A 144,179-nucleotide genomic window follows, 5' to 3' on the forward strand; every position below is an offset into this window, starting at 1 on the left:
CATGTACAAATCCCAAAAATATCCCACTACCTAAGGTATTAAAACACTTAATAGGGGCGTACCAATCGTATATTCACCAGTTACATAATAAGTAAGGTCAGAGTTCTATAATAAACTTAGATAATGCGTCCTTGATGGCTTAGGGCGACATCTATGAACAATATCAAACTGTAATCGATTACAAACCCTAACATCCGGCTCGAAGGACCATGTACAAATCCCAAAAATATCCCACTAACTAAGGTATTAAAACACTTAATAGGGGCGTACCAATCGTATATTCACCAGATACATAATAAGTAAGGTCACAGTTCTATAATAAACTTAGATAATGCGTCCTTGATGGCTTAGGGCGACATCTATGAACAATATCAAACTGTAATCAATTACAAACCTTAACAGCCTTTGATCGTGTATGGCACAAGGCGCTCCTCTCAAAACTTCCATCATTTGGGCTTCCCGAGAGCTTGTGCAAGTGGACCTCCAGCTTCCTCACTGGGCGTAGCATACAGGTCGTTGTCGACGGATATTGCTCGAACCCGAAACCCGTGAATGCTGGAGTGCCCCAAAGCTGTGTGCTATCTCCTACGCTGTTTCTTCTGCATATCAATGATATGTTGACACCTCCAACATACATTGCTATGCGGACGACAGCACTGGTGATGCCGTATACACGGGCCATGCAGGTCTCTCTCGGGAAATCGTCGACCAGTGCCGGGAGAAATTTGTGTCTTCTATCGAGTCCTCTCTCGAGAAAGTCGCGGAATGGGGTAAATTGAACCTTGTCCAATTCAACCCCCAGAAGACTCAAGTTTTCGCGTTTACCACTAAAAAACCCCATTTGTCGTATCGCCACTCTTAGAGAACACTTCTCTTAAAGCCGCACCTAGTATCGGAATACTGGGTCTCGAAATCTCGAGCGATTGCCAATTCCGTGGCCATCTGGAGGGCAAAGCCAAATTGGCTTCAAGAAGCTGGGCGTCAATAGAGCACGGCAATACTTCAAGCCGGCCCACATTCTAGCGCTCTACAAAGCGCAGGTCCGGCCACACATGGAGTATTGCTGTCATTTCTGGTCTGGCGCACCCCAGTATCTGCTCGATCCATTTGACCACGTGCAACGTAGAGCAGTTCGAATTGTCGGGGACTCAGTGCTCTGTGAACGGCTGGATCTCTTGTCGTTGCGTAGAGACGTGGCTTCATTGTGTGTCTTCTACCGCATTTATCACGGGGAGTATTCCGAAGAGCTGTTTAACCTGATTCCTGCCGCCGAATTCCACCTTCGCACACACGCCACAAGTTAGGATTTCATCCCCACCATCTGGATGTGTGGCGGTCCTCCACAGTGCGGTTTTCAAGGAGCTTTCTCCCTCGTACTACAAAGCTATGGAATGAGCTTCCTTGTGCGGTGTTTCCGGGACAATACGACATGGGTACCTTCAAAAAAAGCGCGTACACCTTCCTTAAAGGCCGGCAACGCTCTTGTGATTCCTCTGGTGTTGCAAGAGAATGTGGGCGGCGGTGATCACTTAACACCAGGTGACCCGTACGCTCGTATATCCTCCTATGTCATAAAAAAAAATGAGACTTAACATCTTTGTCTCAAGGCTACGAGCGCAGTTGTAGTGCCACTCAGAATTTTTTGGGTTTTTCAAGAATCCTAAGCGGCACTGCATTTTAATGGGCAGGGCGCATCAATTACCACCTGCTGAATGTCCTGGTCGTCTCGTCCCTTATTTTCATTAAAAACAAAGTAAAATACTAGTTGACCAAGAGAGGTGGCCTGACTCAACAATAGCCTGTTTCTTCGACGGATTACTCTTCATAGAGCAGTCGTGGTCACGTCGAACGACGAACGATTCTACGCCAGTTATCCCTGGCTGTTGCTTGTCTGACACATGTGTTGAGGGGAGTATTGGTTAAGTCTTTGATCTGGTCTGTCCAGCGCATAGGGGAGCGTCCTCTTGACCTACTGCCGTTGACCCTTCCCTGAATAACAAGTCTCTCTATGGCATGCTCTCCACGTCGCGTGATATGTCCGAAGTATCTTTCTAGGCTCCGTAAAATTGCTAAATCTTTTAAAATGGATTGTGTTATATTTCATAATAAACACCCAAATGATATTAAAATATTACCTATTGAAAAATTTAAATGAATCGCAAAAAAATATTTAACATCTAAGGCCTATTATAATGTGAAAGATTATTTGAATGATAAGGATAGTTGGAACTAATGTTCTAAATTTTGTTAATGAATATTGTTATACTCATTTGAATTCTATTCTAACTTTTGTACTTCATCCTGACTTGCACTAAATAACTTATAAAGTTTTACAGTGAATAAAGATATTTTTGACTTTGACTATCTGAGGATACGGGCTCTGACTATAGATGAAAGCCTTTCTTTCACCTTAAGTTCTGCAAGTTTTGTGTGGCGTTGTGTAGAATAGTCTGTTTATCATGTTATTTAACCTTATCTTTTACCTTTAACTTCACAGTAGGTCACTGGAGCTGATCAGCGACATGTCTCAGGTGTTCTTTCATTGCGGATCCTAGTACATGGTCAGCATCGGGCTTCCAGTATCACATATCTTTGTAAAAACGGGATAGTATTATCAGTTTTCGTTTTGGGTAGGACGGCTGTCAGCTACCGTCGTGCTCCAGCTTCATCACTGACTTACTGTATAAATACCACTGAACAGGCTGTGCCATATTTTTGACAGCAAATTTTTTGTGCCTATTTGATGCGACACTCGCGAGCGTTCAGAGAACTTTTTTGAAGTAAAATACAAATGGCTGTGAAGGAACGTACAATAAACAAATGTATTTTTGCATTTTGAATTAAGTTCGTTCGTTTTCCGTGTTATTGCCGACCACGACCACTCTGATAAGAGTGTAACGTCGAAGAAGAAGAAGAATCGATGTTTGCTGAGGTTGTCATCACTAGTTTTAGTACCGCAGACTCTCGCTATGACCAACAGCGCCAAAATTACGAATATCAAACAGGCACAAAAGCACTTTAATAGCCGCCAGTCCAGTGATATATAGGAGAGGTCAGTGAGCTTCATGTACACTCGCTTGTGGCGAAATAATAAGACGTTTTATTATGTTATAAAGTCATTTATTTTAACACAATTTGAATGAATATTGATATAAGAACTATGCACATAAAAGACCCGTCATGCTATTGCAGTTGCATTTGTGTTATTGACGTTACGCAGTGACAGCGAGGTATCCTCAGGCTCTGTGGCCGTTGACCGCACGAGGAACTATTTGAGACTTACGAAATTTGCGTATTGTTCAAGAAAAAAAGGTAGGTCATAAATATATTATACTTATACAATTACAACAATTACTTTTTTTTTCAATTGTATTTCTCCATTTTAACCGAAATTCGAACAATCCATCCTCAAATCAAAACCCGTCTTGCATTACGAGTCAGTAGATTTGTGTTTTGCATCCTACTTACAGTAAGTACTTATAAAAATGTGTGAAAATGAAGTCTTGTTCACTTTAACTCCACAGATGACTCCAGTTTGTGCGAAAATCACAAAGGAAATTCCATTTGCAATTGCGCTTCAGCTCCTCCCCTAGTATAGAAATGATAGGTTTTTACATTTCGACCGATTGGAAATTCGGATTCCGCCTTAATGTGGAAGACAAATATTAAGGAGTCATCTATGGGGTTGCTCACTTATGGGGTACGCTAATTTGTCTTTCTTTTCCCTAAAAATCTTAGGTAGATTGACGGCCGTTTTCAATAACATATCTCTAGTTATGGATAATATATTGCTATCACCGTTTAATGACAAGATCTTATCTATCCATAGTTATGTCCACTATAGTTATATTATTAGTTATAGTTCAATGCTATCTGTCAATAGGTTATTGAAATGTAAGTAAAGCAAATGTAAGCGTAAAAGAGTAGATATTTTGTCTACCTCTAGTAAGTAAACTAAGGATAAATAGGTTATTGAAAACGGCCGATAGTCAATCTATGTATTACTTAATTTAAAAAGTTGGCGATTTCCATGGGTAGCTTTCACAATTATATCTTTTAAAATCCTCAGTCAGAATTTAATATTACCAAGTTGTCACTTGCATAACGTAACTTAAAACAATAATATTGCACTAAGTAGGTAAATAATTTCATAATAATTAAACTTAATAAAAAGTTGTAAGTTCACTGTTATCAATAACTTAACAAAAATAACGATAACGTAAATATAAAAGTAACACAGCTAGCACACAACATGTCATTTTGTTACAGTATGCCGCGTCGCGATAAGATTTTAGTGAAACATTAGATATTCTTTCATACGTTAGAAGGAAGGTACCATAGGAATCTAAATGCGAAGGTTCTAGAAGTGATATAGCCAAATAAAACATGTCGCGTCCGAGTAAGGTGAGATTTAGTTTCTATTTATAGAAACGCATTAATATTATGGAGTATTTTAGTACGTATATCAAAATGCGGAAACGTAGCCTATCTGCAACCATACCAATCAAAATTTAACATTTCGTGAGTCTTTTTTAACTAAATTGTTGTTTTTTTTTTGTTTAATAAAATATACCTATTGCCGTCATTTTGAACACCATACAATTGTCCCGCAATATCCGCGGCGTTTCACGAGTATAACATTTCTATTACCTCCTCATTTAGAGTGCTATGACAGGTAGGTAGTAATTATTGTACGTACCTGAAGAAGGTACGTAAGTCAAAAGGTTCAATCAAGGTTTAAGATTAGGTACATCGTATATAATTTAAGTAACGCATCCGCTTAAAAAAAGTTTATGATATCTATAATAAAATGTTGAATAATATTATCACGGAACATAAAACACCTACCTAGGTTCTAAATTAAGTACATTGAGCTTTCTTATTACTACATATATACTGGAAGTGTCTACTATTGTGAGTTTTAACCAGAGCCTGGTTTTATAAGACGCAAAATATGCTCTCGCGTATCTGATGTTGCATTAAGAAGAAACACTAGCCGCCATTATACCATACAAACGTTCTCGACTCAGTTCCCCTTGGTTTTTAACTCTAGATCAAAATTATATTGTAATAATATCCATATCATCATCAAGTGTGTCTGTCTGTTTCGCTGTGATTGATATTTTTGTTTTTGTAAGTGTTGCAGTAGCTAGGTACTTCAAAAATTGCTCAAATGGGATTAGACATATAGGCCGCAAACAAAGGCCTAGTATAGGTGCAATTCTGACAATAAGGCCCTGCATCCACCAAAGCGGGGAGGAGAGGAGATGTATTTTAATAACCAATCAGATTGCGTACTGTCCACATCTCTTCTCTAGCTTCGGTGGAAATGGATCAAGCGGAGAGGAGAGAAGATGTCTCATTTGTATATATAATTTTGTGCCGCGTCGAGCAATGCAAAACGGAGATGCGTTTAGCCGGGCGGCCCTTTACCCGCGGTCTTCCCCCGCGCCTCGCACCCCCGAAAGCGTTATTTTTCGAAGTCGTAGACATCACTTGACTGATTTCGGTATTTCACAGCTCACATCCATGGATACGATTTGGTTGCACCAGTTTGGTGAACTGCATTAAATCGGAGAGGCGGGGAGACGAGAAGGAGATAAGCCGTGAAGGTGTCAGGATATTTCCACCAAAGCGATGAGAAGATGTGAGCTGTGCATAACGGAAATGTGAGCTGGGAGAGCTGGAAATCAGTCAAGTTATGTCTACGAAAGGTCCGCCTACACGCATCTCCGCTCTGACGAAAATTCTATAGACAAATGAGACATCTCCCTTCCGCTTGATCCATTTTCACCGAAACTAAGCGGAGAGATGAAGAAAATATGATTGGTTATCAAAATACATCTCCGCTTTGGTGGATACCGGGCTTTATAAGCCAGAATTTTAAAACAGCCCGACACAGGATATTTCTTTCCCATTTCGTTTTCAAAATATATCCAGATTTATGAATTGTTTCTGTCAAGATTTTTAGTCAGAGCTGCAGTTGTTGTTGTTTTATTATTCTTAAATCTAAAAAAGCTAATGTTAATAAATTCTTAATAAAAACATTTTGAGAAAATAAATTGATCTCAAATAAAAATAATGCCCGGAATTATTTGTGGTCTAAGGGAATTTATGCAATTCCCCAGGCTACAATAAAATAATTATATGCTTTGGCTACTTCGATTGACGACTTGACTGATAAAGATAATAGTACCTACTTACTACTACATACATTGAAACTTATTTTTAATTACGTATCTACTCAAAATATTTTTATATATTAAGTAGGTACCTTATTGTGAGAGCATTTTTTGCGTCCGTATGTTACCCTTAAGACCTAAACACCCCAAAAAGAGAAGGATCTTGTGGTATTGAAATGAGAATTTAACGTTTTAAAGTCGTTATTATGCTGATAGGTACTTACCTACTACTTACCTACTAAGTACATACCAAGTAGGTATGTAAGGTGACTGAGGGTAAGATAAAAAACGGGGAAAGATAAAAAAATACAATAACGCCGAATATCAAGGAATTTTTTTAATGCTGACAATATCGTCGTGGACACCATTTTGTCTTGCCCCGCCCTGCAGTCTCCATCAGTCGCGTGAAGTGAGAGCGTACGTGTGTTTTTTATCATTTTTCCGTACGGACACATTACACGCGTAAAATTGAGTTTTTTAATCTAACTCCGCTTGCTGTATCTCCTTACATAGGTAAGAACAAACATTTTGTTTTGATATTCGTAATTAGATTTGAAATCAGCTGTTATTAGTATATTTCACGTAAGTATTTTAAGATTTATGGTGCCTTTCAAACTTCCCCTGCAAAATTTAACGGGGTAAGATGATAATATAAAACTTTCCATTTTACCCGTTTATGAAACTCCTACAAAAAGTCAGGGGTTCTCAATCTGAAATACACGATATCCCTTTCAAAACATCGTATCAAAATTTTTTATCATGGAATCAGTACATAATTCTATACTCTCTTCTGTTAAAACGCTTGTTGGTTTCAAAAAAAGTCAGGCGTAGTACTCGTATACATAAGTGCAATACTTACACGATGACAAAATGTATAATACACAGCTGATTTTTTAAGCAGATGAAAAAATTCTACGCTGGGGTGTCTAGAATTGTGTACCTACTGAATCCATGGTTAACGTTTTCATTTTGATGTCTTTAAATTTATGTTGTATTCTAATCATCGTTAAACCACTGTGGTCATTTATTTAATCAAATTAGGTAATCCTACCGTTATGGTCTTGTTAATTTTCTCTAATAATTTCCTTTGGTAGGGAAATTATTTACGAGAATTTGCCTCGATGGTCGTCGCAAGCGCAGCTGCTGTGCATGAGGTTTTGGGTTCGATGCCAGGCTGTATTTTTGATTTTCCAATAGGAATCTCTCTGTAAGAGCCGGGAGTCTGGATTAATACACGGATTGTCTTATATTATTTAGGGCTTACACATAGCTGGCAAAATATGGGTGTTCTATACACCTATAGTTTGTGTGGCGGACAACTGGTCTAGAAATTTTTTAATACCGTTGATCAACACGATAAGAAGATACACCTCTACTTTACCCTCCGGGGAATACAGGCATGTTATGATGATTACTTGTTTCTGTATCTGTACTTAGGTAGGGATGCTCCTTTGATATTTAAGTTTTTTATACATAAATATCAAAGAAATCCTTAATTTGCGACCAGAAAATCAACCACGGTATGGAACACTAAATATGCAATTTCAACTTGCATATAGATAACTTTTTATTTTTTGTTTTAGGATCAACATGCCTCGTAACTATATAAGGAAATTGTTACGGGCAACTTGTTATACTCCTGAGGACTTGGCGATTGCCATACATACAGAGGGTAGAGAATAAAGAATTAACCATGTATGCAGCAGCTAAGTTATATAACCTTACCTGCCGCTACACTACACAATCGCTTACATAAAAAAAACTGGAATAAAAAGCAGCACTCTAGGGCGTCCACTGGTTTTGCATCTTGAAATAGAAACTCAATTGGCGAACGGACTTGCAGTATTAGAAAAATGAGGATTGGGGTTATTAAGAAAGGAAGTGTTTTCACTTATAAGAGAATTCGTTCATTTGAATGGGTTGAATTTGAATCAATATCAACACCATTTAATAGTGGAGTTCCAGGTCCAGATTGGTTTACAAACTTTAGAAAACGACATAGATTATCATTGAAAAAGGCTCAACCTATTGAGCATGTCAGAAGAAAGAATTCAGATCCGTTCATCGTGGGTGAATATTTTAGCCTATTGCAGGCTACTCTAAAGACATTAGGTCTTGAACAAAGGCCATAACTCATCTGGAACTTTGATGAGACTTCCGTTAGTTTGGATCCCTCTAAAACTAAAGTAGTTGGGCGAAAGGAGGCGCCATACTCTCGAACAACTCACGGTACAGGCAAAGAACATATATCAGTTCTAACAGCAGTAAGTGCTGGCGGACAGAAACTGACTCCTTTAACCATACGACACACGTTATTTCGAGTTATCTTACGCAGCTAGTAAAAGGGGATGGATGGAGACGGAAATATTCCATAATTACATGGAAAAAGTATTTATTCCAGGACTCGGCGAAGAAAGGACAGTTCTGGTAATCCACGACGGTCATAGCACTCGTGTTGGTATAAAAGTGGTTGAGTTGGCACGAAAACATAATGTCACAATATCATACGTCTCATCTTTTACAGGCACTGGACGTGGCTGTATTTAAATCTTTTAAATCTAGCTGGGATGCCAAGTTAGTTGAATGGCAGCGACATAACGTTGGTGTGAAGCTATTTAAAAAAGTATTCTCGAACTTATTTGCAGAAGTATGGAATGATACAAAATCTGAAAGTATTATCAACGGCTTTATAAAAACTTCAATATGTCCTTTTAATTCGGATGTAATTTCAGTCGATAAGTATGATCCAAGATCTTACAAGCGCTGTATAGAAAAGCATAAAATGGAAAACGTATTTCAGCCTCCACAACCTGTTCTTCAGTCAGACGATATCTCTCCCGTATCGTTACTTGGACTTAGCTTTAATGTAATTAATAAATGGATATGTGACGATAATATTTTTAATAATGTTTAATTGTGTTCTGTTTCGTGGTTTATTTAATAAAATAAAATACGAGTGCGCTACGTGGTCCTAAATAAAAACGTGTATTTTATTTATCGAACCGACTAAGGCTTGACAGTCATGAGCATGAATATGAATTTTTTTTTTTATATCTTTTTATAACATGTTGAGAACCCCTGACTGCCAACCGTTTCAACGGGGTAAGATCGATATATTTTTTTTGATAAATTATTATTTCTGGCATTTAGAATGCGATTTATGAATGTAACTGATTTTCAAGCTATTTATGTTATCAGAGCAGAAAGTTTATTGATCACCTCATATACATAAAGACCTTCAAAAAGATTTTAGTCACTATTTCAATCTTACCCCTTCGGCATTTCATCTTTCCCCTACCTATTTTTTTTCTTAAGACCAACTTTATTGACGTTTTTTTTTCATAAAATATTGTTTCAAAAAGATTTCTGTCATCATTAAATAAACAAGTTGACTATACTTTTTTATCCAAAACATCATTTTACACATTATATTGACTTGAATCCCTTTGTTACACAACAGTTTCAAATCAACACTGTTTATCTGATCAAAAATCATTTTCGACTTACCTCCAGTCACCTTACCTACATACCAAGTAACGATTGATCTTGAAAACTATGAGTCTATAGGTATTCGTTTAGAATAACTTTCTATAACTTTTTAGTAGCCAGATATAGATGGTTGACTTACTATAATAGATATTATTTACATTCATATATATAGCTAGTGAGAATTATACTGTTCTTTCGTATTTACCACGACTTACATAATGTAATATTTGAATGCTTAAACCCAATATAATTTAGAATTTTGTGTCGTAAACATATCTGCGATATCAATTTTACCAGTGGGCTCCTTTACACGGGAGCTGGCCTCTATGCCTTATGCGTACCACAACGGCGGGGCCTATTTCTGCCGTGAAGCAGTAATGTGTAAACATTACTGTGTTTCAGTCTGAAGGGCAACTGAGCAAAGGAGATATAACATCTTATGTCTCAAGATGACGAGCGCAATTGTGGTGACATTCACAAATTTTTGGGTTTTTCAATAATCCTGAGCGGTGCTGCATTGTTATGGGCAGGGCGTATCAATTACCAGCAGCTGAACGTTCTGCTCGTCTCGTCCCTTTTAATAAAAAAAATGAACATCTCTCTCATTGCCTTATTTGTTGGTCACAATAAACATGTCAATTTTTTATTCTACTTGGCACTGTACATTGTGCGCTATGGGCCTATATGACATTTTGTTGTCATGTGGTGGCGTTCCGCTACAACAGTCGGTAGGTCCACATGGAAAGCGGGCGCCGCAGCAGCGCGGGGTGAGCTGGTTCCCGGCCGCCCACCACCATCAGGTACAGCCGTCCTTGGCTGGCCTTCCTCTCACCCAGCTCCTGCAGCTCGATGTCTCCCGCGCCCACGCCCGAGTCGGGAGTCATGGCCGACCCCAGCCTCCGCACATCAGGCCCCAGGTAGTGCGGGTTGCTGAACCCTAGTGATGTTTTGGGGAGCCTGTTAACCTGGAACCACATCAAAAGAGAAGAATAATAATAATTAGAATAATAATTATTTATGAAACAGGAATGGTGATTGAGTTAGGTTAATTCAAATTAAGACAACGCTTCTCCGCAGCGATTCTTCTAGCGTGGCAAGAGAGCGTGGGTGTCGGTGATCACCTTCCCTGAGGTGAACAGAAAACTCACCTGCTCCTGTCCCATTTCATCATCAGCCGGAAGACGTCCATTACTGGACAAAGTCTTCGCAAAAAATCTCCGCGATGATCGGTCCTGCGCTGCCCTCATCCAACGTATTCCGGCTATCTTGACTAGATCATCGGTCCATTTTGTGGGGCCTACCAACACTGCGTCTTCCGGTACGTGGTCGCCATTCGAGAACTTAACTGTCCCACCGGCCATCTGTCCGTCGAACTATGTGCCCTGTCCACTGCCACTTGAGTTTCGCAATAATTTGGGCTATGTCGGTGACTTGGGTTCTCCTAGGGATCTCCTCATTTCTGATTCGATCTCGCAGGGAAACTCCGAGCACAGCCCTCTCCATTGCTCTCTGAGGGACTATGAGCTTTCTTTCTTGGAAACCTTCGTCTTCAGACACTGTGGTAGATATTTGGGACGACAAGATTTTACGGAGCTTCCAGAACGCTGCCCAAATCAGCCCTTGTTCACTACTATTTCAACAATAATTTCAGATGGACTACATACACGCTCCAATGTTTACTATTATTGTTTTGAAAATTGCGTACGTAAAATGAAGTCGATTGACAACTACCGGGTTATGATAATATAGTGAAATTATAATATCACTGCTTTGACAATATACCAACCTACAACATAGGTAAATGTTTTATTTGGAACCAACTTCGTAATAACTTTACCGATCCTCCGGTCAATAAAAATGTCATCTCTTTATCATCACAACCAGTGTGTGATATCTCGCAAATACACGTAGACGTTACTGAAGTAAAGAAACTACTCCATGGTATTGACCCATCAAAATCCGATTGTCCGGATCATTTACTTGGAATATTCTTATTGAAATGTTCTGATTCCATATGTGCACCCATTACAATTTTATTCAACAAATCTCTCTATGCGGGTGTAATGCCAGATTTATGGAAAATGGCTTATATTACTCCAGTGCATAAAAAGGGGGCTAAGACTAATATATCAAATTACCGTCCAATTTCTAAGCTTTGTATTACATTTAAGGTTTTTGAGAAAATCATTTATAGTCAGGTTTATCCTGCACTAAGGCAAGCCTTTAGTCCCAGTCAGTATGGTTTTCTTAGAGGTCGTCTGTCTCTAATCTTGCACTTCTTAATAATTATCTAACTGAAACAATGCAGCAAGGTGTCCAAGCTGATGTAATTTACACTGACTTCAGTAAGGCATTTGACCGAATACAGCATGACATCCTTCTTAATAAGCTCTATAATATTGGTATCAGCAGTGATTTGTTAAGATGGTTTTTCTCCTATATTCATAATCGCACTCACGCTGTTGTTGTCAGTAATTATATCTCAGGGTGGCTACCCATATCGAGTGGCGTTCCTCAGGGTTCCTTTCTTGGCCCTCTATTGTTCGCAATATTTTTATATGATGTTGATACTTGCTTACGTACCGCCAAAATATTGTGCTTTGCTGACGATATCAAAATTTACAACAAGGTATCGTCACTAGATGATGCAATAGCTCTACAAGAAGACCTACACCAATTGCAAAATTATTGTGACGATCATAGCCATAAACCCATCAAAATGTAGCGTAATGACATTCACGCGAAAGCAGCATCCTATAATTTTCAATTACCAGTTGAAATGTGAAAATGTGCAGGGAGTAGTACAATACGAGACCTTGGTGTTTTACTTGATTCAAAACTATTATTTGACCAACATATAAATTTAACTATATCAAAAGCTATGAAAGCCCTTGGATTTATTATAAGAAGCTCGCGTGATTTCCATCAAGTCAAGACACTGAAGATATTGTACTGCACCTTCGTTCGTGGTCACTTAGAATATGCCTCTCAAATCTGGAATCCTTTGTATTCTACATATATTTCTCGAATAGAAAATATTCAAAAAAAGTTCTTACGCTTTCTATGCTGCCGTACTAACGACACATACAATTCAAAGTCCTACGAACAGCATTGTAAAAAGCAACATTTACTACCGCTTGAGAAACGACGTATGATCTCTGACATTGCTTTCTTCTTGAAAATAGCTTAAATAAGGTTGATTGTCCAGATCTTCTGTCGACAATTTCATTGAGAACTTCGTCAACTGCACTACGCTATAGCCGTTTATTGTATATACCTCAATCATCTACTAACTACCGGAGCAATAATTATACTATTGCGAGCTAGCACCACCTGTAATAAACTAAGTAGTGAAATAATTAATTTGGATATTTTTAAAACAACTGTCAAAGAACTGAAACAATGTATCATGAAAACATTTTTTGAATCCTAACCTGTAAATATCAAACTCTCCAATCTTTCAAAATAATGCTTCATAATTATGTATTATTTATTACTGTGACAAATTAATTACTAGTTCTTTTCTTGGAATTATTTACTGTATGTGTATGTTTAAATTATATGCATATCGATAACACCACCTTCTGTTATCTTTTCAACTATAACTAATTCATTACAGGTTGCCTGGTAGAAATCGCTCTTAAACGATAAGGCTTAAAAGCAATAGGCGGCTTTTTGTAGTCTCGATTTTTGTTATGTTTAATTATTTTGTGGTGTGCAATAAAGATATATTTCATTTTCATTTCATTTCATCAAGTGTGCTTATTATTAGATTATAATTTTACATGTTTAATTATAATAATAATTTTGCTTCTTACTACTTCTATTTAAGTTTCTATTGTATTTTTATTTTGTGTAAATAGCTGTTGATATTCCTTGAAATAAATAAATAAACTTCAGAGTGTTGAGAATATTCAGTTTTTAGTTACCTAATTCGACATTTCATATTATATGGCGAACATACAGCCCATTCAGCTGAAGAATAATCTTGGTTAACTCATGACCTCAGAATTATTAGAAGCTAATAATTCGCCTTTTATTTTGTCGTCAAGAAGGTTTATTGGCTGGTCCATGGTTCGTGCTCGTGAAAATAAACTAGATCAGAAACGTAACATCTGGTTATCTTTATTAAGTGTACTATACCTTCTCAGCGCTGGCGTAGTCTGACGTGGATAGTTCCGCCTCATCTTCAGTAGTGTCCGTGACTGGTATTTTGGTGAACTTTACGGAGGCAGACTTGGTCAGGATTGTAGTTTTGCTCTCTTTCCGGCTCTCACGTTTCATGTCCTCCTCCTCTTCAGAGTCGAAGTATACAAGTTTGGTGGCTTCCACCGGGGACAGCACAGGCGTAGGCAGCACCATGTCCGCGAAGTCCGGCACGGATATCGGTTCCCTGCTCATGTCTTGCCGCGGGCAGGGCTGTGGGCTGTCGTCGCCGTCCGCTGGCTGCCGCTCGTCGATGATGTACGCCGACCGTGACTTTGACATCGTTGATGGCTCCCTACAAACTCTTCCAGTTTAGTAATTGGAAATATAAACTAATAACTTTATAATTATTATTATGTGACCAAAAATGTGCTTGCAATTTAGTTAATCTTCTCTTCTTTAATGGACCATGGGACACTCAGTATTCAGCAATACAACTGATCGAATACTCTGCCGGATTTTGCAATGAATAGAAATGTAGCTTTACCCCTTTTGGTGTTCGTTAAGAGCATGGGGCCACAATAATACTAGTATGACAATAATAATTGTTAATGTGCGTGTTGAGTCAGTGAGTATCGACTAGTCTTCAACGACATGTTCCTAAATACTTCTTCTCAAATAATAAAGATGGTAGATACCCTACTTACCATCAACTTCAACAAACTCTGTGGAAGTTAGTTTACGTATAGTTTAGTTGCGGCTTTACAGTTAGATGGTTGTTCTACATACACAGTTCACCAACCTGATCAAACTCTCCGTGGAGTCTTTATCCCCGAGCACGCTGTAAGAGCAGCGTGCCGCACGCCGGATACGGAAGGAGGAGAGCTTGGAGATCTCCCGCAGGAAACCGGCGGGCGGCTCTGGTCTGCTCTCGTGCCCGCGGGGCTCGGTCGGTGCGGCGCGGGAGCCGCTGGTCCCCACGAGCAGGGCGCAACAGTCCACGCGCGCGGTCGGCCAGTTGACGCTCTGTACTATACGCTCCCAAGTCTCCGTCGCTGTTTTAAACAAATAGGTACAATATGAAAACTTCTGATTTTTCTTGAATAATAGTACATTACAATACGATACGAGTGCGCAAAATAAATCAACGGGGTGACCTATACTATTATATATTGATACTATTTTTCCTATTAAGTTGCGCAAAGTTTCGAACTTTTTTAACGATTTTTATCGACTGATACTTTGACGTTCGTTGTCTGAATTAACAAAACGGCGGAATACAAAACACAGAACGCCCGTTTTGACAGGTCCATTCCAGACGACAGATGTAAACAAACCGGCGCGTGCAAGAGCGCTCGGGCTCGGGGAGACAGTGTCGCTCGCGCGTGTTAAGGTGAATACATACTATCAACATGCAATCCGACACGGTGTGGCGACACCTAACGTGTGCCGTGCACATACACAACATCCCAACCGACGCTGCAATCTACATTAGCTTTGCTAGTATCATGTGAAATGCGAAACTGTTGCGACGTAGCCACGGATTTATTTTTACCAGACGAGCTAGATCAAGATTTCGAGGAATATTTATTGCAGATTCTGGGGTTTAGATATAATACAGAAAAACTTGAATAAAAAAATGTATTAGACGAAAAAGATACTGGATTCATGAAATAAAATATGTATTTCATTTTCACAGCGAATGAACCGGCCAAATGTGGGGTTTTTTTATTATTATCAAATAAACTGTGCTATTAAAAGCGAGCGTTGGTTTTATTTTTCCTTTAAATTTAAAATATAGGTAAACTTCTTTTGACCATAATTACAACAAAAACTATTAACCATAAAAATAAATTGGTCCCTACGATAACTGACTTTGACATTTGAAACCCTTGAAATTCCCCCTTTTTTATAAAATATTATTTTCATTTTTTTATTCCAATGATGTTGGGTAATTTTTATATACAAAACTATTCCTTTCATGTCGTTTTACTTACTTATATAATCGACTGGAACATGCAGATATACGGATAGAGAAAGTCGCACCAAGTGTTTTATTTTTACTATTTTCGTGCAAAACCTTAAATAAAATGAAAACTTACCCGTCGTATTCTGCCCTGGTAATCGAAAGGGCAGTAAGTCAAAGGTGGCCATTTTTTTTATTACTGATTTGGAATGTACATCAAACGAGCTTTCTTCCTATCTAGGTTTCATACATCTACGTATATTAGAAATGCATTTTCTTTTTTGATGAATAGCAGTAAGAACGGTAAAATAATTGAGTTAACTAGGTCAAAGAGCAGTATTTCATTGATATACTGCCCTTTTCATTAGTATTCACATATTTCTTAACAAAAGATCAGTAAATTTCTGACATACTGCTCTTTACGTTAGTATTAACCAAAGTACCAAATGAATTTTACTAGTTTAATCTACAGTATGGAGCTGTACTGCGCTTTAAGATAGTAATTTTATAATGAATGACTCATAATACACATTAATATAAACACAGTATCATCACTTACTGCTTTTATAACATAGCAAAAGATGAAATAATTTAATAGTTTTGTTAATCAGTAGAGCAGTAAGTGGTTGTTACTGCTCTACTAGCTACGTATTAATGATCTAAATATTCGGTCATTTCGCTTCAAGTAGCGCGGTTGAGTGATGGTCGTCTGATTTTATTTTATTTACGCCTTTTCGTGACGCGTAGTTTTGGCGCAAGGTAGGTATAAGGTGAGTAATTATTGTTTATTTTAAATATTGTAAGGAATCCTTTTATTTAATATGCTTTGTTATGTGAAATAAACAACTTACTTAAATGGAAAATAAAGCTAATTACTAATCCGTTTTGAATAATAATACTTTATATTTGTACCGTTTATACCAAAAAAAATGTAACGATAAATTCACTCATGATGCGGTTAGAAGATACACGATAATTATTTGAACCTTGGTTGGGAAGCACAAGGAGTAATGATAAAGAACCTTACATCCGAAGTCAAGGAAGGTTCAATCAAGAAAAAATGTTAATGAAAGCAACACTTATAGGCGCAATAAAATGTACAAATATTTTTTTCTGACATCTGATAATGAGAAAATGGAAGTGTGTATAACGTTTTTTCTGACCACGTTAGGATATAATAAAAAAAATGACAAAAGGTAATTAAAAATATTAGAAAAGATATATCTGATCAATAAGATAAGAGGGGCAAACATAACATTAGACAAAAAATTTCTTCATTATAACCTTCTTCAGTATAACCCAGTCATATCACACTATCGAAGAGAACATGCTCCGAGAAGAAGGTATTTGTCGAGCGATGTGACTCTTAAGATTATCTACGAGGATTACAAAGCCAAGTATCCAGACCATAAAATTTCATACAAATTTGTTACAAAACAAATGAATATTTCATTTGTAACTCTTTCTAACTAAGAATGCGAAATTTGTACAGGGTATAAAATGCATAAAGAAGAAACTAAGCACAGTGAGGAAGATATATGTTCAGATTGTGTAAACTGCAATGCCTATCTGAAACATAACGAAAGATACATTAACAGCAGAGAGGAATATCAAAATGATATGAAAAACCAGGAAAGTAATGAAGAACTAGAATTACTTATTTATCAGCGGATCTTTATAAGGTAGTGCTGCTTCAACGTATAGATATATAGATATAGATGATCAAAATTGTCTTGTTTACCACTCGTATTATATGCTTCAACGAGAGCTTTGTGCCTTTTAGCAAATTCACAGATAAACAGAAACCGGTCGCTGTTTTGTGGAATGAAGTGATATCGGGAGGAAAATAAGAAGATATTGCCTCTGCCATGTGTCAGCCGATATCATCATTTGGTTAAAAAATCTCTACAAAAGCAAAGGAAGGTTTATGATTTTAATGATTATGTCAATTGTGTCGCAACTTGTACGAAAAATGTAACTGTTAAAAAAATGAATGTCACCGACTTCTTCCAGTTTCAAGATAAATCATCTCAGCATAGGCTGCGTAATACTCAGCCCAGGGTATACTTGAAAGACATAGTTGCTGTACAAGTTATCAGAGGGAGTTTAGATATTCATTACAAGATTAACCAACCATAAAGATGAAACATTCCGATCATTAAGCTTTTTACAGGTGAAAGTTCTTAAATTAAAAGAAATGCCTTATCCTGATCACAGAATTATTGAAAGAGGAATTGCTGACGAAAGGAAAAAGCAGATAATTCAAAACTTGTGTCCGTTAATGCCTGTTAATCGTAGATTTTTTTGGGAAAATTTGTTTGTAAATAATGTTGAAAACTTGGCAATCGAGGAAGACGAAGTCGGAGAAAATGAAACACAGTAACTTATAAAGTGATGAATAATATTTTTAATAATGATTTTTTTATTTTCCCTACTATTTACAGACATACTGCTTAAGAAATTCTGAAAAGACCTTACAATATGGAAAACCTGGAAATGGTCAAAATATAATTAAAAATCTAAGGTTTCTTTACTGCTGTTTTAAGTAGTCATTTAAATTTATTATTTTGGATTCTTTAAGCAATATAGCAGTATGAAATAATACTAAGCAAGAGTGCAGTATCTATGGCAGTTACTGCCCTCTTACCTAAATATTGATTAAAATAAGTTAAGAATATGGTAATGAAGACACGATTTGTGATGTTTTAGAATAACCCTATTAAAAATGTTAAAACAATGTTTTTCTTCTGTAAAGAACACATTTTTTCCTTTCTTTTGACATGTATAACATAAAAATCGAGTGTATAATTTTGTCACAAACGCTTAAATTGTGACAAATACTTTGCGCGCTGTTTTCTCGAAACCGCCTTTTCTGACTTACTGCCCTCTCGATTACCAAGGCAGTATTCGGATATTATGATCCCGATATTGGACCGAACTCATGTCATATAACACCGGGTATCTTTTGACTACTTCTATTAATTGTCATTTTTATAAATAGCGTTCATACACCACGAAAGCTCTCGCACAACTGACGCGTGGCGTCGGGTGTTAAGGCGAAGAGTAAGCAGAAAACACGCAAACATGGTGTTTTTAGACAAGTTTTGTGGTGAAAGTATAGCATTTCGAGCTATGAACACTACTTAATCCTGTTACACATATCCTTAAGTCTTATTTGTAGGTTGCTAATTCTTGCTGTTGGTTATAGTTAACACTGCCGAGCTTTTTTGAACTACCACATTTCTTTGAAGTTAAACAAGTTTTTTGGCATGTCATTTTTTTTGGTACTTCTCTCAGAAAAGTTATTCTTATAGCTTGTACTTTTTCGTGTAACTAGGTTGATTTATTCAGATTAGTAGTGAATAACGAGGATTGTAAGCATATAAACTGTTTACCACGCAAGAATTTTGAAAATATTGGATTTGTTACATAGATGGCGGGCCGGCAGCCGTGATAATAGAAAAAACATGTTCCCTCAATTACTTACGAAACAAAAGTCTCAAAATACAAACTGGAATATGATTTACCAAAATGGAACCTCCACAGCTCGTTGGTGGGATGTCCGTTGGCCTCTCCTCCAAAGATATAGAGGTGTGCCCCAGCTCTCAGCCCGGCGTGCCCGCTACGAGCGCTCGGAGACAGCTTGGCGGGAGTGCGCACGCTCGTCCACACCCGCGATACTGCACGGAGTAGGCATTCAACAATCACTCATTTAACTTGTTTCAATTTTCTTCAAAGCACAAGGAGAAAAAGTTTTTTCGATACAGTTGTTAAGCATAGCGTACTTTCAGAGGCTATAATTATGATTCGAAAAAATTTTTTTTCATAAGCATCTATCTTTTACGCGGTGGTGACTTTCTTTTGCCATAAGAAAAAATGTGCCATTTTCTGAAAGTATGTTGTAGGTAAAAAAACTGTATTGTAAAACGTCGAGTGATAAACGGGTGTGTAGGTTATTGCAAAACAATAACCTACTTTCCATAATTTTATTTCATGGTTTCATACTTTGCCGACTAGATAGGTACTTTTTGGTTCTCTCGTTCTTCTTCTAGTTCAATCATTTATTTATTATTATTTTTTTATGATTGTAAGAGACAAGGCGAACAGAACGTCCAGTGGATGGTTATTGAAACGCCCTGCCCATTACAATGTAGTGCCAGAAAGGATTTTTGAAAAACCCAAAAATTCTTAACGGCACTACAATTACACTCGTCACCTTGAAACATAAGGTGCTAAGTCTCATTTGCCCAGTAATTTCACTAGCTAGGGCACCCTTCAGACCAAAACACAATAATGCTTACACATTACTGCTTCACGCAGAAATAGGCGCAGTTGTGATACCATAATTTAGATTGTTGACATGTAATGTTATTTGGAAATATGCCGCAGCAGGCATCATCCCGCAAGTATTGTTTGGTAGCTCTAGCTGTCACTCTAACCGACAGTGTAATATAGAATTACTCACTGGTGTCGTAGTGCCACAAGTCAGCGCAGTCCTGTAGGTCGCACTGGCCGCCGTGCACGTAGAGCCGTGTGTCGTGCAGCACGGCCGCGTGTCGGTGACGGGCCGGACCCGGCGTCGACGTGCGAACTTGCTGCCACCATTCCGTTTCTGAAGTAACACACTTTAAAATGTCTACTAGTAAGCAACAGGCTAGACCACACAAATATTATAAATTTGTTGGGTGGTGCGGATAAAGTTGATGGGTGGTGCGGATAAAGTTGATGGGTGGTGCGGATTAAGTTGATGGGTGGTGCGGATTAAGTTGATGGGTAGTGCGGATAAAGTTGTTGGTCGGTGCGGATAGAGTTGATGGGTGGTGCGGATAAATTTGTTGGTCGGTCCGGATAAAGTTGATGGGTGGTGCGTATAAAGTGGAAGGGTGGTGCGGATAAAGTTGATGGGTGGTGCGTATAAAGTGGAAGGGTGGTGCGGATAAAGTTGATGGGTGGTGCGTATAAAGTGGAAGGGTGGTGCGGATTAAGTTGATGGGTCGTGCGGATAAAGTTGATGGGTGGTGCGGATTAAGTTGATGGGTAGTGCGGATCAAGTTGTTGGTCGGTGCGGATAAAGTTGATGGGTGGTGCGGATAAATTTGTTGGTCGGTCCGGATAAAGTTGATGGGTGGTGCGTATAAAGTGGAAGGGTGGTGCGGATAAAGTTGATGGGTGGTGCGTATAAAGTGGAAGGGTGGTGCGGCTAAAGTTGATGGGTGGTGCGTATAAAGTGGAAGGGTGGTGCGGATAAAGTTGATGGGTGATGCGTATAAAGTGGAAGGGTGGTGCGGCTAAAGTTGATGGGTGGTGCGTATAAAGTGGAAGGGTGGTGCGGATAAAGTTGATGGGTGGTGCGGCTAAAGTTGATGGGTGGTGCGTATAAAGTAGAAGGGTGGTGCGGCTAAAGTTGATGGGTGGTGCGTATAAAGTGGAAGGGTGGTGCGGATAAAGTTGATGGGTGATGCGGTCCAGTATGTTCGATTACAGGTAACCCACCATAATGGAACGCCCACAGCTCGTTGGTGGAGCCGCGCAAGTCCCGGTAGCCCCCGTAGATCAGCAGACAGTCCCGCAGTGCGTGCGCCGAGTGTCCCCGGCGGCCGCGGGGCCCGGCGCACGCACCGCGCGGGTCCTGGCCGGTCGTAGTGAGCCGCCGCACGTCCTTGTACGTAGGGCACGCGGCGCCCGACAGCTTGCGCCATACTTGTAACTGCATATTTCAAATATGATGCTTATTACACATTCAGAGATAGATTCAGGCCGGTAACGTGAGACCGCTAATGCAGATTTTAAATGATATCAGTTGAAACAGGTGCACTCTTGGACGATTACACTTACGTTACGAAGAATTCAATACAAAAGAAACAGGACAATCCCAAAATTACACAAATAAAATTTGAAAAAAAAAAACTGCTTCTGCCAACTGAGCCAACCGTTCGTATGAGCTCTCGCGAACGTATGGAACGCGAGGGGTACGAGTCCCGCATCGTTTATAAAAAAAATGTCAAATATTATTTTTGTAATTAATCCCAGAAGTGAGGATCATCCCTTTAAAACATAACAAATTGTTTAAATTTGCAAGAGCGACATCTCAAGTCAATTTCCTAATATGCAAATTTTAGGGTTTAGCAGGTTATCAACTGTAAAGTATCCGGTAGATGAAGCCACAATCTGAGAGTTTAACAAAGCATACAAGATTTTATCAACGATACGCATCGAACAGTTGGCAGATACCTCAGTGTCGTAGACCCAGAGCGGCGTCTCGCTGGAGAGCGCGGCGGCCTCGCCCCCGAACACGTAGAGGCGGCCCTCGTGCGCCGTGCCCGAGTGCTCCTGAAGCGAGGGCGGCGCCTCGCCCCGCGCCTCCAGCCGCTCCCAGCGCCCCGTCGCTGCAACATCAACCGTTACATTACAGTCCCCGCGTGTTGGCTGACTTACGTCTCAGTTTCAACTCGCGGGATCTTATCACAGTATAAAGAAGACCTACTATGAAATGTGTCATACAATTTTTCACTTCCCGCTTGAAAATTTGCAAATATCCGGAAGTTATTGGTTTTACCCTGTTTATACAAATGATTTAAGTTTTTTCTTTAGTGTTAATTCCTCCAATATTTGTATTTAAAACAATTCGACACGTGTTTCGCCTCTACACGAGGCATCCTCAGGACGTGTTGTCTCGCCAAAATCTGGCACGAGACTGAATCAAATGAGCCGGAAGCCGCTCTTTTATACCCTCGTCCCATGAAATGACGCGCTGTGATTGGTCGGCTGTTGTGACGTATTACCCCCGGAAGAGACACGTAACAAAGGTGATGGGACTAAATTTGTTTGTTCATTCAACAATGTAAACATGTTATTTTTGTGTTTTATTATTTCTAATTGCTCTAACACATTTAAGCGAAATCCTTTTTCACATGTATGTAAAATATTAAAATTATTATTGTTTCCGAGTGAGTGACTTGTATCAATTAAATGTTTCGCGAAGTGTGACTTTTCGGGATGATTATTCCTAAATGCGGCAATATGCTCCTTTAATCTAATTTCGAAATTTCGACCTGTTTGACCTATATATACCCCGTTACAAGTGTCACAACTTAGTTTATAAACGCCGGATTTTTCGGAATTATTTAATTGATCTTTGCCATTACATATTCAACTGACATTGTGACTCGTTCGGAAGGACACATTAATATTGTTTTTGCTAAATATTTTAGCTATTTTATCTGATATTGGACCAATATATGTCAAACTACCCACATATTTGGTATTTGATTGTGGTGGGACGGGATAAAGTTCTGAATTAATTAAATGTTTTGTTTATCTTTAATTAATTTGTTCACTAACTGTTTTTGAATAGCCGTTGGAAACCGCGATTTGGTATATTGTATTAAGTTCTTTCGCGAAGCTGTCACGGGACAGTGGAACTGACATTAATCTGTGAACATAGCAGCGGAAGGCCGCTAGTTTATGTTGTACGGGGTGGCAAGATGACGCGGGAATAGCAATATCTGTATATGACGGCTTTCTATAGATTTGGAATTCTAATTTATTATTTACTCTTGTTAATGTTAAATCCAAAAAATTTAAAGATTGGTTTGATTCTAATTCCAATTTAATTTAAATTTGGGTGGATCTTATTAATTTTATTAATAAAAAGATCGATTTGACGTTCGGTGCTTGTCCAGCAAATTATTATGTCGTCAACGCATCGGTAATACAACAGGATATGTGGGTCTCTCACCACGTAATTACACTCAAAATTATCCATAAATATTTCAGCCATAATTGGACTTAATGGTGATCCCATTGCTAATCCTTCCTTTTGGCGATAGAATTGATTTTTGAATTTAAAATAATTTTGTTTCATACATAACCTAGTAAGATTGATGATGTCATCCTTTTCACCGGGATGTATCCTCTGTTTTTCAAAGAGATCATCAAGGATAATTAAACTTTGTTCATATGGAACATTGGTAAATAAACTATCTACATCGAGAGACAATAATTTGGCATTTGGTGGAAGGTTGGTATTTTTTACTTCATTTATCAAATCTAGACTATTTTTCAAACTATACTGAGGGTTGAACAATGATTTGTTTTTTATTATTACATTAAGTTTTTTGGCAAGGTCGTACGTCGGGGCACCGATATAAGAAACTACTGGACGGACAGGATTATTTTCTTTGTGAATTTTAGGTAATAAAATCCGTATAAGATGATGGGAGGTCGCGGGTTCATGGGAACTACGTATTTTAATTTACTTGGAGAAATAAATGACGAATTTTTGATGGACTCTTTTAATTCTGAAGTAAAGTTTTTAGTGGGGTCTGAGTTCAGACGCTCGAAATCGTCGGTTTGTATTATATGATTTACTTTCTGTACATAATCGTTTTTATTTAGAATAACAATACAATTACCTTTATCGGCTTTTGAAATGACTAAATTTTCTTGATTTAATTTATTTTGTAAAGAAGTAAAACATGTTTATCTGAAGTGTTTTGGTTATATGTGGTACACGATGGTTTTTTCAAAAGGGTCGCAATTTGATTTCTAACGGCCATATCTTGTTGACTTCTAACACACGCCACTTCTGAATCTACTGCCAATGTATCAAGGATTTTTTGGTTAAGACCCGGTCTGATATTGTATTTAAGGCCTCTTTGTAGTAATGAAATTTCAGGGGGAGAAAGTTGTGTTGTTGATAGATTTTTGACGCGCGTATAGAATTGGTGGACCGTGTTTTGTGCATCATCGTGATAGGAGTTATTGTTTTGACTATCCCGTAATAGCTGTGTCAATTTTCTAGACTGTATTTGATATTTTTCTTGTACTAGTCTATTGGCTAATTCCCGCGCTTTATTGTCTAAAATGTCAAACTCGATATTATGTAATTTGAATGTCAATTCGGAATATAACACTCTCAAGTGAAGCTTGAGATTGTCTCTAACTGAAAACCAATATCGGCACTCTTCGTTTAACCATATTTGTTTACATTTATTTACGGCTATAGTACTTGCGCGTGAATGTGTTTTAGATCAATTTCAATTCAATTTCAAATATTCTTTATTACAAATAAGATTAATTACAGACTTATTAGCTAGTATGTGTAACCTAGTTAATAAATGTAATGATATTTTAAAATACATATTTTTTAAAAGTGCCAAGACTCATTTAAAATTTATAAAAAGAGATTATTATAATAAAGTTACATAAAGGGCATATAAAGTAACAAACAAAGTCAAGTAGATTTACATTATGAAAGCTTTAGTGGCAGCAATTCATTTATAAACAAAATTGTAATTATTAGGATTAGTAACATACGCACAGGTGATGTTGCGTTGTGACAAGAAACAGCGAGAATCGCGAACCGGTTCAGTAAACTCGAGCAAGCGCGCGAGCAGGCTAGAACAACCCGTCCTTAATACTGTTAATACGGTCGGTTTTAGCGTAGAGGCGCCGAACTAGTGGACGGATTACACTTTTGTTAAAAGGTGATTCATTGCACTCATAGAAACTAATAGTGATGGACGATGCTATTATGCTTATCGATAGATGACAATCGGGTTTTTGGTATTTTACACAAATTTTTCACTAGTTTATTTTTACTGGCGGGATTTTTGTGTATGTAAAATTCTTCAGACAGTTTGTAGATGTACGTGTCGATTCTTGGAAAACCAATCTGTAGGTGAAGGTTTTGCAGGTTGGTACGGAAGGGTGGGTTATAGGCGTATTTTAGTGCTTTATTTTGAATGACTTGGAGTTTATTAATGTTGCGAGGGGAAGTATTACACCATACAGGACACGCATATGTAATGCATGGTCGAACCAGTGTCTGATAAATTCTAAGTTTCGTACGGCTGCTTAGTTGACTGCGTCTATTAAGTACAGGAGATAAGGCATTGAGTGATTTTATACCTTTTATATGGAGATTTGTAAGATTTACGTTCCAATTGATTTTGTTATCCAGAAAGGTACCCAAGTATTTTACAGAGGGACTCCACGGTACCTGAAAGTCACCAATTTTCAGTTTACGTCTTGGGAGACAACGTTTACGAGTGAAAACGATGGCTTCAGTTTTAGATTCATTTATCTTCAGCTTCCAGGTTCTAAAGTAATCTAAGAGTTGATCTATGGCAAGTTGTAATCTGCTTATGATCAAATCCATATCCTCAGATGACGTAAAACATGCAGTGTCATCGGCATAACATGCTATACTTGTCAGCCTCTGGACGGGTATGTCATTGAGGAACATGATAAAGCAGTAGGGGCCTAAAATAGAACCTTGTGGGACGCCCGCAGTAACAGGAAATGGTCGGGATGAATTATTTTTTATGTGTACTTTAAAACTACGATCAGATAGGTATGATTGAATCATTTTAGTTAGTGAAATTGGTAGTCCGAAAGAAAGGAGTTTGCGGAGAAGACCTTTATGCCAGACTGTGTCAAATGCCTTCTCAATATCTAAGAGAAACATTCCGGTGGATTGTTTTAGGTTGAGATTATTTGACACCGTTTCTTCAACTCTAGCAAGCTGCTGGACTGTGGAGTGACCTTGGACCGAAACCCAAATTGCTCATCAATCAGGTATTTGTCAGTTGATCGTAGCAGGCGAGAGTACAGAATCTTTTCAAATAATTTACCAAGGCAGGGCAACAGGCTGATCGGTCGATATGATGCTGGGGTGGTCCGATATTTACCAGCCTTATGGATCGCTATCACTTTTGCAGATTTCCAAGGAGATGGAAAATGGCTGAGTGTCAAACATGAATTAAAAATTTTTTGTTAAAAATAGAATCGCCTTACGGGGAAGGTTCTTGATCAGGATGTTGGTGACCTCATCAGCACCAGAGGCCTGTCGCAGTTTTAAGCTAGCAATACCTTTAACGACTTCATTTGGTCGGACAAGGAAAATGGATTCAATTTGAGTTTCCTTTTCTAAGCGAGTCAGTGAGCAATCGATAAGCTCGTCATGATTGCTGGGCCATTCACTTGTCAGCAGCATATTATTAAAGAATGTCCTACCCAATAGGTTGCATTGTTCTTGGATCGTATTGGTTACTAGGCCGTTCTCCAAGTGTAACGCAGGTATAGGGTTTGTCGAGTTAGAACGCAAACCTTTGACTAGTCGCCAAATATCAGAGCTAGGATTGTCCACCCTCTTTAGTTTTAAATCCCATTCGTAGTCATTATATCTTGTTATTGCTATGCGAATTTGAGATTTTAATTTGATTTATACGATTAATTAAAATTCTTTTAACAAGTAAGTTTCTTTCAAGTAGCGAGTACCTACGAAGACGGTTTTTATGTTTTATGAGACGTTTAATGCGACGAGGCAGAGAAAGAGAGCTCCAAGGTGTCAATGATGAAAAGGGGACAGATAAATCTCTTGCTTGTAACAGGGACTTCTGAAACTTGCTAATAGTTTCATCTATTTCAAGAGGAGATTCAAAAGTCTGTGATGATAAATATGTATTTGAATTAAGGTAATTTCTGTATTTGTTCCAATCAGCTTTTGCAAAATTTAGTTTTCTTATTTGGAAGCGTTGAAGTTTCGTAGTGAATTTAGCAAGTACTGGAAAATGGTTTGAGGATAGTGCCGCCACTGTTGTTATGTTCTCTAACGGGTAAAAGATTTTGGCAAGTAATAGGTCGGGAGTAGATGGTTTAAAGTCGGCGGTGTAGTGGACAAGAGTACAGTCACGGGGAGCATGGATCGTGTAGTCGTTAGCAACCATGTGCTCATATAACGTTTTGCCACGAGTGTTGCCAACCCCAGGAGACCAAAGCGGATGCTTACTGTTAAGATCACCCATGACTACCACCTTGCTGCCGGACGACATTAAGAGATCAAGATCACTCTTAATCAGTGGCAGGTTTGGGGATTGGTACACTGAATATATGACCACACTGCTATTTTGTGAAATAAGAGTAATTCCCACGACTTCAAGATGACGGGTTTGGGGCGGGCAAACCAAGTTATGGGGCAAGTCGGCTCGTACTAGAATAGCGACACCCTGGCCGGTATTGTCGCTACGTTTATCTGCTCGGTAGCAAATATACCCAGGAATATCAAGGGTAAGACGTTTACTTAGTTTTGTTTCACAGAGTGCAATGATATCAGCATTCAATTTACTTACCGCAAGATCCACTAGTTCTCGCTGTTTCTTATGTACGCCATCAGCGTTCCAGTAAACAACGCGCAGTTCCCGGCAACTAAACATAATGTCCAAGGTGCGTCAAAATTAGGATGACCTTATCCATGAAGGTTTGGCATTTTCTAAATTCTTTTTTTACTGTTTGAATAGTGGATAGAATTTCCATCATCTCAACAGTTTCAACATCTTGTATATTATTATGTTGTGTAGTGCCATTATCCGATGGACACTTCAAATGATTTTCCCCAGAGGATGTAGAGGGGTGAGCTTCAATTTGGGTTTCGATTACTGTGGCATCAGTTTGTTTCGCGAATTGTGTATTAACCATTGGGATCGCAGATGAATTATTTGGGGGATATTTCATGTTTGCGTTTGTTTTATTTGCACTTGTGATTTGAGCCCAGGTGTTTTGATTGGTCAATTTATCTTCGCCATGTGCCTTCGAGGTAATAACCTTACGTAGGCTCTCCCGCTTCGTTTCGATTCGCTCTAGGTATTTTAGACGTTCTATACATTGTGCGTAATTTGCCGGATGCTCTTCTTTGCAGTTGCAACATCGAGCTGGTTTATCGCGATCTTTCTTCGAGCATTCCCAAGTTGGATGGGGTAGCGCGCATTTAACGCATCGTGGTGGTCTGTCGCAATGGCTGGAGGCGTGACCAAAACCCTGGCATCTATAACACTGTGTTCCCACTTTTTTGTTGGGCTTGAAGCGTTCCACCTCAATCACACAATTTGACAGATATTTTATTTGTTTAAATTTAGACATGTTTGTCCCAATTGGTAACTGTACTAAGATTGGAGGACATTCAGTAGGAAAATGTGTTTTTAAAGCTACCACTTTGGCTCCATTGAAACCTAACGCATCAAGCTCATCAGGTATGTTGTCGTGCGCAAATTTTGGTAGGCCCTTGATTATAGCTTTTGGGTGCTTCTCATCCTTCCGAGCGTGGGTGTGGAAATATACATTTTCACTTAGTAGTCCTTCCTTTACTTTTTGATGGGTCTCCGACTTGTAGCACTGTACTTTGACCAGTTTTCCACCCCTGCACTGCATGTGAAAATCTTTAGTATATTTAAAAATCACTACTCTGATTTTCTGGTGCGTCCACACTCCATTTAATTCAATGGTAATTAATATTATTAATTGCCGTAACGTATTATTAGTTGCCTTTCTCTTAACTGAATTTTGGTAGTGAGCTGAAGATTTTTCGCCAACATCTATTGGCAAGCTTTTAAAGCTGTTGTTCACTGGTAGGCTTGCATCCTTTACAGTTTCTTTGGAATTTGAGACAAATTTTTTAGGCTTGCTCTATCGTCCAGGAGACAAAGGGTCTTCCAGAGGTCTTTTGCTTGACGAACTAGAGTTTGACGTAGTTGTTGTTGCCGATTTTAAGTATTTTTCCATGTTGGACTAAGGTGAACTATCGATAACTTATCGATAACACCTTAGCCCAGCACTAGTTGCACTTGACCGGCTTAGAAACAGTCAACAGTGAGCAGTTTAAACGAGCGAACGGAACGACAGCCGAACGCTGACTCGAAATCCTTTTTCACGCGAAACATTTAATTGATACAGGTCACTCACTCGGAAACAATAATAATTTTAATATTTTACATACATGTGAAAAAGGATTTCGCTTAAATGTGTTAGAGCAGTTAGAAATAATAAAACACAAAAATAACATGTTTACATTGTTGAATGAACAAACAAATTTAGTCCCATCACCTTTGTTACGTGTCTCTTCCGGGGGTAATACGTCACAACAGCCGACCAATCACAGCGCGTCATTTCATGGGACGAGGGTATAAAAGAGCGGCTTCCGGCTCATTTGATTCAGTCTCGTGCCAGATTTTGGCGAGACAACACGTCCTGAGGATGCCGCGTGTAGAGGCGAAAGACACAAATATTGGCGGAATTAACACTAAAGAAAAAACTTAAATCATTTGTATAATTATGGATTTCCGCAAAGTAACGCCTAATTCAATAAATTTTCTTTACCCTGTTTTTCAAAAATCGAGTTTTCATCAGATCTCGACATTTTAAGGTCAAACCTTCCCTGAAATTCCTTTGAATCTCGAGCGATTGCCAATTCCGTGGCCATCTGGAGGGCAAAGCCAAATTGGCTTCGAAGAAGCCTGGCGTCATTAATAGAGCACGGCAATACTTCAAGCCGGCCCACATACTAGCGCTGTACAAAGCGCAGGTCCGGCCACACATGGAGTATTGCTGTCATCTCTGGTCTTGCGCACCCCAGTATCAGTTCGATCCACAATTTGACCGCGTTCAACGCAGAGCAGCTAGAATTGTCGGGCATCCAGTGCTCTGTGAACGGCTAGGTTACTTGACGTTTCGTAGAGGCGTCGCTTTATTGTGGGTCTTCTACCGCATTTATAACGGAGAGTGTTTAGATTTCCGAAGAGCTATTTAACCGGATTCCTGCCGCTGAATTCAACCATCGCACGACACGCCACAAATTACAATATCATCCCCACCATCTTGTATTTGTATATTAGAGCCTCATGATGTTAACCTAGTGTTGTTGCATTATGTTATGCTATTGTCATTCCCTATGGTAGATAAATATATTTCAAAGGATTCTTCTATTCTATCTGTGGCATTCTTCCACAGTGCGGTTTTCAAGGGAATTTATTCCACGTACAATCAAGCTGTGGTTAGCTTTGAGCTGTTCGAGCTCAAAAGTCTGAGTAAAGGTAAATAAAACCCTATTTTATAAATTTTTAAACCGCAACCACAGCCGTACTTGGAATTTATAAATATTAAAGCCGATATTCACGCAGTTTTCAGTAAATCGGTAAAACTGTTTAAAAACTAAAATTAAAAAAAAAACCTTTCATGATAATATCTTCCATAATTTTGGAGAGCAGGGAGGAGCCAGGTCCAAACTATATCTTTTTTTTTGATCGGATGGATAAGGGCTGACTCTATGAGTCTGGCACTATGCCTTCTAAATTTCATATTTATTAGTTTTGAGAGAAGTGCCTTGTGTCATACACTATCAAAGGTCTTCGCTATATGTAGGCTATAGCCAGGCCTTCTTACTTTCGATTAATAAATTTTCACTCTATTTAATTGTATAGAAAGTCGTATATTCAAATATTATAATTTACTAGCTGACCCGGCAAACTTTTGTATTGCTATATAAAGTAATAAAACAAATTTTGGGGTGTAAAAAGTAGATGCAACTGATTCTCAGACCTACCAAATTTATCGAACTACAATTATTGAAAGTATTGATCCATTGCCATCTTGCAACTCTATTGCGTATCTGTGGATGGAAGAGAAAAATATTAAAATCACGATACAAAAATAGGTGTTAATCGTAGACCGGTGAAAATTAAGAGTTATAAAAAAAATGTTAAGAGTGAACAACCCTTATCACTCAGGGGTATGAAAAATAGTAGCCGATTCTCAGACCTCCTGAATATGCATATAAAATTTGGTAAAAATCAGTAAAGCCGTTTCGGAGGAGTAAGGTAACTAACATTGTGAAACGAGAATTTTATATATATGATATTCAAATATAGTGAAGTTTTGTTCATATTTGCTACGTCTTGTTAAAGTTGTAGGGCATGCATTCTCACTCTGGTGACCCGTCGCGTACTGGAGAGGCTACAGACTCGTCTATCACCGAGGTTAAACAAACTACAGTATCGCCATATTATATTGTGCTTCGTCTTGAGATAAATAATAAATAAATAAAGAAATAAATTTTGTTTATTTCAAAGATAACATATACATTTTTAGTGGTTGAGACTTCCCAGTAAGTTGTCTTAGGACACTTGTATTTGGAATATCTTGCAACTACCTTAGCAGATACATATTATATAAATTTTAATAAACAATATAGAAATAAACAGAAATGATTAAAAACCAAATTTTACAATTATCGCACAATGAAAACAAGTCTGAAAACTGTGTGTGTGTGTGATTGAGTCTGGCCATGTGGGTTTGAGTTTGGACCATTAATTGAGTCCATCTATAGAATGGCTAGCCGATCTTTTAATTGCCGACGGAGACTAATCTTCGTCTCCCGTTGACATTATATTATTTATAAATATAAGAGATTTATTTATTAATTTATTTAATGGATCACCAACATAAGAAATAGTAGTTACAGTTTTAATAATTACATTGCATTAACTTATAAAATTTAACTTTTTCTACAGTTAAAGGTAATCACAGCATGCTTACAAAAATTATTAGCAAGGAGAAATCAAAAAAAAAAAATTAATTAAAATTAGTAAATTACGAGCTATTAATATTAATTACAAATCTGTAAATGCAATATTCCAACCTATTTATTATATAAGACTACCTAAGTATTACATTCTGAGGCTGTAGATAGGTCACACTTAATAAGCTTTAATTTAAAGTTGTTAAGACTATCAAAATTAATGTCGATATTTGGACTTTTCTTTGTATAGTCATTATAGCGACGAAAAATGCGTACCACAGGTGAATCACGTCCTAGATTGGTTTTACAGAAACTTGGCTCAAACAAATCACATAGATGTCGTGGTATTCTGGCAGGAAATTTAAATTTAAATTTAAGTGACAGAGCTGGACAATCAATGCCGCCGTTTATTAACCTATGGAGAAATAACATGTCGAGATGAGATCGTCGCGAGGATAGCTGCTGTAATTGAAAGTGCTTCATTTTGTCTGTATATGTCCTGACTGTATTTGGAGTCTTGAATCGGTACGATAAACTACCAATTAACTTTTTCTGTACGCTTTCCAGTCTATCTATATGCACCTTATAAGTCGGGTTCCAAGCTGTACTAAAATACTCAAGCTTGCTACTCACGTAAAAGTTATATAATTTAATTGCTGTAGCTGGTTTCTTGAAGCCCTTTGTACTTCTTAAAATAAAGCCCAGAGATCGATTTGCTTCAGCCGAGATTTTATCAATATGGTCCGAAAGTAGCTAGCTGTCTACATAGATACCGAGGTCTCGGATACTTGGTACTTCATGTAGTTTTTGTCCGTCAATGAAGTATTCGGATTGCAAAGTGCATCGCTTTCTAACATACTTTATATTATGTTGACATTTTAAGGTGTTTAGAAACATTTTTTTCTTTGTGCATCAATGTCATTCTGAAGGCATTTCACGTCAGAGCTGTTTCTCACTGTCTTGACCAACTTGAGGTCGTCTGCAAAAAGATAAACGTCGCTGTGATTTACAGATCGTATTATGTCATTGATTATGACATGATTATGACATTGAAAAATAGAGGCCCCAGAATGGAGCCCTGAGGTATACCAGAAGACGCAACAAATGGTTGAGATTCTTTTCCATTCATTACTACTCTCGCCCATCGCTCAGAAAGGTAGGAAGCACACCATTCAAGAAGGTTATCAGTTATCCCTAATCTATGTAATTTTCCAATGAGAATTTTATGGATAGCCTTGTCATACGCTTTTGAAAAGTCAGTATAGACCGCGTCTACCTGTATGTTTTGATCTACAGTTTCTTTCAATTCGGACATAAAAAGTGTAAGATTTGTATTGGTCGATCACTTAGCCATAAACCCATGTTGTTTAGTGGTAATATATTTTTGTACATGTGAATAAATAACGTTATGCACCAGTGATTCAAATACTTTGGATATTGAAGATAGGATAGAGATTGGGCGGTAATTTGGTCTTTCTTTCCGTTTTTGTATATAGGAACTACTCTTGCTTCCTTCCAGACAGCAGGGATTCATTGAACAAATATGCGAGGGGATCTAGCATTTTAGCACAATTAACTAAGAACTTGCCTGCCTTTCGTGGTATCAATCATTTTAAGCTTCTTTGCGACATCTTCAGGTGTGAATTCAAAATGTCCTATGACGTCTAGTGGTTCAGTCCATGGTTCTGGATTTTTTATGTCGTTGTTGTTATCGCTAATATCATTTTCATATACCGAAGATAAATGTATTCCAAACATGTCTGGTATATCGTTTGGATTTGATGGTACATTGTAGTTTAGGGTCATAGTGTCTGGATACAACGAACTATTCTTTCTCATGTTTTTAATGTGTCCAAAATTTTTTCGGATTCTTCATAAGTTCATATTCGAGTCCATTGATGTATTTGACATAACAGACCTATATCAGTATTTTGCAATCATCTCTTAGGTATTCAAATTCTATTTTGTCCAAAGGATTATTGTATTTCTTAATTTTGTTAAAAAATAAATTTTTTTGCTTTAGCAGATATATTAAGTGCTGAGAAAACCAGACAGGGTAAGAACAATTTCCAGATTTAGTCATTGGAACGTACTTTTTAATAGCCTTTCGTAATATTTCGTAAAAATATTTACCATTTCATTTATGCATATACACGATTTAAATTCATCACTCCATTGTACAGATTCTAAGTATTTATTAATTGCTTTATAATAGGCTTTATAAAAATTATGTCGACGGGTGAGTGGTATGGTATTTCTTATCGTTTTAACTTTTAACAAGATGTCAAGAGGAGGATGAAACTTATCAACATTTCTTACAGGGTGCAGACATTCGGAAACTTGTAGAAGATCTTCATTACATAGTACCAAATCAAGAATTTTATGTTGCTTGTTTATCACAAAGTTAAATTGTTTGAGGTCATTGAGCATCAAAAAGTCTACGAATTTGCAAAGTAGTTCACGGTTTTCATATCCTGAAGGTTTTGCATAATTCAATATTTCGTCATTTTGATTTAATAGCCATGTAATTCCACTCATGTTAAAATCACCTAAAATCGAAATGCATTGGTAATCGGTGCAGGTTTCCAGATTAACATTGATTTTGTCAACGAAAATTTTTAGACTCTCATTGGTGATTGGCGGTGGCAGATAAACAGCACATAATAAGATTGATGTAGCACTTTTGCCTGGTCGAGCTCCAGCAGTAGTAACTGACACCCACAGATCCTCACAATTGCTTTCATACTCATTGATTCGCTTAGAACTCAGTTGATTGGATACTGCTATCAACACCCCCCTCCTCTTATGGAACTAGTAACTGAAGAAGTTTCGCCGTCACGCCTATATACTAAATAACCTTTTTCAAAAATTTCAGCTTCAAAACATCCACTATTAAGCCAAGTTTCTGTAAATATATAAATATCATAGTTATTATTTAGCATTTGTTGACGTACCTCAGCTGCATTAGAATTCAATCCTCTTACATTCTGATAGTAAATTTCAATGTTTTCAGTTGACATACAAATTGGTATGGATAATTAGTGTATGTATTTAATAATAAATATTTAATTAAGACAAAAATTTACAAAAATTGAAACAACTAGCTCTACTTAATTATTATAAGTAGTAAGAATTACTATTTAGGTTATTAAATTGAGATAAGGATTAAGGTCTAGGTTAGTTGGGTTAGATCTTCAGCACTTTTAATTAATTTGTATTCTGATGTTTCGGTTTTACGCATGAAAATCCTTCCTGTCTTTACCCAGACAAACTTGTAACCAAGCTCCTTTGCTTTATTACGGGACGCTGCGTGGAGGGCTTTTTGTGATGGTGAGAGTTCAACAACGAATACGGTTTTTTTTGAACCACTGATACCAATGTGAGATGTGTTAAGCTTTCCAATTGCGTTGCTTGCTTTTTTATTAAATCTGAGTGTCGCTGCAAGAAAATCGTCTCTAATTCTAGGAGAACTGAATTTTACAATTACGGATCTAGGACGGGGACTCCCACTATTTATTTTAGCAACTCTTGTGCATAGATGGATGTCCGCCTCGTTCAACTTATAATTTGTAACAGAAGCAAGTTGCTTAGCAATAGTAATTAGGTTCTCAGATTTGTGCTCGGGAATGTTCTGTATTTCTTGATTACTGGCTCGAGCGTGTTGTTCCATGCGAGTGATCCTTGAGTTAAGGTCTGAGACCGTATTCCGTAACGTCTCGTTCTTGGATGTTACCTGTTTTATTTCAGAAGTGTTGATCTCTTGTTGTTTCTCAATTATATTTAAGGAATCCGATACCCGTTTAAAACTGTCCAGTAGTTCTTTGGTTTGTACTTCAAATTGTTTTCATATGTTCGTTTTAAAATTGTCTGATATAGTTTGGAGTTCTTCGCGGATAATTTGTCGAACACTCTCTATTGATATTTCGGACGTATTGTTTTGTACTATTTGTCCTCCTCTTCTACAATTACAGTTATGTTACGTTTGTAAATATTTATAAGGCGAGTATTAATAAAATTATCCTCACTTTTAAAGTATGTACATGTTTTACATGGAGTATTGCTGTCATCTCTGGTCTGGCGCACCCCAGTATCAGCCCGATCCATTTGACCGCGTGCAACGCAGAGCAGCTCGAATTGTCGGGGACCCAGAGCTCTGTGAACGGCTGGATCACTTGGCGTTGCGTAGAGACGTCGCTTCATTGTGTGTCTTCTACCGCATTTATCACTGGGAGTGTTCGAAGATCTGTTTAACCTGATTCCTGCCGCCGAATTCCACCTTCGCACGACACGCCACAAGTTAGGATATCATCCCCACCATCTGGATGTGTGGCGGTCCTCCAAAGTGCGGTTTTCAAGGAGCTTTCTCCCTCGTACTACAAAGCTATGGAATGAGCTTCCTTGTGCGGTGTTTCCGGGACAATCGTTTGCCCTCCTATTCCATATAAAAAGTACACTTACTGCTTTTTATATTGAAACACCATACCATGTGATACTATAATATGTATAGATTTGGGTTTAAAGTAGTTTATAATTATTTTTTATTAGTATTATCAAATTATATACTTATCCAAAATCTACGATTGATTTTTTTACTATACTTATCAAAGTTTATTTGATTATTATCTATAGTAGGTATGTACCTAAAAGAAGTTTCTCTACAGTCACCTACCGACTTCTAGCAATAGCAAAAATGTCGCAAAGTACTGGACAGTATTGTAACTAACTACACGTATCTATAATATATATATATATAGGTAATATAAAACTCTCGTCTCACAATGTCGCTATCATCTTCGTCATCATCATCATCAGCCGGAAGACATCCACTGCTGGACAAAGGCCTCCCCCAAAGATCTCCACGACGATCCTGCGCTGCCCTCATGCAACGTATTCTGGCTATTTTGCCTCTTGCAGAACATGGTCGCCATACGAGGACTTTTCTGCCCCACCAGACGTCTGTCCGTCGAACTATGTGCCCTGCCCACTGCCACTTCAGTTGAATTAATTATTTATTTATTTATTTAGTGGCACGGGATGCAAGTAATAGGCCGAATTAATAAATTAATGTTCAATGCTGCCATACTTCTCAATGGGTCTATCCTCGAAATGGGTTGATCGATTTTTATGAATATGTGGCAGGTCTGAGAATCGGTCATAATTTTATTTTAAAAACCCATTTTTTTTTATCTTGTCATTTTTTTATTAATTTATATGGTAATAGAACATTTGTCGGGTTAGCTATTTTTTTATAAAGACATACAATTATCTAACTGGGTATTAATGAAAATGAAATAAATTTTACATCACGTTAAAAAGTTTTCGCACGGTAAAGTAAAGAGTTTTGAGAAGACAGGGTGGCGTGTAATAGGTTTATTATTCTATGAAAAGTAAGTTGTCCTTGACCCAGTAGTGAGAGGACAAGAGTGTACGTTCAAGGAGCTGAGCACTCATGCCTCTCGTCTCTCGAGCTTGAGGGCTCGTTCAGAACGATTTGTTGTGATAAACATGCAGCATCTCTTGAGATGACGTGCCGTGTATTGTTGTGAACGTTTCAAGAGACTTCTACGGTTTTATTATAATATTTATTTGTATTTCTTCAATATATTTTAAAGAGCTTTTCTGTTTTAACAAAACAGCATGAGGAATTTTTAATGAACAGTACACAATTAAGGTAAATAAGGACAATAATTAAGAGGACTTAAGCATTGGTCAATCAATCAAGTAAATAATGGCTAATAAAGTAAAATAATAGTATTTTGTAGAGTGAGCCTTTTGTACTTGCACTATTACCTACATATTCTTTGCCTAAAGCCTTTCCTGTAGAACTTTCTTAAAGGCCGGCTCCTGTGACTCCTCTGGTGTTGCAAGAGAATGTGGGCGTACGCTCGTTTGTCCCCTTTTCAATAAACAAAAATACGAACGTTGTACTCGTATAACGTCGTAGCGGTAGAGGAGCTTACCCAGACAGTACCTCCAGAAGTCCCTCAGCGGCACGGAGCCGGCCCCGCCACGACCACCCAGCACGTACACGTAACCACCCAGCAGAGTGGCTGAGTGCTTGCCGCGCCCGCCTGGAGCGCCCGGCCCGCTCTCTGCACCCACAGACACCCACATGCTACCTGCCGGTTCCACAACACCTGATTAAAATTAACAAATATACAATATGATTACATTACATTTATAAGATAAATAAAGTGTGTGTACTTATGTATGCACGCAAGAAGTTATACTTCCTTTGGCGTAACAAAGCAAAAATCCTTAAAATTATTTATTCCTCCTGCTATTCTACGTTTGTAGAAAGAACAATATTGTAAAAATCTTGCAACGATGGCTTTGACAATTAATATTAAAAAACGAAGACGGCTGTACGTGCTTGAACCCTGAATGACGGACGAAGAAACTAAAAAAAATAACGAATGTCGCAAACGTCAGAAACTTTTATGAACCAACTTCAACCTGTTACTTTAGTGTTATACTGATGCGAGCGCATCTTAAAATTCACTCATCATTTTTTTCATAACGCGCCTAAAGAAGTATAAATTCAAGAAACAATATTAAAAGATTATGTCTAAAATAGCAAATCCGTGACTTATTTCAATGACTTTTTGATTTTATACATAAATTGCCGGGCAAACTGGACTTCGTAAATGCGCCCCATTTCTGGCCCCGCTGCTAAATTGATGTTTCTCTTCGTAGACTTAATAATAAAAGTCATTCAAGGCCTTCAGTATTAAAGGTCGTGCTTGACCTGAAGGGCCTTCGCTTATTTGTCAACGAGCTGCATTTACTGCACTCAATCTACGGCAGGCATTCGGAATAGTGTGTCCCATTATCACTTCTATTTAACAAGACCAACGGGTGGGTGATTAACCCCATGGTGCTTTGCTCTGTGATTTTTCCTACTACAAGAAGTTTTTATAGTATCTGCATATCGTAGTTTGCTCATTTTTGCAGCCCCCAAAAGAAATACCTTTGTCATATCCTATCGTATTATGATGATCATCATATTCGCCAAAGATGTGGAAAAGAAGGGGGGATTTAATATTTCCCTGTCGGACTCCTCTTTGATGTTTGAAAAGTGTTAACACCACGTCATTCACCCTGACCATTAACTCCCCATTCAGTACCAGGTTGCAATCAGTGGTATGTGCCCAGGAACACCCATTTACAGCAGGATTCTACATATACAGTCTCATCTTAGATAGTCAAAAGCTTTGGGGTAGTTGACGAATCATACAATTATTGGTTCATCAAATTATTCTTCTTCACGTTCATTTATTTTGATATTCCTTCACGTAGTTTATTTGTTTTTGTAAATATTGTTGTACGCTAAATTAAGCACACAAAATACTCATTGGATCTATTTTTTGTAATTTATATTAATTAATTATTCTTGGCACGCTTTTACTTAATGAATGGTTTAATTTTATGTAGTCATAGTATTGTATATATAGTTCTAAGATTTGTTTTGTTTGAATAAATACATACAGTCTTTATACAAGTATAAAAGTATTAATTACATAAATTAAGTTTAATTATTGTATTAATAAGATGTCATGATCATGTTAATTATTAATACTCAAAGGCGGTTTTCCTTTTATTTTGCCTCACAGTTGTCATGCATGTACGAGTATGTTGCATGTATAATCATCAACAAATGTCGCTGTACATATTTTCTGTCCTAATTTATCGGAGAAGAAATGAGAATTTGGAGGAACTTGTGTGGTCTATCGACCATTCATTCGCACAGCGAGCTCGGACAACGATGGAGACGTACCTATTATATGGACTATGGAGTTCTTTTTTATTCATCCAATATTTATTTGCTTATTGCAATCATAAGTACTATCTAAGTAGGTACTTACTATCAATCATCGATACGAAGATTAACGGCTACCTCTTATATGAAGTTTTCTTATTTTATTATTAATATGCGTTGGCTGATCACGGTCCTACCACAGAGTTCTGAAAGCTCTGAACGGTTGCTAAGAAGGTTCCGGGTGTTCCCGAGTCAGTGGTGAATGTTCTTGAACAATAAGAACAGGAATGTATCTCTCGCTCATTATACTTCCTATATTGAACACTCGTATGTTAATGTAGTTGTAATCCCCACTATTTATGCCTACGCCTGTCTCCCGCTGATAGATAGGCAGATATTAGAATGGACGGTTCTGCAGAGCTATTGCGCTAAAAAGCTGCAACTGCACTGCAATGCCACGCCTGTCAAAAATGTCAAATTTTGACATATCGGTATTCCACTAAGCAGGCCTCTTGCAGTTGTTTTTCAGTAACGCAGGTGCAAGTATTCCACTCATTAAACTGCACTGCAACTGCACGCTTACTGCAAACTAATCGTATTCTGTTAGATTTAAGTTTTACACGTGGGAGGCTTCTCTGCACAGGATGCCGGCTAGATTATGGGTACCACAACGGTGCCTATTCCTGCCGTGAAGCAGTAATGTGTAAGCATTACTGTGTTTCGGTCTGAAGGGCGCCGTAGCTAGTGAAATTACTGGGCAAATGAGACTTAACATCTTATGTCTCAAGATAACGAGCGCAGTTATAGAACCGCTCAGAATTTTTTAAGTTTTTCACGAATCCTGAGCGGCACTGCATTGTAATGGGCAGGGCGTATCAATTAGTATCAGCTGAACGTCCTGCTCGTCTCGTCCCTTATTTTCATATAAACAAAAACATTTTGACATATTTTGAACTGTAATGACAGCAGTTTTCTTAGAGATATTTTGCAGGCTTAATGAAGTAGATCGTAAGCAACTTTTGCACTGTAATTTTGGGAAGTTTCTAGTTATTCATATAAATGTTTGGATTATAGATATGCCGATACATAATACACTAATTTATTAGAATCACATATTATTAATTAGAATCACTTTCATGGATATTTAATTGTATTTATTAGTAAAAACAATCCTATAGGTACACGACAAAGCATTTCACCTAGTATTAAAGTTAATTTTATGAAATATGCCAGCGACATGAAGTTTCTTTATGATAAACGTCAAAGTGCACGATCAAAGAAAATGCATTATAACTTCCTACGCTCCCTTTTCTGGAGTTTTGTGGCGAAACATTCCATACGTAGTAAATGAAATGGGCCGGCATCCCTCAGGACGCGGGCACACTCCCCGCTGCTACATAAGTACAGTTCATCGGCAATTATCATCCCCAGTCCCCACCGCATTGAGGACGGAGCGCTCCTATCGCTTACAACTTGTAAATATTGGTGAAGTGAAAATGTTGATATTAGTTATTGCAGTCACTAGAAGTCAGAATATTATTAACTCCAAGAACCTCTATGCCATTATTTACTTACAGATCTAACGAGTACTTATACAATATTGCGGTTTATTTTTCTTTATCGTTTCTTATTTGTAACGTATTTTTATAAGTAAAACTATTCAAAGTACCTAATAATTAACGATACAAGTTTAAATTATCATAGTATATGTTACATTATTTCAAGAATTTTCTGCAAAAACACCCAAAATATACTACGTCGAAAATCATCAACATAGCGACTCGGGAGCGTCATTAGATAATCCGGTCAATTTAGACCAAAAAATTAGAGTGCGGGTGCATAAATTCCCAACAAGATGAAAATCAGTAAAACTGTTCAAAATCTAATTATAAATAAAATTTTAAAGTTCCCCATCATTTCCGTGTATGGATTTTTTTTTCTCAAAGTGAAAGGTCACAAAACGTATTGATACATTTTTCAAAGACAATTTTATGATCTACAATTTTTGTCTGGGCTATTTTTATGATAAAAAGTTTTGCTGAAAATCGCGAAAAACTTTAACTCAAGAGAAAAAGTTTTTTCATACACTGGATTGATGGGACTTAAATTTTTTATTTATTATTATTATTTGAACAATTTTACTGATTTTCAACTTGTTGGTAATTTGAACCTTCGAATATATCAATTGACCGGACTATAACAGCGCTTTTGACTTGAATTGACCGCGTTGTCTCCCCTTTGACGTGCGGGTCGCTCTCCCCTTTATTTGACACACGTCTAGTTAAACTCTCGACAGTGTTTACTCTCGGTTTGGAAAATATAACGACTAACAACGCGAACATATCTTGCGTGGGACTTGGAAGACTCAAACGGCACATCTAGACGAAGGGTTGTTAATTGGAAGTTTTGATTTGACTCAGGTAGTTACGTTCTCTCTGATTCTATTTATCGTTCTTTTTTAAGCGTAAAAAAGAAGCACATAGCTTGTTTTTTACTGTTTAAGAAAATCCTATTTAATATAACTACTTAATGTTTTCTTTTTTTAACGAATAGGAGTACAAACGAGCGTACAGGTCACCTGCTGTTAAGTGATCACCGCCGCCCACAATCTCTTGCAACACCAGAGGAATCACAGGAGCTTTGCCGGTCTTTAAGGAAGGTGTACGTGCTTTTTTTGAAGGTACCCATGTCGTATCGTCCCGGAAACACAGCACAAGGAAGCTCATTCCACAGCTTTGTATTACGTGGAAGAAAGCTCCTTGAGAATTTGCAATATCATCATCAAACGGAAAAGAATAATTATTGTTACTAAAAAACGATGTCAACATTGAGACCATATTTCTTTGTACCTATCTTATCACCAATAGCTACTGTTCCAACAACTTTTACTCATGAAGTAGAAATTATATTAACTAAACCGAAACTACAAGATATTGTTGTCCACTGTGAATCTCAATGTTACCAATATTGTATTTACCAATGTATATCAATTTGTGTGGGAAAGGTTATTATAACATAAATTATTTTCTTAATTATACCACAGACTGGGAATGAAGGGGTGTTCGCTTCATTCCTTTTTTCAGGCTCTTTAATTATAGATATTTATTGTACGAATGCATATTTTATAAAAAAAAACAATAACCACTGAGTTTCTATTTTTAATGGGTGGTAGTTTTTGACGTTCAATAAGTGATTTTGAATCCTATTTTAAATAAAAATATTTGAATTTGAATTGTTTCAACTCGTTGCAGAATTATTAACAATGTGACATACAGCATTTACGACCTTAATTAAGCTTCCCAGTAATTAAGACAAACTGATAGTTTGGAAGACCATGCGGACGATCACCCAGCCGCTGGCGGACCAGATCAAGACACTCACTGGCGTACCATTTACGACCGCAATAAGGAAGGCCGAGGACCGAAAGGAGTGGAAGGCTTTAGCGACCAACGTTACGAAAACTTTGAAGTACGGACACGACCTCCAGAAGGGAAGAATACGACCAAGAAGAAGGAGATGTCACATTAAAGATGTGTGTACATTTTCCAGTGGGAGGCTCTTTTTCACAGGTTGCCGGCTAATTCTGCCGTGAATCAGTAATGTGTAAGCATTACTGTGTTTCGGTCTGAAGGGTGCCGTAGCTAATGAAATTACTGAGCAAATGAGACTTAACATCTTATGTCTCAAGGTGACGAGCGCAGTTATAGTGCCGCTCAAATTTTTTGGGTATTTCAAGAATCCTGAGCGGCACTACATTATAATGGGCAGGGCGTATCACTTACCACCAGGTGAACGTCCTGTGCGTCTCGTCCCTTATTGACATAAATAAAAATATAAGATATGTAATATATTGTTGTGATGAGTTATGCTTACATACAACGATACCTATTATTAATGTTATCTTATCTAATACCTTTTTTTAATGACAATAGCAGGACATTTAAGTAATGGTAATTCATACGCCCTGCCCATTACAATGCAGTGCCTCAGGATTCTTAAAAAACCCAATAACTCTGAGCGGCACTACAATTGCGCTCGTCACCTTGAGACATAAGATGTTAAGTCTCATTTGCCCAGTAATTCACTAGCTACGGCGCACTGCAGACCGAAACACAATTATGCTTACACATTACTGCTTAACGGCAAAAATAGGCGTCAGTAATACCTACACGTAAATTGAAATTAGTTACTCATAACGGAATGGTCTCTGATTGATTCTGTCCCGGCCGTTCCGCACAGTCCTGGACTCAGCCGGGACTCCCCGCAACCTCCCGACACCCATCCTGCCCCACCACCTACAACCCCCTGGCGGGACTGCATTCAAATTGAGATGAGACAAGTGCAGTTATATACCGCAAGTTGTAGAGCACCTGATGTTTTAACGTATTAATAGTTGTCGCCTATCCTTTAGACGACGCTTCAGACAGTACTGATTTCTGGCGCTAATTTCACAATCACACTTTACAAAAAAACTCAACGTTCATGGAATAGTAGGATTAAGAGGATAGTAATTCCTACTAGTCAGTGTATTGAGGTACAATACAAAGTGCTTTATTATTACTATATCTACGAAGAATTTAAAATAAATGCTGTAATTTTAGCAAAAATATATAGCAAACATCAATTTATACTATGTTAAACAATAATTAGTCGTAATTCCAGAAAAACGTTCCAAACCACAGTCATGTCGAAGTTGAGTTAAGAACACAAAACTGGGCACGTGATTCATATTAACTGACTGACAAAAAGTGGCGGCCCTACCGTCACTCTTTAAATGACATCATGAAGATCAGCCCAACCCACATGTATGGAATACACTAATATTTATGAAACTTTAAACACGAATTCCTTAACATACGATGTTTGTAGCTTGGAACGTTTTTCAGGAACTACGTCCAATTGTTATTGAAATATATTTTATGTAGCTCACAGATTATTTGAATTCATATAAGTGCACTCATATTAAACTGAAAGTGCGATATAAATAATAAAAAAAATCATTTTCGGTTTCGAGAAAACTCTTTCTTTTTTTGACATGTCGAGAGTAGGGCTCACGCTACGCTTATGAGGCAATATTTTGTCCATTTACTTAGGTGCTTATAGCAAAAAAATGCATTTAAATAATACTATGTATCATCGAGAGTCGATCTGTGAGTCACTTTGAAGAGTATACGCAAAGGGATTGAGACTATTTTTTGAGTAAATTTCCATCCATCTATCCTTTAGAACGATTCCAATTTCTGGTCGTTATCGTCAAATTCGCTTAAAACATTACAATAAAAGTTGATGAATAATGAACGATTATAACTTGATTGTACTGTACTTTTAGGAAGCTGAAAAATGAAATTTATACCTTTATCTACAAGTAAAGAGTGTTACTGCAATCGCTATACTCCCTAATTCTATTTTGTTGGGACTTGGACGTGGACTTAGTATCCCGTAGCACGAATTAGGAGGTTAAAAATATTGTAGTTGATAGAGCTTTAGTCCACGATTAAAATGCTACCTTTCTTATAATAATGTAATGCACCGTTTTCAAGAAAATAACGAAAAAACATTCTGACCTAAAACGGATAAATCACGTAAATATCACCCTACATGAGCGCAGACATGGCGGTGGAACGCAACTTAAAATTATAAAAATTTAGATTGTGTTAGAATAGTTACAACAATGTCAGAACTGAGTTGGATGCGTTTTCCTTTCTTTCTTCCCCATTTACAAATTAGGGAGGGGGGAGGGGAACTTCCCAAATTTTTGAATTTGAATCTCAAGACTCGACCATAGGTAAGTAACTAAAATTTTAATTAATTTATTTATATTTGTTTGTTAATTCTTTAACAAAAATTACTTAAAAACTACGGGCAGGTATCTCCTATTCAGATTATCGCCTGTGTTGGCAATGCCTGCCAAGTTACCAAAAGTTACAAAAATTACAAGTTATTAATAAATATTAGCTGATACACACTGACTTTGTGAGTTCGTGTGTGTGTGGATGTGTGTGTATAGCATATTCAGCTATTGGCTACTCAGCAACTGTTCTACACAGACATAGGTAAATGATAACATTACTTTAAAGATATATGATCACAAAAGAGTCATATACGTTTATTACGTATGGCGACACTAAATGTCAGTGACCTTGAGCGATATGACATAAGAGCCAATATTTTCAAAATTCTTGGGTGGTAAACATAACATTTTAACAGGCGCAAACAGTTTATATGCTTACAATCCTCATTACTGATTATTAATCTTAATAAATGTACCTACACAAAAAAAGGTCTAACTATTAGAATAAATCTTCTGAGAGAAGTATTAAACAAATGCGTCATGCCGAGAAAAAAATTGTTTAAACTGCAAAGAAAAGTGGAAGTTGAAAAAAATAGTAGATTTTACAACGACTGCACAAAACGAACCATTATCATCCGAGACTTTTAGCAAATAGTAATGTCGAGGATAAAATGGTTTTGTGGACGAGTTATAAACTCTGCTTTTCATTTCGATTGCGAGGAAATAAAACAATAGTATAACATGGATATTTTTAACAATTTTAGCAAATTTGAAGAAATTAATAAACGCACGAAAAGACGACACTTGTTTCCCGCCGCTTTTTTATTAATCTTAAGACATTGATATTATTAGGCTTGGGCTCCAGACCTATACAGTATACTATTAAATTAATTTTGTAATATATACATTTTCTTAATTAATTAAATAACCAACCGTATTTTAATTTAAATTTTAATATCTTTTATGTCTTATAAAACACATGAGACAATTAAATTAAAGTTAATATTATAAAATAACAAATTCTATCTCTGAACTTCTTATTGTGTTTGGCTGTATGTCTCATTTTCTTTGCCTTAATATAGATACGTTTATGCACTTGTGCACAAAAATCGATTTTGTGCAGCCTATATAAGCAAATACAAATAAGCAATTTCAGAGCATGAGAAGTGAAAAAGTAGTTTTTTTTTTATTTTTACTTTTTAATGTCAATTAATGATATTAATGTATAATCAACCTGAATGAAAACCCCTAAAAGATTCGTATACAAAAAACAATTACATCATCTACGTAAACAAAAATTTTCATAAATAAATGTTCATATAATGAAAACTACTGGGTCAAACTGTAAAAAATTTTAATTTTATTTTATGAGACCAAATGGCTTCTATTTCTCATCGAACTAAAGAAGAATTACGTAAATCGGATCATAAATCTTAGTGTCATCAGTGTACATACATAAAAAAATACCGATCGAATTGAAAACCTCCTCCTTTTTGAAGTCGGTTAAAAATAGCTCTGGAGTGATAAATATAAACGAGAGCAAGTACTAGTATCCTACAAATAAGACTTAAGGCTATGTGTAACATGATAAAGTAGTGTTTATAGCTCCAAATGCTATATTTTCACGACAAAACTTGTCTGAAAACACCTTGTTTGCGTGTTTTTTGCTTACCCTTCGCCTTAAAGCTAGCGAATACGAGTATAAATAAATGAGCAATAGGTATTGTGACACAAGCCGCGCCTTCACCGGTATTGTGTTGACTTTCAGCCACGAGCAACATTGTGAGTGGGTGCTGCTAATTATTTCGCTGCAGTAATTTATGTTGTTGTTGTTGTTGTTGTTGTTATTCTGTTAGTCATGTTAGAGTTCGCCACTTGGAGTCGGACAAACATCATCAATACATCTAATATATAAAATTCTCGTATCCCGGTGGTGTTTGTTACCAAACTCCTCCGAAACAGCTTAACCGATTAGTATGAAAATTTCTGCACATATCGGGTAGGTTTGAGAATCAGCCAACATCTATTTTTCATACCCCTAAATGAAAAGGGTGTAATACACCACCCCTTAAAACTTTTTCTTAGTTTTTTGTAATTTTTTTATTTTTATCTTATTTTGATTCAGCATTGAAAAATACATACAATTTAAAATTATCACACGTCTACGATCAACAACTATTTTTGTGTCTTCCTTTTTGCTAGATTCCGTTGGTGAATACGCCTGGATAATGAACCAATCTTCTTCTTTTTCTATAATACGTTTAATGTTAAGAATTGCGATACGTTCAGTTATTCCCCTTAAGTCTTCTATTTTGTTTATAAGATGTCTTTTAATCATGTATCCTATTCCATACATACCCGGCTTCTCTCCTTTATGATATAATATATACTTTCCATGATCTTCTATATGTTCTCCAAATCTTCTCATTTTGCTGATTCCTATAATTTCCCATTTTATTTTTTTGTGTAGCTAGTTCAAGTTCTTCAAGATTTTCGGGTGTTCTAAGAGATCGACAGTTGATGGTTGCTATTTGAATATCATTCTTTTTCTTTTTAGTGTGAGTATTGACGTTGACGTTATTTTTAACCTTTAGAGGGTCGTGGTCATTTTCCCCCACGATGACCACTCGGCTTGGGGGAGCGTGGTGTTTTGTACTTGTGTTTTTAATGTTATAGGTATGTAGTGTTTTCCGTTTACCGATATTTAATTGTTATTGCTTGTTATGTATTGAGTTGGAGGGTCTATCTATTGAATTGCTTCTAATTCGCATTAAACCAAAATTCATCAATCAATTAAATGAAAGCATTTAATCTGTTGTCGTTCGATGGCATGAAGGTTTGTTGATTCCTTTGTTGGTTATTATTTTCTGGGGATGTTGTTGTTTTTCATTTCTGTTTTTCATTGTTTGTATTACTTTTTCCTTTTATTATTATTTTATCGGATTTTAAGTATGCGATATTTAGTTTCTTTCTCTCCTCTATAAGTTGTGGCTGCAGCGTTTTCCTTTTCTCCAGCACTTCCTTAGTATAATCTTCTGAAATGTATACATCTTTAAGATTTTTCTTCATTTTCATTATTTCGTTCTTTTTCCATATTCATTCACGAAAGATACCAAGGCAGGTCTTGACTTATCACCTGCTTTTCCAATGCGATAGATGTTATTCACATCGTGATCTTCAATATTTATGCTTAAGTCGGTTTTAAAAAAAATCACTTTTTGTAGTAGTTCTAGGTTAGAGTTTTCGTCCTCTTTTATACCAAAAACTATTAAATTATTCTGTTTCTTAGCTCTGTTTAAGCTTTCCAGCTCTTTCTCGACGTTTTCTAATTTTGTTTTTAGGATTTTATTTTCTGCTATGATAGGTTGTAACTTTTCATCCATTCTCTCCATTATTTTGTTAGTTATAGTAATAGCAATATATTATAATTGTTACAGAAATTAAAACGTGAACTATGTATTCCTCTATGAGTTTGCATGCCTTGTGGGTTAGGATAAGAGCACTTGTTAATTATAAGCCAACAACATATTATTACCTTATCTTGCAAATAAAGATGATTTGATTTGATTTGATTTGATTTAGAAGTTTGTAGCTCCGTGGTTTGTTTTCGCATTTCATTTTTCACTTTGTCAAATAAAAGTTGAAATTGATCATCCATTTTGTGTTTGTTGTTAAAAAAATTATCTGTGTATAATGGAACGTGATCATGTTGTAATAACAACAAGTGAGCGTAAATACCCTTCAAAGAACAATACTATCGGGAGCTGCACAACCACGATGTTCACTATTTGACGTCCGACATCTCAAGTTCTCATGTATAAATTTATTAGGTTTAATTATTTTCTTCTCGTCTCTCAGATTTTATACAAATTTAAAAAATTAATAATTATTATTACGAATTTCATTAACACGAAATAATATTATTTTGTGTTAATAATATAAAATTATAATTAAAATTAATTAATTAAATCATAATAGCAATATTTTAATAAAATACAATTATCACTATTATAGCTATTGTCTATGGTCTTCTTTTAACTTGGCTGAATGAATGCCTTGCCTTTGCCTTTGCCGTTCTGAACGATTAAGAAATTTGACAGCCGACAGGTGTTAATTATTGTCAATTTGCTAATAATTGGTCGTGCAAATTCGGTACCTACTATTATTTCTAACATCTTTTCTGCAATGCAGAAAAGAGGTATATATATTATTATACTCTTTGCTGCAATGTGTTGTTGCTCAAAATGCTTCCATATTCAGGTCTTCTATACATGCAATCTATATTTCCACAACACTCGCGGTACTTTAATTTACGTTCTGTAATCTTTATACATATAAAAGTGGTGTGTGATGCAATATTATAATTATAAACAAAGGAGCCTCACAACTATGATGTTACGGTAAGACACCGGACCCGGAAACATACTCTATAAATAAATTTAAATGTTTTATTAAAAAATGGCCCTGTCGTAAATCCTACTACTCTACAGCTGCATATCTAGGTGATCGGACAGCCTGGGACTAGATTATGATTGTTTTATAGCAATAGCAATGACAGAGTACAATATTGTATATTTTTATTAAAAAGAGCGCAAAAAAAGAATGTTGGGAGAGTTTCTTGCGCCGCTTCTTCTCTCTCAGAGCGCCATCTGTTTCCGAAGCGGTAGGAGTATCCATTATATTAGAAATGACATCAAAAAGAATTCTAAAGGAATCAATTCTGAGAAAATAAATGCGTTTTATGGCAGTATTAAAAAGTGTTGTCGGACCGAATCTGTCGTTTTGTCAAAACATACATCCAGGCTCCGGCGGGGGTGCTAAGTTGTTCGTAGTTGGGGCACATGTTAGGGGGATGAGCGACGCGGAGGGACAGCAAATTGGATTGTAGAGTGTATGTAGGTACCGGCCTGTCGATATGTCGACAAACCTCACTGCAGCTTTATATGGCTTGCTGGCACTTTTACTATGTATTTTATTATTAATTACTGCAATGGGAAATTGAAATATCAAAATTGCTACCAACCGAGTTAATTTTAGCTTCGAGTATTGGGAGCAATCAAAAAGTGAGGAGCAATATTCAACTCCTAATTATTGCAACAAACAGATAATTATTACATTAGACTGTACAAATGTTTATGGTACAATCGCCATAGTGGGAGTAAAGTATAGAAGGGCCAAGTCGGACTCGCACATGAAGGGTTCCGTATCAGCAAGTAACATATAAAGTTCTTGTAGTTCGTTGGAACGATTAAAAAAAACTACTTACTAGATCTCGTTCAAAACAATTTTCGGTGGAAGTTCGCATTGTAATTAAATGACTCTCGCGCAAACTATTCAGTTTAGAAAAAAATTATATTAGAAACCTAAATATCATTTTTGAAGACCTATCCATAGATACCATGCGGGGTGTATGGGTTTGATGAATAATTGAATGAAAAAAAATTTTTGAGCTGCAGGTCTAAGTATGGGGGACCCCAAAATTTATTGTTTTTTTTTTTTTTTTGTGTGAAAATCTTAATGCGGTTTACAGAATACATCTACTTACCAAGTTTCAACAGTTTCACATAGTTCTTATACTTTCGGAAAAAAGTGGCTGTGACATACGGACGGACGGACAGACATGACGAATCTATAAGGGTTCCGTTTTTTGCCATTTGGCTACGGAATCCTATTAAGATGAATAGTATAGTGAACATGGTAAAGAGTTAGGTATGATGACATCAGATTTGGAGACGGAGGACCCTGGGGAGGGCGATATAAACATACGTTAATTTATTGACACGAATCATGTCATTGTTGTAATGAAACGGAAGCGAATTATCGATTGTTTTCATCAATAGAACCTTCCGCAGGTAGTCAAACATTTATAATTATTCCCCAACTACCAAGGAAATTTAAGGAAAATACTGTCATGATAGCACAATATAAGGATTATTTTACCGTGATTATGTATAGTTGCTCCCTCTTTAAAACGTGTGTCGAAATTAAAACTTTGTGTAGCATTATTAGGGTGTATTATGGCTGGAAGTTTCTTGGCACGAGGGTGAACGACCCTTTGTAGTTCTGTTATGCAACACTGTATTGCCACAGATTAAATACACCAGTTGTTCAATACTATCTCAATTGGCTTGTCACAGCATCAGTAAGAAATGATGACAAGTAGCGAAAACGGTTTGGCTGCAAGACATAAAATGACAGACATAAAGGCGGAAAATAAATGTAATGTACATAAACCAATTATTATTATGCATAATATCGGTCTGTGCGGGAAATACTATTAACATTGCTGTCATGGTACCTTATTTTATTTAACATAGAAATATGAAGTAATAATTTTGGGTGCAGCGATTCATAAAAGTATGGGTCCATTGTACGGCCATCGACCATAGAATAGACGGCGTTTTGGTAGCTAATGGTAATCTTTTCAGTGGCGGGGCCCCGCATAAAAATTTGTTGGGAAGCCCTTATCAACGGTAAAAATTTCTCACAAAAGAAAAATGAATGTTTGCATAAAATTAAAAGAAATATTTATTAATCTAAATTATCTATCCGTCACTTTTTATTTTTTTCAATCAATTCAAATTAAATATAAACTCTCCTTGCCTTTTCTTCGGCAAACTAATTTATTAAATCATTCATAGCTGGTGATGACGTAAGTTATTTTGGCTTCTTTGGATTTTAACATTTATGAAATAAAAAAAATTGGGAAGTCTTTATCAATCTTTGCGTCGGGGCCCCCGTCGCCCGGGGGCTCCGTATAATAGATACGGCAGATATGGCGGTAGCTTTGCCACTGAATCCATTTGAATTTTTTGATAGTCTTCAATGTAGGTGTAAGTGTAGATTTCTGCAACAAGTGTATCTCTTTTCAAGTACCTGACTGAATATTGTTAATCTGTGGCGCAGGCGAGTTCGTGAGCCTGAACGGTGAAATGCGAACTCGGTCGACAAGCTGGGTGCTTATGGTACAATTTGGCGCCTCCTGCTTGACAGTATTTATTGGCTGCAGCGTGCGGTGCCCTTATTGACAGAAACATATCGATTGTAGAGAGCAGTGTTTAGCAGGGATTTGATTGCTTTTGCAAATGTTGTCAATAGCTGTCAATGAGGGGTCAGCTAATTGGGTGATCATGTCGTGACTCGCCATGTCGACTCGTTAAATGGGTAGGAGCTCCAACCTTTTGCACTGTCTGCAGTTTTTCATATGCATCATGTAAATTGCAACCTTATTGCAACTATACGTCAATATTAATTGTCCATACTGTACTAGATTCCTACTGTCATGGATTTAACGTTCCGTTACAGGCGACAGCGACCCAGCACAGCCCGTCTTCAATAACCCTTTCACTCTTATTCTATGCTTGACTATAATAATATCTAATGAGTATAAAATAATCCCGGGTTTTGATGGATTCGGATAAAGTTTACAAATTTTAACTGTGTGCTCATCTATTTTATATACCCTTTAATTATTTCTAGGCACAATCAAAGACACGGCTGTCGATGGAAACTACGAGTTCAATTTTAAATCTCTTAAGCATGTTATTTCGTTAGTTAATAGTTTGCATATATATAAGGAGTACATAATTTCGATAATTTTAGACATACATTAATTATTGTAACTTTTTAGACAAGGTGTCAATTACTTAGTAATATAATATGTAATAATATAATGCTATAAGAAAACCTTAAAACAAAACCTTTTATTTTTATCCTTTACTTATGCCTTCCAATTTAATTTGACTCTAACGGAGCTTTCAGCATAAAGTCTAATAGACTTGATCCAATCTTTTCTATTTTTATCGTTAAATGCGCACATGCTCTCGTTCACGCTTGTTATTTTATTAAATACTAGTTGAGCCGGCAAACGTTGTTTTGCCATAGAAATTATTTTAGAGTTAGACCGTTTCTTCGACATTTCAACAATACTTTATTTTTCTAAAATAAACGTAGCCTAAGTTACTCATTACAACATCAGCTACCTACCATTAAAAGTCCCATTTCAGAGATTAGCCGGAACAAACAGACAGACAGACAGACATACAAAAAATAAAAATAAAATAATTTGGTGTATGTACCTTATATTATTCATATACATGTAGTAAAAAACGGTTATTTCAATATCACAAACAGACACTCCAATTTTATTTATATGTACAGACAACAAGTCTGCGAGTACTGGTGAATATTCGTATATTTTTTGGATGAAATTAGTGTCTAAGGAAGGTTCTCGCTATAATGTCAAAAATTACAGAATATCAATTTTACCAGCAGATTTATTCGATATACTTTTATGCAAAGTATCAAAAGAGGTGACCAAGAGTTTTTGATGTGGGAGCGTCGCGCTCCTATCGTGCCATAAATTTAAGGAAAAAAATATTTTTACTATGACATCGCAATACATATATTGTGAAAACCTTGTTTATGTAATAAGAAAGCATAGATTTGTTTAAGATAAATAGGGACACTCATAATGTAAATACTAGAAATAGGGATAAGCTTGCTGGTCAAGTAAGTCGACTCCAAAAAGTCACAAATTCATTCAGAGGTCTTTGTATACGTTTTTACAATAATTGTTATTGAAATTATTTGTAAATTTAATTGAAAATAAGAACCTATAATACCATTCTGTTTTAAAAAGAGCATCCTAAGAGTTTCTTGTTCGTTCTTCTCTAAGGAAATCTGCCTGTTGTATGTAAAAATGACATATTTCAAGTGTAATGCAATTTACCTACAAAATAAAAAATTATTGATTGATTGGATGATTGATATCTGACAACGCCAGCACGAGCGGGTCACAATTGGCCGTATTAGTATCGCACTCGCACGGAGAAAGCTGGCGGTCAAGTACCGTTTGTTTGGCTTAGGTTAGTATCGAGAACAAATTGCAATGTGACAGTGGTCCTCCAAGAGATTAAACCTTACAAAGGTACAGACTTTGCCTGAGTTCCGAGTTCGAGTGTTCTGTACCGGGACCTCCTGCAGGACAAACGCGGCATCAACATCATGACACCCCACTCTACGGTACTTCAAAAGAGCGGCACAGCGTATTTAATATACTCGGAGTACAGAATTTAACATAATCTTAGGTCTCACCAGGATTTCTGTGTTCGTAAAGAATATATCTTATCACCGTCTCCAATATTATGAGGACTGGTATCTGTCTACTCTATGGTTGCGTGTAGATTTTCAGAACCGAGTTACGTCTACGAATGTGTCTACAAGTCCCATAGTAGAAATGCAGAGATGGATAGTCTAATTTTTTTACGAAAATAAGGAACGAGACGAGCCATGAGTAAATACAATATAGTAGCAGTGCCGTCAAAAGCAAAGGTAAACAGCAATTTTGGCCATCAGGATTCTTTTCAGAGAGGTTCTCTCGATTTTTTTTCAAATAAACATTTTGACTGTTGCTTCTCAATACATTTTTGATAATGTTCTATGTAATGATAATGTTAGGTATGTTCATAAGCACATTGATGAATTTCTAGAAACTATGACATTCATAATGTTAACACGAGGAACAAACATAAACTTGTTATGCCTACTACTTGGTTGGGTCGAGTTAGTGAGTCTTTTGTTGGGTGATGTATATGCTTCTACAATATGATCCCAGAAAATGTACAAAACAAATGTGTTACGAAATTTAAAAGAATTGTTAAAAAACGTTTTTGTGAGAAAGGTTATTATAGCATAAACGATTTTCCTTATGACACCACGGACTGGGAATAAAGTGAGCACCCTCAGGCTCTTTAATTATAAATGTTTATTGTACGATATCACATTGTAATCCATATATATATTTAAAAAAAAACCCGCTGAGTTTCTTGCGCCCATTCTTCTCAGGTCTGAGGCAGTCTCTTTTGAATGGATGGTAATTTTTGACGTTCAATAAGTGATTTTAAATCCTATTTTGAATAAAAATATTTGAATTTGAATTTGATAGACAGTCAAGGATTTTGTATCTCGAGCGGCCCTTTATTTCGGTAAATTTGTGCAGTCACATGGAATCTTATTCGCTAGAGCTATTCACGTGGAAATAACTTGCTAACTTTGGTGACGCAGCTCTGTTATTTTTGATGTTTATTTATTTTGGTGAACATAGTCCTGAAAATTTAATAAACTTCGGCGACATACACAAAATGAGGGACAATATATCCTATCCTACTAGTCCTACTAATATTAGTAACATGAAAGTTGGAAGAATGTATGGATGTAAGGATGTAGGTTTGTTACAATTTCGTTCAAAAACTATTTTTTTATGGAAAAGGAGGACAAATGAGCGGTCACCTGGTGTTAAGTGATCACCGCAGCCCAAATTCTCTTGCAACACCCGAGGAATCACAGGAGCGTTGCCGGACTTTAAGAAAGTTGTACACACTTTTTTTTAAGGGTACCCATGTCGTATCCTATCCTCGACACTAACCTATGCGAAACAGAGCGGCACTAATGAATGTATTGAATGCAACTTTACAATAATATAGCTTACACATCAGAATAAAACATAGGCTATACTTTTCTTAGAACCGATTTTGAAAATTCTGTTCCCAATAGAAAGCTACATTTTAATTACTGTCATAGGCTTCATTATTTTACTAACCCGAAAAATGAAGTCTTTCGTGGTAGTCGAATTGAAAAAGATTAGATAAGACGATTTATATGGAAAAACAAAGTTTGCCGGGTCAGCTAGTACCATAAGGACAGTAAAAGTTTCTGAGTTAGACATAAAAGCTGAAATATTTTAATTTGGAATAAAAACTCTTTGGTAAACTGCACATGTATGAAACTCATATCGAATCCATATAATTCCATTTGTTTTAAAGAATTGGGAGCAATATGTTATTTTAAGTGAGCTCCCTTACTTCTGAGATTAAGCATACAACTTGAGAGCTGAACAAACATATCAGCTGAATAAACATACAGGATTTATGGAACAGACATCATCTGGATATTGAGCTTCGCGAAGTATTGGATCTGATTCTAGACGCTGCAGCTGGTTAGAATCCCGCGTTGTCCATAAAACTTGGTTGAAATCAGAGCAGATGGAGTTTCAACACAGCAAAATTTCAATTACGCAATACATCATGCATTTTAAAAATCATTCTAAATTTCAATATGTGGTATACAATATATAAATAGTTAAAAAAATTTTAGAAACTTTACGTCCAAATATTTTTTGGAATAGTTTAAACTAAATGGGAAACCACCACCAGTGGGAAGCTTATATGCACAGGAAGCCGGCTAGATTATGGGTACCAGAACGGCGCCTATTTCTGCCGTGAAGCAGTAATTTGTAAACATAACTGTGTTTCGGTCTGAAGGGCGCCGTATCTAGTGAAATTAATGGGCAAATGAGACTTAACATCTTATATCTCTAGGTGACGAGCGCAATTGTAGTGCCGCTCAGAATTTTTGGAGTTTTTCAAGAATCCTGAGCGGCACTGAATTGTAATGGGTAGGGCGTATCAATTACCAACAGCTGAACGTCCTACTCGTCTCGTCCCTTATTTTCATAAAAAAAAATGGGAAAGTGAAAGATTGAAGAATATTGTTCGACTCTCTTGAGCTCTAAAGTATCACTATATGTGTTAACCAAGTTAAGTTTTGTAATTAATTGATTCTTAGAGTGCAAGGGAAACATATCTGAGGGGTAATCTCTGATCAAGTGTTTGTTGGTCCCTAACGATACATTTATCACATCACTATAATTTGATTACTAGCGCAAAGTCCAGCAGCTTCATCCTTCATCCGGCTGGTGCTTTTTAAATAACAAATACGAAATACTGAAAAGATTTTTAGATGGTTTTTAAGAAGGCGTACGCGATTTTTTAACCGACTTCAAAAAAGGAGGAGCCTCTCAATTCGTCGGGTTTTTTTGTACAATCTAATATTATTAACTAAATTATTTAATCTAATTCTAGTTACAATACATAGTTATAGGTGAGATGTGCTTGAGTTGTGAGGAGGCGAGAGGCGAGAGCGGGTCGCGGCGGAAGGACACCGATTCCAAAAATGACAATAATCGTAACTAGAATTAAATTAATTAATTAGATTGTATAAAAATACGTTATTATTTTTATACTTTTTAGTGCATAATATATTTATTGTTTTGAAATAGTGTTTTTGAAATCGGTTGTTTTTTTGTTAAAAATTTTTTTGGAGGACAAAAGTGAAATTTTTCTGGAAACACCGCGCAATGAAGCTCAATTTCACAGTTTGATTGGTACGAAGCAGAAAGTTTTTTGAATATTGCACTGTGGAGGAATGCGTGTGGCATTCCTCCATACTCCATAGAATAAAATAGAAACTAACTACTAATACTAACAGAAGTTTTAACTGCCCATTAACACGTTTTATTACAATACAATGAAACATTAGTTTACACATATTACGATCTACTTGTATATAATAATTATATAATTATATATTAAGTATAAATAATTATATATTTATCTATTATCTAACTCTGGGTGTCTACGCACCCGCATGCTTTGTTTTCGTACCTAATTTCGTCATACGACTGTATAACCGACCAAATTCCTTTGCTATATCCAAAGTAACTGTCAAGCCTTCTCTCTTGCTTTCGAAGGCTTCCGCCCATCTATGTGTAAGGTACCCAAACCTATTCGCCATGATGATCTAGCAGATCGCCAGTTGACCGCCCATGGTGTAAGTCTGTCGATAGAATGTATTGTCTCAAGTACTTGATCAAGTGACATCATCAGAAGTGCAAAGAGATGGCAGTTCATGATGCCCTACATGATTTTCGAGAGTAGGGCAGTTTTGGCAATAGTCCTGTAGCGAGCCGGTTCCGATTAGTCGTCTTTATTGGGGATCAAATGAACAAAGGCTGCCTTCTATGAAATTGGGACTACAATTGTTGAGGGAATTAATGAGGAACGGAACAAACGCATCAGCACCTGTGATAAGTCTCACACACAGCATGAGAACATTCATTCATCCATCGTCAGGAGAAATTTCATCTGGTTCGTCTTGACATCGAAGGTAATCAAAACTTTCTGAACAGTTTTCTGTATGAACTGTTACGTCAGGAATAAAGCTTTTACTGTTTGCAGTGTCAGTTAAAAGATAGAATTCGTATTCTGATGTAAAAATACTTTTGAAATTTACCTATTATAGCACCAGAATATCGTATATGTCGTAAATGAAACTTAATATTAAACAGAGTTCAAGTTCTCAAAATGCTTTCAGCCACAGAAAGCCAGCGAAGTTCATGGAAATGGGATCAGATACTATTTGTTGCCAAATCGGCGAAGTCAAAAGAATCAAGTATAAAAGTACCTATCTCATTTATAAATTACTAGTTGACCAGACAGACGTTGATCCGTTCATAATAAAAAAAAAACTCTTTCGGGTGGAAATTCGTAAAATCCGTTCTTAGCTGACCTCTACTCGGCGAAAGGAATATTCCTACCAAATTTCATGTCTCTACGCCTTATTATGAAAAGTCAATATTGAGGTGGAAATCTCTAGATTGAATTAATGTATCTAAAATGAATGAATACGAATTAAAGTATCTATCTGGCTTTAAGGAATTGATTGCTTAAGGTGTTAAGCAACGGAATATTTATCTCTAATTTACCAGTGGGAGGCTCCTTTGCACAGGATGCCGGCTAGATTATGGGTACCACAACGGCGCCTATTTCTGCCGTGAAGCAGTAATGCGTAAGCATTACTGTGTTTCGGTCTGAAGGGCGCCGTAGCTATTGAAATAACTGGGGCAATGAGACTTAACATCTTATGTCTCAAGTTCACGAGCGCAATTGTAGTGCCGCTCAGAAGTTTTGGGGTTTTTCAAGAATCCTGAGCGGCACTGCATTGTAATAGGCAGGACGTATCAATTACCATTAGCTGAACGTCCTGCTCGTCTCGTCCCTTATTTAAAAAAAAACTTGAGGGAGCCTCTCTGAAAAGAATCCAGTAGACCAAAATTGTGGTCTATCTTTGCATTTGACGGCACTGCTACTATATTTTATATACTCATGCTTCACTGGACACGTGCTAGTTTCGCCGGTGTATGAGATAGAGATATAACGGACGCGTAACATAAGATTTTTAGACATTTTTTCTTTGTGATAACCCTTTATTAAAGTCATGAAATATTCATTATCATTAAACGCAGCATGCCATTGAAACACAACAAACTTAATCAATGAACTATCGCTAGTAGTAACGAATCTTGTATGATACTCGTACATAATATAATATACGAGTCGCGTCCTACTGCCCATTCCAACTGCTCGATCCCGATCGTGCCGCCTGCGTACTGAGAGATTTGCACCAAAGAGTCTGCTAGTTCGCTGTTATCACATTTCCCGCTTGTTTTTTCCGTCCAGCTTATAAAAACAGCAAAACTTATGCTAATATTACTAATGATACAAGCTAAATAAACTATGTATTATTTATTTGTTGTCTTACCATAACTTTCTCACAAGCAATCCAACACACAAGACATTCACCTCACAAAGCAATAAATTTACAATTCGAAATATTTCATGTAATAAATGTTTGTTTTTGATCTCGCTGTAAAAAAATCAAGCGACACGTCGGTACGTTAGATGTCTGATCTGATACTGGCGAACGGCGCGCGGTCCGCAGTCCCGCCCGGGGGGTGATTACTGAATATAAAAAGTTCAGGAGGTTCAAAGGGTGGCTCCGGCTACAGAGGGTGCGTTCCGAAGTTGTTTCACCATCGTTAAGCGGAAGCAGAGCTCACAAAAATCTAGATAGTATTAAAATTAATTCTAGTTACTGTTTATAATTTGTGGTAAACAGAAAACTTCAAATTGTCATTAATGTGGGCTATTTATGTTCATTATAGTTATTTATTCAATCAAGTAGAAGTCCGTGAAACCAGTTATTAAATGAAACATGCGCTGTTTCCATGAGAAAAATATTTTTAGAGACTCTCGAATTATCACGGCCCTTTGAGCTTTCCAAACCTTTTCTAAAACTACAAAACTTCATGAAAGTTCGTTTTTGTATCGCTGTAATAACAATTGTTCTATTAATCAAACATGGTTTGTTAAAATGCAGCTATGCCGATGTGCATGTGCCTCATCATTATTTTTTTGAAAGCTAAATTGAATTATTGGGATCTACGTCGGGAACATTTACGTGCGATGATTTTTATGATTTCAAATGTAGCCTTAAACTAGATGAATCATTTGATCGACTTCAAATGTCATATATTATATAGACTGGGGTACCACAACGGCGCCTATATCTGTCTTGAAGCAGTGATATATAAGCATTATTGTGTTTCGGTCTGAAGGGCGCAGTAGCTAGTGAAATTACTTGGCAAATAAGACGTTCCATCGTATGTCCTATGACGAGCGGTATTGTATTGCCACTCAGAATTTTTGTGTTTTTCAAGAATCCTGAGCGGCACCGCATTGTAATGGGCAAATACCATCAATGGAACGTTCTGCTCGTCTCGTCCCTAAATTTCATAAAGAAAAGACTGATAAAAGTGTTTCGAAAACTGATTTAGATGCAATAGAATTTGTATAGAGGCTGGTGGAGATTAGTTTGAAAAGATTTGATAAAATTATTTTATCCATATAATGTGTTTTGTTACATTCTCAAAACTTTCACAGTTCCCCAAGTATATAAGCTCCAACTCCTACGTCATCTTGTGCTGACATACACAATGTTTTTCTCACGTAAAGTATTAAACTATAAGAGTAAATCACATGATAATTCTAACAAGCACAAACACGGCTAGGAACCATGGTTCTATGGAGTTTATTTATTTATTTATTTTATTTATTTATTTATTTATTTTTTTATTTCACCAACAAAGTATACACTAATTCATGCAAAATATATATATATATATATAGACAAAAATACCAGTTGAGTGCTACCTCAATTATAGGCGCAAATAACATTCTTATATAAAAAGCAAGAGTAGTAGGGATTCGCCGGTTCTGGCTCCTCGATTCTGGCTCACTTGCTCGTGATGCCTACTAAAAAAAAAAAAAGAAGTTTGGTGTCAAACTGGGGGTTTTGATGTATTTCCGAGCGATTGCGATGATCCGTTTTTCGATATCTCTTATAGTTTCAAAGTTAGCTTTTTAAATTAAACAGATCCATAATCATTAATAATCACTGGTCGTTTAGCTAATGATTGGTGAGCGACTCAATGTCTAAATTTCCATGAACGTGATACAGGTAATTTACTAATTACCTCCATTACATTCGTTACTACGATTAAAAAGACAGTTTCTGTATTTATTATTTATTTTTAAAACATGATTTAAATAAAGTATATAATAAAACATCATTGCAGATTGTATCATTTTCAAAATATTTGATGAAATCATTCAAACTCTTCTTATTAAACTTAAAGTATAGATACATTATGCAGTACTCGCCACACACTGCGGTATATTCATTCTGTACTCTTGCAGTATTGTAGTTATACATTCTGCAATTCCTTTGTAAAAACATCAGCTGGAATCCCTGAGGTGGACGACCATATGAGTCGAAGTATTGTCCAATACCCTGCTCATCAATGTGTATTGCAACCCAGTGAGTGCCTGGCTTATTATCACTATCTAAATTGCTGACAATATAACAGGGCGTTACAACATATATCGGCAATTGGTTTGCCGCGTAAACATTATTTTTAATACTGGGATCAATTTTGTTCAAATAATTCTGTATCTCGATTGTATTCATATTAGTTGAGAACAAGGTCTTGTCAGTTGCGAGGATTGATTAGTTATGTGGATCATAATAACATAAGCACTCAATAAATAAGGCTTTAATGTATCTTATTCATGTATTTAAAACTTATATGGTTACAATTAAACAAAATATCATTACAAGCGATTCAAATATAAATCTATGAACATTTGATGAAATTATATTTTCATCAATTTTATTATAATATAAAAGCTGATTGAAAACGAACTTTGTACCTACATACTTACGTAGTCATTAGTACAATCTGGAAATGTTGCCTCCATTAAACTATCAATAATTGAACTTATCATTTAAGTGCTATTATGTTTCACCACAATATTTAAAAACCAGTACTAATCATAAACAAATTTACTTTTACGATATTTTTGTATAAAATGCTAGAACTGTTCAGAAAAATAATCATTGAAGTGGCGTATTCAGTCAAATTATTATATATTTTGTGTGTTGTGTGTTGTGTAATTGTTGAGTGATTTGCTGCAATGGAGGTAAGTTTTATCTATTATTCACTTTGAAATTTAAAAGTAATATCATTTGTTATATTAAGATATGTATGTATAATACTATTCTAAAGCAGTCTTATTGTTGTTGTAGAATGCATTCAACCCAACAATGGATGAAAATACATATAAAACATTTTACTATCCATTGTCTGAAGATAGTCAGGATTCATTAAAAGTTCCTCAACTTAAATCATTGAAGAGGGCCAGCTCAAATGAAAATATAGATGCATTATTCGAAGTGAAAAAAACAAAACAAAAGAAAATATCATCATCAATATCCAGAGCACATGAGAATGGAAGTATTTACATTACAACTAATGCAGATGACGGAAAAAATGCATCACATTTGGTTAAAATAGAAATCTATGATCTCAATAAAATAAAAAACACGCCTGCACAAGAACAATGGAAACACGCTGATTATAGATTAAAATATTATACAATCGACAATAATGAAAGTTATAAGGACATAAAAAAGATTTTATACAATGTTACGAAGAAAATTTTAGAAACACAAAATTATAAGAAATATAATTTTAACAATAAGTAGGTAGCTATGAAGAAATACATAAATATTAGTTCAGTTTAGTTATTAGTTTATTTATTCTCTTATACAAATAATATTATTATATTCCCATCATTTGGAAAATTAAACATAACGATATGGAACTCTGCTTTGTATGTAATGAGGTTGACAAAATGATCAAGTGAGTAATTTTCTTTGTAAATTATTTAGTTTTCATTCACTTATGTTGTAGTCAACCTGTTCTACAAAGTGGAGGAGGTTTTAAGAGAAGAAGTGCAGTATTACAAGACAGTGAAGACAATGATACAAGTACAAAGAGAGGAAGACAAGGGGAACCATCCACATCATCGGGGCTCACCAGTGTGAACGATGAAATGGTGAACTGTTCTTTATGTCAAATCTTAATACGGAAAAGATATTATGCAAATCATCTTAGAAGTAACCTCCATAAGAATAACGTAATGCAATTACATAGTACTTTAAAAAATGTCACAGTACACGAATCGGCTTTTGGTAATAGAATAATCTCATATAAAATAAAGAGTAAATCCAACCAATTACAAACATTCGAAACACCAGAAATGTTTTTGAATTCTATTAAAAATGAAATTATTTCACTATTTGAGGAATCTGTTCGATTGCTTACAATTTTTAAAGTTAATTTTATTCTGCACGCTAATTTTGTTCAAGAAACAAAAAATATTTCTAATGAATTTGAATTTCAAACATGTAGTTATAATATAATGCAGGGTGAGGATTTAAATTTTTTCTTTTCGTCCTTATGTGATATGTTGATGACTAAAATTAGCACATTTGAGAAAAAAGATAGTGGTTGGAGTCTTAAGAAAATAAATGCATTAGACATGAATATAAACAAATTCAATCCATTACGTGGAAAATCATACATTGAATTACCTAAAGAAATCAAATTAAAAAAAGTGTTATAAATGTACAAAACTCGGATGATTTATGCTTTAAATGGGCTTTGCTTTCTGCATTATATCCAATTACTAAGAACTCTCAGAGAGTTTCATCTTACAGTAAATATTCAAATAAATTAAATTTTGACGGAGTTACGTTTCCTGTTAAAATGACAGATATACAAAAAGTAGAAAGGTTAAATAATTTAAGTGTAAATGTTTTTGGTCTTGAATACAATTGTAAAAAGAAAGTACATGAATTAGTTGGTCCATTGTATTTAACAAAATCACGGAAAATTGTTCATATCAATTTATTATTTATTTCGCACGGAACAATTAATCATTTTTGCTACATTAAAAACCTATCGCGTTTAGTAAGTGGTCAAATTTCAAACCATGAACATGCAATCTACATCTGTGACGGTTGTCTTTTACACTTCTCAACAAATGATAAGTTATCAGCCCATCAATTGAATGATTGTTGTCATATTAAAGTGGAATTGCCTAGTACAGAAAAAACTTTAAAAGATTGGTTTGGACAACCAATTTCAAACAATGTCTTAAAATTTGATAAATTTAATAAGATGTTACAAATACCCTTTGTTATATACGCGGATTTTGAAGCTTTCCTTAATCCAATTCAGACATGCTTTAACGATCCATCAAAACCTTATACAACTAATGTTCATAAACACGAAGTTTATAGTTTTGGGTACTATATCAAATGTTCATATGATGATAGTTTATCAAAATATGAAACATATAGTGGTCCTCATTGTACTCATGTCTTTATGAATCAGTTGTATAAAGATTTAGAAGTGATTTGCACAAAGAATTCTTTTGTCATAAGTCCAAAGCCTTTGACTTCCAATGATAATGAAATTATTTCGCAATGTAAAGACTGCTTTATATGTCAATTTAATTTAAATGGTGAATGTGCATTATACTTTGACTCGCATACAGGACATTTTAGAGGAGTTGCACACGAAGTATGTAAGACAAAGTTTAGAATCCCCTATCACATCCCAGTTTTTTTACACAATCTTAGTCAATATGACTCTCATTTTATTGTTCATGCATTAAATTCTATTGAAGGGGAAATTGATATTATTCCACAAACGAAAGAAAAGTACATTTCTTTCACAAAAACGGTAAAATTTAATAATCATAAAATTCAATTGAGATTCGTTGATTCGTTAAAATTTTTGCCTTGTAGTTTAGACAAACTTGTTCAAAATTTGAAGGAAGAACAATTTCAAACATTAAAATATAATTTTCCAAAGAATAATGATTTTTTACGTCTTAGAAAAAAAGGAATTTATCCATATGAATTTATGTCATCACATGATTCCTTAAAACTTTCAGCACTCCCTAGTCGCGATAAATTTTACAATACATTAACCGACACACATATTTCCGATGAAGATTATGAACATGCCAAGGATGTTTGGCAACACTTTCATTGTCAAAATATGTCAGATTATTCTGATTTATATCTTAAAACCGATGTTTTACTTTTAACAGATGTGTTTGAAAATTTCCGAGCCTTATGTTTGCAAACATATGGTCTAGATCCAGCTCATTATTATACAGCACCTGGGTTAAGTTGGGATGCTATGTTAAAATGCACAAAAATTAAATTAGAATTACTTCAAGACTTTGAACAAATAGCTTTTATTAGATCGGGCATTCGAGGAGGTGTATCTCAATGTAGCAATCGTTATGCCAAAGCTAATAACAAATATATGCGAGAATATGATAAAGACACACCAAACTCATTTTTAACTTATCTTGATGCTAATTGAACTTTTACGGATGTCTCAATTCCTTCCTACAGGAGGTTTTGAGTGGGTAGATGTCACAACTAATTTTGATGTCCCTGATGATTATGAATATGGTTTTATTTTGGAAGTAGATCTAGAATATCCTATTGAACTGCATGATTTACATTCTGACCTACCCTTATGTCCCGAGAATATATGTATTGGTAATACAAAAGACATAAAATTAGTTCCAAACCTTCGTAATAAAATTAAATATGTGCACTACAGAAATTTAAAGCAATGTCTGACAATGGGTTTAAAATTACAAAAAATTCATAGAATTTTAAAATTCAAACAATGCGCATAGTTACAAAATTATATAGATTTAAATACAAACATGCGTAAACTAGCCACATCTGATTTCGAAAAAGATTTTTATAAATTAATGAATAACTCAGTGTTTGGAAAAACAATGGAAAATATCGAAAAAAGAGAAAATGTAAAATTATTGAGTCATTGGGAAAATCAGGGTAAAATTCTAGGCGCACAAGATTTAATTGCTAAGCCAGAATTCCATAGTTTATCTATTTTTAATGAAAATTTGGTTGCAGTTCAATTACGAAAGACGAAATTGTTCCATAATAAACCTATTTATTTGGGATTTTGTATATTGGATATTTCTAAAACTCTAATGTACGACTTTCACAATAACTATATGTTTAAAAAGTTTCAAAACAAATTAAAATTATTGTACACAGATACTGATAGTTTAATATATCAAATTTTTACAGATGATTTTTACAGAGATATAAAACCTGATTTACATTTGCGTTTCGATACCTCTGACTATACAGAAAAAAATATATTTGGCTATCCAAAACTCAATAAAAAGAAGTTAGGCTACTTTAAAGATGAAAACAATGGTAACATATTTAATGAATTTGTAGGACTTAGATCTAAAATGTATGCATTAGATGTTGAGGGAAAATTCACAGCTAAAGCTAAGGGGGTTAATAAAAGTGTTACTAAGAATATGAAAATGGAAAATTATAAGACTTGCTTATTTGAAAATAAGAACGAATATTGTTCAATGCTTAGATTTAAGTCAATAAAGCATAATATTTTTACTCAAAGAATAAATAAATCTAGTCTGTCATTTAATGATACCAAACGGTACATTTTACCAAATAATATTGATACCTTAGCTTGGGGTCATCATAAAATAGAATAAATATTATATTAAATTTTAAGAATAAATTATTATAGTTTTAAAAAACCAAATGAGAGATTATTGTATTTAGATGTATAAGTTGCGGAGTAAAACATGATGTACTGTATATTGTTTCAATTATAGATTTTTCTGTTTAAATAAATGGTGGTTTAATAACAGATTGTTTCATTACTATACTAAACCTTAACACACATAGACGTAGTAGATAATGCATCATTTCAATCATCCATTCACTGCAATAGTTGCTGGTCCAAGTGGATGTGGAAAATCAGTTTTCGTAAATAATTTTATAAAATTTTTGAATGATATCTGTGATACAAATTTTACCCAAATCACCTGGTGCTTTGATGAAATGCAGCCTTTATATAATCTCAACCACATTAATTATCTTCAAGGTTTACCTGATTTATCTATGTTTGACGGAAAAAATCCTCAACTTGTAATAATTGATGACCTGATGAGGGAATCAGATGGTCGTATTGTTGATATATTCACGAAAGGAAGTCATCATAGAAACTTAAGTGTGTTTTATTTATCTCAAAATTTGTTTCATCAAGGTAAAGGACAAAGAGATATATCACTCAACTCAAGTTATATAATATATTTCAAAAATCCTCGAGATAAAACCCAAATTCGATACTTATCTCGTCAAGTATTCCCTGAAAATCCGAAATATTTGGAAGATTCTTACAGAGATGCTACCAATGAAGCTCATGGTTATTTAATGATTGATTTGAAACAAGAAACAAATGAATTGTGTCGCGTTAAGACAAAGATATTTCCATCCGATGGATATTGCACTGTTTATGTACCCACAAAAGGGTTTAAATATGGTAAGAATCAAGAAATTTCGATCATTTATAAATGATGCATAGACGTTTAAAGACGCATAAAGATTTGTTAATTGCTCTACATAAACTGAAGCCAAAATATCAAAAAGCTTTATTAAAATCATGTAACAAAACAGAAATAAATTACATTTGTGAATGTATTCATAACGTACTGCGGGGTAACGTTGAATTGGCCGAGAAAGAAAAATCTAAATTAAAGAAATATAAAAATATTCTTCGTAAATTGGTAAGAAAAGGTACGAATAAAATTAGAAAAAATATAATTGTACAAAAAGGAGGTTCATTTCTACCGATAATATTGGGTTCTATTCTAAGTGGGTTGATTAATTCATTTATTTAAGAAAATGGATAATGCTAAAAAAAATTTACTTATTGAACCATCATTATTGGAGAAGTTAAAACAACACAAAGAAAATGATACGCCAAGATCTCGATTAGATACTGATATGCAAAATATCTTAAGCAGTGACATAGAAGATCGAAAGAAATGTATTTTATATTTGCAAACCCTTCAAAGATATCTAAACTTCGTCAAAGAGGATCGACAACCATACCACATACCACTTATAAATGATAATGATTCATATATTGGTTTTAATCAAGCTCATAATGAAATCGATACTGATTATATAAATCATGATGTGAATAAATAAATGTAGTTCCTTCTCAAACATCAGTGGAGGTTAACAAAAATATTGGAGAAATATACACAAGCTCTGAAATACTGAAACTAATACCGAAAACATATGCTAAAAAAGGTGAACTTTTACTAAATTTGATTTCCTTGAATAAAAATAAAATAAGCTGGGATGAATCTGGTACCGTGATTATAGATAATGAAAAAATACCTGGGAGTAATATTGTGGACTTGGTGAGTGATACCTTGAGAGCTCTTCAGAAAAGTGAACCTATAGGTTGGGAAAAATTCGCAACAACTTTAAAGGAAATAAAAGTACCACTCACTTATATCGGGAACCCAAAGCGAGTGGATTTTATAAACCATTTGCAATTAAAAGAGGTTGAAGCTAAATCAGTACCTGACGAAGAATTTTCTACACCAACAAGTAATAAGTACACAGGGAAACTAAAAAAAAGATCGGACTGGGAAAAATGGACCCCATATTAGAAATAAATAAAATTTATTATGATGCATCACATCCTGCTGGCTACAGCACTATTGATAAATTATCAAAAGCAATGAAGGGTAAAATGGACAGAAATAGTGTCTTAAAGTGGTTACAATCACAAGAAACATATACATTACATAAACCTGTTCAAAGAAAATTTCCTCGTAACAGATATATTTTGTCTAATATTAATGAGTTATGGCAGGCCGATTTAAGTGATATGAGATCTTATTCTGAATATAATGATGGTTTCAAATACATACTTTGTGTTATTGATGTCTTTAGTAAATATGCGTATGTTCGAGCAATGAAAAAGAAAAACTCTGAAACAGTTAAGGAATGCTTTGAAAGTATTTTTGCTGAGTGTATGGCAAAATTTATATGATAGAGAAAGTAAGATAAAAACATCAATTAATATGGTGAATCCAAGAATTCACGTTGGAGATTATGTTAGAATAACAAAACATAAACATATTTTCCAAAAAGGATATGAATCAAATTGGAGTGACGAAATATTCATCGTATCTACCATAATACACCGATCTCCGTTTGTAGTATTTACTTTAAAGGATTTAGAAGGCGAAGAGATAGTTGGTACTTTTTATGAAAAAGAGTTACAAAAAATCATATTCGACCCCACTACTAAATACAAAATAGATAAAATAATACGCTCTCGATATACCGGTAACAGAAAAGAATTGTTGGTGAAGTGGAGAGGTTATCCTAATAAATTTAATAGCTGGATATTAGCTTCTACTTTGAAAAAAATGTGAATAAAGATAGTTTTTATTTAACTTTACTAAGCAATAGTTCTATGGATTATTTTCCTGATAATACAACAACATTATTTTCTACGAAACTGCCAAAACCAACAATACTAGAAGGTGAATGGAGGGTTGGAGTAGTAGAATTTCAGTACCCATGCACTATGTTCACCGTTCAAGAACATGAAAACATTATTTATATAACAAAGTTGATGCAAGTACCCAATGAAAGTAAACCGTCATATGTTTATTACAAGACACATATTCCAGCCACAAATTACGATAACATAAATCATATTTTGATGGCACTGAATAACACTCGAGAAAAAATTAAATTTAAGTGCGATGAGGTTTCAAGGATTGTAGTTGCTACGATAACGGATGAATCCATAAAATCTGTAACTCTATCACCTAAATTATGTCTTCAACTAGGGTTCGAACCAAACAGGAACCTCGTTGAAAAAAATTTTGGAAAGTGTCCAGCTAATTTGCATTTGGGTTTACCGTCTCAATTATTTGTTTATTGTAACATAGTGGATCCTCAAATCGTTGGAGATGTTATGACACCCCTTTTACGAATAATACCATTGGATCCAAAATGCACGTTTTCTCTCCTCCCCATTACCTACCTGTGATGCGTAGAGAATTTGATACAATTGAAATACATATAAGAACAAGTACCGGTCAAAAGATACCATTCCAATTTGGAACAGTGTGCATTAAACTCCACTTTCAAAAATTATAATGTACGGCAAACGTGATAATATTTCATGTCCATATGAACACTATTATACTCACCAGGCCGGATCGGGTATCGGAGTTATTTATAAAGGAGCACCGTATCAAAGAGGTCATGGAATCGGAAGTTTTCTTGGGGGGCTGTTTAGATCTATTTTACCACTACTGTCTAGTGGTGTTCGAACTATTGGTAAAGAAGCATTAAGTACCGGTGTAGGTATATTATCAGATATGGTTAATGCACGCCCCATGGAAGATTCAATAAAAACTCGTCTAAAAGAAGTCAGCTCAAATTTGAAACGAAAAGCTGATGCTAAAATAGATAATATCAACATGTTTGGATCTGGGTATATAACAAAACGAAAACGTCGTTCTGCGATCATTCCATCATTGACTGCGAAAGCGAAAGCTATTAAGAAATTAAAATTGAATCAAAAACAAATCAAAGATATATTTACTGATTAAATATGTCATTTTTACATAGTCAGTCTTGTGAATGCATTAAGTCCGAATTGGATTTATTTGCATTACCATCAACTCAAACTAGCATTGAAAGTGGACTATGGATTCATTATAAGCCCATTTCATCACTTGCTGATGATGGACCAATAGAATTTCAAGTACCTGGGGCAGGTGATGACTATGTGGATTTATCCCATACTTTACTCCATATAAAAGCTAAAGTTTTGAATCAAGATTATACAAAACTGACAGTACCGACAGTTGTGGCCCCAGTTAATAATTGGTTACATACACTTTTCAGTCAACTTGATGTATATTTAAATCAAAAACTTGTATCGCCACCGAATAATACATATGCATATCGAGCTTATATTGAAACTCTATTGAATTATGCACCTGCTGCAAAAGAATCTCATCTCACTTGTGGTCTATGGTATGAAGATACAGCTGGAAAAATGGATGCAACTGATGAACAAAATAAAGGATTTATTAAAAGACAAGAATTGGCTAGTGAAAGCAAAGAAATAGAAATGATAGGACATTTACATGGAGATTTATTCAACCAAGAAAAATTTTTGATTAATGGCGTTGACATGTGCGTAAAGTTAGTTCGTTCTAGAGAAAATTTCAATCTCATGGCTTCATCAACTGACCATAAATTTAAGGTGTCTATTACAGATGCAACTCTTATTATTCGAAGAGCACGAATCAACCCAACTGTGCTACTTGCACATCAAAAAGTTTTATCATCTACCACAGCAAAATATCCAATCACGCGAGCAGAAGTCAAAGTTTTAACTATACCATCAGGCATTCAGGGGAAAACCCTTGATAACATATTCCTTGGTCAAATACCCAAAAGGTGTATAGTCGGTTTTGTGAATAATGCATCCTTTAATGGTAGTCTCACAAAAAACCCATTCAATTTCGAAAATTATGATATTAATACATTTTGTTTATACATAGATGGACAACAGATACCTTCAAAAGCCTTACAGCCATCGTTTGACAATAATATTTTTACTACGGTCTATCATACGTTATTCTCAGGAACAGGTATACATTTCCTAAATGAAGGCAATGGAGTATCAAGAGAGCAATATGCCAAAGGGTTTTGCTTGCTAGCCTTCGACTTAACACCCGATTTATCAGCAAATTCTTCAAGTCATTGGAATCTTATAAAACATGGTAGTGTAAGATTAGAAGTTCGTTTTGAATCAGCTCTTACACAAACAATTAACTGTATTGTTTATGTGGAATTCGATAATGTTATTGAAATTGATAAAAATCGTAATATTTCTGTAGATTACAGCAGTTAGAATATAATAATTAATGTTTGAATCGTTTGTATCCTTGTGTATTTTTTATGTCGATTAAATACTAGATTACCTTATAAATTTATATAATAAAAATATGTATATAAAATGATATTTTGTTTTATTATGGTGAAACATAATGGCACTTAAATGATAAGTTCAATTATTGATAGTTTAATGGAGGCAACATTTCCAGATTGTACTAATGACTACGTAAGTATGTAGGTACAAAGTTCGTTTTCAATCAGCTTTTATATTATAATAAAATTGATGAAAATATAATTTCATCAAATGTTCATAGATTTATATTTGAATCGCTTGTAATGATATTTTGTTTAATTGTAACCATATAAGTTTTAAATACATGAATAAGATACATTAAAGCCTTATTTATTGAGTGCTTATGTTATTATGATCCACATAACTAATCAATCCTCGCAACTGACAAGACCTTGTTCTCAACTAATATGAATACAATCGAGATACAGAATTATTTGAACAAAATTGATCCCAGTATTAAAAATAATGTTTACGCGGCAAACCAATTGCCGATATATGTTGTAACGCCCTGTTATATTGTCAGCAATTTAGATAGTGATAATAAGCCAGGCACTCACTGGGTTGCAATACACATTGATGAGCAGGGTATTGGACAATACTTCGACTCATATGGTCGTCCACCTCAGGGATTCCAGCTGATGTTTTTACAAAGGAATTGCAGAATGTATAACTACAATACTGCAAGAGTACAGAATGAATATACCGCAGTGTGTGGCGAGTACTGCATAATGTATCTATACTTTAAGTTTAATAAGAAGAGTTTGAATGATTTCATCAAATATTTTGAAAATGATACAATCTGCAATGATGTTTTATTATATACTTTATTTAAATCATGTTTTAAAAATAAATAATAAATACAGAAACTGTCTTTTTAATCGTAGTAACGAATGTAATGGAGGTAATTAGTAAATTACCTGTATCACGTTCATGGAAATTTAGACATTGAGTCGCTCACCAATCATTAGCTAAACGACCAGTGATTATTAATGATTATGGATCTGTTTAATTTAAAAAGCTAACTTTGAAACTATAAGAGATATCGAAAAACGGATCAGCGCAATCGCTCGGAAATACATCAAAACCCCCAGTTTGACACCAAACTTCTTTTTTTTTTTTTAGTAGGCATCACGAGCAAGTGAGCCAGAATCGAGGAGCCAGAACCGGCGAATCCCTACTACTGTGAGCCAGAACCGGCGAATCCCTACTACTAGCAAGTACATTACAAAGTAAAAGTTTCTGTTTTAAAAATTAAATCACTATTAAATTAAATTACAATACATACATAATTAAATTATTAATTTTATAGTAATAATATAATAATTAAATGAATCTATAGTTTTTACTTATAACAGGTTACAAAAAAAAAACAATTACTAACAATAGAAGAAATAAAATTAAGCTCATTACATTAATTACAGCAAATAATAATTCAAATTAATACAACAAACAAAAAAAATAATTATTAAAAATTAAATAATTCTATTAAATTCATATTTTACATATTTCAATTAACTACCTACTAAGATGATTTTTTATAGTCTCATCCGCAAATTTCTTAAATTGTGCTATAGAATTTGAGAAAATGTCTATCTCTAAGCATTCCTTAGTTCTGCCTTTCTTGGTTGCTATACCAACAGGGACTATGTTATGAATCGAATTGTAACTTTTCATGCATCGGTATAGCGCTTTGTCCCAAATTCGATTTAGTTCCGTTTATATTGAAAGGAGGTTTCTTTAATCTTTGTACTTTCCTAGGAATATTAATAGTTATTTTAGATAAAAGATCGGGGCTGTCTATAATTCCATTAATAAGTTTGTGCAGAAACATGGTGTCAAGCATTTCTCTACGATGTCGAAGTGATTTGAGACGATTTTCGTCTCAAATCACTTCGTACGTAGCAGACGATCTTTATAACTTGAAAGGTGCCTAGACAAGTTGCAACTGTAAGACAAGTGCCATGGAAACCGCTTTTGTACAGTTTCTAACCGCTTTACATATATCTCGTAGTGCGGACTCCACACAGAACTGCAATATTCTAGGATACTACGTACGAGACAGGTATAAACTACTACTTTAGTCCTGTTAGTTCTGATGCCCATCGGCTTCATCACATTGGTTTGGTTAGAGTAGTTTAACTATATTGTAACCACTCCTGTCATCATTCCATCATCATCATTCATCAGAACTATACATCAGATATCCCTATCGTAAGATTTTTTTTCAAATCGGATTATAAAGGAGGATAAAAAATATAACAAACATAAAATCATACAGTCGAATTGTAAAGCTCCTTCTTTTTTGAGCTTGGTTGAAATTTATTACCTTTATTTCAAACGAATCAAATGTAGGTAATGACAACACTATAAGGACTAGGGATCCTATGATCCATCTGAACTGAATGAACCACATCAATGTAGATCTTGGGCGTTACGGGCTATCTTTCCTAAAATCGGCAGGCCGTATCAGTCGTCACGCTAGCAATAATTAAGTCATCCGCAGGGCATTTACCGCTCTGAATATACCAGCTGTTTTAGAGCCAAATGGCATTATTACCCGGCGCGATGGCAAGCGTCCTGACGGAATGACTCTGGTGGCTTGGGCACGAGGAAGGACGCTGGTCTGTGACGCGACTTGCATGGACACTCTGGCTACTTCTCATGTCCAAGTTACGTCAGTTGGTGCTGCGGCTGCTGCTTCGACTGCCGAAGACAGGAGGCTTCGCAAATATGTTGGTCTCAATGAGTACCACAATCATCTTTGTACCGTTTAGTGTCGAGACACTTGGCCCGTGTGGCCCAGAGACGCGGAGAATGAACAAAATACTATCTTCTCGCCTCAATAGGGCTACTGGCAACCCAAGTGCTGGCAGCTATTTCGGTCAACGGCCAAGCCTAGCTATCCAACGTGGAAATGCTGCCAGTATTCTTGGTACACTTCCCCGTAATTATAGTTTTTATTTTATGTAACCGTAGTATTGTAAATATAATTATGAGATTTGTTTTATTTGAATAAACCAAAAATATGTCTATCATACATGTTTTATTAACCCAGTAGGTTGGTATAGGGGTTGATATAATATAGGTTACGGCATTCTGGCGCAGAGTCAATTGTATATCGAATTTAATTTAAATAGCATGCAAGTTCCATTTATTGCCTATTATTTTCCTAATATAAAAATTATTATTGAAATGTACTTCTCAACAACCAGATTATCGTAAGGTATGGGTATTGGCGCGTGGCAAGAACTTTATTGTAATAATATTAATATTTTTATTACAGCAAAGTACAAAAATAAACAATATCAGTTTTGGAGTCTCCTTTTAATCATGAGTTGCCTGTAGTAGGAGGCCCCGCTCTTTCATAGCAAAAACATATTAATAGTAAACAAGTTTACCTTAACATAAATATAATAAACTAATAGAAAGAAAACTACTAACAATAATAACATAATAAAAGTTAATTTATATGTATCTACTATCTAAACGTGTGTGTGGGTGTGTGTATGTATATACAAATGTGAATGTGTGTGTGATTGTATGTACGTGAGTGAGTTTGTGTGTCTGTAAGTTTAATAGAACACAAAGATTTACTTTGGTACTATAAGTAAGTTTTCTATATCTTCATAATTATAAGACTTTATCCATTAATTTTTTTTTTCTTGCATTCATAGTATGATTTTTCATATAAGCATATTGTTGAGTTTATTTATTTTATTATACAGTAAGGCCGCACGTTTTCAAACTGTATGCTTGAAATAGTTGTTTTGATATGAGGTACTTGAGCAACAGTGTGTTTAATTGTGTTGTTTAGTAAGTAATATTGTGCTATCAGGGCTTTAAGAACTGCTAAAATACAGAAAGTTTCAGTAGAGAGTGCCTTACTTTAGGTAAATGTATCTGTCACACACAGATATATAATTATGTATTATATATCTGTGTTACGGTAGATGGAAATAATTTTGATAAACAAATATTTCATTGTTTGGTCAATATTAAAAAAATAATAATCTCGTGAAACATTGACAAGCGACCACTGTACAATTAAAAATAAACAAAATATTACATTTGAATTTGGAATTTGTATTTTTTTTAAGATTGTTCATTGAGTTTTCTCATTTTGGCGCCAATACATTGTACAATATTTTGCGGTAGTAAAATGGAATGGGATGATAAAGAGAACCGAATCGCTGTGATTGCATTATACAAAGTAGGTATGGAGTCAAATGCAATTTTTAAAACTCTCCATACTTTGGTACGCTTGGTATTACTAAAATGTTTGTGTTATTAATAGATAGGTATAATGAGACGTCCTCTGTTTGTGACACAAAAGTCTACGAAGTATTCGTACGATAAAAGTGGTCAAAGCAGTAAAGGAAGAAGTACTCATTAGCTTTTTGGAGGTTTAAGTACTAAGGTCATTTAACTACCCACGTTTTAACATAATCAGTTAATTCGAAATGTTCGAGTTTTGCTTATCAAGACCTTTTATCTCGGGAACGCGTGGAGGTATCGCGTTGAAATTGAAGCTGTGAAAAAATCAAACATATACGGTAAACGTAACAAAGATACCGCAAAAAAAAGGTATACGCAAGGGAATCAAAATTTATAGGGTGTAGCTGCTGCCCGCGACGTCACGGTCGTCCGCTTACATGCTGTAAAGCAGTTCCGATTTCATATTATTTATTCATGCAAAATAAGAAATCTATGTAGTCGTTTATTCATTTAGCCCGGACATACAAACAGACATTCTTTAAAATACCTTTTTTGTTTCCGTGTTGTTTGCGGAAGCGACTTTTCATTTAATAAAAAAATAATGTTCAGTTTTTCATTTTTGCGATTTTATTGTTTGTGTAGGATAACTTATTTCCACCTCCTAGCGTCGTATTCCTCATTGCTTAGGGTCGTGATTTCTCTAAGAATTCAAATTTTTGACACTAGTTCGCCATCTGTCACTGTCTTTGGCTACGTGCAGTGCGTCATGAAGTCCGGTATTCAGAGATGTACAGATTTGGTCAGACCATCTTATAGGGCTGCGACCTCTGGGGCGTCGTCCGTCTATCATCCCAGTAACCATCAGTTGTTCGAGGTTGTCTTTTCTGGCTATCGCCAAAGAACTCTAAGATTCTATGGAGGCAGATGGATGAGAGTCTGATTTTTACACCTAGAGTGTTAAGGATGGATTGGTTTTTGCGGAATCACGTCCCGTTGGTTACGTGTTTTTTATTATAGCTCTATTTTATTTTAAAAGTATAGCTCATCTCTTATCAAGTTATCTGTCGCGATTACTGAGAAGGTTTCTCATAGCCATTATGTCGAAGGTTATTTTTGAACAGAAAACGTAGTATATTACGACATAATATATAAATCTTCGGATTTATGTCGTGAATTTCCTACCCAATATTTTGCGTCGTAAGGTATTTATTTAGTTTTAAAAATTAGCCAAAGTATTATTATAAAAACGAGATTAAATTTTCTATCGTTCAATATATAAATATAAAGCTTAGATACTGAACATCTATTCATAGGAGGGTTCTGAAAGTACGGTCATCAAGGTCTTTCTGCAGGAATATCTCAAATTATTACTATGAAGCATTTAAATTGTAGTTTGGTAAAAAAAAGGAACAAATTAAGTTGATTGTAAAACCATTAACTTTTTTTTATTTGTTTATTCCAAAATATAACAGTATTTCAACTTTTGTCGAAGGAAAGGTCTGTGTAAAATAAAATAGAACTACAAATACTACAAAATAATGTGCACTTATTATTTATTATATCGATTGATTAAATAGATTCTTTCACTAGCTTTCAGGTAAATTCAGCTGAAATCACCGTAACTATAAGGATTTTTTTGCTACACGTAAACTAATACGCATAGATACGCGCTCGCGCGCGCGTTTAAATACGCCCGGTAAACAAGCGACATTCAATGTTTAGAGAGCCCGGAATAGGAAAAGAGCGTTTGCATACGCTAGTATTTTCTAAGTCTAGACTCTTTTCAATGTTCTTCTGTTTTGGTTTGAGCTGATAGTCTCTTTGCCGCTGCTTTAAATGAATAAAAAAAGGAATTGACAAGTGACAACTTTGACAAATACCAAGCAAGATGTGATGACTTCTTGTCATCTGATGATCTGTCATTAAAAAAATACAAAATAAATATTTGTAGTTATCCTAATATGTACAATATATTGTTCTTTTTCTTGTTGTTTTACAGTTATCATTAAAACCAAGTAAAAACAGGCGTTAAAACTTTAATTTTTGTAACGGACTCACCTCAATTAACTGCCATTCCGACTGTGGAATGTGGATGCGGTTCAGTTCATCCGTAGTTCACAAAATGTATTTACCGATGAGGTAGGTAACATGTATTTATAACTTTACAGGAATTTGTATTATATTATGTTCGTATATCGTCAATTATGTGTACACTCGAGTGATCTTGAACTAGCTCAGGAAGAGAACATTTTGTTTAACGCAACGTTGCCAGTTACAGATAATAACTGCCGATGAGCGAGTGCGGGCGGCTGTATAGTTCTAGCATTAGTCCTTGGATCCGGAAGTGTGTTTACTTATTATGACGCGACCGGGCCCTCCTAGCGAAAACCTTCCCACTGTAAGTTATACATTCAATCGTATTAAACAAATATTGCTAAATTATAGCACCCTTAGCTTTTTTATACTGTGACATATTCTCCAGCTATCTATATACATCTACTATACATTACTACATACGTATATTAAATGTTTATTCCAATATGTTTATTCAAAAAAATATTCTTATTTATTTTAGAGCTTTTGTGAGGTAGATCTTGTAGTTTCTAGTCTGCATTCTGTGTTGAAAATCTAGGCAATTACCTATTTATTTATATTGTTGTTTCAATTATAATAAACATCATATTAATAAAGTGAAAGTGAAATAAATTCAGTATAAGAAAATTTCTTGTTTTTCTAATTAATATACATTACTTATTAGAGAAGTAGCTATAAATTATGAAACTATTCTTATCCATTACCTTTTATGGCAAATTTTATGAATTCTAGAGAATATTAAACAGTTTAAAAAAAATATTGAGTTTATAAAATAATACAAAAATTAAATTTTGGTAATGTACACATTGTTGTTGGTTTTTTTTTTTATTAAATTTCTAGGAGAATCTTCAGATAAGCCCAATGAATGATCATTACAAGTTCGATACTCATTGAATTATCATTTTTTTTGGTTCAATTTTCAAGTTCAAAATAAATTCTCTCTCTGGCCAGAAGCCAGATAATGAATGTGATCCTGGCTAGTTACCAGATTTAAACAAAATGTGACATTGGTTCTATAACAAGCATTTATTTAACCCATGTTTCAAATAAAATTTACTATACAATGAAGAAAATCAAAACTTATATGTGTAAGGGCATGTACTTAGGGTGAATTATAATGATTCAATTTATATAATCATCAAGATCTCTGCATTAAGCAACAAATGGTTGAAGTTATAGAAATGAAGAAGTCTTTTGCTTTATTCACTGCTGCAAGGCTTTGAGCTTTTAATTACTTTTAATACAAATATATTAATAATAAATCAGGTATATGCAAATTTAAACAAAATTGTTAAGTTGTATGTAGAGGTATTTAGTGAGTATTGCATAAAGGCATAAAAGGGATTTTGTTTCTCAAAATTGATTCCTTTAGAATTCTTTTTGATATCATTATTAATACACCAGATACTACAACCACTTCAGAAATGAATCACGCTCTGAGAGAGAAGAAGTGGTGCAAGAAACTCTCCCAGCACTCATATTTTGCGCTCTTTTTGATATAATATACAATATTGTACTGTCATTGCTATTGCTGTAAAATAATCATAATCTAGTCCCAGGCTGTCCGATCACTTAGATATTCAGCTGTGGATTAGTAGGATTTATGACAGAGCCATTTTTAACAAAACTTTTAAATTTATTTATAGATAATGCCTGAACAGTGGCTGGGACTTTATTATAAAAGTGCATAATATATAGATACACATTCTTATTACTTGGTTGAGGTCTTGTGGCAGGCTTAGTCAATAGGCATCATCACACACACATCTTAAATGTAATTGCTTGCTGGGGCGGTGTCATGGGGTTGGTTGTTCCTTTCCATAAAATATGCTTGAGGGTGGCGATGACTGGTGCATCTGTCATGCTTGTAAACAGGTGTTACTTATGGCGGCTTGATCCTGCCATTGGGAACTCTACTTCAAGTTGTTATTTTATATTTTTATACCTAATGGTTATATAATACCATTATTTATTTCGATGTACTTAATTATTAAATTTATTTACTTTTTTTTTAAACTTGTGTTCATCATTGAGTATTTGATTTTCGAGAATTTTTGTTGAATCACTTTACACAGATTGTTTGATTAAAATCATTTGTAAAATGATAGAGCTGTAAATGTTGACTTAAAAGAATGAGCTTCTACCTACTTCTTCTCAACAAAGTTCAACTTTTACCGTACTGGTGGTAAATGGTAAAATGTATATATTTATGAAATAAGGGTAATTTTTTTTGACCTAAATGAATAATGTGATATTGATTTGATTTCACATAAAGTAACAGCTGATCACCTATGAATAAGGATCACTGACTGCAGATTAAATCGCAATCGCCTTTTACAGTTGCGTTCTTTCCTTAGTGAGACTTCTCTTTTCGGGCTCTCCTGCTCATCAGGTGTAGTCCCGAAATTATACAGGGAGGCTTTAGTGCATCTGATGCCTAAGAAAGGTGTACACTCAGATCCATTCCACTACCTCCCCCATTGCCATTTTCTCCAAAGTTATGGAGTTTGTATCAATTGGCAGCTCTTGGGATACTTAGAGCAGAACAAGGGTTGAGTGGAAGGGTGAGGAAATATAATACACATATCAAAAAAGTCTAAGCAACATGTACTAATTTAAATTTGAGGATGGTTTTTCACTTTATAACATTGTGTTTTATTTTTAAAATAATATTTTTAGGGTCCTATGATGTAAAAATAACAGCTGTCGTCTTTATAATTTCTTTTAATAACAGAAATTAACAATATTAGAATATACTGCAGAAACTAAGGTACTAAACATTTTTTTAACAAAATGAACATTCTATATAAAATGAATTTATTGTGAAAGAATAAGATAATTTAATACAAAGTATTACCACCTCTGCTATTCAGAACTTGTCGGCAACTATTAATCATTGAATTAATGAGACTGTTTATGTTATCTTGCGGTATTCGCTCCCAATGGAATTGTAGCAAATCCTTCAGTTGTTGGGTTGTTGTCACTCCGTCCAAGTCCTTCAAAACACGTCTCTGGAGCATGTCCCATGTGTGCTCGATGGAGTTGAGGTCTAGCGATTGTGCAGGCCAGAGCAATACCCGGACGTTCTCCATTGCCAAGTATTGACTGGTTCGCCGCCTGTATGTGAACGCGCATTGTCATGCATTAACGTAAAATCGGAGCCAAAGGTTTGTGCAAATGGATGTACATGCGTTCATATTTCCATTTACAAAAACGAGCTCAGTTCACCTGTTCTTCATAATACCCGCCCATACCATAACTGTTGAGCCGCTGTATGGATGAACTTCCTGAATGCACCTGAGCCTTTCAGTATTTCTGGGCCGACGGTACACTCGCACCCTTCTTGTATCAGGCCTACTAAACCCGAATCGCGACTCATCGGAAAACATAATTTTATTCCATTGTTCCTGTGTCCATGTTCTGCGTTCTCTACACCATTCATTTCGACGAGCGCGATTCCTGTGACGTATCGGTGGCCACCTAATTGGGCGTCGAGCTCGTAGGCCGTACTCGTTTTCGCACAGTTTGGGGACTTACATGAACACCACTTGGATTTTGTAGCCTCAAACTTATCTCTCGAGGGGTTAACATCGGCTGGCGTCTTGCAGTTAGTTGTATGTACCGGTCTTGCCGAGTGGTTGTACTCCTTTTACGGCCTGAATGCTGTTCAGCGGGTTCCCTTGTATTATTGTAGCGCTGCCAAAGACGACAAATAACACTTCTATGAATGCTAAAATGCCGAGATACCTGAGATTGAATACTTCCCGCTTGCAACATCCCTACAGCTCTTTGCATTTCATTTGCCGTCAAATGACGTCGCTCCATGACGTAAAGAATAACTAACAATTCAATTTTGTCGCCAACTTTATTTAAATGGTCGGTAAAATTATAAAATCAAGACTAAACGTAGCAATAGAAACGAACTTAAATTCAACCATCCTTCCTTCCTATTTCCCTTTCATTTAATTTTATGAAAAAAACAAAACATAATCGATTTTTTTTTCCTCCAGCCAGTATGTCATTAATAACAAAAAAGTTTACATATCTATGCACTTTGAGTGAATAAAGACTTAGAAATTAATTAATATAAATGATATATTTGTAATATCATGCATGTTGCTTAGACTTTTTTGATGTGTGTAGACATAGTGTGTAGATATCATCAATTAACCAAATTTTTGACTGGCTCCCAGAAGATTTTTACTTGAATGACCTATTAACATGAAACAGCTATCAATTTATTAATAAAATATTATAAATAGAAACAGGGGCTGTGTAGACAGACAGGTTTTTTAACAACTAAAGCTCACCTACTAAATGGCCATCATCTCTCGTGTTCTTCAAAAAAAAAAACTACTTTTGTTATCTTATTTAAGTAGCTAATGCTAAATAAATAATCATGATTTTTTTTATTTTACCAATTGGATGCCCCTTTGCCGATTCCGGCTAGGCTATGGGTACCACAACGGTGCCTATTTCTGCCGTGAAGCACTAATGTTTAAACATTATTGTGTTTCAGTCTGAAGGGCGCCGTAGGTAGTGAAATTATTGGGCAAATGAGACTTAAAATCTTATGACCTTATTCAAGGTGACGAGCACAAATGTAGTGCCGCTCAGAATTTTTCGGTTTTTCATAAACCGGTTCTGCATTGTAATGGGCAGGATGTATCACCATCAGCTGAACATCCTCCTCGTCTCGTTCCTTATTTAAAAAAAAATATCCAGCCCCCTTCTAGAACAACTCCAAAAATCTGAAATAAGTTTATGTATTGTGTACATTATCGTTTTATGTCAAGGTGACAAAGCTTTTTCATTATTGTATTGAAGAGGGCTTATCACCATAAAGTGAGTCTCACATTGACAGCTTTATCAAGATAAAATCAAGGGCCAAACTTAAATAACCAATAAAGCCATAGATAATATAAGAGTTTTATCAGATTTAATTGGACAGTATTGTAATAATTGCTTATGTTGCTATCAGAGCATTAATTAATTTAACAATTATCATAATCTAGTCAGTGTGCAAAGATCTAGTCAGAGTAATTTTTTTTGGGAAGTGTGTTTGACTGTTTTTGGTTCTCAGCTGTTTCTTAATGGTTGTTAATTATATGTTGTTATTAGCAGCTTTCTACATCATTCTGCTGTCCATTACATAATAACACTTAAATAGAATCACTTCAAAACAATTTAATAAGTGTGTTTCTTTTTAGATGAGTTGAAGGCCCCATTTTACAATTTTTTTTCTTGTAACTATTGCATTCCATTAAAACAAAGTGTGTGTACTTATGTATGCACGTAAGAAGTTATAATTATTTTGTATAACGAAGCAAAAATGATTAAGATGATTTATTCCTCGTGCTATTCTATGTTTTACGAAAGAACAATTTTGTAAAATTCTTGCAAAAATGGCTTTGACAATTAATTATTAAATAAAGAATACGGCTGTATGGGCTTGAACCCTTTGCCTGTCCTAATAATCCATTAGGACAGGCCATTCCATTCCACTAATAAACCAAAAAAATAATAAAACGAATGTCGCAAATATCAGAATGTTACTTTTGTGTTACAGTGATGCGCGCGCATCTTAAAATTTCACTCTTATAATTTTTTCATAACGCGCCTAAAGAAGTATAATTTCAAAAATACTTAATTATGTTTGCAGGTGAAGTTGGTTGTGGTGGGAGATGGAGGAGTGGGCAAGAGTGCTATCACGATCCAGTTCTTCCAGAAGCTGTTTGTGACAGACTATGACCCCACCATTGAGGACTCATATCTCCAGCACACAGAGGTGGATGGACAATGGTGTATACTTGATGGTAACGGCCAAAAACTATATCATATTGTCAGACATTCATGAGTCATGAGAGTTATCCAAATATAAAATGGCCTCCTAACAAATTCATTCATTTAAGTTCCTGAATCCCCTAGCTGGGGCGGAGGGCATCCACAATGCATCTCGAATGCGGTTGGACCTGAGAAACTCTCTTAATTTCACTCCAGGTCCTTCCAATGTCTTTCGTTTAGTCAATGACAGTCCGCCGCCAGGTTTGCTTTGGACGGCCACATTTGCGTTTTCCTTGAGGGTTCCATTATACGGCTTGCCTCTGTATACGGTTGGGATCCCTCCGGAGTGGGTGGCGTAACCATATTTGAATAAATTATTCTTAGAATAATAATTATTCATGGCTTAACACATAATAATTGTACTCAACCTGAATATTTTTAGGTTATATATATGGTAATATTTCAGGACATGCTAATAATTTATTCAAAGCTAGTTCACTGTGCAGATAAGAAAGTGTTGACGTTGCAGTCCTGGACACGGCTGGGCAGGAGGAGTTTAGCGCGATGCGAGAGCAGTACATGCGCAAGGGGGACGGCTTCCTTCTGGTCTACTCCGTCACAGACAGGCAGAGCTTCGAGAACATTCGACACTTTCACACCCAGATACTAAGAGTTAAGGTGAGATGTAGTTTCAAAAGGGGACTCGCACTCTCGTTTGTTCTCTCCTTAAAAAACATAGTCCTAACATCAAAAAAATTCCATCTGTTGTTTTAGTAATGAAAGTGTATCAATGTAGGAATCCTGTTGGTGGCGCGAAGAGACGTAGCTTGAGGCCAGATAAGGGGCAGGGGTGTTCAAGTTTTCCCAGAGACTTATATTAATATAGAAAATGACCAAGAAAAAAATTGTAAAATAATATTTTGATACACTCTTACACAAATTAGCTTACCCCAAACTAGGCATAGCCTCTACTATGGGTACAAGACGACGATATGTCTTATACATTATACCTACTTACTAATACATACATAAATACAAATAAACATCCATGACTCAGAAACAAAAATTGATTGAGCACATTATTGAAATCTGTCAATGGTTTTCGTGGGATATTTTTTTTCAATTTTTTTCTTAAATCAACGGTAACTGGTAAACCAGCTTTTTTGGCATTTTATAAACAGCACCGTTATGCTAGTGTATGTGCGGTTACGGGGGACTAGTTACACAATTTTTTCTCCCTTAAATAATCATATATGGTCACAAATACTTATAAAGTATCGTTTTTACACTTTTACACAACGCACGACGCATTTTAAAAATATTTTATTGAGACTCAAACTGATCTGTCACAGACGATGACAATTCTCATAATGGCCGCCTATCGGCCTGTAGATAGTGGTGTAAGTGTATGCGTGGGGCTATGTATCTACACATTAATCGGCTTGTTTTGGTGCTACAATGCTATGCAAGGTGACACGGAGTCCTTGTTTTTTTGCTAGTCCGTGGTCCTAGTATGTTGGACAGTGTTATCCGTATGAGGCAAACATCGCACAATGCGTCTCGTCCTTTTGGTGGTTGCGACGGCGCGTGCATTATTTCCACATTTTCGCCCAGGTCATTTCGTCAATTGATTCGCGGTATTCTCATAACCATTAACGATTTAAGATTGAGCGCAATAGATTAATTGTAATAAAGTTTCTCTTAATTTATGAACCATACATAAGTCTGTAAGGCAGCCATCACACTATGCTTCGTCGTCCTTTGAGCCGGATCTGTAGTGAAGTAATAAAAGAGGCTTAGTTGTATGACATAAAAAATCGCTTTTTTTAATGAAAATAAGGGACGAGACGTTCAGCTGATGGTAATTGATACTCCCTGCCCATTACTATGCAGTGACGCTTAGGATTCTTGAAAAACCCAAAATTCTGAGCGGCACTACAATTGCGCTCGTCACCTTGAGACATAAGATGTTAAGTCTCATTTGCCCAGCTTCGGCGCCCTTCAGACCGAAACACTGTAATGTTTATACATTACTGCTTCACGGCAGAAATAGGCGCCGTTGCTAAAGGCACATAAATAAATCAAAATAGTATTTATCTTATATCTTTAAACGAGCAATTCTTGTATATTAAATATATATATATACATTTTTAATTTTTATCATCAATATAAAATGTACAAAGATTGTATTAATAATTTAACAGATCATGAATCTTGTATTCATATAGATTTCTCTGAAAACTTCACTTGCAAATACCATAAAGAAATACAGGCAATGCACTTTATAAAAGAGCAGATCACCCTTCATACGGGAGTAATTTATATCCAAGGAGAGAAGAAGCCTATTTCATTTTGTTCTATTTCCCCCGAAAATCAACATAACCCAGAGGCAATATGGGCCCATCTCGATCTCATCTTAAAATATATAAAGAATAACTATTCCAACATCTGTACCATTCACTTTTTTTCTGACGGCCCAACGACCCAATACAGACAAAAAAAGAACTTTTATTTATTCAGTGAAAAAGTCTATGAATACGGGTTTAGTTATGGCACGTGGTCTTTTTTTGAAGCTGCCCATGGGAAAGGTGCCGCTGATGGTATCGGAGGTGTCATAAAGCGAACCCTAGATTCCAAAATTGCACAAGGAAAAGATATTCCAAATGCTGAAGCCGCATTTGACGTTTTAAGATCAGAGGACACAAGCATCAAACTATTTTATATTTCACCTCTTAACATCAAACCTATAGATACAAAACTTAGTCCTTTGCCACAAACAATGAAAATTCATCAGCTTATAACAACAGAAAAACTAAAACTCAAACACAGAGATCTCAGCTGTTTCTGTGGATTTCCTAGAGGCAGCTGTGAATGTCACTCACCTGTGTTTCATAGCTTTGTCCCGATTATAAAGACAAACGAAAATTAATCAAATAAACGAAAAAATACTAATAAAGAAAAGGTAGTTAAAAGTTCACAAATTAACAAGAAAAAGAGTCGTAGGCGCACCAATTCATCAACCGACGAAGATGACAATGAAGACAGTATTGAGTATGCAGAAAGCGATGCAACGGCCATTTTTTCTGATGATTCAATGAGTCTAGATTTTGACGACGACAAAAACAATCCAAAAACTGAACTTGACGAAAGAACGGGTATACTGAAACCGAAAATAGATCCAAACAAGAAAGTGACTCTGTTATCACAAATAATTTTAAAGAAACCTGATTTTGAAACTAATACTAAAAAAGACTCAAAAAGGAAGATACTTTGCGAAAGTGAACAATTAATGCAAAAAAAATTTCGCGAAAGTACGGAATTTATAAGTGGGAAAGATGACGTGACAATTTTGTCGCAAATAAGAAAAAAACCAGAAAATATTTCAAGTTATGATTTAAGACAGAGTGATGTATTTGGAAAAGAATATACCTTATTTGAAATAAAAAATAAAGATCGTGACAAAAAGTCTGATGACAGGAAAATGCATGAGCAGAATCAAAAAATGAACAAGAACAAGGAAAATATAACCTTTACCCAAAACGCGAGTGTAGAGATTTTGATTGAAGTGGAAAAAGATAAAATTGAGATTGAATACACTTCAGAAGATGAAGGCAAGAAAATTCTAAATTATATTGGAGAAGAAGATATAAAAGATGCAGTTAAATTTAATAAAATGGACCAATCAATGGATTTAGATGAAAGAAATAAAACTGACAATTCAGAAGAAGAAAGTAATTTCAATGAATCGAATATTAATGAAAACGAAGGAATAAGCGTGATCGAGAACAAACAAGAGAATGCATTTAGTTTGACCATAAAAGATAGTATTATTGTTAGATATTTTCAAAAAAGAACGTGGAAATATTTTATAGGATTTGTTGAGAGTATAGAATTTAAGGAAGGAGAAAATTACTATAAAGTAAAATTTTTGAAAACCGTCAAGGATCCATTGCATTCCGTAAAGTTCGTAGTCCAAAGAAAATTAGATATTGATTTAGTGACCATTATTTCTATCGTGAAAAAGGTAAATTTAATTCAACGGGAAAAGTCCTCTAAAGAATATTACCTGAGTAATGATTCCGATGTTGTTTTTTTTAATTAAATAATTTATTATAATTATTGAAATTTGTTAACAGTTCCTAAGAAACAATTATTACTTTATTTTGTTACGTTGTGTAAGAATTTGATAAGGCAGCAAGGTTTATTTAATTTTTATTTACATTATAATATATTGTTATATTTTGTGAGAATTTGATAGGCGGCAAAGCAAATTTGTTTTTTTTTATTTAATTTTTATATAAGTACAAGAAGTTTGAAAACATTACTTTGTGTAAGAAAATAAATGACTGAATAAATGACTGATTAAAAGGTTGAGCCTTTTACATTTTAAAAAACAATCTGATGTATTTGATACCTAAATATTATAATTTAAACCCGAAGCCAAAACTAGCGCGTTATGAAATCAGCTTTACAATCAATGTGTATTAATTTCACGTTACTCCTACGTGCCCGTAACATAGAAGTATCTATGTTACTCTATGTTACAAAGTGGCAAAATCTACGGCCTTACCCATATATAATAATATATATGCTGAATCTCGGAAACGGCTCCAACGATTTTAATGAAATGTAGTATACAGGTAGTTTCGGGGGCGAGAAATCGATCTAGCTTCGATCTAGTTTCAAATTTAAAAAATGTAGTTTTATCCGTGTTTTAATGAGAAACTGCTACAGTAACATTAGAATACAAAGGTAAAATTTTGCCACTATATACAAGACTATAATCTCTCAGATGGGACATTGGGTGATCTGGAAAGCAGAATACCACGGTTCGAATCCAATGTCGTATTAGTTTTTTTTTGTTTCAGTTTTTTACCTTCTTAAAAATCTGGGCAAGGCTTGGTCCAGGTACTATAAAGTGTGAATGTAACAGGATCGCGAGACGTATCCCATGCTGATCGCAGCCAATAAGGTGGACCTGGTGCACTCTCGCGCCGTGAGCGAGGACGAGGGACGGGATCGTGCCCGGCTCCTGGCGGCGCCCTACATCGAGACTAGCGCTAAGGAGCCGCCCTACAACATCGACGCGGCCTTCCACGAGGTACGTACTCCGCTCTGAGGCAGCCACGGTACACCTGGAACACGCACTGTGAGTAGAGCAACAAGTCCAAGCGGGGACCATTGGTATAAGCACAAAAATTTATTTAATAATTTGAAATTCAAATATTTTATTCAAAATGAGATCATTCATTGAAAGTCAAAAACTACCACCATTCCAAAAGGTACGCCTCAGACCTGAGAAGAACGGGCCCAACAAACTCAGCGGGCTTCTTTTTTTTTACAAAAATATGGTTACAATGTAAAATCGTACAATAAAATGTATTATTTTATAGCCCGAGGGCGGTCGCTCCATTCCCAATCTGTGGTATCATTAAGAAGGTCATTTATGTTATACTAAGCTTTACCACACAAACTTTTATTAACAATTCTTTTGAATAATTGTAACTCGACTTAGCCGAGTAGTAGGCATTATAAGTATATGTCTTTTCCTGGTGTTAACATTATGGCTATGACAGTTTCTAGAAAATTCATTTATGTGCCTATAAACATACCTTACATTATCAAGAATATATCGAGAAGGTTGCTTCTCGATATATTCTTGATAATGTAAGGACTTGACGATTGACTGTTGAGTCAAGATGTTAATTTCTTTAAATTTTGCTCTCAATGATTCTTTAGGACCTATTTTATTTTATTTTATTTTATTTTATTCGGGAAACAAACATTACAACTTAATACACTTAAAAAATAAAACTTAAAATATAAATCACTGACCAATAAAAGATTCCACAATTAAATAGTACATAGAAAAATGCGAGCAAATTAATTACAATTTTAAAGTACCTATTTGTAATGAAAAAAATAAATATTAATTAAATATATTGAATTGAAAGTAACAAAATATTTATAGATAATTATAGATGATTTTGGTAATAATATTAATAATAGCATACATTTTTAAGTTGATATAGAGATGCAATATTATTTAATACTAATGAGAATAAATTAAAACTAAGACATTTTCTTAATTTGTTCAATCAACTTCTGTATCGACCCTGAAAAGTAATCAATTGAACAGAATTCTTTGTTGTATACTAAACAAGAACGATGAATGAAGGCATTTTGTGCATAGTTAGTGCGTGTAGTATGTAAATTAAATAAAGATTTAATTCGCGAAGATTGTCTTGGACATCGGAAGTTAAGGCAATTAAGAAGAAGTGGAGAGTTAATCATATTATGAAGTAATTTTAGCAGAAATGTTTGATCCTTTACCGTACGACGTTTTGGCAGAGAGATTAAGTTAGGAACACATTGATCGATAGCGGAACACCTAAATTTTAAATGCTTTAAGAATTTCGTTAGAATTTTCTCTATTTCTTGAATATGGACTTTGTAATGAGGATACCAAATTACCGAGCCGAATTCAAGTAAAGAACGAACAAATGCATTAAATAGAAGAATCAGGGTGGTAATATGTTTAAAATCTTTACTGACTCGAAGAACAAACCCAAGCATGCGATAGGCTTTTGCAGTCACACATCTATAGTGATGTATAAAGGTTAACGAAGAGTCAAGGTGAACTCCCAAATCTCTCACCAATGAAACCCGTTCAATAAGATTTTCATTTAAAGTGTACTTGAATTTAATAGATTTTTTTTTGCGAGAAAAAGATATTACGTTACATTTTTTAATATTAAGTTGTAAGAGATTATCATTGCAATATTTACACAATTCATTCAAATCATCCTGTAATAAGCTACAATCAGAAGGTTTACTTATTGTTTTATATATCTTCATATCATAAGCAATATGTTATAAATAGCGCGAATAGCCCTCTTGTCGAGCTCTGCACAGGCTATTTCAATGGTACGTTCAACAAAGAGGCCTACAATATCTTCTCGTTCTTTGAATTTAAATAATTTACTTACAAGTATAAGAGAGCCGCCACGCAACAAGTTATCTTGTTAAGTGCGAATTATTACTTCAAGTAAATAACATACTCCGCGCCACAATAGGAACACTGTTTACAAAAACAAAATTATACCAATGTCATAAAAGTAATTTAGTAAAAACTGTCTTTAAGGTTTAGTTCCGACTGGAATGAATATAGGCCCTGTTGCTTCGTGTACGACTTCTTTGTCATAATCAATGTGTGGCAGGCTTATTCGTTCTTTGAATATTCTAAAATTAATTCTTGTTGTTTATTATGGCGGTGGATTCAGCAGTTCTTAAAGATATTTTAGAGCGTCCGCACGTGAACACACATAAGGTCACATGTTTACTTTGTGGCCCTGTTTCTCTGCCATTTTTCATACTGTTGGTAATATTTCTAGTAGGTCATAATCGATGGATCCCCTTCACATTTATTTGGCATGTACTAGTGATTATTACGCCGCTGCGCTGTCATATATTTATTAATTAAATTGCATTTATTTTCTCAAAATTGATTTCTTAAGAATTATTTTTTAATGTCATTTCTAACACTACCACCGCTTCGGATACATATGGCACTCTGAGAGAGAAGAAGCGGCGCAAGAAACTCCCCCAGCATTCCTTTTTGTGCTCTTTTTAATAAAATATACAATATTTTACTGTCATTGTTATTGCTATAAAATAATCATAATCTAGTCCAACGCTGCCCGATCACTTAGATATTCAGCTGTGGAGTTTAACAAAACATATACATTAATTTATACGTAATGCCTGAACAGTGACTGGGACTTTATTATAAAAGTGTATAAATTTACCATTAAAGCTATTATGTATCATATTACAAACTATCATATTCTTAAATATTAAAAAAAGGGATTTGTTGATGTTTACCAGTGGGAGGCACCTTTGCACAGGATGCCGGCTAGATTATGGGTACCGCAACGGCGTTTATTTCTGCCGTGAATCGAAACACAGTAATGCTTACACATTACTGTGTTTCGACCTGAAGGGCGCCGTAGCTAGTGAAATTACTGGGCAAATGAGACTTAACATCTTATGTCTCAAGATGACGAGCGCAGTCGTAGTGCCGCTCAGATTTTTTGGGTTTTTCAAGAATCCTGAGTGGGCAGGACGTATCAATGCCCATCAGCTGCTCGTCTGATCCCTTGTTGTCATAAAAGAAAGGCAGATATTATTTATTCTGCACGGACGCACTCCAAGAAAGGGATGATTTTAGTACGATTATAAAAGTGTATACATTTACAAACTATCATATTCTTAAATTTTAAAACAAAGGGATTTTATGTGGACGAACTCCTGATGAGTGGTTGTTGATGAACATTTCAGTTGGTGCGCATCATCCGCAATCATCCGCAGCAGCGGGAAAAGCAGCGCCGTCGCAGGAAACTGTTCTCCAGGTGCTGCATCGTCTAGCTGACTACTGACACGTGCTTACTGCGGGCGCGAGTGCGTACGTGCGGGCGCATCGATGACGTTGATATAAAATATAATAATATAGCTCAGTATTTATATACATGTTATATGCACAAAGAAACGATTTAAGTTTTGGAAAGCGAAATGTCGCACACTTCATGTAGCACAACTTACAATGGTCATCAGTTCCTGTAACTCGCTTAGTGTGGATATTAATATATAACGTGCCTATTTTTAACTAACACTAAACTATTGTATAATTGTAATGAAAGTTATACTTCTTTAGGCGCGTTATGAGAAAATGATGAGAGTGAAATTTTAAGATGCGCGCGCATCACTGTAACACAAAAGTAACAGGTTGAAGTTAGTCTCAAAATTTTCTGATGTTTGCGTCATTCGTTATTTTTTTTGGTTTCTTCGTCCATTATTAGGACAGGCAAAGGGTTCAATCCTATACAGCCGTATTCATTATATAATAATTAACTGTCATAGCCATCTTTGCAAGATTTTTACGAAATTGTTCTTTATAACAACGTAGAATAGCATGAGGAATAAGTCATTTTAATGGTTTTTGCTTCGTTAGGCCAAAGAAGTATAACTTCTTGCGTGCGTACATAAGTACACACATACTTTTTTTTTATCACGGGGAGTGCTCAGAGAAGCTGTTCGGGTTGATAGTTGATTTCCACTACCGGTCTGATGTCCGTCGTCTTGACGTGATCGTCAAAACGCAAAATTTCGCCCGCATCATGTTGAAGTCTGGCATGTCATAACCATGTATTTTGCGAGGAACTTCTTGCCTCGCACAGCTACTTTATGGAATCAATTACCGGCTGCAGTTGTCCTTCAAAATGAGAGCATACTCCCATCTTGAAGGCCGGCAACGCATCTCTTGACCTCTGTTGTTGCTGATGTCCATGGGCGGTTGCCTCACCACTCCCCATCCCGTGAGCGAGCCTCTTGCCTGTTTGCCTCATCTTAAATAAAAAAAAATACGGGTTGCACTCCTAGAGTGCTGACAGAGTGAAAACTTATTTTGGCGCGTTAGACATTTTTTTAGACTTGGATTATTGGGTTATGAATTGCATTTTATTTATGAATTGTATTTAATTAATTATTAGAAACTTTAAAATACATTTAATATTCTCTTATGAATCATCGTTAACAATTTCGACAACTCTTGTATCATCATCATTATCATTAACATTATTACAATCTAAAATAGAAACTATAGGTTCATGGTAACTAAAATAGGATTTTTTTTATTCGAATAAAATATATTTATATTTAATAATAATATATCTACATTTTATTTATCTAAACTTGTTCGTGATCCGCTATATGTACATGTTTATATGCACATACCATAGCTGCGTCTCGTAACGGTGTCGCGAGTCCAGAGATTTTATCTCATCTAAAAATATGCGTACCGCGCTGAAATATGTTTTCACTTCAAAAATATTTAGGACTTAATTTATTTAATAGATACTGGTGATGAGGTACATTATGTACCAAGAGGTTTCGAAACAATAATATTATGATATAATGATTGTTGACAATACGAGTAGACCCCTAATATATTATAATTGTACCCTAATATAGTAGATTCAATAAGAAAAAATTTTTTTTTTGAAATTCATAAGTGTCATTTCCGTGACCTGACCATGACTAAAGTGATTTTGATTTGATTTGATTGAATCTAGACTCAGATGCAACTTTATATTACAATATTGTTTAATACGCTTTGTACTTGATATTGGTCGCTGCTGCTGTTTATGTCAAAATTAAGTCACACTTATTGACATTGTGCCTAGCTCAAGAAAAAGTGCAAAAAAAATACATCCGCATTGTGATAGATGTTAGAAATAGTATTTATAAAAATAATTTATTGGATTAGGCGTTATTTTACGGAAATCCATAATTGGACGTAATTCCAGAAAAACGTTCCAAACCACAATCATGTTATGAGTCATGAGTTAAGAACACAAAACTGGTCATGTGACTCATATTAACGGACTGACAAAAAATGGCAGCCTTACTGTCACTCTTTAAATGATATCATGACATAGTAGCCCAACCCACATGAATGGAATATATTAATATTTATTATGCTTTAAACATGAATTTCTTAAAATGTTATGTTTGTGGCTTGGAACGATTTTCAGGAACTACTTACGTCCAATTATCTAAATCTTTTGAGTTTTCTCGAGTGTAAATTCCGCCAATATTCGGCTTCAAACAATTCGACACGTGTTTCGCCTCTACACGAGGCATCCTCAGGAGATGTTAACTCGCCAAATAGGCATGAGACTGAGTCTCAACTCAAAATGTTTACTATTTATTAAGGCGGTTTTCCTATCTCGCGGAAATCCATCCGCATCCTATTATTTTATACATGTGTTTCCTATCACGTGTGGAACGTGGATCAGGAGCGCTCGGAGTAAACGCATGGGTACTAGCGCCGAACGCGGATGGAAATCCGCGTGACAGGAAAACCGCCCTAAGTAATAGAGATCAAATATTATGATGAAACAGTATTATTTATATGTTATTAAGAGTGATTGTGTAGGTGTGTTAAGGTGCAATGTGTTATACCAAAGCATTTATTGTAGGTTAAGTTATTGTAACCCTGATCTGAAAAGGTGGCTGTTGATTGTAAATCGTTCGTTATTGTGACATTAGACAGGGCAGGTGGCTAGGGGGCCATGATTACAGATGTTTTATATATTTGGATATGTTAACACCAAACTAAATAATACAACCGCCTGGAAAATGTAGCTCAATATAGATATTGATACGTCGTGGACATAGGAAGTGCGTTGGTTTTCTACCAAGGTAGGCACTGTAGATCCAACTAGTCGTGGTTGAGCCTGGACATTGCTTACCGCAAGTATTAAGAAAAATTTATGAGTGGGGTTAATAGAAGTTTGGTTATAAAATAACCGAACCGAACCAAATTAAACTAAATTAAGTTTAACACAATATTTATTTAGGTTCATAACGAGGTAGACACTGCATAATTGCCTATATAACATGTGGTACTCAAGCCAGCGCTTCCAGAGAAGGCTCTGGTGCTTTTTACCCAACGTGTGTATCGCTAAGCTGACCGTCCTCTGACTGTTTGTCAATCCTGCCATGCTTGTTTCAATTCTCTTGTTGTGACTCTTGGAGTCGAACAACCATGCCAGACTTAACAAACGATGCACCAGAGGATGGTCAGCTTATCTTTAGAACTGCTGGGTTAAATCCCAGAATTGAGGGTAATCAAAAATAATTAAGCAAAATAAGTGATATGAGGCATCCTTAATTATAATATATTTTTTAATTTAATTAAATATTTGGAAATATTATCTTGTGCTAACCGGTATAGCTGGTGGCTAACTTACGACCGATCAATCAATATTATATTATAATTGTTATTGCATACCTAATGTTAAAATTGACCGTTTAGTAGTTGTCAACAATGTCCATCCAATTTGTGTGTTAATAGTATCAGAGAGTTACGGGTGAGTGTCGGGAGGTCTATTACTAAAATCCAAAGCCGAAGTTTCGGTCTGAAACGAAAGAACAACAAATTCAAATTCAATTCAGATTCAAATTCAAATATTTTTATTCAAAATAGGATTTAAAATCACTTATTGAACGTCAAAAACTACCACCCATTCGAAAGAGACTGCCTCAGACCTGAGAAGAATGGGCGCAAGAAACTCAGCGGGCTTTTTTTTATATAAAATATGGATTACAATGTGATAACGTACAATAAACATTTATTATTAAAGAGCCTGAGGGTGTTCACTTTATTCCCAGTCCGTGGTGTCATTAAGAAAATCGTTTATGCTATAATAACCTTTCCCACACAAACGTTTTTTAACAAATCTTTTAAATTTCATAACATATTTGTGTTGTACATTTTCTGGGATCATATTGTAGAAGCATATACATCGCCCATCAAAAGGCTTACTAACTCAACCCAACCGAGTAGTAGGCATAACAAGTTTATGTTTGTTCCTCGTGTTAACATTATGAATGTCACAGTTTCTAGAGAATTCCTCAATGTTCTTATGAACATACAGAACATTATCAAAAATATATTGAGGAGCAACAGTCAAAATGTTTATTTCTTTAAATTTTTCTATTAATGATTCTCTAGGACCTAGGTTACAAATCGCGCGAATAGCCCTCTTTTGCAGCACAAAGATGGTATTAATATCGGCCGCACTGCCCCATAACAAAATACCATAGGACATAATACTATGAAAATAACTAAAGTATACTAATCTCGCCGTATCTATGTCAGTTAACCGTCTAATTTTCTTAACTGCATATGCTGCAGAACTAAGCCTATTCGCCAATCCTTCAATATGGGGGCCCCACTGCAATTTGGAATCAAGAGTAATGCCAAGAAATACAGCAGATTCCACTGGTTTTACCACCTCTCCATTTAATAAAATATTCGCATCTACATTTTTGACATTTGGCGCGGTGAATTTAATATATTTGGTTTTATGACTATTTAACAATAAGTTATTGGCGCTAAACCAGTACACGATGTCAGATAGAGCATTGTTTACTTCGTCATATAAAACTTGGTTTCGTTTCACTTTGAATATAAGTGAAGTGTCATCCGCAAACAATGCTACCTTGTGTTATTTTTCCACAAGGTTTGGTAGATCATTTATATAAGTTAGTAAGAGGAAGGGAGAGGAGTGCCAGGAGATCTCCTGCCATTCACCTCGACCCACTGAATCCTATTATTTAAATATGAGATCAGAAGATCGAGTGCAGATCCTCTTATACCATAGTGACATAGCTTCCTGACCAGCGTTGAATGTTGAACACAATCAAAAGCCTTAGATAAATCACAGAAGATTCCAAGTGCATTCTGTGATTCCTCCCAGGCCTCAAAAATATTTCTGATGAGTTCAACACCTGCATCCGTAGTCGAGCGTCCCCTAGTAAAGCCAAATTTTTTTATATGAAGTAACTTATAAGTGTTAAAGTGAGTAAGCATTTGGCTTAAAATAATTTTTTCAAAAATTTTACTTAGGGTCGGTAACACTGAAACAGGGCGATAGTTATTCGAGTCAGAAATGAGTCCCGATTTAAATATTGGTGTAATTTTACTATACTTCAGAAGGTCAGGAAACACGCCATGTTCAATACAGCTTTTAAAAACTAGTGCTAGATATGGTGCTATGACGTCAATAACAGAACTTATTATTTTTACAGATATGCCCCATATATCATTCGGATACTTTTTGCAAAGTAATATATTTAGAAATCAATGAAAATTCATCAAAAACCTCTGTATCCTTATTGCAGTCAATATATTCCTTTTCAATTAATATGTCGAGACATTTTTGAACGTTTTCCCATTCAGGGACTTTTTTTAAATCTGCCCAATAAAATATCTCCATTTCTTTGGTAAGAAAGCAAGTCCACTGCTCCAAATATTCACAGCTTGTTTTATAAAATTCTGTAGCTGTCCTTTTCACAAATTCTTCATCTATTAGATCAGTACCATTTTTTTTTCAATATCACCATGAATTGGCGGACCGTAAATGGAATAAATTGATTGGTCTGTTTCTGAGTCAAATTGTCTTTTAGTTAATTGACTTCTTTTGCCGCTTCAATTGCCGATACAGTCTGACCTTCAAGTTTTAATACAGCTTGATGAAAACTTGCTGACTGAGCATGTTAAAAATAAAGCCACAATTCGGCTGTGGGATCTTCAAAAAAGTTTTTTAGCATCAGGGGACATTTTTCAATACTTAAAAAGTAGTTTTTTAATGGCTGATACATTTTTAAAACCCTTTCCAAGGCAGGCATAAGAGCAAGCCACCTGGTTTTGCTATAGCCGAGCATTTGTTGATATTCCATTCCAGTTTCGGTGCAAAACTCCTTTAGAGCTTCAACTCGAATCGTGTAAATATAAAAAAATGAATATATTTTCACAATAATACTTTCATAATCTAAAGGTAGCCCGTCTGCAGCAGATTTTATTGCATTGTGAATTACATGGGCGCCACATCCAATGCCTATTAATGGCTGTTTTAAAAATGATTGCAATTTCGTTAACACATTGTTAGTTCCTCGTCTAGCCGGCCCGCAAAATTGACGTTGGCATTGTCCCCACAAAATGCCACAACTTTTGCTGTCAAATTATTATCGGTTAACACTTGGTTTAAATAATTGACAATGATATCAGAAGTCTCACCTGGTTGGTCTTGGAGATCTAAAATTTTGACTTGCACACCTACGTAAGGTTGAAAAAATCGCACTACAATTGGGTATATTCTCTTGTTACCGTGGTTTGAAGCGTCGTTTAGTATTGTAATACAGTTGGACTTATCAAGATCGTTTTTTAATTCTATCATCGCTGCAGGCGCCAAAACATTTACAATAATAGCTTCTGATTTCGTACGCGCGCATGTAAATTTGGGATCAAAACATGATTGAATCAATTTCGATGCACAGTCATTAGAGCGAAAACTGTGGTTTTCTTGTATCGTGTGATAAGCCCAGACGCCTTCTGCCGCGGCGGTATCCAAATCCTCTGAAGTTGATGCATCCGTTTTCAAAACTTTAACATCGAAGAACTCGAAGCGGCGGCACGATCGGCATTTTTATGTTTTTCAGAAAAATGCTGTTCAATATCACCGGCACCACTGTGGGAAACACTAAATTCTGTACGACACTTTTCGCATCTGACATCTGACGGAGTATTTATTTGCTTGATAAACGGATATTTTGCTTGTAAGCTAATATTGAACGAACACTTGCGTTTCGGCATTTTAACTTATGCTTGAATCCAAAACAAAAGATCTCTACACGGCATCTACTAACTCGTGTCTCATGTAGACTACAACTATTAACAGTAACAACAAACTAATAACAACAAATAACGAGAAGTCGTAGATATGCGAGAATAAAATCTGCCAAACACATGTCAACAAAGTGCGCGCGAATCGCGCGATGACGTCTTGGCCAATCACGTCTTCTTAGGTCGCGTTGACGCGCGGTTTCGCTCTCTCACACCGCTCGCTCACGTCCGGCAAGTGCGGCGGCCGTCCGCTGGCTCGACTAACTACTCAGGTTTTCGCGCGATTTCCAAAAACGGGACAATTTTGTGTCCCAGAGTTCATTACAGGGACACTGGGACTCGTAATTATAAAAAGGGACAGTCCCGTTCAAAACGGGACACCTGGTCACGTTAATCATAATATATATATATGACGGATACAAAGCTGATAATATATGTCGGAGAATTAGAATATAAAAGTAATATGGCCTTTATGATTATATTCTACTCTGTGTATTGGGCTGAACTGATGGCGAACGTCATCTTTCAAAGTGTGTTTGAAGTTGTCACTGTGTACGTCACCGTCGGTGACGTGATTGAAGTCATTATTGTCCATCAGTAGAGCGCTCATTGAGTAGTCGCAGTCGTCTTCAAGCTAGCGCCCGCGCCGGTTGTGCGCACTGATCGACTTAAAACAACATGGAGGATACCAACACGGAGACGCCCGATTTTAAATCCAAATAAATCTCCGAGATATATATATATATATATATAACTTCAAACATTTGTGTGATATGTGATAATATCAGGTACTAGATTCATATAACCTTTATAAATTTTCGTTTAAAGATGTTGTCGTTGTTGCCAGATATTTTTCAATGTCTATCCGAGTTCATATTTTCAGTCGGTTTTATATTTTCTTCATATATGTGTAGCGGTGAAATTTGTCGCTACGAAGTCTTAAAATATACATAACTAGCAGATACCCGCGACTTCGTCCGCGTATAGTCATGTGGACTAAGCACGTAGTACTTATAAAAATCTTTATTTCTTAAAACTTTATTAACTTTATAGTCAATGAAGATATTGCCATTTTTTTTATAGATAAAGAATAAAACTTACAACACTTACTAATCAAAATATATCCAATAGATTTTCCATGATGCGCGCACAAAGGAAAACCTCTGTTAACTAACCTATGTTAACAACTATAGTCAATCTACCAACTTAGCTTAAAATTAAAATTATTTTTTACCTCCTGAGAAAGTTGGAAAGATATTAAATTTCTAACTAGTTATTCATTTTAAACTATTCTTTCAATTGGACGTAGTTAAGCAGAAAGGACAAACCACACAAAGGCACTTTTGAGATATAGGCGTTTGAAGTTTCAGCTGTAAATAATCTTATTTAAACAAGTTTTTTTTTGTTTTTTTTTTGGCATATGTAACTGAAAGACTATATTTTTATGTCCATCAAATTATATTTATATATTTTGCAATAGATTTCAAGATATTAAGTAAATTGTGGGATGGGTCTTTACTATTTAACTTCAGTTTGTAAAGACAGGTATTTCTTTTTAATTTCGCAGAAACGACTCATAACTACCCATAGACTAGAAAAAAAGTTTGAAAAAGAGAATAAATGAATGAAACTAATAAAACGTTACATATTTATTGTCCTTAAGCGTAATACTAGCAAAATCACATAAAAACACCACTATAAAAATTAAAATAAAAGAAATAAAGGGATCAAAATGAGCTCAAAATCAACTTGTCTCATCCTCTTCATCCAAGTCAAAATCAATAGTTCCTCGTTGAAATTGCAGTTTCCCTTAAGGTTGTTATAAAATGCATGACAGTCTTCAGGTATTAAGCCAAACATAGATCTGAGATCATCAAGCTTTGCTTGAGCAATGGGTTTTCCCTGGGGCCAAAGATCTTCAAAATCTTGTTCTGAAAATTGATTTAAAGCACCTTTATTTCGTTTCGACACATCCAGCTTTTGTATATCTCCACTCTCTGAAATCATAGTTATTAAGTATTTATCTTCTTTTTTCAATAAAGTTTGTTTAGTTTTAAGCCAGTTAACTTTACTTTTATTTGTACATATTTTGCGGTTAACTATGTTTTTCTCTACCTTTGTTTGTACTTAAAAAATCTATTGTTTTCATTCTAGTAACGTGAAAGGGGTATTTCTTTTTAGAGATTTTCATAAAATTTATGTACTTTTCCGTGGTGTAAATCCGCTGGTGATGCTTAAGCTCACATTCAATTTTACTAAAATCAGTGTCATTTGGCAGAAAGGACTGACCACTTTCTAAATATTTAAAAGATAGGTTATCTAAAGATTTGAGAGTCGGGTGACTGTTAAGTACAGTTTTTAGCATTAGGACTATTTTAATGTTTCTGTTTTGTCCTCCGCATGAATCGCTCCAAAGGACTAGATTCTCTACGCCATCCCTCATACCGTTTTTCATGAAATGAACAAAGCATGAGCCAATTTCTTGGGCTCTTCTTCTGGCTTCCCCTTCAACCCAGACATTGCATCGTCCTTGATCGTTAGAGCCAACGTGGATCCCAGCGTTATAAACCCATAACTGACGTTTATAAAATACTATGTTTGTAGGTATACGGGTTAAAGGTAGAGTTTTTTCGAGAGCGTAGGTAACACATTCAAAATAAGGATCTGTTTTAGCACGCGCCCAGTCTTGAGTCATTTGATTGCGAAGGTCTTCTGCTGTCATTTGATGAATATCTCTTTGCTGGATCAATAATTCTTTTTCTTTTGGTACACAACACTTTTTGCACACAACACTTGCAGGTATCCTTCTTCGAAGACTTGCAGCGGAGATTGAAACACGTATAAAATATGCGCTTCAATGTACTATACTATACTACTTTCTTCTATATTGTCTAGGTTTCTTCTTACCTGTTTTGGTTGACGAATATGTATATGTGCTAGCCTTTTTTGACTCTTTCACATTATTTAGAATGTATAACAGCTGAGTTTCATAAGACCCCAATGTTACAAACTTATAAAACTCTTGTTTACGTGTTTCTAATGGAACAATTAAGAAACAGCGTTGCTTGCAGTTGCACGAATAATCATGGAATTTTTTCGGTGTTACCAGTTTATCTTTAATGTGATATGGGAAATTCCTATATTTCCCATCCTTCTTCTCAGAGAGACGATATTCTGGATGTTTTCTTTTTCGTCCACATTTGGAGCGGCCCATAGTTTGCATTACATCATTGTATGTAGTAGTGGGATTAACAGCTTCAGGTTCAGAATGAACTGCTTCAGCTGCAAAACTATCATACATTAAAATTGGCTCATCAACCGTTGCGTCGTTGCAAATGGCCTTTGTACCAATGGCTTTCACTGTGTCGTGTTTGTGAGGTTCTGTGAGTCCTTGTTTGGTTACCATATACCATAGAAATATGCGTTGTAATTAGACCACTTCGTATAGTTTCATCATCCGAACTGTCACTCTCAGGAACTCGAAAGCTCTTCCTTTTTTTTTGTTTAACAGGTGAATCCGAAACATCACTTCCCTCTCCACTGTCAGGAATATAATCACAATCTGTATCGCCTTTAAAGTCTTCATCTTGTTTAAGGTCATCGTAATTAACACTATTACTGCGACGTCTTTGAGATTGATCATCATGTCAGTAGCTGGAAAAAATGTACCATATCACGCGTTAACATATTATGGTGTACTTAAAATATGAGCTCGATTCAAATACGTAACAATTAGGTATTTTATAACCTGGTGGTGGAACTATGTCATCCTTTGTATTCCGCGGCATCGCCGCCGAAATCTCTTCCAATTCGCGCCCTGTTCATTATAATAGGTTAACTGCATCAGATCGTTTCGAACCCGTGTAAGGTTAATAATATAATAATAATAAATCATTTATTTCAGGAATTTCATCCATAGAATTACAAACAATTAATGACTTAAATTACATTAAATAATTGAATTTACATTATAGTTAAGATTATAGTTATGATTACGACAAAATAATGATATAGTATCTTCCTCGTCGTCATTTAGTTTAACAAATTTTACGAAAAATCAAAATTGATTCCGAGATTAGAAATGAGCCAAAAAACTTTACTTACCTTGAGAAAACTCAGTGTTTTCGTAAACCTCGTGTGCCAAGGCATTAAAAATTCTATCAATTGGTCTCATCTTATATTCACTTGTTTTTATACTCTAAATAAAACAAAACACGCGTGGCACCAATCAGCTGGTGTGAGAGAAAATGGCAGAAATGTCAGTTTTTACAAGTAATTTGCCCGCAAATGTTGCCATTATAAACAACTGAAAATTAATATTATAGGTAATTATTATAATATTTATAATTTATTTTTATATCCGTTTATTTCCGATAAACTATTTTCAAACTCCTAACAATCCATAATTCACAGAAAGGAGATAGATAGCTCAGTCGTTCTAACCCGAGATATAGCTCGAATGTTTAAGGTCATTTGAGTTACATTATAAGTATTTATATTAGGCATTAAATCTATTCCATACAAATGACTCAGCCTGTCTGAGTCCATTTAGGTTAACTGATAACATAAACTCTTAGACTAAAACTGTTTCTTTAAAACATGCCAAGTGTTTTGAGTCGTTTTTGATAAACTAAAAAAAAATATATGTCTCAGTAATTCGTATTACATAGAAAAGACCCAACCTGTTTGAGTCGTTTCAGTTAATTCTTAAAATTATAGTTCCGATCAAAACTATTTCTCAGAAAGGAACCAAACAGTTTGGGTTTATTCTGGTTTTTCGACTTTGAAAATATACTCATAGAAATGCGTTACTCAAAAACAATTTAAGCGGGTTGGCTTCATTCAGCGAATTTTATTTTGTGTGCTCTTCATAATGTGGGTTGGGTCTGGGTATCAAAAAAATACGGTTTCCGTGTACATTTTAAAAATAGGGTTTTCACTACATGACAGATTCAACCCTGAGGAGTACGATGACATACTTAACTCTATTCTGACCAGTGTGGTTTGAGTCCTTTCTGCTTAACTACGTCCAATTAATTGATTTCCGAACGACGGTTGTTGGTTTTATTTAATTCCGAGAATTTTCCTATTTATTCACCTTTTAAAACTTCCCTGGACAAATAATTCAAGACCAAAATTAGCCAAATCGGTCCAGCCGTTCTCGAGTTTTAGCGAGACTAACGAACAGCAATTCATTTTTATATATGTAGATAGTAATAGTTATTTATGCAACTGTTGTGTAATAAGGGGTATTAAAACACGAATGTGTATTTATATATATATTATAATAGTATCACATGAGTGTTTTAATATCTAATCATCAACAGTTGCATACAAGACTTTATCTACACCCAGAATATGAATCCTCTAAAAGATTCTGGAACAGTTAGCTTACTGCTAACATTAAAACACTAGTCCTAGTAGTAACCTTAATCATTCATTTCTGATTATATACAAATAAACTAAGTATTAATGAAACAATTATTTATTTTACTAGTAATTTACATTTAGTATAATGCAATAATCAAAATTCACTCGAATATAATGTTCTTTTGAAGCGTTTAAAATGAACCGCTCATTTTTTGTAAACAAAACAATAAAAATATCGAAGAAAAATGGCGGGGATTCGAATTACCTACTTTTTTTTTACGGCGCGCGACGTTCTGGTAGTGCGGAACGCGCGTAAACGAAAATGTTTTTTTTTTGAAATTCATACAGATACTACGCATCGAGCAATAAGAATGTGGCTGTCTGTTGAAACTCTTTGCGCATGAAGGGATAAAAAAAAACATAGGAGTGTTGTTATGAAATTCAGTACAACATTACAATACTCTTTTGGATGATGTAATGGTTATTAGAACATTGGGTGTTTTAATGTTGGCAATAAGCTAGCTGTTTTAGAATCTTTAATAGAGGATTTAAAGCATGGGTGTAGATAAAAAAGTTTGCAAGTACGATGCCATAAAACACAGATGGGTAAAGACTTGCGTGGTCAACAATTAAGCCTTAATAAAGAGGCATACTATACTGCAGACCGATTTATTCAAACGTTTATAGGGGGCGGAATTTTATTTTTTTTATTTCAATTACATTACGTTTTATAATTCTTTATAAAATAAAAAACCTTAAATTATATTTATTTATTTATTAAACATTGAACGGCGTAAATCAATAAGTCGCTAATACTTAAGTGAACCCTACTCTGGTGACAAATTATTATGGTTGTAAATTAGTATGGTTACATAGTGTATGTACTCCACCACGTTCTCAAATTGTATATTTGTCGCGGTACAGTGTCACAGTAATGTTTGATTGTTAAATTTATGGAACTCATAAATTGGCTATGCTTAAAATTATTTATTTATTTTACCCACCAATATATTTTGTTCACAATGTTTTGTATTATTTTGGCGTTTGATTCAAATTTCATTTCTATTGCCCACTTTTATTAATTCCAGGTGACTCGAAATTAAATTACATAATATGTTCTAATTTAGCCAGCCTAAGAACTAGTCTAGGCTTCAAGCAACAAATTTTCGAAGTTCAACTCTCAGGTTGTGGCTTCAGGCTTCTACAGGATCTTTTTTTTATGGGAAAGGAAGACAAACGAGCGTACGGATCACCTGGTGTTAAGCGATCACCGCCACCCACATTCTCTTGCAACACCAGAGGAATCACAGGAGGGTTGCCGGTCTTTAAGGAAGGTGTACGCGCTTTTTTTGACGATACGACATGGGTAAGGTACCCATGTGGTAAGTGGGTAAGGTGTCCCGGAAACACCGCACGAGGAAGTTCATTTCACAGCTTTGTAGAATGTGGAACAAATCTCCATGAAAACCGCACTGTGGAGGACCGCCACACATCCAGATGTTGGGGATGAAATCCTAACTTGTGTTGGCGCGTCATGTGAAGGTGGAATTCGGCGGCAGGAATCAGGTGAAACAGCTCTTCGGAACACTCCCCATGATAAATGCGGTAGAGGACACACAATGAAGCGATGTCTCTACGCAACGCCAAGTGATCCAGCCGTTCACAGAGCACACGATCAAATGGACCGAGCTGATACTGGGGTGCGCCAGACCAGAGGTGACCGCAACACTCCAAATGTGGCTGGACCTGCGCTTTGTACATATATATATCTATATCTATAGAAGACACAAGTTTCTCCCGGCACTGGTCGACGATTTCCCTAGAGATACCTGCATGGCCCGTGTAACCGGCATCGCCCGTGCTGTCGTCTGCATAGCTATGTATGTTGGTGGTAAAGGTCCAATATAATTATCATTGATATGCAGAAGAAACAGTGTGGGAGATAGCACACAGCCTTGGGGCACTCCAGCGACCACGAGCTTGGGATTCGAGCAATAACAGTCGATAACGACCTGAATGCTGCGCCCAGTGAGGAAGCTGGAGGTCCACGTGCATAAGCTCTCGGGAAGCCCAAATGATGGAAGTTTTGCGAGAAGCGCTTTGTGCCATACACGATCAAAGGCCTTCGCTTTATCCAGGCTAACTGCCAGGCCTTCCCCCATGCTTTCGATAGCCGATAGATCTACTTTACAGTTGATAACCTGCTCAACCCCAACAAGACATTCATTATATTTATTAAATATCAAGATTTATGAACGTGATTTATGATGTTACTCGAACGGTTCACTCAGTGGAAGAGCACTCGCACGCAATGCGAGAGTTCGCGGGTTCTACGAGACGAACAGGACGTTGAGCTGATGGTAATTGATACGTCCTGCCCATTACAATGCAGTGCCCCTCGGGATTCTTTAAAAACCCAAAAATTCTAAGCGAGAGTACAATTGCTTTCGTCACCTTGAGACTTAAGATGTCAAGTCTCATTTGCCCAGTAATTTCACTAGCTACGGCGCCCTTCAGACCGAATCGGAGTAATGTTTACAAATAACTGCTCCACGGCAGAAACAGGCGCCGTTATGATACCCATAATCTAGCCAGCAGCCTGTGCAAAGGAGCCTCCCACTGTTAACTCAACTAAATAAAATTAAAACGCCATCCTATTTCTAAAGTATGCAACTTAGTCCTTTCGTAAGTAAATACATTTAAGTTGTAGATAAGTAGTTGAAATACTGTAATATTTACAATTATGACGTTTGAGGTGGGAGTAAAAACCTGAAACGGCGCCCTTCAGACCGAAACACAGTTATGCTTACACATTACTGCTTCACGGCATGAATAGGCGCCGTTGTGGTACCCATAATCTTGCTGGCATCCTGTGCAAAAGCCTAGCCTGGTGGTGACACGAAATTTATAAAATAATGGATTAATTGATGTAATTTATTTTCAACCGTTGAATTAAAATTTGAATTTGACTTTATAAATGGTATATTGACTGTAATGTAAATATTTAGATCGAGGTAACAATACATAATGCGAGCACAGGTATACATGGCGCCCGACTATAACGACCGGATATAATCCGATAAAGTTTTTCGCAAACGCAATTTACCGTTCAATTTCGCTCGGATAGAGATATTTGAATGAATTACAAAGTTCATTTGCAAGTGAAATGCACACTGCGTAATTTGCCGGGAAGACAGCTAGGAATTCTGATATAAATACAAAGCACGTGAATATAAAACATTATAGAGATTTTCTTGGAAAATATTCTTGTCTGGTTAGTATCAGAATCATTATATACCATGCACTACGACGATACGGTTCACCGAAAGGATATGATGTACAGGGCGGCGAAGAAGTTGATATAATAAATATCTATTATTATTATTTATAGAAAAAGGAGGACAAACGAGTGGGTCACCTGGTGTTAAGTGATCACCGCCGCCCACATTATCTTGGCTCGAATCCTCTGGTAAATAACAAGTGCGTTGCCAGACTTTAAGGAAGGTGTACGCGTTTTTTTGAAGGTACCCATGTCGTATCGCCCCGGTAACACAAGGAAGCTCATTCCACAGCTTTGTAGTACGTGGAACGAAACTCCTTGAAAAGCGCACAGTGGAGGACCGCCACACAACCATTTGGTGGGGATGATATCCTAATTTGTGGCGTGTCGTGCGAAAGTGGAATTCGGCGGCAGGAATCAGGTGAAACAGCTCGTCGGAACAGTGCCCGTGATAAATGCAGTAGAAGACGCACAATGAAGCAAATTAAAGCGAAATAAATAGCCTGTGCAGAGCTTGACTGTGCCATTGTTGTAAGTATATACAGACCCCACGATGCATTATATGAGTTATTTGAGAGTGTATTGGAGGAGGTTCTATCAAAATTTTCAGAATATTAGAAATATATTATGATTTGTGGTGACTTTAATATTAACTTATTAGAAAAATCCACCACAAGTATTAGATTCAAATCTTTGTTTAAATCATATAATTTATCAAATATTTTCTTAGAACCTACTAGAGTAACCAGCACCTCTAAAAGCTGTATTGATGATATTTTTACTAATTATAAACCTACTTCTCGATCAATAATTAGTAAACTGAGCTCAGACCACTTTGGTGAATTAGCCTGTTTTAATATTGAAGTAAACAAATGTACTTCAACTAAAAAGTTTATGTTTGTTCCGGTAAACAATAGGCGAATGGAGAAATATAGAGGCAATGTTTCGGAAAAACTCTCAAACTTGTATTTGAATTATAACAGTACTCCAAACGAGATGTATGGTAAGTTATTTAAAAGTTATTTTACTTCAAAGACAGTCAACTCGGGTGGTCTCTTGTCATTTAACAACTGGGCAACAGCTGGTATTCATAGGAGCAGACAACGGTTATATGAAGTATATAGTGAGAGATCATCATGTAATCATGATGTATCTTTCCTTGTATATGTGAGAAAATATTCAAAATTATTTAAGAAAGTATGTACTATTGCTAAGTCAATGCATATTAGATAATTAAAAATGCTTCAAATAAAATAAAAATGACTTGGAAAGTTATAAACTGGGAATCTGGAACAGCGAAAGACTGCAAGTTTGAATATAATCTAATAATAAACAATACAAAAATCCACTCTGAGCAGGAATTAGCTTCTGCTTTTGAGAAATTTTTTTCTGACATTCCAGTTTCCATCTCAAGCACCCTTATCTCCTCCACCAGTGTTGCCGAGTCACTTCTTTTGGAAAATGTTAAGGAATGTAAACAAAATTTCAAATTCAGTGTTGTTAGCTCAGCAGAAATAATTAAAACTTTCAGATCCTTAGAAATGAAAAAACCTGCAGATATATGGGGCATATCTGTAAAAATAATAAGTTCTGTTATTGACGTCATAGCACCATATCTAGCACTAGTTTTTGATAGCTGTATTGAACATGGTGTGTTTCCTGACCTTCTGAAGTATAGTAAAATTACACCAATATTTAAATCGGGACACACTTCTGACCCGAATAACTTCTGACCCGAATATCGCCCTGTTTCAGTGTTGCCGACCCTTAGTAAAATTTTTGAAAAAAATATTTTAAGCTAAATGCTTACTCACTTTAACACTTACAAGTTACTTCATATAAAACAATTTGGCTTTACTACGCTCGACTACGGATGCAGGTGTTGAACTCATCAGAAAAATTTTTGAGGCCTGGGAGGAATCACAGAATGCACTTGGTATCTTCTGTGATTTATCTAAGGCTTTTGATTGTGTTCAACATTCAACGCTGGTCAGGAAGCTATGCACTATGGTATAAGAGGATCTGCACTCAATCTTCTGATCTCATATTCAAATAATAGGATTCAGAGGGTTGAGGTGAATGGCAGGAGATCTCCTGGGACTCCTTTCGGTATGGGGGTACCACAAGGGTCTATTCTTGGACCCTTCCTCTTCCTAATTTATATAAATGATCTACCAAACCTTGTAGAAAAAAAACACAAGGTGGTATTGTTTGCGGATGACACTTCACTTATATTCAAAGTGAAACGAAGCCAAGTTTTATATGACGAAGTAAACAATGCTCTATCTGACATCGTGTACTGGTTTAGCGCCAATAACTTACTGTTAAATAGTCATAAAACCAAATATATTAAATTCACCGCGCCAAATGTCAAAAATGTAGATGGGAATATTTTATTAAATGGAGAGGTGGTAAAACCAGTGAATCTGCTGTATTTCTTGGCATTACTCTAGATTCCAAATTGCAATGGGGCCCCCATATTGATGGATTGGCGAGTAGGCTTAGTTCTGCAGCATATGCGGTTAAGAAAATTAGACGGTTAACTGACATAGATACGGCGAGATTAGTATACTTTAGTTATTTTCATAGTGTTATGTCCTATGGTATATTGTTATGGGGCAGTGCGGCCGATATTAATACTATCTTTGGGCTGCAGAAGAGGGCTATTCGCGCGTTTTATAACCTAGGTCCTAAAGAATCATTACGAGAAAAATTTAAAGAAATAAACATTTATATATGCTTCTACAATATGATCCCAGAAAATGTACAAAACAATTAATGTGTTACGAAATTTAAAAGAATTGTTAAAAAACGTTTGTGTGGGAAAGGTTATTATAGCATAAACGATTTTCTTAATGACACCACGGACTGGGAATAAAGCGAACACCCTCAGGCTTTTTAATTATAAATGTTTATTGTACGATACTACTTTGTAATCCATATTTTATATTAAAAAAAAGCCCGCTGAGTTTCTTGCGCACATTCTTCTCAGGTCTGAGGCAGTCTCTTTTGAATGGGTGGTAGGACAATAAGTGATTTTAAATCCTATTTTGAATAAAAATATTTGAATTTGAATTTGAAGCAACGTTTCTACGTAACACCAAGTGATCCATCCGTTCACAGAGCACTGGATCCCCGATAATTCGAGCTGCTCTGCGTTGCACGCGGTTAAATGGATCGAGCTGACACTGGAGTGCGCCAGACCAGAAATGACAGCAATACTCGGACGGACCTGCGCTTTGTAGAACGCTAGAATGTGGGCCGGCTTGAAGTATTGCCGTGCTCTATTTTATTATTATACTATCTACTCGTCCTGATAGCACCCGAGCACTTGAGCGGCCACGAACAAAAAAGTAACGAAATTTTAGGGTTAGGTTTTTTTTTTAATTCTAATACCTCTAACGCGGGGGGTCGAAGCTTTTGTTTTGCGATCTACTCTGACACTGTCAATTGCTCTGTTCGTCATTTATTCCACCTTTCAAAGCAATGTAAGGACTTGCATGCAGCCGCGCGACATCTGGCTAAGGATAAGGGTTATAAGTAGGTACGTATGGGTTAAATTCGGCCGAGTATATATAAGAAAAGACGACACCTCACCCGCTATTTACATTAAAGATATCATGAGTCTTGATAAGCTAATTTTGTGATATATATTACTAATCGTTTTGTATAAATATTTAGTTTTAAGGTTATACGTTTATTACGTTATTTGGATTTTCAAATATCAGTTTTTTTTATGAAATTATTTTATCAGAATGTTAACCGAATAAGAAGTAAATTAACGGAATTGTACAAAAATATCCTTATTGAGAATTATGATATTATCTGTTTATGCGAAACAAACCTAGATAGCTCTTTCTCTAATAGTGAAATTGTGGATGAGAGGTATACCGTATTTCGTAGATACCGCGAATCTACTTGTTTGTCAAAGCAATCCGGTGGGGGTGTTCCGTTAGCAGCCGAACTCTTCTCCGAGTATTAATCAGTTTTTGAACCAGATAGGAACATGAACGATTCTTTATCAAGTCAGCCTACTATTAATTATCCTCTATTTTCAGTGCACATATCTAAAGAGGATATTTTAAAGAAACTCAATGCATTGGATCCCAACAAAGGAGCTGTGTCAGATGGCATTCCTCCCTACTTTATTAAGCATTGCTCAGAGGCTCTGATACACCCTCTTTACTTGATTTTTAACAAATCTATACAAAATGGTGTTTTTCCTGATGTTTGGAAACAAGCACACATCATACCAATACACAAATCGCGTGACCCTAGCAACTGTACTAATTATAGGCCTATAGGCATCTTATCAAGTTTTGCCAAAATATTAGAGACCTTAGTTTAAGACCACCTATACCACCACTTTATCCCGCATATCACTCAGAAGCAACACGGTTTCTTAAAAGGAAGGTCTACCGCCAGTAACTTGATGGAGTATACAGACTTTATTTGTAGAGCTTTCAACGATCATGGTCAAGTTGACTCTATCTATTAGGTTATCTATAAAGGCTTTTGATAGAGTAAATAATAGAATATTGGTAATACTGTAAATTGGAGACTATGGGTCTGCATGGTTGCCTCTTACGTTGGATAAAATCTTATATATCCAATTGTAGTCAATTAGTAGCTCTAAAGGGGTTCTACTCACGACGAGTCTCTATCATATCCGGCGTCCCTCAGGGATCCCATCTGGGCCCATTGATGTTTATTATATATATTAATACCCCGCTCGCAGCTGCCCGCAGCGCACAGTTGTTTTGCGAACGCGATACCAATGTTTCGTTCACCTACCCGCAATACCGCGAATCGCGGAAGTGATAACACCGTTGTTTGTGATACTGTGCAATGTAAGGAATGCAAATTAGTGGTAAATGAACTATTGGCTTTTGTGAGTAATAAAATATATACTTTACCAGAAACGGGTATCATACAAATATGTTTAAGTGCATACAGTTGCGATGAGATCGAGTCTGCGCGATTGATAGCATACAAATTATTAGCACCGACAAAAAAATTCATGCGAGAGATGGCTCGGAACAAAAGGGCCTACAGGATATAATAAAACTAATAAAGGAATACGATCCGGATTGCTTGCCTACATTTGTGGCAAAAAATCTTAACAAGCTACCACCAATTACTTATGATCACATAGATGTGACTACATTTTTAAAAGAAATGTCAATATTAAAGCGTGAGGTAGCCAATATTAAGGCGACATCTTTGAATAGTGACAAGTTTACATCGAATTCTGATTTTGAATACTTGAAACAAGAAATTGAACAAGTAAAACGTATGTTGCAATTTAACTTGCAAACCGAACAAAGTAGCTGTGAACGATCTCAACGCAATGATAGCGACCCTAAAAATCAAAAACAACAACAGAATACCTCGCAAGATTCTGTTTCTAAGAAATCTGTTAAGGCTTCTAGTGTTCATTTGTTTTCTCCATGTGCGCCGGATAATAAAACCAATAGCACTATATGTGTTGAGAGTACGCTGAGGGATTCGTACTCCGATCCAAGTTTGACGGCCATGAAGGCATTGGATACCCCTACTAATACACCATCGTATAGAGATATAACGGTGAATACGAATTTTAAAAAGCCAAGTTATATTTCCAAGCCCGAAAATGACAACTTTGTTCTAGTGGAATATAGAAAAAGAAAGAAGCTCGTTAACTCAAGTGGTACAGCTCAGATTTCTACCAAGTTAAGAGTGGCGGATTTAACATCGGCAGTGTATGTTTCTCGAGTAAATAAATCGACCTCGGCAGATGACATCCGGGAGTATATTAAAGACATGGGTGAGGAGTGTGTGTAAGTGGAATTATTAACGCAAAAAAATGAAACGCAATTCACATGACAAAACCTAGTAATGGGGAGCTTTACGAGAAAATGAAAATAAGTAGAAGGGAATTCAAAAATAAACTTAAATGGAGCCAACAAAACGAAGAATCCATTGGAATGAATATTTTAGCAACACATCAGAAAGAAAACAATTTTATAAAATTTTGGAATGCAACCAAAGACTACAGGGTAAGGAATGTAGGCCGGTATCCATAGATGGGTCTAAAGAAATTTCAATATTGCCAACATATTTAAAACTAAATTTAGAGCCAAGCCCCTGACCACAAATTGTGTGGTCGACACCAAAAAAGTACCAAGGTCAGAGTTAGATTCTTCCGGTTGTTTTATACAGTTTACGCCTGAAGATATTAGAAATACAGTTAAATCTATTAAACGCGGTAAGTCACATGGGTATGATGGTCTTAGTGTCTAACGCATAGTGTGGGGTACAGATAAAGTATACCACCATTTATGTACATTTTTTAATCTATGCATAAAATATGATTTTTTACCGGATTTTTAAACAAAAACATTAGTAGTTCCTATCGTTAAAAATAAAACAGGCAATTTAAATGATTCTGCAAATTACAGGCCCATCTCGCTTGACACAATTATTAGTAAAGTTCTGGAGCGTCTAATTCACCCGGTATTGCAAAGATTCATCAATATTGATGACGCACAATTTGGTTTCCAACCAGGTTTGTCAACGGATTCAGCTATCGTTACACTAAAGAGTTGTGTGAGCTATTATACAGAACGTAGAACTTCGGTATATGCATGCTTTCTTGACCTAAGTAAAGCCTTTGACCTGGTAAATTATGACATTCTTTGGAAAAAGCTTTCTGCTACGAAAGCTCCTACTGAGATAATAAGTTTATTAAAATTTTGGTACGGAAACCAAATTAACTGCGTTAAATGGGGTGACACCCTATCTAGTGGCTACAGATTAGATTGCGTTGTGAGACAAGGAGGGTTGACTTCTCCTGATCTGTTCAATCTTTACATCAACGATTTGATCGTCGAACTCAGGAGGGCCAGAATAGGCTGTCATGTGGGAAATATATGCATCAATACTTTAAGTTACGCTGATGATATGGTCCTGCTGAGTCCGTTGATCAAAGGGTTACGTAAATTAATATCAATATGCGAAAATTATGCTAACAGTCATGGATTGAGGTATAATGTTAATAAAACAGTTTTGATGGTATTTAAATCTGGAAGGGGTCCAGAAAATATTCCTGGGGTATATCTGAATGAGAAAAGTGTAAAAATTGTAAATCAATTCAAATATTTAGGTCATATCTTCACGGAAGATCTGAAAGACGACTGCGATATTGAGAGGGAGCGAAGGGCGCTCTCGGTACGTAGCAACATGATAGCACGAAGGTTTGCAAAGTGCAGCAATGAGGTGAAAACAACACTATTTAAAACTTATTGCCTGTGTATGTACACCTGCCAACTATGGTGTAATTATTCAAACAAGACCTTAAGTTCACTAAGAGTGCAATATAATGATTCCTACCGAGCTCTTATGAAACTTCCAAGGTATTGCAGTGCTGCCAGTTTGCGAGAGCGAGAGTGCCCGACTTCTTCGCAATAATTCGCACAAGAATTGCTTCTTTTTGGGATCGAATGAGACGCTCCACCAACGGAATTCTGATGACTGTCTCTAACAATGTATATAATAACGATATTTTCAAAAGATGGATGGAAATCCATCTTAATAAAAATAGAAAATAAGCTATTTAATATAAGTAAGTAATTTGCAATTTATTTAATTTAATTTTTTTGTATGGTTAGTTAATTGGATTTAGTTGTAATTTAATTTTAATTTTGATTTTTATCATTATCATTATCATTATCATTATCATTATCATTATCATTATCATTATCATTATCGTTATCGTTATCGTTATCGTTATCGTTATCGTTATCGTTATCGTTATCGTTATCGTTATCGTTATCGTTATCGTTATCGTTATCGTTATCGTTATCGTTATCGTTATCGTTATCGTTATCGTTATCGTTATCGTTATCGTTATCGTTATCGTTATCGTTATCGTTATCGTTATCGTTATCGTTATCGTTATCGTTATCGTTATCGTTATCGTTATCGTTATCGTTATCGTTATCGTTATCGTTATCGTTATCGTTATCGTTATCGTTATCGTTATCGTTATCGTTATCGTTATCGTTATCGTTATCGTTATCGTTATCGTTATCGTTATCGTTATCGTTATCGTTATCATTATCATTATCATTATCATTATCATTATCATTATCATTATCATTATCATTATCATTAATGATCTGATCCTTAGGCTAAGAAATGTTTCCCTACCTTATGAGGATGACCTTAAAATTTCTAGTCGAATTAAAACTGTTAGTGACTGTATTGATCTACAATTGGAACTCGATTGGTGTAGTGCTAATAGTATGAGTTTGAGTATAAAAAATGCTCCATTATATCTTTCACTCGCATTAAAAACCCAATTTTGTTTGACTATAAAATTGATAATATACCACTTGAGCGGAAGTTTGTTTTACGGGATCTAGGTGTTGCTTTTGACTCGAAACTTACTTTTAAATATTACTATGAAGCAATAGCCAAGAAATGTAATAAGCTATCTGGCTTCATATGCAGAGCTACTAACGAATTCAAGTCACCAAATAGTTTACTGTTACTCTATAAGTCGCTAATCCTGAGCCAAATCGAGTACGCCTCCATTGTCTGGTCACCTCAATATAATACATGACCCGGCAAACGTTGTTTTGCCATATAAAGTATAATTCACGCGATAGTTTTATAAGTAATAAAATATTGCCTATATTATAGCCTGTACATCATTTTGTTCTATTGTCAATAGTTTTTGCAGCGCACGCAAAAATAGGTTTTCGCTTTTACACCTTGTGTTACAAAATATCAATTTTATTACGGACCCCTAATTTTGAATAAAAAAAACATAGCCTATAGCCTTCCTCGATAAATGGACTACCCAACACTGAAAGAATCATTCAAATCGGACCAGTAGTACCAGAGATTAGCGCGTTCAAACAAACAAACAAACAAACACTGCAGCTTTATAATATAATAATACATAATAAATAATAATACAATTAATACAATAATACATAATACATAATACATATACTGATATGCTTGAGTCTATTCAAAGACGTCTTCTTCGCGTATTGACGATTAGGTTTGGTCTAAAAAGGGAGCTGACTACATATTATTTTCTCATAATATGTAGTCAGCTCCCTTCAAGTTACCTCATCTATCAGGCTATCTCACTTCAAGTTACTGAGCCTCGAGAGTCATCGCAAATTGCATGGCCTAACGACTTTATACAAAATACTCGATGGCACAATTTCTACTACCCTCTTGTCGAATATTCATCTAAGAGTTTTCCCAATCGGTCTTCAAGACATGAACAGCCTTTTATCATTCCGTTCTGCAATAATAACGTGTCCTTCCATAACCCTATCTATAGAATTTGTCGTCAATACAATGCACTACTACTCGAAATCAGTGAAGTACCTGACATCCACAATTCATCTGTTTGTAAATGGAAATCTAGTTTATATAAATTGCTTAATTATTTTAAATTAAAAAAAATTCTTAATATTATTACCATAATTATTCACTTCTATTTGTCCAAATATATATTTTCTCTACTTTTTTCTTTTATAATTCTACATTACCTAAAGTTAGTTTTAAAATCGCTATTACTGTTGTATTTGCATAGTTATTAATTTATGCTAAACATGCTGAGTACACACCCTCGTGGAGTTGCAGCCTATTTTCTATTTAGCTGATAGTTTTTTTTGTTATGATTTTGTTGTAATTCTGTTGTGTGAACCTATTAAATAAATAAATAAAAAAGACCCCCATAACCCGTGAGTGTCTGAGTCAGTAATCCAGTGGGCCTAATTGTCATTATAAGTCGGTGTGCATCCTTTGCGTCAGGGATAAAAACTTTTGTGATTGATACTGTCTCACCAATCTTATATCTCCTGTTCCATTCGTCGAGGGAGTCCTTTCGGATTAACCGCTTGACGAACGAGACAGGACACTGGTCATAGTCATGTTTTCTACGGGTAGAAAGTGCTGCCTCTTTCGCGAGTTCGTCCGCTCTTTCATTGCCCCTTAAGCCAGCATGAGCTTTTATCCAAAATAATTTTACTATTTTATCCTGGTTCTTTGCTGTTTTTATGTTATTTCGCGTCTCAACAGCAAGCGGATGCGGAGCGTTTTGGTTGGTTATTGTCTCCAGGGCCGATCTTGAATCACTGTAGATACCAAATATCCTTTCCCCACTTTTGAGGACTTCTTTCGTGGCTCTACAAATTGCGAAAAGTTCCGATTTGTATACAGTGCAGTATGCAGGCAGGCTTAGCTTGATTGTTTTAATTTCAGTCTCGCAGTCCCAAAGAGATAATGCTGCTCTTACCTTGCCTGCAATTTTACTGCCATTAGTGTAGATTTTCACTTCTATCACATTATTATTATCAATTTCCTCTTGTGTGGTTAGCCTCTCGAAACTTAATCCCATATGCAGGCCTGGATGCGGCATCTCAGCAAATCCTACCACCCGTTTGGTCTCCCTATCTCCTAGCACCAGCCGAGACGACCCTCTCCTTGCTTCGTATAGGGCTGCTGCCTCCTGAATCCGAAGATCGAGAGGTAGTATCCCCGCTAATACTAATGCTGAGTTCAGAGAGATTGTGCGATAGGATTTGCACAGTTTCTGGGCAAAGATGCGCTGCACCGCATTCAGTGTCTTTTGTATGCTGATCTTCTTAGTTGCTGGTGCCCATACGCTTGCTGCATACATAATGATTGGCTCCACCACTGCCGAGTAAATGACCCTGATTACGTCCGGGCTTATCTCCCAACTGATTTTCTCTGCTCTGCATAACTGTTTATAAATATTCGCTGCTTTTTTGCATGCAGTTGCGACGTGTGCATTAGATGTCATTTTTTCATCTAGAGTAAGGCCCAAGATTTTTATCTCCTTCGACACTCCGGTGTCGATCCCCCCCATCCTAAGTAGAGGAATATCGTATTTTAGCTTTTTGGTTAGCACCATTGCACAAGTTTTATGTGGTGCAAAGTTGAGCTTATTACGAATTCCCCACTCCCGAACATAGGAGAGAGTGGCATTGGCCTGTCTCGAGAAATCCAAATCCGTATCCCCACTAAATACGATCACAACGTCATCCGCATATGCCTGACAATAGATGTTTTGCTTTTCCAGTTCGTGCAACAGGGGATCAAGGAGTAGGTTCCATAGTGTCGGACCGCCAATGGATCCCTGGGCGCACCTATCTTAACCCAATTTTTCTGCAGTCCAGGTAACTATCTAGTATTCTCAGATTTACCGGACATTTTTCCTCAGCCAGTCTGACTTTTATGGCTGGCCACCACGCACTATCGAAAGCCCCTTCAATATCTAGTGAGACTAGCGTTACTAGCTTTTTTTGCTCTATGTTACGCTTAATATGGTTCACTAGATTATAGAGGGCGTCCTCTGTGCTCCTCTGTGGCATAAAGCCATACTGGCGAGTACTAATTCTCGGAACTAGATACCATTTGATCCTCGTCACTATTAATTTTTCGGGAATCTTTCCATGGACGGGTAGCATACGACCTATAGGACTTGGGATTGCGATAATCTTCCTTCCCCGGCTTTCTCAATACAACAACTGTTGCCTCCTTCCAGATATTTGGGAAGTGACTTATTTCTAAGCATTTATTGTATAGAGCAACGAACACATCTACATTCTTGGAAATTACTCGACTACATATGTCCGCAGTAAAACCGTCCGCTCCGGGTGTCTTCTTTGGGTTGAAGCTTTCAGTCACGGTCCTAAGCTCAAAAATTGTAAACGGTGGATCAATTAATTCATGTTGACTCGAGACATTTACTTCAATTGCCAGCTGTGGCGATGATGTGAGTTGTCCGTCCTTTCAGAGTTCTCCGGGTAAAATGTTTCGGCTAATAGGGCTGCTGATTCTTTTGTGCTTAAAAACCCACCGTCCTTTTTTAAGGTCAGATCCTCTTGAAGTTTGGCAGTCTTACCGATCACTCTGTATATTCCTTCCCACGGCCCTTCCCTATCCTGTGTTTGGCAAAATTGTTTCCAACTTGAAATCTGAGCAGCCTTGGCTTAACATTCGTAGTTTTCCTTCGCTTGCTGGTACTCTCTATAGACTTTTTCTTTGCGGTCCATAGCTGCATTTCGTATTCTCCGCTTCTTTCTTGTCAGATCCTCTTTTAGGAGAGCGAGTTCCTCCGACCACCATGGTAAAGAGATTTTTGTCTTACCTGCCTTCAAAGGAATACTGGCCTTGCAGCTCATAGTAATACACTCTGTTATCTTTACAGTAATATCTTCCAATTGTTCTTTGGACACGACTTTACATATTTCAGTAGCGTTGATGTTATTTTCTGCTAACAATTGGTTCATTTTTTCAGTAAAAATGTCCCAATTTGCCTTCTTGGTATTGTAAAGTCGTGTAGTCCTTTGAATATTTATCCCTTTCTCAATTTGGAGGTGGATTTGAAACAGAATGGTATTGTGATCAGAGCTCGTCTTTCAGTTAAGTCAGTCAAGTGTCAGATATAACATTGCTTAAGTTTATTCTTATTGATTAAATTAGATAAAGTGAGGATTGTAGCAGTATTTTACTATTATAACATAGAATAGTGCCTAAAGTTAACGTACAAGTGTTTTTACAAGAAGTAGTTCAAAATCAGTGATCTAAAAGTGTTTTCAAATTTTCGCATCTACAGACTACTCTTGTAATATTGAATAGTTTGACTATTAGTAAGTGAATTTTTACTATAAACAAACTTTGTACATAAATCCAGATCCAACTTTTATCAACAACTTTCCATCCACTGAACTCACAAGTAATAATTACAACACATCGCGATAAACTACTTGCTTAAAGCGTATAATAAATAGTTGATGTTTTAATGAAAATAATATTGTGGGTATTCTCATATTAAGGACATTGCACAGTGAAGTGATTGTCCCTGTAGCGGATTTCGTTAAACTGTGTACATATACATCACAAGCGATAGCGGCGGCAGACAATTTAACTAAGTATATATAATATTTTTTTATAGACGGTGGTCCGTGTACTCTTTGTCGCTAACCGACACCTGCAGCTTTCTATTTATTATCTTAGCACTACAACGAGATGTATCAGTGCAAGCAGTGTCAAGCAGATTTTCGGGATGGTGTTCAAGGTACGGCATGCCAGGGTCGGTTTGATTTTCCCTGTGCTGGTATTACTGAAACTGGTTACCGCAAGCTCGATGATAGAAGGAACACGTGGAGGTGTGTTGTCTGCAAGAGTGCTACAGCCAGTTCGCTTAGTGTTCCCACTGGGAAACTCGGTAACCCCAAATCCCCCACAGCTGCTGATATGGAGAGCATCGCGATGGATCTGAAACGACTTTCCAGCCAAGTATCTTCACTACCAACCCTAATGGCAAACGTGAAAGCCATTCAGGATGATATCTCGGACCTCAAAACTATGGAAGCTGACATTGCGGACCTAAAGCTCATTAAACCAGACGTGTCAGAAATGAAAGCCTCCATCGAATTCGTTCAGCACTCTGTGGATACACTTGCGAGCAGAATCACCAGCGTTGACGCACAGATCCAGGATCTCCTTAAGACGAAAGATGTTGTTCAGAGCCTACAGCTTCGCTTTGTCCAGCTAGAAAGTGCTATCCGAGAACATGATCAGAGATCACGCTTAAATAATGTTGAGATTAAAGGAGTCCCCCTGACCACTAACGAGAATCCTTTTATTCTAGTTTCGAAAATTGGAGAACTGGCGAAGTGAACCATTACCAAAGATAATATCAACTACATCGCGAGAGTGCCCACTCGAAGTGACAAACAGCACAAGTCAATCGTAGTATCTATCCACAACAGATATATTAAGGATGACTTTGTGGCGGCAGCAAAGAAATGCATTATTACTTCGTTTGCTCTTGGCCTACAGGGTGACAACAGAATATATACACTGGCCTGCAAAAGTAAGTATCACACTTTTCAAATTAAATTTTTTTCTTAATTATAGAAGGTAGAGATTTAAGATTAAAAACGTTTGTTGCAAATTTTATAGGCTTTAATTCTTAGAAACTAAAATTATACATTAGTAACATTTTTAACTTAAAAAAGATAAAACAATGAAAATAGACATTTTTAGTTTAGTGTAAAAAAATTACATGTTATTTAATTTTTAATAACTGGTATTGCCTCCTCGAGCTCTGATTACAGCTGCGAGCCGGTTTGGCATACTGAACACTAGGTTTCGGAGCCGATGTTGGGGAATATTCTCCCATTCTTCTACCAGGGCCTGCTTTAGTGCCCTGAGGGTAGTAGGTGGTGGTCTGCGATTTCTGACTAGCCTCCCAAGCTCATCCCAGGCGTGTTCAATCGGGTTGAGATCAGGACTTCTGGATGGCCAAGCCATCACGCTGATACCGACCTCCTGAATATACTCTTGTACGATATGAGCCGTGTGTGGCCGGGCATTATCATGCATCAGCATCGATCCATCACCCATATTTGCTTAATACGGCCCTGCATACTCATTGAGAATCTCTTGAGCATATCTTTGCCCAGTGAGGGTGTCATTTTCTATGGCTACTAGCTCTGTGCCACCTTCTGAATATATGCCAGCCCATACATGTACACTGCCTCCACCGTATTGGACTCTTTCTGAGATTTTCTGAGATTCTGTTTCTGAGATTGGCTTGAAGGTATCGCTCACCAGGTCGCCTGTAAACACTTCGCCTTCTATCAGAAGTGTAAAGGGAGAATCGAGACTCATCTGCAAACAAAATTCTTGACCATTCTTCTTCATCCCACTGCATGTGTTCACGGGCGTATCGCAGTCTCGCTACTCGATGCTGTCTGTCGAGTTTTGGGCCACTCGCTGGTCTTCGGGGTTTCAAATTTGCTTCAGCAAGTCTGCTTCTCACTGTACTGTCACTAATGTAGTCCCTCCGGGTCTGAAATAGCTGTTGCTGGACTTCAACTGCATTTTGGTGGCGATTTCTTAACGCAGTGGAAATAATATAACAATCTTCTCGGGCACTGGTACACCTGGGTCTGCCATTACAAGGTCTCCTCAGATGGTGTCCAGTCTCATCGTACCTTCGCTTTACCTTCTGGACCGTTCGTACCGTCACACCCACCATTCTTACAGTGCGACGCATACTGATGCCTAGTTCCAGAAAAGCCATGATCCTAGCAGATTTTTCAACTGAAAGAGGCATGATAAATAAATGTTATGTGCTTTTTAGCATAAATCTTGAAAAAAAAAATTAAAACAGAAAGAAAAATGTGAATGGTAAAATTGTAATTCGGAAACGTCCACTTTGAAAAAGGAATGGTTTTGGTTTTGAAGTTTTTTTTCAGCCAATTCTTAAAAGAATGTTACCGACTATAAAGTTTTTATGTACAAAATTAAATTCTCTTTGGAGTCTTTTTTATTTCGAAAGTATATCTTGTGAACTTAAAACGTTATCCCAATTTTAAAAGTGTGATACTTACTTTTGAAGGCCAGTGTATAAACGACCCTCTTACGATGGAGAATAAAATCTTACTCAACAAAACCAAAGCCTTGGCAAAGGAGAAAAATTTTGCGTACATATATTATTTGCGTTGGGTAAAAGGGTGCAATTTTTTTTTTATGGAATAGGAGGACAAACGAGCGTACGGGTCACCAGGTGTTAAGTGATCACCGCCGCCCACATTCTCTTGCAACACCAGAGGAATCACAAGAGCGTTGCCGGCCTTTAAGGAAGGTGTACGCGCTTTTTTTGAAGGTACCCATATAAGATATATTAAATACACAACATATAACTTACTCTGTGTATACGTTGCAAGACGTAAAATACCTCGTCAATATTGTCAGCACACTGAAAATACATCAAACGATATATCGGTTGAGTTTTTCGCTTCTGTTTTACTACAATTTCATTGTGGGATTCCAAATAAATACTGCTATAAATAGAATAAATGTTATTATATAAAATTAGTGGATAGGTAATTGGTAAAAGTTTATGCCAATCGTATTTATCTAGTTTATCTGCGATAAGATTCTCATCATATAAAACGTACTTATTCACCTTCACAGCTGTTGCTTTGCGGAATGTTCATAGCAATACCTACAGCGTAGTGGTCCGATATATTACACTCTAATACGAACGCCTCACACGTCTCCTGTCTCGTTCGCACGCACACGTGGTCAATGCATGACGTATCCAGCCGGCCATTCACGATCTCCTCTCGTGTTGCCTCCGAACTCGGTATTGCGTTTACTAGGCCTAGTTCAGGCAGTTGTGTACTTGTTGGTGAATGAGTCATTTTTATTTGTATATACACTGGCCTTCAAAAGTATCACACTTTTAAAATTGGGATAACGTTTTAAGTTCACAAGATATACTTTCGAAATAAAAAGGACTCCAAAGAGAATTTAATTTTGTATATAAAAAGTTTATAGTCAGTTACCTTCTTTTAAGAATTGGCTGAAAAAAAACTTCAAAAACAAAACCATTCCTTTTTCAAAGTGGACGTTTCCGAATTACAATTTTACCATTCTCATTTTTCTTTCTGTTTTAAATTTTTTTCAAGATCGATTGGTCTTGTTTATAAAATTTATGCTAAAAAGCACATAACATTTATTTATCATGCCTCTTTCAGTTGAAGAATGTGCTCGGATCATGGCTTTTATGGAACTAGGCATCAGTATGCGTCGCACTGTAAGAATGGTGGGTGTGACGGTACGAACGGTACAGAAGGTAAAGCGAAGGTACGACGAGACTGGACACCATCTGAGGAAACCTTGTTATAGCAGACCCAGGTGTACCATTGCCCGAGAAGATCGTTATATTATTTCCACTGTGTTAAGAAATCGCCACCAAAATGCAGTTGAAGTCCAGCAACAGCTACTTTAGACCCGGAGGGACTACATTAGTGACACTACAGTGAGAAGAAGACTCGCAGAAGCAAATTTGAAACCCCGAAGACCAGCGAGTGGCCAAATCTCGAGAGACAGCATCGAGTAGCGAGACTGCGATACGCCCGTGAACACATGCAGTGGGATGAAGAAGAATGGTCAAGAATTTTGTTTGCAGATGAGTCTCGATTCTCCCTTTACACTTCTGATGGAAGATGGCCACCGCACAAAACGATTCTGGGATCAGTTTTGAAATCCAAGATGGCCGCCGCACAAAATTATGATTTCAGCAATATGGATATCGTGTCCGAGATTCTCGAGGGTGCAGAGAATGATATTGGGATCATTATTGAAAACCGAGATGGCAGCCGCGCAAAACTATGATAACAACAATATGGGTATCTTATCCGAGGTTCTCGAGGGTGCAGAGAACAATTCTGGGATCAATTTTGAAATCCAAGATGGCCGCCGCGCAAAATTGTGATAACAACAATATGGGTATCGTATCCGAGGTTCTCGAGGGTGCAGAGAACGATTTTGTGATCATTTTTCAAATCCAAAATGGCAGCCGCACAAAATTATAATTTCAGCAATATGCATATCGTATCCATGGTTCTCGAGGGTGCAAAGAACAATTTTGGGATCATTTTTGAAAATCAAGTTGGCCGCCGAGCAAAATTATGGTGACAACATTATGGGTATCATTTCCGACGTTCTCGAAGGTGCAGAGAACGATTGTTGGATCATATTTGAAATTCAAGATGGCTGCCGAACACAATTATGTTTTCAGCAATATGGATATCGTATCCAAGTTTCTCGAGGGTGCAGAGAACGATTTTGGGATCATTTTTGAAAATCAAGTTGGACGCCGAGCAAAATTATGGTGACAACATTATGGGTATCATATCCGACGTTCTCGAAGGTGCAGAGAAAGATTGTGGGATCACATTTGAAATTGAAGATGGCTGCCGAACACAATTATGTTTTCAGCAATATGGATATCGTGTCCGAGGTTCTCGAGGGTGCAGAGAACGATTTTGCGATCATTTTTGAAATCCAAGATGGCCGCCACACAAAATTATAATTTCAGCAATATGGATATTGTGTCCGAGGTTCTCGAAGGTGCAGAGAACGATTTTGTAATCATTTTTGAAAACCGAGATAGCCGCCGCGCAAAACTATGATAACAACAATATGTGTATCGTATCCGAGGCTCTCGTGGATGCAGAGAACGATTCTGTAATGATTTTTGAAATCGAAGATGGCAACCGCACAAATCTATGATGTCAGCAATATGGATATCGTGTACGAGGCTTACGAAGGTGCAGAGAACAACTTTGGGATCATTTTTAAATCCGAGATGGCCGCCGCGCAAAATTATGATTTCAGCAATATGGATATCGAGTCCGAGGTTCTTGAGGGTGCATAGAACGATTTTGGGATCATTTTTGAAATCCAAGAGGGCTGCCGCACACAATTATGTTTTCAGCAATATGGATATCGTGTCCGAGGTTCTCAAGGGTGCAGAGAACGATTTTGTAATCATTCTTGAAAACCGAGATAGCCGCCACGCAAAACTATGATAACAACAATATGGGTATCGTATCCGAGGCTCTTGTGGATGCAGAGAACGATCCTGTAATCATTTTTGAAATCGAAGATGGCAACCGCACAAATCTATGATGTCAGCAATATGGATATCGTGTCCCAAGTTCTCAAAGGTGCAGAGAACAATTTTGGGATCATTTATAAATCCAAGATGGCCGCCGCGCAAAATTATGATTTCAGCAATATGGATATCGTGTCCGAGATTCTCGAGGATGTAGAGGACGATTTTGTGATCATTTTTGAAATCCAAGATGGCTGCCGCACACAATTATGTTTTCAGCAATATGGATATCGTGTCCGAGGTTCTCGAGGATGCAGAGAACAATTTTGGGATCATTTATAAATCCGAGATGGCCGCCGCGCAAAATTATGATTTCAGCAATATAGATATCGTGTCCAAGGTTCTCGAGGGTGCAGAGAACAATTCTGTGATTATTTTTGAAATCCAAGAGGGCTGCCGCACACAATTGTGTTTTCAGCAATATGGATATCGTGTCCGAGGTTCTCGTGGGTACAGAGAACGATTTTGTAATAATTTTTGAAATTCGAGATGGCCGCCGCGCAAAATTATGATTTCAGCAATATGGATATCGAGTCCGAGGTTCTCGAGGGTGCAGAAAACGATTTTGGGATCATTTTAGAAATCCAAGATGGCCGCAGCACAAAACTATGATTTCAGCAATATGGATATCGTGTCCGAGGTTCTCGAGGATGCAGAGAACAATTTCGGGATCATTTTTAAATCCGAGATGGCCGCCGCGCAAAATTATGATTTCAGCAATATGGATATCGTGTCCGAGATTCTCGAGGCTGTAGAGGACGATTTTGTGATCATTTTTGAAAACCAAGATGGCCGCCGCTCAAAATTATGATAACTACATTATGAATATCGTATCCGAGGTTCTCGAGGGTGCAGAGAACGATTTTGTGGTAATTTTTCAAATCCAAAATGGCCGCCGCACAAAATTATGATTTCAGCAATATGGATATCGTATACAAGGTTCTCGAGGGTGTAGAGAACGATTTTGGGATCATTTTTAAATCCGAGATGGCCGCCGCGCAAAATTATGATTTCAGCAATATGGATATCGTGTCCGAGGTTCTCGAGGGTGCAGAGAACGATTTTGTGATAATTTTTCAAATCCATGATAGCCACCGCACAAAATTATGATTTCAGCAATATGGATATCGTGTCCGAGATTCTCGAGGCTGTAGAGGACGATTTTGTGATCATTTTTGAAAACCAAGATGGCCGCCGCTCAAAATTATGATTACTACATTATGAATATCGTATCCGAGGTTCTCGAGGGTGCAGAGAACGATTTTGTGGTAATTTTTTAAATCCAAAATGGCCGCCGCACAAAATTATGATTTCAGCAATATGGATATCGAGTCCGAGGTTCTCGAGGGTGCAGAAAACGATTTTGGGATCATTTTTGAAATCCAAGAGGGCTGCCGCACACAATATAGTTTTCAGCAATATGGATATCGTGTCCGAGGTTCTCGAGGGTGCAGAGAACGATTATGGGATCATTTTTAAATCCGAGATGGCCGCCGCGCAAAATTATGATTTCAGCAATATGGATATCGAGTCCGAGGTTCTCGAGGATGCAGAAAACGATTTTGGGATCATTTTAGAAATCCAAGAGGGCTGCCGCACACAATTATGTTTTCAGCAATATGGATATCGTGTCCGAGGTTCTAAAGGGTGCAAAGAACGATTTTGTGATTATATTTGAAATCCAAGATGGCCGCAGCACAAAACTATGATTTCAGCAATATGGATATCGTGTCCGAGGTTCTCGAGGATGCAGAGAACAATTTCGGGATCATTTTTAAATACGAGATGGCCGCCGCGCAAAATTATGATTTCAGCAATATGGATATCGTGTCCGAGATTCTCGAGGCTGTAGAGGACGATTTTGTGATCATTTTTGAAAACCAAGATGGCCGCCGCTCAAAATTATGATAACTACATTATGAATATCGTATCCGAGGTTCTCGAGGGTGCAGAGAACGATTTTGTGGTAATTTTTCAAATCCAAAATGGCCGCCGCACAAAATTATGATTTCAGCAATATGGATATCGTATACAAGGTTCTCGAGGGTGTAGAGAACGATTTTGGGATCATTTTTAAATCCGAGATGGCCGCCGCGCAAAATTATGATTTCAGCAATATGGATATCGAGTCCGAGGTTCTCGAGGGTGCAGAAAACGATTTTGGGATCATTATTGAAATCCAAGAGGGCTGCCGCACACAATTATGTTTTCAACAATATGGATATCGTGTCCGTGGTTCTCAAGGGTGCAGAAAACGATTTTGTGATTATATTTGAAATCCAAGATGGCCGCCGCACTAAACTATGATTTCAGCAATATGGATATCGTGTCTGAGGTTCTCGAGGATGCAGAGAACAATTTCGGGATCATTTTTAAATCCGAGATGGCCGCCGCGCAAAATTATGATTTCACTAATATGGGTATCGTGCCCAAGGTTCTGGAGGGTGCAGAGAACAATTCTGTGATCATTTTTGAAATCCAAGAGGGCTGCTGCACACAATTGTGTTTTCAGCAATATGGATATCGTGTCCGAGGTTCTCGAGGGTGCAGAGAACGATTTTGTGGTAATTTTTCAAATCCAAAATGGCCGCCGCACAAAATTATGATTTCAGCAATATGGATATCGTATACAAGGTTCTCGAGGGTGTAGAGAACGATTTTGGGATCATTTTAGAAATCCAAGAGGGCTGCCGCACACAATTATGTTTTCAGCAATATGGATATCGTGTCCGAGGTTCTAAAGGGTGCAAAGAACGATTTTGTGATTATATTTGAAATCCAAGATGGCCGCAGCGCAAAACTATGATTTCAGCAATATGTATATCGTGTCCGAGGTTCTCGAGGATGCAGAGAACAATTTCGGGATCATTTTTAAATCCGAGATGACCGCCGCGCAAAATTATGATTTCAGCAATATGGATATCGTGTCCAAGGTTCTGGAGGATGCAGAGAACAATTTCGGGATCATTTTTAAATCCGAGATGGCCGCCGCGCAAAATTATGATTTCAGCAATATGGATATCGTGTCCGAGATTCTCGAGGCTGTAGAGGACGATTTTGTGATCATTTTTGAAAACCAAGTTGGCCGCCGCTCAAAATTATGATTACTATATTATGAATATCGTATCCGAGGTTCTCGAGGGTGCAGAGAACGATTTTGTGGTAATTTTTCAAATCCAAAATGGCCGCCGCACAAAATTATGATTTCAGCAATATGGATATCGTATACAAGGTTCTCGAGGGTGTAGAGAACGATTTTGGGATCATTTTTAAATCCGAGATGGCCGCCGCGCAAAATTATGATTTAAGCAATATGGATATCGTGTCCTAGGTTCTCGAGGGTGCAGAGAAAAATATTGTGAATAATTTTGAAATCCAAGAGGGCTGCCGCACACAATTATGTTTTCAGCAATATGGATATCGTGTCCGAGGTACTCGAAGGTGCAGAGAACGATTTTGTGATAATTTTTCAAATCCAAAATGGGCGCCGCACAAAATTTTGATTTCAGCAATATAGATATCATATACAAAATCTCGAGGGTGCAGAGATCGATTTTCGGATCATTTTTAAATCCGAAATGGCCGCCGCGCAAAATTGTGATAACAACAATATGGGTATCGTATCCGAGGTTCTCGAGGGTGCAGAGAACGATTTTGTGATCATTTTTCAAATCCAAAATGGCAGCCGCACAAAATTATAATTTCAGCAATATGGATATCGTATCCATGGTTCTCGAGGGTGCAAAGAACAATTTTGGGATCATTTTTGAAAATCAAGTTGGCCGCCGAGCAAAATTATGGTGACAACATTATGGGTATCATTTCCGACGTTCTCGAAGGTGCAGAGAACGATTGTTGGATCATATTTGAAATTCAAGATGGCTGCCGAACACAATTATGTTTGCAGCAATATGGATATCGTATACAAGGTTCTCGAGGGTGCAGAGAACGATTTTGGGATCATTTTTGAAAATCAAGTTGGACGCCGAGCAAAATTATGGTGACAACATTATGGGTATCATATCCAACGTTCTCGAAGGTGCAGAGAAAGATTGTGGGATCACATTTGAAATTGAAGATGGCTGCCGAACACAATTATGTTTTCAGCAATATGGATATCGTGTCCGAGGTTCTCGAGGGTGCAGAGAACGATTTTGCGATCATTTTTGAAATCCAAGATGGCCACCACACAAAATTATAATTTCAGCAATATGGATATTGTGTCCGAGGTTCTCGAAGGTGCAGAGAACGATTTTGTAATCATTTTTGAAAACCGAGATAGCCGCCGCGCAAAACTATGATAACAACAATATGTGTATCGTATCCGAGGCTCTCGTGGATGCAGAGAACGATTCTGTAATGATTTTTGAAATCGAAGATGGCAACCGCACAAATCTATGATGTCAGCAATATGGATATCGTGTACGAGGCTTACGAAGGTGCAGAGAACAACTTTGGGATCATTTTTAAATCCGAGATGGCCGCCGCGCAAAATTATGATTTCAGCAATATGGATATCGTGTCCGAGGTTCTCAAGGGTGCAGAGAACGATTTTGTAATCATTTTTGAAAACCGAGATAGCCGCCACACAAAACTATGATAACAACAGTATGGGTATCGTATCCGAGGCTCTTGTGGATGCAGAGAACGATCCTGTAATCATTTTTGAAATCGAAGATGGCAACCGCACAAATCTATGATGTCAGCAATATGGATATCGTGTCCCAAGTTCTCAAAGGTGCAGAGAACAATTTTGGGATCATTTATAAATCCAAGATGGCCGCCGCGCAAAATTATGATTTCAGCAATATGGATATCGTGTCCGAGATTCTCGAGGATGTAGAGGACGATTTTGTGATCATTTATGAAATCCAAGATGGCTGCCGCACACAATTATGTTTTCAGCAATATGGATATCGTGTCCGAGGTTCTCGAGGATGCAGAGAACAATTTTGGGATCATTTATAAATCCGAGATGGCCGCCGCGCAAAATTATGATTTCAGCAATAGAGATATCGTGTCCAAGGTTCTCGAGGGTGCAGAGAACAATTCTGTGATTATTTTTGAAATCCAAGAGGGCTGCCGCACACAATTGAATTTTCAGCAATATGGATATCGTGTCCGAGGTTCTCGAGGGTGCAGAGAACGATTTTGTGATAATTTTTCAAATCTATGATAGCCACCGCACAAAATTATGATTTCAGCAATATGGATATCGTGTCCGAGATTCTCGAGGCTGTAGAGAACGATTTTGTGATCATTTTTGAAAACCAAGATGGCCGCCGCTCAAAATTATGATTACTACATTATGAATATCGTATCCGAGGTTCTCGAGGGTGCAGAGAACGATTTTGTGGTAATTTTTTAAATCCAAAATGGCCGCCGCACAAAATAATGATTTCAGCAATATGGATATCGAGTCCGAGGTTCTCGAGGGTGCAGAAAACGATTTTGGGATCATTTTTGAAATCCAAGAGGGCTGCCGCACACAATTATGTTTTCAGCAATATGGATATCGTGTCCGAGGTTCTCGAGGGTGCAGAGAACGATTATGGGATCATTTTTAAATCCGAGATGGCCGCCGCGCAAAATTTTGATTCCAGCAATATGGATATCGAGTCCGAGGTTCTCGAGGGTGCAGAAAACGATTTTGGGATCATTTTAGAAATCCAAGAGGGCTGCCGCACACAATTATGTTTTCAGCAATATGGATATCGTGTCCGAGGTTCTAAAGGGTGCAAAGAACGATTTTGTGATTATATTTGAAATCCAAGATGGCCGCAGCGCAAAACTATGATTTCAGCAATATGTATATCGTGTCCGAGGTTCTCGAGGATGCAGAGAACAATTTCGGGATCATTTTTAAATCCGAGATGACCGCCGCGCAAAATTATGATTTCAGCAATATGGATATCGTGTCCAAGGTTCTGGAGGATGCAGAGAACAATTTCGGGATCATTTTTAAATCCGAGATGGCCGCCGCGCAAAATTATGATTTCAGCAATATGGATATCGTGTCCGAGATTCTCGAGGCTGTAGAGGACGATTTTGTGATCATTTTTGAAAACCAAGTTGGCCGCCGCTCAAAATTATGATTACTATATTATGAATATCGTATCCGAGGTTCTCGAGGGTGCAGAGAACGATTTTGTGGTAATTTTTCAAATCCAAAATGGCCGCCGCACAAAATTATGATTTCAGCAATATGGATATCGTATACAAGGTTCTCGAGGGTGTAGAGAACGATTTTGGGATCATTTTTAAATCCGAGATGGCCGCCGCGCAAAATTATGATTTAAGCAATATGGATATCGTGTCCTAGGTTCTCGAGGGTGCAGAGAAAAATATTGTGAATAATTTTGAAATCCAAGAGGGCTGCCGCACACAATTATGTTTTCAGCAATATGGATATCGTGTCCGAGGTACTCGAAGGTGCAGAGAACGATTTTGTGATAATTTTTCAAATCCAAAATGGGCGCCGCACAAAATTTTGATTTCAGCAATATAGATATCATATACAAAATCTCGAGGGTGCAGAGATCGATTTTCGGATCATTTTTAAATCCGAAATGGCCGCCGCGCAAAATTGTGATAACAACAATATGGGTATCGTATCCGAGGTTCTCGAGGGTGCAGAGAACGATTTTGTGATCATTTTTCAAATCCAAAATGGCAGCCGCACAAAATTATAATTTCAGCAATATGGATATCGTATCCATGGTTCTCGAGGGTGCAAAGAACAATTTTGGGATCATTTTTGAAAATCAAGTTGGCCGCCGAGCAAAATTATGGTGACAACATTATGGGTATCATTTCCGACGTTCTCGAAGGTGCAGAGAACGATTGTTGGATCATATTTGAAATTCAAGATGGCTGCCGAACACAATTATGTTTGCAGCAATATGGATATCGTATACAAGGTTCTCGAGGGTGCAGAGAACGATTTTGGGATCATTTTTGAAAATCAAGTTGGACGCCGAGCAAAATTATGGTGACAACATTATGGGTATCATATCCAACGTTCTCGAAGGTGCAGAGAAAGATTGTGGGATCACATTTGAAATTGAAGATGGCTGCCGAACACAATTATGTTTTCAGCAATATGGATATCGTGTCCGAGGTTCTCGAGGGTGCAGAGAACGATTTTGCGATCATTTTTGAAATCCAAGATGGCCACCACACAAAATTATAATTTCAGCAATATGGATATTGTGTCCGAGGTTCTCGAAGGTGCAGAGAACGATTTTGTAATCATTTTTGAAAACCGAGATAGCCGCCGCGCAAAACTATGATAACAACAATATGTGTATCGTATCCGAGGCTCTCGTGGATGCAGAGAACGATTCTGTAATGATTTTTGAAATCGAAGATGGCAACCGCACAAATCTATGATGTCAGCAATATGGATATCGTGTACGAGGCTTACGAAGGTGCAGAGAACAACTTTGGGATCATTTTTAAATCCGAGATGGCCGCCGCGCAAAATTATGATTTCAGCAATATGGATATCGTGTCCGAGGTTCTCAAGGGTGCAGAGAACGATTTTGTAATCATTTTTGAAAACCGAGATAGCCGCCACACAAAACTATGATAACAACAGTATGGGTATCGTATCCGAGGCTCTTGTGGATGCAGAGAACGATCCTGTAATCATTTTTGAAATCGAAGATGGCAACCGCACAAATCTATGATGTCAGCAATATGGATATCGTGTCCCAAGTTCTCAAAGGTGCAGAGAACAATTTTGGGATCATTTATAAATCCAAGATGGCCGCCGCGCAAAATTATGATTTCAGCAATATGGATATCGTGTCCGAGATTCTCGAGGATGTAGAGGACGATTTTGTGATCATTTATGAAATCCAAGATGGCTGCCGCACACAATTATGTTTTCAGCAATATGGATATCGTGTCCGAGGTTCTCGAGGATGCAGAGAACAATTTTGGGATCATTTATAAATCCGAGATGGCCGCCGCGCAAAATTATGATTTCAGCAATAGAGATATCGTGTCCAAGGTTCTCGAGGGTGCAGAGAACAATTCTGTGATTATTTTTGAAATCCAAGAGGGCTGCCGCACACAATTGAATTTTCAGCAATATGGATATCGTGTCCGAGGTTCTCGAGGGTGCAGAGAACGATTTTGTGATAATTTTTCAAATCTATGATAGCCACCGCACAAAATTATGATTTCAGCAATATGGATATCGTGTCCGAGATTCTCGAGGCTGTAGAGAACGATTTTGTGATCATTTTTGAAAACCAAGATGGCCGCCGCTCAAAATTATGATTACTACATTATGAATATCGTATCCGAGGTTCTCGAGGGTGCAGAGAACGATTTTGTGGTAATTTTTTAAATCCAAAATGGCCGCCGCACAAAATAATGATTTCAGCAATATGGATATCGAGTCCGAGGTTCTCGAGGGTGCAGAAAACGATTTTGGGATCATTTTTGAAATCCAAGAGGGCTGCCGCACACAATTATGTTTTCAGCAATATGGATATCGTGTCCGAGGTTCTCGAGGGTGCAGAGAACGATTATGGGATCATTTTTAAATCCGAGATGGCCGCCGCGCAAAATTTTGATTTCAGCAATATGGATATCGAGTCCGAGGTTCTCGAGGGTGCAGAAAACGATTTTGGGATCATTTTAGAAATCCAAGAGGGCTGCCGCACACAATTATGTTTTCAGCAATATGGATATCGTGTCCGAGGTTCTAAAGGGTGCAAAGAACGATTTTGTGATTATATTTGAAATCCAAGATGGCCGCAGCGCAAAACTATGATTTCAGCAATATGTATATCGTGTCTGAGGTTCTCGAGGATGCAGAGAACAATTTCGGGATCATTTTTAAATCCGAGATGACCGCCGCGCAAAATTATGATTTCAGCAATATGGATATCGTGTCCAAGGTTCTGGAGGATGCAGAGAACAATTTCGGGATCATTTTTAAATCCGAGATGGCCGCCGCGCAAAATTATGATTTCAGCAATATGGATATCGTGTCCGAGATTCTCGAGGCTGTAGAGGACGATTTTGTGATCATTTTTGAAAACCAAGTTGGCCGCCGCTCAAAATTATGATTACTATATTATGAATATCGTATCCGAGGTTCTCGAGGGTGCAGAGAACGATTTTGTGGTAATTTTTCAAATCCAAAATGGCCGCCGCACAAAATTATGATTTCAGCAATATGGATATCGTATACAAGGTTCTCGAGGGTGTAGAGAACGATTTTGGGATCATTTTTAAATCCGAGATGGCCGCCGCGCAAACTTATGATTTCAGCAATATGGATATCGAGTCCGAGGTTCTCGAGGGTGCATGGAACGATTTTGGGATCATTTTTGAAATCCAAGAGGGCTGCCGCACACCTATATGTTTTCAGCAATATGGATATCGTGTCCCAAGTTCTCAAAGGTGCAGAGAACAATTTTGGGATCATTTATAAATCCAAGATGGCCGCCGCGCAAAATTATGATTTCAGCAATATGGATATCGTGTCCGAGATTCTCGAGGATGTAGAGGACGATTTTGTGATCATTTTTGAAATCCAAGATGGCTGCCGCACACAATTATGTTTTCAGCAATATGGATATCGTGTCCGAGGTTCTCGAGGATGCAGAGAACAATTTTGGGATCATTTATAAATCCGAGATGGCCGCCGCGCAAAATTATGATTTCAGCAATATAGATATCGTGTCCAAGGTTCTCGAGGGTGCAGAGAACAATTCTGTGATTATTTTTGAAATCCAAGAGAGCTGCCGCACACAATTGTGTTTTCAGCAATATGGATATCGTGTCCGAGGTTCTCGAGGGTGCAGAGAACGATTTTGTGATAATTTTTCAAATCCATGATAGCCACCGCACAAAATTATGATTTCAGCAATATGGATATCGTGTCCGAGATTCTCGAGGCTGTAGAGGACGATTTTGTGATCATTTTTGAAAAACCAAGATGGCCGCCGCTCAAAATTATGATTACTACATTATGAATATCGTATCTGAGGTTCTCGAGGGTGCAGAGAACGATTTTGTGGTAATTTTTTAAATCCAAAATGGCCGTCGCACAAAATTATGATTTCAGCAATATGGATATCGAGTCCGAGGTTCTCGAGGGTGCAGAAAACGATTTTGGGATCATTTTTGAAATCCAAGAGGGCTGCCGCACACAATTATGTTTTCAGCAATATGGATATCGTGTCCGAGGTTCTCGAGGGTGCAGAGAACGATTATGGGATCATTTTTAAATCCGAGATGGCCGCCGCGCAAAATTATGATTTCAGCAATATGGATATCGAGTCCGAGGTTCTCGAGGGTGCAGAAAACGATTTTGGGATCATTTTAGAAATCCAAGAGGGCTGCCGCACACAATTATGTTTTCAGCAATATGGATATCGTGTCCGAGGTTCTAAAGGGTGCAAAGAACGATTTTGTGATTATATTTGAAATCCAAGATGGCCGCAGCACAAAACTATGATTTCAGCAATATGGATATCGTGTCCGAGGTTCTCGAGGATGCAGAGAACAATTTCGGGATCATTTTTAAATCCGAGATGGCCGCCGCGCAAAATTATGATTTCAGCAATATGGATATCGTGTCCAAGGTTCTGGAGGATGCAGAGAACAATTTCGGGATCATTTTTAAATCCGAGATGGCCGCCGCGCAAAATTATGATTTCAGCAATATGGATATCGTGTCCGAGATTCTCGAGGCTGTAGAGGACGATTTTGTGATCATTTTTGAAAACCAAGATGGACGCCGCTCAAAATTATGATTACTACATTATGAATATCGTATCCGAGGTTCTCGAGGGTGCAGAGAACGATTTTGTGGTAATTTTTCAAATCCAAAATGGCCGCCGCACAAAATTATGATTTCAGCAATATGGATATCGTATACAAGGTTCTCGAGGGTGTAGAGAACGATTTTGGGATCATTTTTAAATCCGAGATGGCCGCCGCGCAAAATTATGATTTCAGCAATATGGATATCGAGTCCGAGGTTCTCGATGGTGCAGAAAACGATTTTGGGATCATTATTGAAATCCAAGAGGGCTGCAGCACACAATTATGTTTTCAACAATATGGATATCGTGTCCGAGGTTCTCAAGGGTGCAGAAAACGATTTTGTGATTATATTTGAAATCCAAGATGGCCGCCGCACTAAACTATGATTTCAGCAATATGGATATCGTGTCCGAGGTTCTCGAGGATGCAGAGAACAATTTCGGGATCATTTTTAAATCCGAGTAGCCGCCGCGCAAAATTATGATTTCACTAATATGGGTATCGTGCCCAAGGTTCTGGAGGGTGCAGAGAACAATTCTGTGATCATTTTTGAAATCCAAGAGGGCTGCCGCACACAATTGTGTTTTCAGCAATATGGATATCGTGTCCGAGGTTCTCGAGGGTGCAGAGAACGATTTTGGTATCATTTTTGAAAACGAAGATGGCCACCGCACAAAATTATGATTACAACATTATGGGTATCGTATCCGAGGTTCTCGAAGGTGCAGAGAATGATTTTGGGAACAGTTTTGAAATCCAAGATGGTAGCCGCGCAAAATTATGATGTAAGCAATATGGATATCGTGTCCGAATTTCTCGAGGGTGCAGAGAACGATTTTGTGATCATTTTTGAAATACGAGAGGGCTGCCGCACACAATTATGTTTTCAGTAATATGGATATCGTGTCCGAGGTTCTCAAGGGTGCAGAGAACGATTTTGTGATCATAATTGAAATCAGAGATGGCCGCCGCACAAAAATTATGATAACAACAATATGGGTATCGTATCCGAGGCATTCAAGGGTGCAGAGAACGATTTTAGGATTATTTTTGTAATCCAAGATGGCCGCCGCACAAAATTATGATTTCAGCAATATGGATATCGTGTCCGAGATTCTCGAGGCTGTAGAGGACGATTTTGTGATCATTTTTGAAAACCAAGATGGCCGCCGCTCAAAATTATGATAACTACATTATGAATATCGTATCCGAGGTTCTCGAGGGTGCAGAGAACGATTTTGTGATTATATTTGAAATCCAAGATGGCCGCCGCACAAAACTATGATTTCAGCAATATGGATATCGTGTCCGAGGTTCTCGAGGATGCAGAGAACAATTTCGGGATAATTTATAAATCCGAGATGGCCGCCGCGCAAAATTATGATTTCAGCAATATGGATATCGTGTCCAAGGTTCTCGAGGGTGCAGAGAACAATTCTGTGATCATTTTTGAAATCCAAGAGGGCTGCCGCACACAATTGTGTTTTCAGCAATATGGATATCGTGTCCGAGGTTCTCGAGGGTGCAGAGAACGATTTTCGTATCAGTTTTGAAAACGAAGATGGCCACCGCACAAAATTATGATAAAAACATTATGGGTATCGTATCCGAGGTTCTCGAAGGTGCAGAGAATGATTTTGGGAACATTTTTGAAATCCAAGATGGCAGCCGCGCAAAATTATGATTTAAGCAATATGGATTTCGTGTCCTAGGTTCTCGAGGGTACAGAGAACAATATTGTGATTAATTTTGAAATCCAAGAGGGCTGCCGCACACAATTATGTTTTCAGCAATATGGATATCGTGTCCGAGGTTCTCGAAGGTACAGAGAACGATTTTGTAATCATTTTTGAAACTCGAGATGGCCGCCGCGCAAAACTATGATAAAAACAATATTGGTATCGTATCCGAGAATCTCGTGGGTACAGAGAATGATTTTGGGATCATTTTTGAAATCCAAGAGGGCTGCCGCACAAAACTATGATTTCAGCAATATGGATATCGTGTCCGAGGTTCTCGAGGATGCAGAGAACAATTTCGGGATCATTTTGAAATCCGAGATGGCCGCCGCACACGTTTATGTTTTCAGCAATATGGATATCGTGTCCGAGGTTCTCGAAGGTACAGAGAACGATATTGTAATCATTTTTGAAACTCGAGATGGCCGCCGCATAAAACTATGATAAAAACAATATGGGAATCGTATCCGAGAATCTCGTGGGTACAGAGAACGCTTTTGTAATCATTTTTGAAAATCGAGATGGCCGCCGCGCAAAACTATGATAAAAACAATATGGGTATCGTATCCGAGGCTCTTGTGGGTACAGAGAACGATTTTGTAATCATTTTTGAAATCCAAAATGGCAGCCGCGCAAAATTATGATTTCAGCAATATGGATATCGTGTCCGAGGTTCTCGAGGGTGCAGAGAACGATTTTGTGATCATTTTTGAAATACGAGAGGGCTGCCGCACACAATTATGTTTTCAGTAATATGGATATCGTGTCCGAGATTCTCGAGGGTGCAAAGAATGATTTGGTGATAATTTTTAAAATCCATGATGGCCGCCGCACAAAATTATGATAAAAACAATATGGTAATCGTATCCGAGGCTCTCGTGGGTACAGAGAATGATTCTGTAATCATTTTTGAAATCCAAGATGGCTGCCACACACAATTATGTTTTCAGCAATATGGATGTCGTGTCCGAGGTTCACGAGGGTGCAGAGAACGATTTTGGGATCATTTTTGAAAACCGAGATGGCCACCGCACAAAATTATGATTACAACATTATGGGTATCGTATCCAGGTTCTCGAAGGTGCAGAGAATGATTTTGGGATCATTTTTCAAATCCAAGAAGGCCGCCTCACAAAATTATGATTTCAGCAATATGGATATCGTGTCCGAGATTCTCGAGGGTGCAGAGAATGATATTGGGATCATTTTTGAAATCCAAGATGGCCGCCGCGCAAAATTATGATGACAACATTATGGGTATCGTATCCGAGGCTCTCAAGGGGGCAGAGAACGATTTTGTGATCATTTTTCAAATCGAAGATGAACGCCGCACAAAATTATGATTTCAGCAATATGTATATCGTGTCTGAGATTCTCGAGGGTGCAGAGAATGATATTGGGATCATTTTTGATATCCAAGATGGCCGCCGCGCAAAATTATGATGACAACATTATGGGTATCGTATTCAGGTTCTCGAGGGTGCAGAGAACAATTTCGTGATCATATTTTAAATCCAAGATGGCCGCCGCACAAAATTATGATTTCAGCAATATGGATATCGAGTCCGAGGTTCTCGAGGGTGCAGAGAATGATTTTGGGATCATTTTTGAAATCCAAGAGGGCTGCCGCACAAAACTGTGATTTCAGCAATATGGATATCGTGTCCGAGGTTCTCGAGGGTGCAGAGAATGATATTGGGAACATTTTTGAAATCCAAGATGGCCGCCGTGCAAAATTATGATGGCAACATTATGGGTATCGTATTCAGGTTCTCGAGGGTGCAGAGAACAATTTTGTGATCATATTTTAAATCCAAGATGGCCGCCGCACAAAATTATGATTTCAGCAATATGGATATCGTACCCGAGGTTCTCGAGGGTGCAGAGAACGATTTGGTGATCATTTTTCAAATCCAAGATGAACGCCGCGCAAAATTATTATTTAAGCAATATGGATATCGTGTCCGAGATTCTCGAGGCTGTAGAGGACGATTTTGTGATCATTTTTGAAAACCAAGATGGCCGCCACTCAAAATTATGATTACTACATTATGAATATCGTATCCGAGGTTCTCGAGGGTGCAGAGAATGATTTTGTGATAATTTTTCAAATCCAAAATGGCCGCCGCACAAAATTATGATTTCAGCAATATGGATATCGTATACAAGGTTCTCGAGGGTGCAGAGATCGATTTTGGGATCATTTTTAAATCCGAGATGGCCGCCGCGCAAAATTATGATTTCAGCAATATGGATATCGAGTCCGAGGTTCTCGAGGGTGCAGAGAACGATTTTGGGATCATTTTTGAAATCCAAGAGGGCTGCCGCACAAAACTATGATGACAACATTATGGGTATCGTATCCGAGGCTCTCAAGGGGGCAGAGATCGATTTTGTGATCATTTTTCAAATCCAAGATGAACGCCGCACAAAATTATGATTTCAGCAATATGTATATCGTGTCTGAGATTCTCGAGGGTGCAGAGAATGATATTGGGATCATTTTTGAAATCCAAGATGGCCGCCGCGCAAAATTATGATGACAACATTATGGGTATCGTATTCAGGTTCTCGAGGGTGCAGAGAACAATTTCGTGATCATATTTTAAATCCAAGATGGCCGCCGCACAAAATTATGATTTCAGCAATATGGATATCGTACCCGAGGTTCTCGAGGGTGCAGAGAACGATTTGGTGATTATTTTTCAAACCCAAGATGAACGCCGCACACAATTATGATTTTAGCACTATGGATATCGTGTCCGAGATTCTCGAGGGTGCAGAGAATGATATTGGGATCATTTTTGAAATCCAAGATGGCCGCCGTGCAAGATTATGATGGCAACATTATGGGTATCGTATTCAGGTTCTCGAGGGTGCAGAGAACAATTTTGTGATCATATTTTAAATCCAAGATGGCCGCCGCACAAAATTATGATTTCAGCAATATGGATATCGTACCCGAGGTTCTCGAGGGTGCAGAGAACGATTTGGTGATCATTTTTCAAATCCAAGATGAACGCCGCGCAAAATTATTATTTAAGCAATATGGATATCGTGTCCGAGATTCTCGAGGCTATAGAGGACGATTTTGTGATCATTTTTGAAAACCAAGATGGCCGCCACTCAAAATTATGATTACTACATTATGAATATCGTATCCGAGGTTCTCGAGGGTGCAGAGAATGATTTTGTGATAATTTTTCAAATCCAAAATGGCCGCCGCACAAAATTATGATTTCAGCAATATGGATATCGTATACAAGGTTCTCGAGGGTGCAGAGATCGATTTTGGGATCATTTTTAAATCCGAGATGGCCGCCGCGCAAAATTATGATTTCAGCAATATGGATATCGAGTCCGAGGTTCTCGAGGGTGCAGAGAACGATTTTGGGATCATTTTTGAAATCCAAGAGGGCTGCCGCACAAAACTATGATTTCAGCAATATGGATATCGTGTCCAAGATTCTCGAGGCTGTAGAGGACGATTTTGTGATCATTTTTGAAAACCAAGATGGCCGCCACTCAAAATTATGATTACTACATTATGAATATCGTATCCGAGGTTCTCGAGGGTGCAGAGAATGATTTTGTGATAATTTTTCAAATCCAAAATGGCCGCCGCACAAAATTATGATTTCAGCAATATGGATATCGTATACAAGGTTCTCGAGGGTGCAGAGATCGATTTTGGGATCATTTTTAAATCCGAGATGGCCGCCGCGCAAAATTATGATTTCAGCAATATGGATATCGAGTCCGAGGTTCTCGAGGGTGCAGAGAACGATTTTGGGATCATTTTTGAAATCCAAGAGGGCTGCCGCACAAAACTATGATTTCAGCAATATGGATATCGTGTCCGAGGTTCTCGAGGATGCAGAGAACAATTTCGGGATCATTTTGAAATCCGAGATGGCCGCCGCGCAAAATTATGATTTCAGCAATATGGATATCGTGTCCAAGGTTCTCGAAGGTGCAGAGAATGATTTTGGGAACATTTTTGAAATCCAAGATGGCAGCCGCGCAAAATTATGATTTAAGCAATATGGATATCGTGTCCGAGGTTCTCAAGTGTGTAGAGAACGATTTTGTAATCATTTTTGAAAACCGAGAGAGCCACCGCGCAAAACTATCATAACAACAATATGGGTATCGTATCTGAGGCTCTCGTGGATGCAGAGAACGATCCTGTAACCATTTTTGAAATCGAAGATGGCAACCGCACAAATCTATGATGTCAGCAATATGGATATCGTGTCACAGGTTATCAAAGGTGCAGAGAACAATTTTGGGATCATTTATAAATCCAAGATGGCCGCCGCGCAAAATTCTGATTTCAGCAATATGGATATCGTGTCCGAGATTCTCGAGGATGTAGAGGACGATTTTGTGATCATTTTTGAAATCCAAGATGGCTGCCGCACACAATTAAGTTTTCAGCAATATGGATATCGTGTCCGAGG

The 144,179-nt window shown here is 36.6% G+C and overlaps 2 protein-coding genes across 2 annotated transcripts; one reads left to right on the forward strand and one right to left on the reverse strand.

Annotated features, from left to right (window-relative positions):
- Positions 1 to 3,104: 3,104 nt before the first annotated feature.
- LOC126968920 (uncharacterized) lies at positions 3,105 to 60,263 on the reverse strand. The gene is made up of 9 exons (XM_050814118.1): positions 60,124 to 60,263; positions 38,095 to 38,253; positions 22,015 to 22,169; positions 21,277 to 21,490; positions 20,249 to 20,395; positions 19,311 to 19,463; positions 14,620 to 14,872; positions 13,815 to 14,172; positions 3,105 to 10,636 (listed from the first exon to the last, which is right to left on the reverse strand). The coding sequence occupies exons 2-9, from the start codon at positions 38,246 to 38,248 to the stop codon at positions 10,388 to 10,390; spliced, it is 1,683 nt and encodes a 560-aa protein (XP_050670075.1). The 5' UTR covers positions 38,249 to 38,253; positions 60,124 to 60,263; the 3' UTR covers positions 3,105 to 10,387.
- An 18,568-nt stretch (positions 60,264 to 78,831) lies between these two features.
- Positions 78,832 to 94,664, forward strand: LOC126969010 (ras-related protein M-Ras-like). Its single transcript, XM_050814276.1, has 6 exons — positions 78,832 to 79,030; positions 79,170 to 79,289; positions 84,648 to 84,801; positions 85,299 to 85,447; positions 89,703 to 89,870; positions 93,110 to 94,664. Exons 2-6 carry the CDS (start codon positions 79,251 to 79,253, stop codon positions 93,194 to 93,196), a joined length of 597 nt encoding a protein of 198 aa, XP_050670233.1. The 5' UTR covers positions 78,832 to 79,030; positions 79,170 to 79,250; the 3' UTR covers positions 93,197 to 94,664.
- Positions 94,665 to 144,179: the final 49,515 nt, after the last annotated feature.

The sequence above is a fragment of the Leptidea sinapis genome, chromosome 17 (assembly GCF_905404315.1).
Source record: "Leptidea sinapis chromosome 17, ilLepSina1.1, whole genome shotgun sequence".
Lineage (NCBI taxonomy): Eukaryota > Metazoa > Arthropoda > Insecta > Lepidoptera > Pieridae > Leptidea > Leptidea sinapis.

Excerpts from the sequence above, each read along its gene's own strand:
- LOC126968920 (XM_050814118.1), bottom strand. The coding sequence starts at position 38,248 with ATGTGGGTGTCTGTGGGTGCAGAGAGCGGGCCGGGCGCTCCAGGCGGG. Across the intron at positions 22,170-38,094 it reads CTTCTGGAGGTACTGTCTGG|CGACGGGGCGCTGGGAGCGG; the intron begins GTAAGCTCCTCT and ends TTGATGTTGCAG. Across the intron at positions 19,464-20,248 it reads CTTGTGGCACTACGACACCA|TATCGCGGGTGTGGACGAGC; the intron begins GTGAGTAATTCT and ends TACTCCGTGCAG.
- LOC126969010 (XM_050814276.1), top strand. The coding sequence starts at position 79,251 with ATGACGCGACCGGGCCCTCCTAGCGAAAACCTTCCCACT. Across the intron at positions 79,290-84,647 it reads CTAGCGAAAACCTTCCCACT|GTGAAGTTGGTTGTGGTGGG; the intron begins GTAAGTTATACA and ends TTATGTTTGCAG. Across the intron at positions 85,448-89,702 it reads CCCAGATACTAAGAGTTAAG|GATCGCGAGACGTATCCCAT; the intron begins GTGAGATGTAGT and ends TGAATGTAACAG.